The sequence below is a fragment of the Cervus canadensis genome, chromosome 21 (assembly GCF_019320065.1).
Source record: "Cervus canadensis isolate Bull #8, Minnesota chromosome 21, ASM1932006v1, whole genome shotgun sequence".
Taxonomy (NCBI): domain Eukaryota; kingdom Metazoa; phylum Chordata; class Mammalia; order Artiodactyla; family Cervidae; genus Cervus; species Cervus canadensis.
In genome coordinates, this window is record NC_057406.1 from 22,156,471 (window position 1) to 22,300,649 (window position 144,179).

Sequence of the window (144,179 nt, forward strand, 5' to 3'; positions counted from 1 at the left end):
TGCTGGGTTTTGAAAATCTTGATCACTCAGTCACAGACAAACAACTCTTTGAAAAGACAGGCCAAGGACAGAGAAGTAATGACGGGTCACTTCTGGGGTGACTCCAGGATACCTACTTCCCCAAATGTATGGTGTGTGTTAAGGTGGGTCAGAGGTTACCACGGTAGATTTCACAGCCACCTTTGCTTCTTTCTTGACAGGTTTTGTTGTTCATTATTGCTATTTCTAGATTGGAAATGGGTCTAGCACCAATTTGCATGCCAGAATTGAATCAACCAGTTTTTATTTCCATTGAACGTTAGGAAAGGGCTGGAGAATTTTTAAATTCTTAGACTCATGTGTCAAGCTTAATGGAAAGCCAGTTGGAGGCCAACAAACTATTTTAATGAGCTTCCTTTCTCTCTGACGTTCCCCAGGGGCTATGTGCCAAGCAGGCCCACGTGGCCCAGGGAGTAACAAGATCATCTTGGCTCTGTTTGGACACCTGTGCTCTTTTAGCCAAGCACTAAGGGGAACAGGACAAAGAGAGAGAGATGAGGGCATGGAAGGCACGCAGATCGGGTGGGAGTGGGTGTGTGTCATTGTGCTTAGGAATTCACAAGGAACTCCCCAGCAGCAGCAGAGAGGATATATCACAGGCCAGCAGTGCCTCTATGTGGATTGTCTGATGGGCTTCCCTGATGGCTCAGACAGTAAAGAATCTGCCTGCAATGCGGGAGACCTAGGTTTGATCCCTGGGTTGGGAAGATCTAGGTTTGATCCCTGGGTTGGGAAGATCCCCTGGAGAAGGAAACGGCCACCCACTCCAGTATTCTGGCTTGGAGAATTCCATGGACTGTATAGTCCATGGGGTCACAAAGAGTCAGACACGACTGAGTGACTTTCACTTTTCTGAGAGTACATGAAAAGTGTTGCAGCACACACAGTGTGTGTGTGCTGGGGAGAGAGGGATGGGGAGGGCAGGAAGGAGAAAATTATATGCATGTTTTAAAGGAACTGCATGCTAAACAGGTTCCCTTTGAGAAGACAATATAGGACGAAAAGATTGTAAAGCATGGATACAAAATATGCCCAGGATCCTGAGATTAGAGTCTTCATCTAAGCTTCCTCCCACTCCTTAAAAAAAAAAGTGTTCGGTTCACTTTTCCTTTTCTCTGAATCAGCCTGATGTTTGGCTCTCCCTACCCACCTGAACAACTTAACACAGAGATATTAAACTTGGTCTGTACCGTTCAGTGATTGTTCCTAGTCTCCTCTGTGTGTGTGACTTTCTCCTTCCTGGATTATAGACTCCTTGAGGATTAAAATGGACAGAAGCAAATACTTTCTTTTGTCCTTCCTCACCTCTTCGTTACCAATTCTGGGTATTTCTCCGCAAATGATTAACCTATTTTAACACAGCACTCCTTCATAAGATTTTATTCCCTTTGTTGTTCAGTCGCTTAGTCATGTCCAACTCTTAGCAACCCCATGGACTGCAGCACGCCAGGCCTCCCTGTCCATCACCATCTCCCAGAGTTTGCCCACATTCGTGTCCATTGAATCAGTGAAGCCATCCAACCATCTCATCCTCTGTCGCCCTCTTCTGCCTTCAGTCTTTCCCAGCATCAGGGTCTCTTCCAATGAGTTGGCTGTTCACATTAGGTGGCCAAAGTATTATTCTCTTTACCAGGTCTTATCTTATGATACAATTCAGAATTTTTATTTTAAAGATTATTTTGATGTGGACCTTTATTTCATCTTTATTCTTTTTTAAAAAAATTATTTTAAACTGAAGGATAATTACAATACTGTGTTGGTTTCTGCCATACATTAATACGGATCAGCCATAGGTATACACGTCCCCTCCCTCTTGAGCCTCCCTCCCACCTCCAACACTATCTCACACTTCTAGGTTGTTACAGAGCCCCAGTTTGAGTTCCCTGTGTGCTAAGTCGCCTCAGTCGTGTCCGATTCTTTGCGACCCCGTGTCCACCAGGCTACAGACTCTGTCCACGGGATTCTCCAGCCAAGAATTCTGGAGTGGGCTGCCATTTCCTTCTCCATGAGTTCCCTGAGAGATACAGCAAATTCCCGATGTGGGCTGTTACTGAATTTGTTTCAATGTTGCTTCTGTTTTAAGTTTTGGTATTTGGGGCCTCAAGGCATGTGGAATCCTAGCTTCCCAACCAGGGAACAAACTACATCCCCTGCATTGGAAGGTGAAGTCTTAACCACTGGACTGCCAGGGAAGTCTCCTGAGATTTGTTTTTATAAATTAAATTTTTAGTAAATAATTTAACGTATTTCCACACTTTCCAAAGTGTATCTATACTTTGGCACTAAAATTTAAAGTCCTGTTCTAACTGTGTAATATTTCAAACATACAGAAATATGAAGGAAACAATACACCATACCTCCACCAAGAGATTTCATATATTTGCTCCATCTCTTTAAAAGTTGTATCTGGGGACTTCCCTGGTGGTCCAATGGCTAAGACTCCACGCTCCCAATGCAGGTGGCCCAGGTTCGATCCTTGGTTGGGGAAATATATCTCACGTACTGCAACTAAGACCTGGCACAGCCAAAAAAAAAGTTAAATATGCAAATAACCACCCTAAGACCTTCTCCATCTAGTTCCTCTCTCCCTCCCTAGAGAAAATCACTCTCCTGAATCTGGTGTACACACTCCTTCCCTGGGAGTGTTCAAATTTCCACCACCTGGCTCAAAAGGTCTTTAGTCCTCCTTCCTGAGGGGCTGGCGATTGTCAGCAGGGATGCAGGGAGAGTGACAAGGCACTAACCTGGAAGAATGGCAGCTCCACTCCAAAAAGGGGGCTTAGCAGGGCAAGGGGGCAGCTGGGGATGAGGACTGAGGCCTCTCCGGGCACTAAAGAGGGGGCGAGGAGGAGGCGCAAAGGGACTCAGACCGAAGGGGCAGTAGGTGAGGGAAGAGGAGGAGAACCTGCAGAAGCACAGACTTGCGCTCCCCTAATTGTCAGAGAGGATGTGGCTGGAGTCTCTGAGACTACCTGGAATACGGTCTGCAGGTGACAGACGACCCCTGGCTGGACAGACCCCATGAACTGCAGCACGCCAGGCAGCCCCACGTCATGACCTGTTAGGTGGCATTTACTTTTGAGGAACTGACCTGCTTTAGTTCCTCTGAAGCGTTACATAGATTTGATGGAGATGATTCTGCTTTTCTATTTTTATTCTTCCTCAATTTGAAGTTGTCAGATAAAATAGAAGACACTTTCTCACAGACTCAGAGAAAGAACTTATGGTTACGGTGGGTGGGGGCGGGGGGGATAGTTAGGGAGTTGGGGATGGACATGTACACACTGCTTTATTTAAAGCGGATAACAACGAAGACCTACTGCAGAACACAGGGAAGTCTGCTCAATGTTATGTGGCAGCCTGGATGGGAGGGGAGTTTGGAGGAGAATGGACACATGTACATGTATGGCTGAGTCCCTTTGCTGTGCATCTGAAACTAGTTCACATCGTTGTTGATCGGCTATACTCCAATACAAAAGAAAAAGTTAAAAATAAAAAGACACCCAGTTGAGTCTGACTTTCAGATAAGCAAAGACACACTTTTCAAAGTAAAAGTGTGTCTCAAATATTGCATGGTCATACTTATACTAAACATGTATTTCCCTGAAATTCAGATGTGAATGTCCTGTATATTTATTGCTAAATTTGATAATTCTACCTCAAGTTGAATATAGGAAGGACTTGGCAAAGCATTTAGTACCAGTCTGAAGAGAGAATCAAAGGACTCTCCAGAACAACATGAATGAAGACACCATCTTTGTCAAGTTCTCAATGGCCTAACACAATTCAAAACAAGCCCCACTGACTTTACTAAAAGTGGACAACGTCAAAACATTCTTATTTATTATTGAGATGAAATTCTCATACCATGATATTCACTTAAAGTATACAATTCAATAGTTTTTAGTATAGTCAGGGTTGTGCAGCTATCACTAAATCAATTTTAGAACAGTTTCACTACCTCAAAAGAAACCCAATACCCATCATTACGCCCCACTCCTGGCCCCCAACTCCCACCTCCACTATATTCCCCAATCCCAGCCCCTGCCAACCACTCACCAACTTTTTGTTTCTTTAAAGGTACCCATTCTGAACAGTTCATTTAAATGGAATCCACCATATGTGACCTTTTGTGTCCTGCTTCTTTAACTCTTAAGTGTATTTTCAAGGCTCATCCACATTGCAGCAGGTATCACAACCTCATTCATCATGAATAATATTCCTTTTTATATAAATACAGGATGGGCCTATCCGTTCATCCACCATTGAACATTTAGTTTGTTCCCATTCGTTGACCGTTATGAATAACGCTTCTAGGACAGAACATTAATGCGCAAGTTTTCGTGGAGACAAACGGTGTAATTTCCGGTAGAATTTTTGGCCATATGATCCAACACCGGGAGGAACTGTCAAATGGTTTCCAGAGCATTTACTATTTCACATTCTTTGTTGTTTTTGGGATGGGTAGGGTGGGGTGTTGTTTTTCAATTTTTAAAATAAGCAATCGTCATGGTTTTCTCGGGGTCCGTGAGGAGGGCCTGCTCCCAGGGACCGTCCTTCAGGGTTGCCTCTACCAGGCCGCAACGGTCCCCTCCCGGTCCTGAGGCCGGCCGCTGTAAACCACGGACCCAAACATTTCTGAGCGCGCACTGTGAGAAACCTAGCTTCAGCCCCTCCCCCTCGGCGCTCCCCGGCAGGAAAACGGACGCCGCCTGGCTGAGGCTCTGTGGACATTGTAGTTTCCTTTCCAGTCCACCGCGCAGAGACCGCGGTGAGGGAAACTACAACCCCCAGAATGCTGCGGTGCTACGGCATCCGAGCGGGCCAATCCACGCGACGGGCTCCAGCCCACCCTCCGGTCCGGGCTGCTCTCCAGGGCGTCTGTAAACACAGCCAGATCCTGTCATGGAGGGGGAGGAGGAGGCGGCGGCAGCGGCGAAGGGAGGCGTTGTGGGCCGCCTCCAGGGTCCGCTCTGCCATTCCTGAACTGGTCCCTCGTCCCCGTGACTGTGGCATCAGGGAACCGAACTGTTAGGCGAGAGGAGGCGGTCAGAACCGTATCCCCTTCTTCCCCCGGGGCGGGGCCGGGCCGGACCAGGCCGGCGGAGCCGGGGGAGGGCCGGCCTGTCTGCCGAGATGGATGACAGTAAGGTAAGTCCTGGGGTTTGCACGCGCAGCCGCCGCCGCCGCCTGCTTGTCGCTAAGTGCTCGTCCCGCCGCTGAGCCTCAGCCCCGTAGTCCACCCAGCACCCAGTAGACACCTGCCTCAGACACCCCTGCGCCTCCAGCTATGACCCCAGGTACTCAGACGAGAATTGAGGGAACGGGCTGCACTCTTCCTACAAGGGCCCACTCCGGAAAGATCACTCAGGGCAAGCTTGTTGGTCAGCTTTTCCAGGTGGTGCAGACCCTAGTGCTCCCGAGATAAGTGAAGAAACTACTGTGCTTTTTCTTTGTGCCTCTCATTGCCCCCAGCCAGCCTTTTTCCACATCGGAGACCTAAACTAGGGCAGCCTGAACCGGCCCTGTTCCCCTACACCGTCCCCTTTTCTTCTCTCAGGCTCCCTTACTCAATGCCCCATTCATATAATCTGTTCACTCCCCCTCTGAGCTATTTTCCTGTGGTTGGTTGGAACACTCTGCTAATCTCCTGTTGCTATTCGTCCGAAGCCTGGAATCTAACCTCCTCTAGAAAGCCTTCCTCAAGAAAAGAAGTGAATTCCTTCTTGTTGATCTATCCCCACACCCCCTTCCCTTATCCTGGTCACTCATCCCTGCGACGTTAAGATAACAGACAATATTCATTATTGGTTAATTCATATAAAGATAGTGATGCTCAGTTAGTTGATCATCAGCTTATTGATGTTTTACAATGTTTAGAAAGTTGGGGGGTTTTTTTGTTTTTTTTTTAAAGACATCAGACTCTAGAATTTGCCAGTTTTCAAAGCGGATAACTCCTTCCCTCTGCTTTACTTTCCACCATCTCTGGCATGCTGCTTTTGAGAGCTTTTTCCTTCGTTTGTTTACCTTTTCCCCCTCCACCTAACCAGTAACACTTTGCTGCTATCAAGTTTTTGTTTCACACATCCTCAGAGAGGCTGATCTTCTCTGTACTGTTTGTGTTATTCTCCGTTATCGCCTCTTCCTATTCCCGTGGGAGGCTCTGAGAAAAGTCACAGCAGGGACAACCCAGGGCATTGCTCTGGAAGTAGGACTCACCTCTAGGAACCTTTACTTGGCAAGGCGTAAAGCCCTCCTAATAGGAAGTGGGATTTCCAAGTCAGAAAGAGGGAGTTCTAAAACTTTTCTAGAAAAATCAGAAGGTGATTTTCCATAACAGTCTTTGCTAGCTTGATCATTCAGTGTTAACTTTGAAATTAAATCTGAATACTGTATCCATTGTCTTTCCTAGATACGGCTGACTGGGAAAGGATGCCAAATTAATATAGTCTTTAGTCTCCTTGGTTGCAGACTCTCATGATATATTCTATAGAATTTGTGGTTGTTTTCAAACCTTTGAAATATTTAATAGCTTTCTCAAAGTCTTCAGTAATCTCAAATAAATTCAAGAAAAAACATAGAATTTTGAGTTATTTTACCTGCCTATAAAATCACATAGAACTTATTTCTAAAACAAGCAAGCTGTAGTGGAGCATATGGTGTTACGGTTTTGCCTAAAGAGTGAGGTTAAATTTCGCAAGTAGACTATTCATAACTATTCACAAGTAACTTCTTAGATGGTTCATAGGTAAGCAAAATGAATTCAGTTCTCATTCTTTACTAATTCATTGTTTTTGTGACAGTATTTAGAAACCAGCAGTTTCTTTATTCTTTAATGATTTTGGAAAAGGAAGTCCATTTCAGATGTCTGGATGGATAGTGCTTCTGTGAATGCACTACTTTCACTTTGAATACATGTCGAAGCTATGGATGAGTAATATTTAAATGCCATGTAGTGCAAGACTGGACTGCTCTCTGAGGAGCCGGGTGGTATGAAATGGCCTTTTTAAAAGGCTCCCAATCCAATCCTGCCTCTCCCTGTGCTCTAATTGTTATAGTCCAGCAAAGTTGTGTTGTTCTCCCAGTGTATCCAACAAGCTCACACACACAACACATTTTCCCTCCCATTATGTAGAGGTGATGGAGTCTCAGGTTCTGAAGGAAGCTGCAGTAGGGAAGCCGAGGGTTGGGGCTTGGAAGTGTGGTTGTGCCGGTGAGAGCATAAAAGATGACAAACCGGGGACAAGGCCAGGGCAACAGGACGAGGACAGAGGGGGCAGGAGAAGCAGTTAGAGAGAAGCAGTGTTTGAATGAGCAGGTCAGGAAATAGAATGATGCTGTGATGATTCTCTTTATAAAGATTCTGTATTCTGAGTTGTTTTCATCAGTGGTGATGAGTGAGTTTGCAAGAGCGCTGCATGTTCTGCTGTCTGTTCTCGGGGAGTCAGAGCAGGACAGATTGGAATGGCGGGTGCAACTTTGCCTCCCAAGTGTCTAGCAATGTGCCTGGTACATTACATCACAGAGTACTGGTTCACAAAGACTGAGTGGAATTGGAACAGAGAGGCATTAAGGAGACTGCTCGAGGTGTAGCTGGGATTTATTAATATTCATCGATGTGCTCTGTTGAGCCAGAGTATACAGACTACAGCAAACGGGGAAAAGAAAGCAAGAGACAGAGTGGGCATCTAAGACTGGGGGCTTGGGGAAGCACTAAGTAGCAGATCTCAAATTCTGATTGAGCAGATCTCTACTTAACCTAGTTGGGAAGGAAAAAAAAAACTTGGCTGAGTTAACCTTTTTGGGCTTCTGTTTTATCTGTTACATGGTCAGTGCCTTTTTCCCAGGTTTTGTTGAGCATCAGAGATTGTGCATATGAAGCATCAAGTGCAGAGTAAACACATACTAGGCACCCAGAAATGTTATCATTGTTACATTACCTGGCAGTGATGCCCTTGGTCTTTTGCACAGTGCAGCAGGCACCTGAGATGCTCACTGTAGTCATTATTAGGTGTGTGCTTTTGCATGATATTTGCAGCTATGTTTCCCCCATACTACCCTCATTTCTTAACGCTGACCCCAAAGGGGACAGGGACAGTGGAATGGGACGTGAAATGGCTCTTACCTGTCAGATTGTGTGAGAATGGTAGTCTCTTGAGCCCACCTATGTGTCCACCACTGGAGAAAAGTGCTTTTTATGAAAGCCTCTTCTCTCTAACCTGCGGTATTGAATCATAAAGAAAATTGAAAGGAGTAATTTTCAGGGGCTTTGATCATAGAGGGTTCTTATTTCCAATTTTATATTTATTTGACTTTCATGTTTATCAAATGAATGTATGAGTGACTCGAAGTACCCTAGATCAGCTGTGTTCCTGCCACAGACAAAGCTGGTAAATGATGACATTTCTGTATAGCCTAGCTATAATATATAATGTATAATATAGTGCCCTATATGATGTTTAGGGCATCAATTTCCACTTGAGGGACTGGTGAGAGAATCCCTCCCTGGCGTCAGTATACTGATAGGAGCTGCTATTCTCCTGCATACTTCCTTTCCACCTGAGCTCCACACAGTTATCTTAAAATGCCTTATACCTTCCTCACCCCTTAGGTCTTTGTTCCATTCAGTTGTTCTGAGTAGTGCTGGTTCTCACAAAAATTTTTACTTGGCCAAAAAATCTCTTTGACATTCCCAGAACTCAGTTGGTAAGGAATCTGCCTGCAATGCAGGAAGCCCAGTTTCGATCCCTGGAGAAGGAAATGGCAGCCTGCTCCAGTATTCTTGTCTGGAAGATCCCATGGACAGAGGAGACTGGTAGGCTGCAGTCCATGGGGTCACAAGAGTCAGATACGACTTAGTGAATAAACCAAACCAGAGCTATCCTTTGGCCCCTAAAGTAACTCTCCTTGGCCCCTTAGCCATCCTTTGCTACAGCTGGAACTGCCCTCCTTGGGCAGTGACAGAGCTCGGACAATTTCTGCCTTTTCTGTCCTTCTGCTCCATCCATGCTTTCAACAAGACCAAGGCAGAAGAACCAGCTCCTTTGCCAAACTAGACAGTTTGTTAACATTTTAAATGTGCCCCCTTTTCCTGTCTAGGTCCCGTGTACATTGGGGTACCTCTACAGATACCAGTTGAAATTGAAGTTTAAATAACCTATTCAGAATGTTTTGTGCTTTAGGATTTTCACAAAAGTTTGTTCATTTATTCATTTCTGTATTCCTCATCAAACATTTGTTGGACACCTAATATGCACGAGACATTGTGCTAGACAGTAGAGATATAGAGATGTGTAAGAGTTTATAATTATTCTCAGGAACTGATGTTTCAGTGGACTAGATAAACATATAGAAAAATAACTACCACGTGGTGAGGTGAGAAATGAGGGCAGTGACAGCAAAGTGCTTTGGGGGCACCAAGAATGGATGCCTATCTGGGTGTGTCAGACATGGGTTCACACAGTAGGCATGAATCTGTCAGGAAGAATAGAAGTGCCCCAGAAAATGGGAAAGAGGGAATATCCTGTACTAAAGCATATTGCTCTGAAAAATAAGTATTTTTGTACAAGCTGGAGCAGGAGTTGGGAGATTTTCTGTAAAGGGCCAGATAGTAAATATCTGTTGGAGAAGGCAATGGCAACCCACTCCAGTCCTCTTGCCTGGAAAATCCCGGGGAAGGAGGGGCCTGGTAGGCTGCAGTCCATGGGGTCGCTACCAGTCCGAGAGGACTGAGCGACTTCACTTTCACGTGTTAGAGAAGGAAATGGCAACCCACTCCAGTGTTCTTGCCTGGAGAATCCCTTGGATGGGGGAGCCTGGTGGGCTGCCATCTCTGGGGTCGCACAGAGTCGGACATGACTGAAGCGACTTAGCAGCAGCAGCAGCAGTAAATATCTGTGGGCCATGTAATCTCTGTTGTAATTACTCAACTCTGCCATTGAAACATGAAAGCAGCCATAGGCAGAACATAATGAATGGGTGTGGCTGTGTTCTGATAAAACTTTATTTCCCAAAAGAGGCAGCTGGCTGACTTTAGTTGGCCAGGTGGGCTGAAGTTTGCTAATCCTTGAGCTGAGCATAAGGCACAAGTAGAGATGTGGGGGGGAAAAAAAAGTAGAGATGTGGGCAGAGATAAGGATGGAAAGATAACCAGGAGCCTGACCAGGATTTGCTTGGCAAGTTAAGCTAAGAAATTTGGGAAATCTGATTTCCACCACTTTCAAGCTATTATGATTTTGGACAGATTATTATTTTTTAAATCGAAGTATAGTTGATTTACAATAGTGTATTAGTTTCAGGTATACATCAAAGTGATTCAGTTATGTGTATATTTTCAGAGTATTTTCCATTATAGGTTATTACAAGATATTGCATATGGTTCCCTGTGCTATACAGTAAATCCTTGTTGCTTATCTATTTTAATCCACCTGCAATGCAGGAGACCCTGTTTCCATTCCTAGATCTGGATGATCCCCTGGAGAAGGGATAGGCTACCGACCCCAGTATCCTGGGCTTCCCTGGTGGCTCAGATGGTAAAGAATCAGATGGCCCGCAATGTCGGAGACCTGGGTTTGATCCCTGGGTTGGGAAGATCCCCCAGAGGAGGGCATGGCAACCCACTCTAGTATTCTTGCCTAGAGAATCCCCATGGACAGAGGAGCCTCGTGGGCTACAGTCCATGGGGTCACAAAGAGTTGGACATGACTAAGCAACTAAACACAGTGTGTATCTATTAATCTCATAGTCCTAATTTATCCCTACCCACCTCCCTTCTCCCTTTGGTAATCATGTTTGTTTTCTATCAGTGAGTCTGGTGGTTTTTTTTTGTATATAGGCTAATTGGTATTATTTTTTAGATTCTACATTAAGTAATATATAATACTTGTCTTTCTCTGACTTACTTCACTAAGTATAATATTCTCTAGGTCCATCCATGTTGCTGCAAATGGCAATATTTCTTTCTTTTTTATAACAGTAATATTCCATTATATATATACTATATATATATATAAAACATACACATATATTCCATTACATACACACACACACACACACACTATATCTTCTTAAACCAATAGTCTGTTGATGGGCACTTGAGTTATTTCCATGTCTTGGTTATGGACTTTCATAGTGTTGCTATGATCATTGGGATGCGAGTATCTTTTTGAGGTAGAGTTTTCCTATTTTCTGAATATATACCCAGGAGTGGGGTTGCCAGATCATATGGTAGCTTTACTTTTGTTTTTTTAAGAAACCACCATACTATTTTCCATAGTAACTGTACCAATTTACCTTCCCACCAATGGTTCCCTTTTTTCCTAGACCCTCTCCAGTATTTATTACTTGTAGATTTTTTGATGATAGCCATTCTGACAGGTGTGAGGTAAGCACCTCATTGTGGCTTTGATTTGCATTTCTCTAACAGTTAGCAATGTTGAGCATCTTTTCATGTCCCTGTTGGCTATCTGTGTGTCCTTTAGGTCTTCAGCCCATTTATTGTTTACCTTTTGATATTGAGTTATATGAACTGTTCATATATTTTGGATAGTAACCCCTTGTCATTTGCATTGTTAGCAAGTACTTTCTCCAATTCTGAAGGCTGTCTTTTTTTTTTTTTTTTTTGGCTTCCTTTGCTGTGCAAAAGCTCTAAAGTTTGATTAGTGCCATTTGTTTATTTTTGCTTTTATTTTGGGAGACTTTTGCCTTGGGAAACTGATCAATGAAAATATTGCTGTGATTTATGTTGAACAGATGAGCAGAACTGTATTTCTTTACCTATAAAATAGATGTGTTAACCTTACTGAGTTAGTGTAAGAATTAAATGTTACATGTATTAGAAAAAAAAAAACATAGTACATAATGGGTTCAAAATAAATGCTTGTTCTATGTGACTCCTCCTCACCAGCTTGGTTACACTGCTCACAAGAAAGACCTGAGTTGAAGACGATGCTAGAGACTGTTAGAATGTAGGTGTATGCAGCATGCATAAAATCCTTGAAGGACGAAGAAGGTGGACAGGAGAGAGAGCTAAAGAGACAGAACCCTGGCAGACTCTAAAATGATCAGAAGAGGTGGAGGAATAGGATTCAACAAAATAAACTGAAAAGAGGAGGTTAGTGATATAGATCACACACACACACACACACACACACACACACACACACACACAAGATTATTATTCCATCTAAAGGAAGTAGGGAAAAAGAATCCACTGAATTTCAAAAACAGGAGGTTGTTTGTGAAACTAGCAAGAGAAGCTTCGACAGAGTGATGGCGCCGAGGCCAAAATGTAGTGGTTGAGGAAGAGTGGGTGGGAAGGAAGCAGAGACGGTTGACTGCAGCGTGCAGGCGACTGCAGAATATTGCAGTAAAGCGAATATCACAATAAAGCAAGCCTCACGCGTTGTTCGGTTTCCCAGTGCGTGTAAAAGTTACGTCTACACTAGACGGTAGTCTGTTAAATATACAATAGCACGATCTCTTAAAATAAAAAAAGTACATCATTGCTGAAAAATGCTAACCATCATCTGACAATGCAGAGTTACCGTAAACCTTCAATTTGTAAAAAAAAGCAAAACAAATGCAGTAAAGTGAAGCACAATGAAATGAGATATGCCTACAGACCACTGTTACTGAGTCAGTCTGTAACAGTTTTGAGGATTGCTAAAATATATGTATAATCGTATTACATTTAGCTTCAAACAGTTAACAGCAAGGGGAGGGGAGGATTAAGGGTTAGGCAAGGAGAGGCAGGGGTGAACGCTCAGTCAGAAATGCCTGTTTTTTAAAAAAAAAAGAAATGCCTGCTTTATCTTGTTTCTCCTCTGTTGACTAGAAAACCTGGCAGAGAGGTTAGCAGCAGGAAGATGGGATTAGACTTTCTCTCTTTCTGAAGAGCTGGTAAATAAAAGAGAAAAAGCCTGAACAACAGCTGTGAAGGAAGTTAAAGGAGCCTTAACCCCAAATGAAAGTGTAGTTGCTTGTTTTTTTTCTTTAAAGTGGTAAAGCTCAGTGGCTGGTCACAGTCATACCTGTCTTATTTTTCTTTAATCCATGGCAGATAAGGTTTCACGTTACGTTTTCAAAAGAAAAGTGAAACAGGCTTTCCTGCTATTTTCCTTCTTAGCTGGAGCTGATGCTACCACTTCATGTAAATACAGTAGTTCTCATACACTTAACAACTTGAAACTTTTATGAGTTGCCTTAAGAATTAGAGCATTAGGATGGAAGTAAGTGCAAGAGGGGTGGTAAAATAGTAAGAGTTATTGATTGGTTTTTCAGATTTTATATCCCTTATGAGAGAGGTTTGGTTTTCTTTTTTCTCTTTTTTTAAAAAAAATTTTACAACTTTTATAAGCTGGTGGTAGTGGTGGTCACAGTAATGCCAATTTAAATTAAATTGCAAAATATTGTTAATTCTTCTTTGCATTTATTCATTCAGTCATCAGTCTTTGAATAAATGCCTGGCTCTGGGTCAGATGCAATGGGGACTGGAGAAGAAATAGAGAACACAGCTTCTGTGCCCGAGGTGCTCACATCGCTTGAAGGTGACAGAACTTAAATCCGTGAGGCCACTATAACATACAACTCGGTGTGATATTGACTGTATGTTCCAGAAATATGGAGAAGAAAAGTAACGTGTGGACAGAGGTGATTGTCAGCAAGAGCTTTGCAGAAAGAGGGCCAGGTCTGACTGTAACCAAAGAAAGCTTAGTATTTGCTGGTTTGGATGATGAGGTGGGGGTGGGTGGTGTGAAGAGGGAACATTTAGAGAATTGGTGAGGACAAGTAGGAATGCAGGGGACAGGGTGAGGTCCCTAAGGACACTGGCATGACTTGCTGGGGTAAATGACAGAGAAGAATAGCTTGGTGAGTGGGATCCTGGATGTAGCATGCTGAAGGGTGGCCTCTAGAAAGATATATCCATGTGCTAACCCCTGGAACCTGTGAATATCACCTTATATGGATAAAGAGGGAGTATTACATGGCCCCAAATGTGATTTAGTTAAGGATTTGAGGGGATGAGTTTACCTTGGATTCTCTGAGTGAGCTGTAAATCCAGTGATAAATGTCCTCCTAAGAGTGAGGCCGAGGGAGATTTGAGAGACAGATGTGGAGGCAGTGTGACCACAGAGGCAGTGATTGGACTGATGTGACTGCAGATGAAGGAATGCTCACGGCCACCAGTGACACCTGCAAGCGGCAAAGGATAACTTCTCCCCTAGGGCCTCTAGAGAGAGTGCAGTCCTGCCAAGAACAGAGAGAATACATGGCTGTTGTTTTCAGCCACCAAGTTTGTGGTAATTGTTACAGCAGCCACAGGAAACTGGATTTGGTGACCTAGTAAGCAGAGCTGAGCCAGAGGTCTTCTCTTGAGCTGCAAAGAGACACAGCCTCAGTTCAGTTCAGTTCCGTTCAGTCATGTCTGACTCTTTGCGATCCCGTGAACCGCAGCACGCCAGGCCTCCCTGTCCATCACCAACTCCTGGAGTTTACTCAAACTCATGTCCATTGAGTCAGTGATGCCATCTAACCATCTCATCCTCTGTCCTCCCCTTCTCCTCCTGCCTTCAATCTTTCCCAACATCAGGGTCTTTTCAAATGAGTCAGTTTTTCGCGTCAGGTGGCCAAGTATTGGAGTTTCAGCTTCAACATCAGTCCTTCCAATGAACACCCAGGACTGATTTCCTTTAGGATGGACTGGTTGGATCTCCTTGCAGTCCAAGGGACTCTCAAGAGTCTTCTCCAACACCACAGTTCAGAAGCATCAATTTTTCGGCACTCAGCTTTCTTTATAGTCCAACTCTCACACCCATATGTGACTACTGGAAAAACCATAGCCTTGACTAGATGGACCTTTGTTGACAAAGTCATGTCTCTGCTTCATAATATGCTGTCTAGGTTGGTCATAACTTTCCTTCCAATGGGTAAGCATCTTTTAATTTCATGGCTGCAGTCACCATCTGCAGTGATTTTGGAGCCCCCAAAAATAAAGTCTGACACTATTTCCACTGTTTCCCCATCTATTTGCCATGAAGTAATGGGACCGGATGCCATGATCTTAGTTTTCTGAATGTTGAGCTTTAAGCCAAGTTTTTTGCTGTCCTCTTTCACTTTCATCAAGAGGCTCTTCAGTTCTTCTTCACTTTCTACCATAACGGTGGTGTCATCTGCATATCTGAGGTTATTGATAATTTTCCCGGCAATCTTGATTCCAGCTTGTGCTTCTTCCAGCCTAGCATTTCTCATGATGCATTCTGCATATAAGTTAAACAAGCAGGGTGAAAATATACAGCCTTAACGTACTCCGTCTCCTCTTTAGAACCAGTCTTTTGTTCCGTGTCCAGTTCTTACTGTTGCTTCCTGACCTGCATACAGGTTTCTCAAGAGGCAGGTCAGGTGGTCTGGTATTCCCTCTCTTTCAAAATTTTCCACAGTTTATTGTGATCCACGCAGTGGGCTTCCCTGGTGGCTCAGAGGTTAAAGTGTCTGCCCGCAATACGGGAGACCTGGGTTCAATCCCTGGGTCTGGAAGATCCCCTGGAGAAGGAAATGGCAACCCACTCCAGTATTCTTGCCTGGAGAATCCCATGGATGGAGGAGCCTGGTGGGTTACAGTCCATGGGGTTGCAAAGAGTCGGACATGACTGAGTGACTTCACTTTACACAGTCAAAGGCTTTGGCATAGTCAATAAAGCAGAAATAGATGTTTTTCTGGAACTCTCTTGCTTTTTTTCGATGATCCAGCGGATGTTGGCAATTTGATCTCTGGTTCCTCTGCCTTTTCTAAATCCAGGTTGAACATCTGGAAGGTCACGGTTCACGTATTGCTGAAGCCTGGTGTGGAGAATTTTGAGCATTACTTTACTAGCGTGTGAGATGAGTGCAATTGTGCGGTAGTTTGACATTCTTTGGCATTCCCTTTCTTTAGGATTGGAATGAAAACTGACCTTTTCTAGTCCTGTGGCCACTGCTGAGTTTTCCAAATTTGCTGAAATATTGAGTGCAGCACTTTCACAGCATCATCTTTTAGGATTTGAAATAGCTCAACTGGAATTCCATCACCTCCACTAACTTTATTCGTAGTGATACTTCCCAAGACCCACTTGACTTCACATTCCAGTATGTCTGGCTCTAGGTGAGTGATCACACCATTGTGATTATCTGGGTCGTGAAGATCTAGGGGACTTAAAGTTTATTCATTCTGTAACGATTAGATATTACTTTTTCACAATAAAGAAAAACATACTAAAGTTATTTTAATAAGCGGAAAAGAAAAGTTAATTTGGAAGTTCTTTTAAGATAGATTAACCAAGGAAGTTAAGGACAGACATGGAGACATGGAAGAGAGACCTGCCAGGAACCTGTGGTAATAGTCTGTAAGTAGGGTAGTGGTGTAGGAGGAATAGAAAAGGAGAAATAATCAGGGATTTTGTAAAGGAGTAAATTGGTGTGACTTCAGTGAGTGGGCATGGAGAGTTGAGGGAAATTTCAAAGAAGCATAAAGTGAAAACATTTGTTAGTTAATCTCCTCACCACTGCCCCCCATCAAGTGACTAGTGAGTTGGATTAAATGAATCCAGTCATTAAATGAGTGACTATTTAGCATTAATATAGCAGTGCACATAAAGCATCTGTCAGTTTTAGAGTCTTGTCAGGGAATTATGTGTTCAGGTTAATGAGTCCTGCCTGGGAATCTAGAAGGGAAATAGTCATGCTTGATGATAGTCATCTTGTGACAAGCTGCTATGATGCTAATCAGGGGACTTGGGTTCTAGGCTCTGCTCTGATGTTGAAAATCTTTGGACTAAAATTAGGTCATCCATGCTATGGAACAAGATAGAAAGCCCAGAAATAAAGCCATGCACCTATGGGTACCTTATATTTGACAAAGGAGGCAAGAATATACAATGGGGCAAAGACAATCTCTTCAATAAGTAGTGCTGGGAAAACTGGACAGCTACATGTAAAAGAATGAAATTAGAACACTTCCTAACACCATACACAAAGATAAACTCAAAATGGATTAAAGACCTAAATGTAAGACCAGAAACTATAAAACTCTTAGGAGAAAACATAGGCAGAACACTCGATGACATAAATCAAAGCAGGATCCTCTGTGACCCACCTCCTAGAGTAACAGTAATAAAAACAAAAGTAAACAAGTAGGACCTGGTTAAACTTAAAAGCTTTTGCACAGCAAAGGAAACTATAAGCAAGGTGAAAAGACAACCCTCAAAATGGGAGAAAATCATAGCAAATGAAACAACTGACAAAGGATTAATTTCCAAAATATATAGGCAGCTCATATAACTCAATACCAGAAAAACAAACAACCCAATCAAAAAGGGGGGAAAAGACCTAAACAGACATTTCTCCAAAGAAGACATACAGATGGCTAACAAACACATGGAAAGATGCTCAACATCACTCATTATTAGGGAAATGCAAATCAAAACTACAATGAAATATCACCTCACACCAGTCAGAATGGCCATCATCAAAAAGTCTACAAACAATAAATGCTGGAGAGATTATGGAGAAAAGGGAATGCTCTTGCACTGTTGGTGGGAATGTAAATTGATCCAGCCACTATGAAAGACAGTAGGGAGAGTCCTTAAAAAACTAGGAATAAAACCACCATATGACCCAGCAATCCCACTTCTAGGCATATACCCTGAGGAAACCAAAATTGAAAATGACACATGTATCCCATTGTTCACTGAAGCACTGTTTATGATAACTAGAACATGGAAGCAACCTAGATGTCCATCAACAGGTGAATGGATAAAGAAGTTGTGGTACATATACACAATGGAATATTACTCAGCCATAAAAGGGAACACCACCTTTGAGTCAGTTCTAATGAAGTGAATGAACCTAGAACCTATTATACAGAGTGAAGTGAGTCAGAAAGAGAAAGTTAACTATCGTATTCTAATGCATATAGTGAAAAAGTTGGATTAAAGCTCAACATTCAGAAAACTAAGATCATGGCATCTGGTCCCATCACTTCATGGCAAATAGATGAGGAAACAGTGGAAACAGTGTCAGACTTTATTTTTTTGGGCTCCAAAATAACTGCAGATGGTGATTGCAGCCATGAAATTAAAAGACACTGACTCCTTGGAAGGAAAGTTACGATCAACTTGGATAGCATATTTAAAAGCAGAGACATTACTTTGCCAACAAAGGTCTGTCTAGTCAAGGCTATGGTTTTTCCAGTGGTCATGTATGGATGTGAGAGTTGGACGGTGAAGAAAGCTGAGCGCCAAAGAATTGATGCTTTTGAACTGTGGTGTTGGAGAAGACTCTTGAGAGTCCCTTGGACTGCAAGGAGATCCAACCAGTCCATCCTAAAGGAGATCAGTCCTGGGTGTTCATTGGAAGGACTGATGTTGAAGCTGGAACTCCAGTACTTTGGCCACCTCATGCAAAGAGTTGTCTCTTTGGAAAAGACCCTAATGCTGGGAAGGATTGGGGGCAGGAGGAGAAGGGGACGGCAGAGGATGAGATGGCTGGATGGCATCACCGACTCGATGGACATGAGTTTGGGTAGACTCCGGGAATTGGTGATGGACAGGGAGGCCTGGCATGCTGCAATTCATGGGGTCGGACACAACTGGGTGACTGAACTGAACGCGTATATATGGAATCTAGAAAAGTGGTACTGAAGAATTTATTTACAGGGCAGCAATGGACAGACAGACATAGAGAACAGACTTGTGGACATGGGGAGAGGGGAGGAAAGGGTGAGCTATATGGAAAGAGTAACATGGAAACTTACATTACCATGTGTAAAATAGATAGCCAACGGGAATTTGCTGTATGGCTAAGAAACTCAGACGGGCTCTGTATCAGCCTAGAGGGGTGGGATGGGGAGAGATGGGAGGGAGGTTCAAAAGGGAGGGGATTTATGTATACCTATGGCTGATCAGGTTGAGGTTTGACAGAAAATAACAAAGTTCTGTAAAGCAATTATCCTTCAATAAAAAATAAATTAAAAAAAATTAGGTCATCCATGAAATAAAGAGATCACTGTGCATGTTGTGTGTGTGCACGCACGTGCTCGCACATGCACGCGTGCATGCGCATCCCCTTACCAGCAGCACCTTTGTGTATTCTGATATCCTGCCCTTTATAATGTTATTACATGTCTGCTGCATTTCATGAGTCAAAATACATTAAAGGTAAGGACTCTATCTTCTTGTATTAACAATTCTAGAGTTTGACAGTGTTTGGGGCAAAGTGAGTGCCCAATCAATGGTTGTTGAATAAAGAAATGAATTTTCCCCTCCTTACGTGAAAAAGGTGAGGATAACTGTGTTCTCCTCCAGTGGTGTGAAATAATGTGAGCTGCCACATTGTTAGGGTTAGGGTTCGGGCTTGTCGGCAGAGAGAATGAGTGCTGTCTCCCTGCACACCCTGAGTTGGCTCTGAATTTGTTTTTGTTGTTTGTTCTGAAAATACTGAAAGTAAAATGATACAAAAATCTTTGGAATAAGACTTCCTCTGGACACTGGAGTCTTCCTCCTTTGAAGAAGCCCCTGAAGGACTTGCACCTAAATCATGCCTCCTCTTTCTACGGAAATTAAACCTACTGACTGGGGAGCCAGTGGCATCAGGCCCTCCCTCCCTCTTGCCTACATGCAGCAGTTTTATCTTATTTTTCAGCCTTTTTAAACTCATAAACCCTCCACCCCCACCACGTTTTTTCCCTCTTCATCTGCTTGTGTCTCTTTGGCACCTTCATTCTTCCTTTGCTGCTGTTTTCTGTTCTCTAAGGTTCATGTCATTTTAAAAAATAGCCTGTACTATAAAATTCATCCTTTACAAATATACAATTTTGTGATTTTTTTTTTAGTGTATTCAGAGTTTGCAGTGATCACCACTGTCTGTTGAAAATTCTAGAACATTTATAAGAATCCCTTATAAATAAACTGAGGTATATCCATATAATGGAATGTTACTCATATTATTTAGTGATTAAAAAGAAACACATTAGTAAGCTCCAAAAAGGTGTGAAGGAACTTAAATGCATATTGTTAAGTGAAAGAAGCCAGTTTGAATAAGGTTACATACTACATACTATATGATTCCACTACGTGACATTCTGGAAAAGGCAAAACTATAGAGATAGTAATAAAGGTCAGTGCTTGCCAAGGTTTCAGGGGAAGCAGGGAGGAATAGGTAGAGTGCAGGAGATTTTTGGGCAGTGGAAATATTCTGTATGATACTGCGGTGGCAGATACATGACATGATGCTTTTGTCAGAACCCACAGAATTATACAACACAGAGAGTGAACTCTTAAGTAAACTATGGACTTTACTTATTAATACCAACTTGAGGCTCATCAGTTGTAACAAATGTACCATGCTAATGCAGGATGTTAATAGAGGAAATTGTGTGGGCAGAGAGAGAGAGAATATATGGGAACTCTGTGTACTTTCTGCTGAATTTTCTTATAAACTGAAAACAGATTTTAAAAACAATCTATTAATTTAAAAAACAAACAAAAAGCCCTTTAGCAGTCACTCCCTATTCTCTCCCTCCCCTTCTCAGCCTTAAGCAACCACTGATCTACTTTCTGTTGCTATACATTGCCTGTTCTAGACAGTCTGTATAAATGGAATCATACAGCCTTTTGTATTTCCACTTCTTTCTCTTGGCATGTTTTCAAGGTTCAGTCATGTTTCACCGTGTATCAGCACTTCACTCCCTTGTATAGCTGAACAACATTCCACTGTTTGGATCCACCACATTTTGCTACCCATTCATCAACCTTTGCACATTTGGGTGCTTTCCATTTTTTACCCATCATGAATGATGGTGCCCTGAACATCTGTGCACAATTTCTTATGTGGACATATGCTTTCATTTCTTTTGGAGATATAACAAGACATAGAATTGCTGAGTCATATGGTAATTTTATGTTTAATATTTTGGAAGAACTTGCAAACTGTTTTCCAAAGTGGCCACCATTTTACATTCCCATCAACCATGTATGAAGGTTCCATTTCTCTACATCTGTACCAGTACTTGTTCTTGGCTATATTTTTGATTACATAGCCATCCTAGTGGGTTTAAAGAGGTATCTCATGATTTTGATTCACATTTCCCTAATGACATTAAGCATTTTTTCATATGTTTATTGGCATATATCTTTGGAGAAATGTATGTTCAAATATTTTGCCCACATTCTAATTGGATTATTTATCTTTTTATTGTTGACTGTGAGTGTTACATTCTGGATATGTCTCTTACATGTGATTTACAGTTCTTTTCCATTGATCTGTATGTCTGTCCTTGTGCCAGTACCACAGTCTTGATTCCTGTTGCTTCTAATAAGTTTCGAAATCAGAAAGTGGGAGTCCTCTGCCTTTGTTCTTTTAAAAGATTGCTTTGGCTATTTTGGGCTCATTGTATTTCCATATGAATTTTAGGAGTATCTTGTCAATTTATGCAAAAAGTCAGCTGGAATTTTAATAGAAATTGTTTTGAATCTGTAGCTGAGTTTGGGGAGTACTCATCTTAACAGTATTAAGTCTACCAATCCATTAACATGGAATGTCTTTTTATTATATCATTTAATTTCTTACAATGATTTTTGTGGTTTGCAGTATACAAGTCTTGCAGTTCTTATATTAAATTTATTCCTAAATATTTTATTATTTTTGATGCTATTCTAAATGGAATGTTTCCATAATTTCATTTTCAGCTTGTTCATTGTGTGTAGAAACACAACTGATATTTTTACATTGATCTTGTATCTTGCAACCTCGTTCAACTCATGAGTTCTAATAGTTTTTTTGCAGATTCCTTAGAATTTTCTGTATGTAAGATCATGTCACCCTCAAATAGAAATAATTTTATTTTCCTTTATAACCTGAATGCCTTCTTTCTTTTTCTTGATTGCTATGGCTAGAACCTCCAACACGATGTTGAATAGACGTGACCGGAGAGGACAGGATCCTTGTTTTGTTTCTGATCTTTGGAGAAAGCATTCAGTCTTTCACCTTTACATGATGTTGGCTGTGGGTGTTTGTTTCATAGATTCCCTTTACCAGGTTGAAGTTCCCTTCTATTCCTAGTTTTTTGAAGGTTTGTTTTTTTTAATCATATAAGGGTGTTGGATTTGTCAAGTGCTTTTACTGAGTCTATTGAGATGAACATGTAATTTTTGTCTTTTCTCCTATTGATATGGTGTATTACACTAATTGATTTTCAGTTGTTAAACGAACCTTTATTCCTGGGATAAATCACCCACTTATGATGTATAATCTTCTTTATATGCTGTTAGATTTAGCTTGCTAGTATTTTATTGAAGATTTTTCCATCTATATTCTTAAGACATGTTGGTCTATAGTTTTCTTATAATATCTTGGTTTTTTGTATCAGGCTAATTTTGGCTCATTGGATGAACTTGGTATGTTCCTTCCTCTTCCTTTTTTGGAAGGGTTTGTAAAGAATTAGTGTTAATTCTTTAAATGCTTGGTAATTTACCAGTGAAGTCACCTGGACCTGGACTTTTCATTATGGGAAATTTTTTGATTATTCTTTCAGTCTCTTTATTTGTCATAAGTCTTTTTAGATTTTTTATTCCTTCTTGAGTCACTCTTGCTACTTTGTATCTTTCTAGAAATTTGTCCATTTCTACTAGGTTATCTGATTTTTTGGCATACAATTTTTCATAGTCTTCTCTTGTAATCATTTTTACTTTGGTAAAGCTAATAGTGATGTCTTTTCTTTCAGTCTTGAGTTTAGGGTTTTGAACGTTCTCTCTTGTTCGCAGTCTGGCTAAAGGTTTGTCAATTTTGTTGGTCTTTTTGAAGCACCAACTTTTGGTTTTATTGATTGTTTTTTTTCTTTTGTTTTTTCATTCTGTTTTATTTATCTCTACTCTGATATTATTTCTTTCCATCAACTTGTTTTGAGTTTAATTTGCTCTCCTTTTTTCTCATTTTTTATGGTAAAAAGTTAGGTTGTTGACTTTAAAATCTTTCTTAATTTAGGTGTTTGTAGCTACTTCTGAGCACTGCTTTAGCTGTATCTTATAAGTTTTGGTATGTTGTATTTTCCTTTTCATTCATCTCAAAGTATTTTTCTGATTTCCCTTGTGGTCTCTTCTATGACTCATTGGTTACTTAGGAATGTCTTCTGTGGTTTTTTAAAATTTTTATTTATTTTTTAATATATTTTTTTGGCTGCGTGGCATGTGGGATGTTAGTTCTCTGACCGGGGATCAGACCCACACGCCCTGCATTGTAAGTGTGAAGTCTTAACCACTGGACCGCCAGGGAAGTCTGTCTTTTGTGTTTTATCTGTCATATTTATTAAACATTTATTGTGAACTCATTGTGAAACCCTAGGTGGTAAAGAATGCGCAGTGGTAAGAATCTGCCTGCCAATGCAGGCGACACAAGAGATGTGGGCTCAGTCTCTGAGCCAGGAAGATCCCCTGGAGAAGGGAATGGCAACCCACTCCAGTATTCTTGCCTGGAAAATTCCATGGACAGAGGAGCCTGGCGGGCTACAGTCTGTGAGGTTGCAAAGAGTCAGACGTGACTGAGCACATGCAACACGCAACTAAAATCTAACATCCCTAATATCCCCCTTTGTGAAGTAAGTTTGCTGTGCAGGGCAAGAAAAGTCATTGGCCAGCAGGTTGCTTTTCTTAATGCTGGGCGTTAGGGACACAGGCCTTGTGAGTGTTTCCCCTAGGACCTTCTGTCCTGAGCTAACACATGTGTCTTGGGGAGGAAAAGGGGATAAAATGGTTGGTGGATAAAGAAGTACACTGTTTTAAAAACAGCTGTTTAAACTTTTATGTGGCCCTATGTTAGTAGAAGTAAAATTAGAACAGAAAAAAAAAAAGTTAAATTGGGGAGTTATTTTAATAATTTTCTTTGGAGTTGGTGTTGTGCACAAAAATTAGTACTTTTATTTAGCCACATTAATGTGCTTCCTCAGAGAACGAGAGAGTATGTGGTTGCCTTTGAGTTTATGAAAATTTTAAGAAACATTGATAAGACTAACTCTTGTTTCAGACATATTTAAGGAATTTGTGGGGTTGATTTCAGTTTTAGTTCCTGGTTCCTCATTTCTAATTAACTTCCCTTATCCATCCCCCAAGGTTTACGGCTTATGAAATATATAAAGTTCAGTTCTTAAGGCAACTATTATACTAACCTGCATTTGTATGATAATAATCCCCTCCTTTTTTAAACAAAGTGCTTTCATACATTATTTTACTTAAGATTTACTATAATCTTGTGATGTGCTTGACTGTCTTGAAAACTGGTACACTAATCAGATTTTAGCTGGCACCAAAAGCCAGAATTTCAGTTTATTACTGAGGAAAAATTAAGCTAGAGAAGTGGTGGTTATATGGTCTTAAATGTAATTTTACAGATGACATAAAGTGCAGGAACCCTGGGTTTATTTACTGTGCCTTTCTAATTAAAAAAAGGAAACAGTTGCAATTTAAATATTTTACTTCCGTCAAAACTAAACAAAGGGTTATACCTTTTGTTTGATTTTTATGACTACACTACGTTTGTGTAAAAAAAATCAGTGAAGTTTGTGCAGTACACTATGTCCTTCTGACTTCTCAAAGGTGCCATTCCTGAATTCCATTCCTGAATTAATTAATTAATTAAAAACAGCAATATAAAAAAAAATTAAAAAAGAAAAAAAAAGAAGAAAATAAAACAGCAATATATGAAGGTACTGGTTTGTAATGATGTGTGATTGATGACTCATTTTACTACATAAAGAAAAGATGTGATTACCATTTATTTCACTAAGGACATGGGTTTAGGCTGTAAATATATTGCTTTTTAAAAACTATCAATAGCAAATATAGTTTGTTTTAATGAAAGGATATTTTGAAATACTTTATTAAAATTGTACAGTTGATAAGCATAATTTAAAATTTAGCGCATAGTAATACTTGGATCAACTAGTTACCCTGCAATTGCTAATTGTATACTTGACTCTGAAGAAAAGTTCCCAGGCTTGTATATTATTATACTGAAATAAAAAAAAAAATGTGATGATAAAGAATAGGAAAGCTTTAAAAGACCAGTTTTTGAAAAGTTCAAACTAATTTGGGAGTAGTACTGAAGCAGTTAGCTTTTAAGATGGTGGTAGAAAGGAAAGTTTTTTTTTCCAAGAGCCTTGGCATATTAGTCTCATTTCAGAGCCACTCTATAAAATGCTGGATGCAATAGTTAGCTCTCATGTTATGACACTGGATTTGGTAAATGTAGTTGATTCACATATGAAGTTTGGTTTTCCTGACCTAACCATGATACCAAGTAATACAGGGTACTGGGCATTGTTGGTGTATAGTATTAACGGTGATTTCAAGCAAACAGACAAATCAGAGTTTTTATATCCAAATGAAGATTGATCCTTTAAGTTTTGTTACCTGGTTAAGACTTCTACATTTAGTCCAGTGATTTGCCAGTGTTTGAGTTTTTCATCTTCTCTTTTAAAATTGCCTTTAAAGCCTCAGTAATATTCCTTTCAGTATACTGAAGTTGTGACATTTTTATTCTCTGAGAGTAATCTTCAGAAAGAACTAGACATCATTTGGAACCTCATTGGATAAACAAAGTCGACAATCAGATTGCTTGGGAATTTAAAGAATAATGTATTAATTGAAAGTAATATGGTGTATTGTGTTGTGGCCTGTAAGAAACTGGCTCCAAAAGCAGCTTTCGAGAAAGCTTATTTATTGGAATAAATGTACCCCTTTCAAAGTGACTCCTTTAAAGGAAATTCATTTGATGTATAAGTTCAGGTTCATGTACTTTAAAATTCATTACCTTTATCTCATAGTTACATCTTGTGTAAGAACTTGGGGAAACTCCAAAACTAAACAATGAAGAAGATTAGATTACTTTGCCAGTCACCAAAAACCCATGCCTGTGCAGGTAACTGAATAGCAGGGGATTGAGAGGATGTCTGTGACCCCAGCGGGAGTAGGCGAAATCTCCTGAGACAGTCCAGGGTTGTAATTATAGACTTCTAATGGCAGGAGAGAATTATCCTGAAAATGTCAGGGTCTTCCTGTGTGTTCCTTTGGGCTCAACAAATTTGAAGAGGGAATTGAGAGCCAAATTGCTTAGGATGCATACTTATTTATATATACACACAATTTTAAATACAAATTTTATATTTTTCTAATTATAAATACTGAAAATAATTAAAAATACAGACGAGAAAGAAGCTTTTTCTGATCACACTTATCAGAGAAGTCCTCACTGATCTTTGGTTAAGATCCTTTCTTCTATATGTTGTTTTGTAAGATTGAGATCATACTGAACTTACAATTTTCAATACTGATTTTTGTTTACTTATGACTTTGTTAATAAAAATCATTTGTGAACAAAATATTTAATGGCAGTTTTCTGTTATCCAGCTGCTTGTGGTGCAGGAGGTTTACTGTGAGTCTGTGCTTAGTCGCTCAGTCGTGTCCGACTCCGTGCAGCCCCGTGGACTGTGGCCCGCCAGGCTCCTCTGTCCTTGGGAATTCTTCAGGCAAGAATACTGAAGGGGATTGCCATGCCTCCCCCAGGGGATCTTCCCAACCCAGAGATCGAACCTACATCTCCCACATTGCTGGAGGATTCTTTACTATCTGTGCCACCAGGGAAGCCCAAAGTTTACTATAAAGCTATGTAAAGTTTATTATGAAAAAAAGTTTAGAAGAAATAATGAACACTTAAACTGTTTCTTCCATATTCTTGGTGTGAAAAGTATCAGAAAAAAAAAATGAAGCAAAGAATCATAAGGCATTTGATGGGATTGTGCATTCTTAGTTCCTTGGGCTCTATTTATTTATTTGTAAATGTTTTCCTTGCTAATATGCAGCTGCAGTCTCTTTCCTAGACTCAGAACTAAGAAAAAAAGTGATTACTTCTTTCTCTTGCTTAAGGTGGTTGGAGGTAAAGTGAAGAAGCCCGGCAAACGTGGTCGAAAGCCAGCCAAAATTGACTTGAAGGCAAAACTCGAGAGGAGCCGGCAGAGTGCAAGAGAATGCCGGGCCAGAAAAAAACTGCGGTATCAGTATTTGGAAGAATTGGTATCCAGCCGGGAAAGAGCCATTTGTGCCCTTAGAGAGGAACTGGAAATGGTGAGAAAGTCTGTCAGTAAATGTCTGAAACAATCAACCTAAACTGTGTTAAAACCTGGAGATACGAGTTTTCAGCTATCCCGTTGACAAGCATGAGAGAGGATATTTATCTGTTAGCAAGAACATAGGGAAATACTCATTTTTCGTATGTTCCTGGTGGGAGTGGACAGTGACTATTTCGTTAAGGGATTATTTATGATAGGAGACAAAAAGGAAAATAACCCAAATGCTCAACAGTCAGGGATTGGTTAAATAAATTATACTACATTCATATATTGGACTACTTTGCAGCCCATGAAAATCACAGTGCACATATGTATGTACGGATCTGGAAAGACACAATATATTGCTAAGTGGAAAAAGCAGTATAACAATATGTAACAGTATGCATTGTATGATACTATTAGGCCTGCTTCTATTCATTCATTCAGATTTCAAGTAGTGACTGTAGACATATAAAAGAGAATAGAAACCTTGATAGTACTGTAATCTCAGGGGAGGAGGTGATATGTTGGAAAAGAGAGAGACAATACTAACATGATCGTTAACATGGGGACAGGCTGCCCCAGCTCTTTAGAAGGTCAGGTTGGGGCCTGCAGAGAGTCCAGATGCACACTATTTAGGAGACTTGTTTTTAATATGCTGTATTTGACTACAAATTATTTTTTACCTCCTGTGGTGTAAGCCACTGGAGGACATAATCTTTGGATGATTAATCTTTTATAGCCCCAAAGTCTACAGTATACACTTTGGTAGGAAGTAGATGTTTAGTGAATATTTATGAACTAGAGAAAGGAAGTCACAAAATTACTTACTTTAGAAGTGGAAATAATAATGTGACAGTCAGCACAAAGAGATGAATTTTGATGCATGGCACTCCACAGGAAGGTATTATTTTAGCCAGAGAGGCCTTTTACATCTGAGCAGCACTCCAGCACATCACAAGGAGGTTCAGTGGTAGTTTTTCACCCCCCTTTCTGAAGATAGCAGGCTTCATCCATGTCCTAGGTCATGAGTAGGAATACAGTAGAAGGTGGGCTTCCCAGTAGCCAGTTTGACCTCTCATTATGGGAGTTGTTCTGTCTAGGATTTTCTGCCTGACTAGTAGAATTGTACTCAACCATATTCTACATATTTCAGTACAAGCAATGGTGCATGGCAATGGACCAAGGTAAAATCCCGTCTGAAATAAAGGCCCTGCTCACTGGGGAAGAGCAGAGCAAGTCTCAGCAGAACGCAAGCAGGCACGTGAAGGCTGGGAAGACGGAGGCTAACAGCAACTCCTGTGAGTACGGTACGCGGGAGAGTTTATCTTCAGAGGAGTGACTCAGAGCAGGCTTTCTGTTGACCTCTTCCCTTGCTGTGTGTTTTCAAATAAAATAAAATGGCGATGTCATTTGTAATACACTGGTAACCAAGTGAAATGGTACTATATTCTAAATATTGGAATGTGTTATATACATGGGGTCTGTAAAGAGCAGCTGATAAATTCATGGCAGTTTTAAAAAGTAGAGTTAGTAGATAAATGAAAGTGTACCATTTTAGTAGTTGTCATTATTATTATTATTGGCCTCACTGCACAGCTTTTGGGATCATAGTTCCCCAACCAGGGATTGAACCCAGGCCCACAGCAGTGAAAGTGCCAAGTTCAAACCACTGGACCACCAGGGAATCCCCTAGTTATTGTTAATAATAACAATACCTTTTATTTTGATTTTGATTTACAAAGTAGTTTCACTTACATTTATCTTAATTATTTCCTCCAGTCACTGTGTTAAGTATAATTGTGCTTTTTATTTTATAGATAAATAGTACAGGAGCTTGGTAAAGTGCCCAGGGTCACACAGCTATAGTGGTAGAACCTGTCCTCACCTAGCTCAGGCTCTATCTATTGCAGTAGCCCATCACCATAAGGGTTTTTTTTAGTTAAGGAGAAATTCACACAGCATAAAATTAATCACTCAAAAGTAACAATTAAGAGGCATTTGGGATTTTCAGAGTGTTGTACAGCAACCACCTCTATTTAGAAAACATTGTATCACCCCAAAAGAAAACTCCAAACTCACTAGTGGTTAATCGCTATCACCCTCCCTCCAGCTCCTGGTAACTGTGAATCTGCATTCTGTCTCTGCGGACTTACCTGTTCTTGGATATTCTGTATAAATAGACTCATACAGTGTGTGACTTTTTTATGTCTGGCTTCTTTGACCTAGCATAATGTTTTCAGGGTTCATCCACTTTGTAGCATGTATCAGTATCTCATTCCATTTTATGACTGCATAATATTCTCTTATACATATATACCACAATTTATTTATCCATTTATCCATTGATGGATATTTGTTTCTACCTTTGGCTGTTGCAAGCAGTGTTACTATAAACATGCGTGTATAAGTATACATTTGAGTGCCTGTTTTCAATTGTTTTGGGTATATACCAGAAGTGGAATTGCCGGGTCATATGGTAATTCTATATTTTTTAGAAGAACTACAAATTATTTCCCACAGCAGTTGAAATGTTTTACATTACCACCACAGTATATGAAGTTTCCCATTTCTCTATATCTTGCCAACGCTTTTTATTTTCCATTTTTTAAAAATGTAGCCTTCCGTGCTTGCTTCAGCAGCACATATACTAAAATTGGAACGATACAGAGAAGATTAGCATGGCCCCTGCGCAAGGATGACACGCAAATTTGTGAAGCGTTCCATATTTTTCCTGTTCAAAAAAAAAAAATGTAGCCTTCCTGGTGAAGTGGCATCTGATTGTGGTTTTCATTTCCATTTTTCCTTAATGATGCTGAGCAACTTTTCATGTGCTTGCTGGCCATTTGTATGTCTTTGAAAAAAGTGTCTGTTTATGTCCCTTGTGCATGTTTTAATTGAGTTGTTTTTCATTTTGTTGTTGAATTGTAAGAGTTCTTTATATATTCTGGATTCTAGACCTTTATCAGATATATGATTACAGATATTTCTTCTATACTATAGGTTGTCTTTTCACTTTCTTGATAGTGTCCTTTGGTGCACAAAAGACTTTAATTTTGAGGAACTCCATTTTATCTATTTTTAATTTTGTTGTTCATGCTTTGGGTACCCTATCTAACAATTCATTGCCAAATCCAAGGTCATGAAAATTTGCCCCAACGTTTTCTTCTAAGAGCTTTATGCTTTTAGGTATTATATATCATTGATCTATTGAGTTAATATTTCTATGTGGTATAAGATAGAAGTCCAGCTTAATTCTTTTGCATGTGAAGATACAGTTGTCTCAGCCCCATTTGTTGATGAGGCTATATTTTAGAATGAAGGTGTCATGTGTTGATTTCTTCATCATTGTGATTGTTTTTTATAAGGAAATGTTATAAATTTTTTTATCCTTTAAAAAAACTGTTATGCGAGCCTCTCTGGTGGCTCACTGGTAAAGAATCTGAGGCACGAGTTCAATCCCTGATCTGAGAAGATCCCACATACTGTGGAGTAACTTAGCCTCTGGGCCCTAACTGTTGAGCCTGTGCGCCAGAGCCCAGGAGCTGCAGTTGCTAAAGCCCGACCTCCCTAGAGCCCGTGCTCCCCAAGAGAAGCCACCATAATGAGACTCTTGTGCACTGCAACAAAGAATAGCCCCTGCTTGACACTAGAGAAAAGCCCGCCCAGTAACAAAGACCCAGCATAGACAAAAATAAATAAAATTATTTTTAGAATTTTTTATGAAATTGAAGGATTGGCTTTTTGATCACTTTTATTATATAAAGTAATATTTGCCTTAATCTAAATTGAATTAATGGGAAGGAAAGCCAGTTCAGTCTTCTTTCAGTTTATATTTAAAAATAGTCTTCCTGTAGATACTAAATTTTAAAAAATTCGTTTTAAAACAGAGTAACCAAACCAAAAAAAAAAAAAAAAAACAGAGTAACCAAACCTCTTTATCTTTAAAAACATTCTTACATTTGTAACTTTATTTTTCAGGGTGAAGATCATATAAAATTATGAGTCAGTGACTGAAGCCAATATTCTGACCCTGTGGAGGATGAATAGGCAAGATTGTACTTCTTGGCTCCATTTACTACCTACTGCTCAGTCATCTCTGTAAATCTGCAGTTTCTAGCAAAATGTGTGATCATAGATCTCAAAGAATTTTGCTTTGATTTTCAACACTTAGAAAATTTACAGACGTTCAGACTCATTCTGGTTGGTATTGCCATGTTGCGATGCTTGGAAGCACAAGAAAAGAAAGTGAGTGAAGATTGTATTTTTGCACCTCAACTCCACATTGCTTTACTGGTTAATTTATATTCTTTCCATGTACTTCATGTAATTGTATGTGTATATGTGTTTGGGTGTCATTTCCTTTTATGTTTTTGATTGCCCTACAAAGAGAAACCAAATGGGCTGATGACTGACTACTAAGTCCTCAGCCTTTATGGACCTAATCTGATTTCTTTATATTTACTTGAGTCATGTTTATTTTATGCATGAACCATGACTTCTCCTGTGAGCCATTCCAGCATAAGCTGTGAATATATAGTAACAAATACATACACTTCTATTTTTGTAATCCATAATGATATGCCTGTTTTAAATAATATACACATTAACAAAATCCATCAAGAAAGCCCTTAAGATAGCCTCTATTTAAAACTTTAATTGCTGTCTTTTCAAACTGTATTTATACAAGTTTATTAGGGCCTGATCCATACTTGGAGAATAATCAGTCAAACTTTTTATTTTTAAACAAGAAGTAATCTGTTAGGCATTTCAGCAGCATATATCATCTTGACAACCCAGAGTATGTATGTATGTATGTGTTTCTATTGTATGTGTTTCTATATGTATATGGGGGAGGGAAGGAGTGAATGTTCACAGACATTTTGTTGTGTTGTCAACTAATTTGGAGAATTTTTCTAAAGACAACGGGATGAAATTAGCTGCTGAGATCGGAGTTTCTGCCTCAGGAGATCTGGAACCAAACGAGGGACACATTGCTGGTGGGTCAAATGGCTTTAGCCATAACCAGAACACTTAAGTTTCTTCCCTGACTTGAGTTTCCTTATGAATGTATTCTGAGCCAGAGAGAAATAGACTGCGGGTGTGTATCCGGTTCAGCCCTGGCCCTGCCTCCGCTCCGGCGTGAAGCACTGGAGCCAGAGTCGTACCCAGCACCGCCGCCAGGGGGCCTGGTGGGAGGGGCGAGGGCAGAGGCGTTTTCTCCGATTCCCATCACGGCTGCCTTTGCTTTCTTCCTGGCTACCAAATGGAGTGATGGTTGAGGAATCACACTCATATGATACACTCAGACCTGGGAATCTTTTGACGTCCCCACTGAGACACTTTAAGACTCTCTCTTTTCTTTCGCATAGTTAAATAAGGAGGTTGTGGTCTCTGTTGCTGCTAAATTGTAATTGTTCTTTGCTCTGATAAAGCAAACATTTGGTTTCCAAATAAAATGTGTTTTGTCACAAAATAGTTTAGGAAGAGGCATTCTAGTCTAGCTTGTCTGTGAGGTGGAACATGAGACGGACCACATAGTTTCAGGTGACAAGGTACTTCCGTCCCTTCTCTGAGGCCATGCGTTTGAATTAAGTGCCTCCCTGAGTTCCTAAAACTCTCTTGTGCGTAGGTCACAGACTCAGATCGCAAGTCCAGTCCTTTGTGACAACTGATAAACCACTAGCCCAGTCTGTTGGGTCTTTCTGTTCTGAAGGACTAGGGGTTTAAGAGTATTTAATGTCTTTTTTGGATCATAAATATAGATTGTTAATATTCAGGCCTTCAGAATTTAAGTGTTTTAAATACAGTGTTCAGCTTGTAATGGGTTATGTTTTTGCCATCTGGTCTACTCAAATGTATATTTTTATTTTGCAAAACAACCCAAGACTTAACTCTCTGTCGCTTTGTTCAGTACCTTTTGAATTTCCCAGAAGAGTTGTTTTCAAAGCAAACATTCCAAATGAATGTGGCTCTTCTATGGAATGTCTCCATTGTGCTCCAAGTGTTTCTTCTCTGGTTGTGATTTTAAATTACTGGGTCCTATAAGCTGTTCCCCTGCTGCCCTTTACAAGGGGACTGACTTTGTCCTCAGGTAGAGGATGTGTAATTTTGGGTGAAAGTAAATTACAATTTATTTGAATTTATTCTGAAACCTGTCTATTTGGTATCTTGGAGTAGATCAAACCAAGAGAAAGTTCGTTCGGGTACCGATTGCTTTGGGTACTGTGCGGGCTGCACGCTTGGGCCCCCTGAAGCACGTTAATAAACGTCACTGATGAAGACAGCTGGAGAATTTCTTGCCCCATTCCAGTCAGGGGGCAGCACGCTGAAATCCTGGCATCTCTTACTTACTTGTAAGGACAACAGACAGATGGAAAGAGAACAAAAGAGGGGGGAGTCAGTGAGCTCAGGCCCCTCTGAGTAGACATAGTACTTTTCCTTTTTCCCAGAGGAAGGTAAGGAGGGAAATATATTTATGTATTTAGGTCAGTCATATTCTGTCATTAATTTAGCACAGACCTGCCGTGTACTAGGGCAACTGAGTATAACATGGAATAAGTTTGACTAGGTCAAATTTTAGGATATATTTGATGTTCTTAAAATTTTTTTCTATTTTATCTAAAATCTTCCTAATATATCTGAATCAGAATCTTATCTTGCTGCAGCAAATTCGTATCACTCTTTACCAGCTAATTGACAGTATTTATCAGCATCACCATTTAGCATTTTATCATCTTTGAATTGTAATAGGCTTGATTTGGCTCATTATAAAAAGTATAGGTTTAAACTGGACTCACCTTTAGTTAAAGGCTAATAAAAATGAAAAACATAAATGTGATATATCAGAAAATCAGTTGCATATTATCAATTACATTTTTAGTTTTAAAAGAGAGGAAATTGACTTCTAAACCACATGGTATTTGGGGGCATTGAAGGAATCCTTTTTCTGAAGAGCATTGTACAATTATATTTTTATGAAAAATAAAATATCTTCACAGCTATCTCAGGTTGTCTGTTTCATAGTACTGGGGTATGTCTGTATAAGCATAGTAAAAAGAGCTGAGCTGGTCTTGAATCCATTTTCTGATTCACCTTGAATTATTTAATCTCTCAGACTGTTTCCTCCTCTGTAAAAAAGGGGAAGGATGACTTTACAGAGTAACTGATAGGCTAAATAGAGTTATGAGAAACTGCTGCTTTAGTAAAGAACTACATTAAATTAAGTGCGCCTGGGTTTGACTGTTGTTAAAATGTCATTTGTTAAAGGTAAACATATTTAATGGACTAGAATCTAAATATGTACTGTTGTAGGTATTATGTTTCTGAAGCCTTTTTAGTTACATCGTTATGTCTATCCCTGGAATGGTATAGCTGGAGGTTCTTTTTAGCAATAATAGCCTTCATGGCATGCTGCAGTCCATGGGGTTGCAAAGAGTTGGACCCAACAGAGCGTCTGAACTGAACTGATTAACTAGACTAAAGAACAATTAATGTTCCACCTGGCAGTAATCACCTGCATAAAGCAGGTTTTCAGGCTGCTAGGTAACCTGGTTCATTTTCCCTTATTCCATCCACTTTACTAAATTACAGAGTATCATAAATCGAAGCCAGGACTGCTACTGAATGTGGACTGCACAAGGGCACCCAGTTGAAGAAGTTATGGGCCTAAAATCACCTTCCCTTAAATAAGCCACGTGTGCAGGAAAGGGTACCTGCCATTGCTCACCAGGGCATACAGGTGGTGCAAGTCCGCCCAGAGAGGAGCCTTTCTTAAGTTTTCCACCTGGAGGGTACCTTTTATAAAATGTGCAAAACAGCTGTGTGCTGCAGCTGGTGTATTGCTGGCCCTAGAGGAAAGCCAGTAGTGTGCATCTAACCCAGCTGCATGCTGAGTGACATCAGATGGGCAGCTTTTCATCAGTAGTGATGGGAATATCGACACCACAGAAATCAGGGATTTCCCTCCCCTGCCAGAGAGTGGGTTTTCAGCACACCACTGAACAAGGCCTGGTGTAGACTGGAATGGCCCTGATCAGAGCAGGCACATTTGAGGCCCCCAAACTACATGACTGGAGGATACATGAAGCTAAAAGGACTCCGTAAGTCTGTAGGCAGCTTGGTGTCCATATCAAATTCAGCTTACAAGACAGACAGTTGATGGTTGTGACTCGGAAACTTCTGGGTTGCAGAGAGATACCCAGCTGAATTCTGGAAATGATTAGGAGGCAAATTAGCTGAATTCTTACTTAAAGCAAGCCTTAGGGTCAAAGTGATAGAACTAATTTACCAATTTAGACGTTGTGCCCGGGCTGAGGGTTGGGCTGCAGTTTGACAATAAGCTCTGGCTTTGCACTATTTTGACTCTGCAGGAGGGTAAAGATTTGAGCAGAGAAAATTTCCTGAGATCCAGCAGAACCCAGTTCAATCCTGCTGCTGTGCCTCAGTGCCCCTTTACTGGGAGGAAAATAATGTCTTGACAAGCACTTTGCAGCCCTAAACCCAGTCAAGTCAGCAGACTAGAAATGATGACACCTGTGCCTCCACTAGGTAGCCTTGGATAATAGTTCAGATTGTGTCCACTTCTTGTGCGTAGCATCAACAGGCCAAAAGCCCACAGTGAATTCTGGGTTTTTTCACTTCAATGGAATAAAGACCATGCTTGCTTATTTCCCAAAAGCTATATGGTTTATGATGAAAAGAAAATAATGATGTCCCTCAAACCTCAGGCCCTTAATGAACTGAATTCCAAGATCAATCACATGAGCTTGGAAGCAAGATTCCACATCCATTGAACCTTCAGATGAGATCCTAGCCCTGGCCAACACTGATTGCAGCCTTGTGAATCAAATGACAGCCTTGGGAATCAAAGCTATGTCCAGACTCCTGGCCCACAGAAGTTATGAGATTAAACAATGTGTATTATTTTAATCTGCCAAATTTGGGGGTAATATGCATTAATAGGGGCTTCCCAGGTTGTGCTAGTGGTAAAGAACCCACCTGCCAATGAAGGAGACCTAAGAGATGCAGGTTCGATCCCTGGGTCAGGAAAATCCACTGGAGTAGGAAATAGCAACCCACCCCAGTATTCTTGCCTGAAAAATTCCATGGACAAAGGAGCCTGACAGGTTACAGTCCATGGGACTGCAAAGAGTTGAACACAACTAGCAACTGAGCCACAAACATATGCAATAATAACTAATATAATTTTTTCATTTTTTCCCATATGAAATGTAAATTTCATACTCAGTTTATAAAAATAGACTAGTTTCAAATATCTTCCAAAATAACAGTAAACAAAAACAATAACCACACTCCTCTTTTTTCAGATCCCTTATTCACCAACTTAAACAGTTATACTTCCAGCTTCCTAATAATTCCAAAATTAGTAAAATGTGCCCTGAATTCTGGTCATTGGAAAGAACTATACCCCCTTGTAAATGAATATATTAGCTTCTGGTTAATATACTTCAATCTCCTATGAGGGTGACTAGGGAGAGGAGAGTCAGCTTTAGTCTGTGGAATTTATTCTGGGATGGGTGAAGCCACACTGGGACAGTCACACTAAGATCATCAGCAGTTCCCTGACGCCAGGTGATGAGTGCTGGTCCACCCAGCCTGTGGGCAGTCTTGGTTGCCAGAGGGCAAAGTGTCACTTTTCACCTTCCAGAAGGTGTGACAGCTCAGATAGAACAGAAACAGATGATACTAGAGATCTCTACCTAGTCTGTGAAATTACACTAAGTTTTAATATGTGGTCTCTTTTAGTTGAGGGTTCCTTTAAACCACAAAACTGATATTCTTTTAGTATTTTTCCCCTTTGTCCTTCAAATAGTATACACAGTCACATACCTTTTCTTTAAAAAAAAAAAAAAGCCATAAATCATTTTGCTGGTTTAAATTTTTTTTCAAAATAAACTTAAAAGTTCCTTACAATATTGGTATTGATAAGTTTGAATCTCTGGCTTTTCATTGTGTTTTTTAGCCCTTTAACTCCAGTTACCAAATAGCTTAAAAAAAAAAAAAAAAAAAACCTTAAATTTCACTTGATTTCATTTAAATTTGTTTTTCTAATTACCGTGTAATTCACTTACAGTTCCACTGAAAATATACAATGGTTACATGTTTTTAGCTACAGAGTTGCCTACAATTAACTATGGCCAAGAGCAACTTAAGTCCTGTTTAATGGGTTTTTCATATTCTACTAGAATGAATAACGGTTGAAACTAATTTCCCTCCATCAGTTCTTTCTGTTGTATATGTGGAAATCCCAACTCAAGAATGATGATGAAAGTCTACATTCTCAAGTGTTCTCATATCCTGAATTTAGACTATGACTTACTAAGAAATGGGCTTCCCTGGTGGCTCAGAGGTTAAAGCGTCTGCCTCCAATGTGGGAGACCGGGGTTCGATCCCTGGGTTCCATCCCTGGGTCCGGAAGATCCCCTTAAGGAAATGGCAACCCACTCCAGTATTCTTGCCTGGAGAATCCCATGGACGGAGGAGCCTGGTAGGCTGCAGCCCATGGGGTCGCAAAGAGTTAGACACGACTGAGCAACTTCACTTTCTATTAAGAAATAGAACTTCCTTGGTGGCTCAGTAGTAAAGAATCCGCCTGCAATGCAAGAGACTCAGGATACTCAGGTTCTATCCCTGGGACCAGAAGGAGGAGGAAATGGCAATCCAATCCAGTATTCTTGCCTGAAAAATCCCATGGATTTGGGAATCTGGCATGCTACAGTCCACAGGGTTGCAAAAAGTCAGACACGACTGAGCACACACAAGTACCTTCTAAAGAAATAGTTCTCGGGCGGAAAAAATCCCCTTGGGGTGATTGAATAGTAACTGCCACCTCCCTTCTTTCCATTCAAGTTCCTTCTCCCAATTCTTTCCACCTTCAGTGTGCAAAATCCTAGCAAGGCTCAAAAAGAAAAAAAGGCTAAAGAAGGAAAATAATGCCACAATCTGAGAATCGTATTAAAAACCTGTTTCTACAAGAGTTAGCACGTGGCAATAGGTGCTAAATAACTTGAAAATGGAAACAAATCCATTGGGTTAGCAATGACTAAATTGAAATAACTTGAAATAACAATAGAAAACCTTTTTTGAGGGCTTCTGTGTGTTTGGTAATGCACTGAATGAATGATTGACATGGATTTATTTGGGCTCATTTTATTACTACAACAATTCTATTAGGCTGGAGCACTCAGTTAATTAAACAGTAATCTAGGTGTTGTAGCGAAGGTATTTTGTTGTTGCCCTTTGATCTGCAATCAGTTGACTTAAGGAAGATTATCTTTGATAATATTGGTTATCTAATTGGTTAAAGGCCTTAAGAGCAAAAAATGGTTTCCCTAAGAAGAAATTCTGCCTCAAGGCTGTAGCATCAATTCTGCCTAATAGCCTGCCCTACAGATTTCAAACTCAAAACTATAGCAGCTACCTGAGTTTCCAGCTTGCTGGCCCACCATACAAACTTCCAGCTTGCCAACCGCCTTAATCACAAGAGCCAATTTCTTAAAATATTGTCATCTATCCATCTATTTGTCATCTATGTCCTACTGGTTCTGTTTTTCCTGGAGATAATACAGGTAGACATTTATTTCCCCCCATTTTAAAAATAGAGATGCTGGGGTTTGAGAATAATTTGCTGGTTAATAGGTGGTAAGCAGAACCTGAGCTTCAACACAGAACCTGATTCAAGAGCCCTTGAAAACAACCATCATACTTGTGATTAAGGAAAATGTTGCTGTCTGGAGGTGTCACTGGAGTCCTGGGCCCAATTTCTACTAATTTTTAAAGGGTCATTCAAGTACAGTGCATCTGCCTGGAGAATCAAATAGCCCAGAAGTTTAAATGAATCTGAACTGATGAACAGAGCATAAATCCATTCTTCTTAAGACACTGTGCCCCTCCAACCTCTCCACCTTACAACTCTTCACATGTACCTTTTTGCTGCCCAGTTATCCTAGCCAAGTTCTGTCTAGCACACTCAGGGTCCTGCTAGTAGAACATAGTCTCCTTAAAGAGACCGTTCTTTGGAAGATATCACAGGGAAACAGAACAGAGGGTATTCATTCAAGACCCCCTTCATCTCATGTCTAGCTGTTGTGGGCAAACAGCTGGAACTGCTCTAGTGACTGCCTGCCGCTGAAACCAGACGATGTTCTCAAGCTTCCAGACTGGCAATCACAATCCTGAAGCCAGATATGTTACACACGCACTCGTCACCACAGCCCAGCATTTCTGGGGGTCATTTTCCTGCAGAACTAAAATCACACATTCTTCAAATTATAGGTGAGTTTTAATTCCATGACTCATTAGGGTTGATTAATTTTTAAAGCAATACTTTTAAACAAGCTGCTTCTAGTAAGTCAGACAGAAAAAGACAGTTATCATATGATAACAGTTATATGTAGAATCTAAAAAAAGATACAAATGAATGTATTGACAAACAAAAGCAGACTCAGAAAACAAACTTACAGGTTACCAAAGAGGAATGGTGGGATGGGGTGGGATAAATGAGTTTGGGACTAGCAGACGCAAACTACCATATATAAGATAGATAAACAACAAGGTCCTACTGTCTAGCACAGGGAACTCAGTATTCTGTAATAACCTATATGGGAAAAGAATCTGAGAAAGGATAAATACATGAATATGTATAAGTGAATCACTTTGCTGTACATCAGAAACTATTGCAACACTGTAAATTAACTATACTCCAATATAAAATGAAAACAACATTGTAGAGCAACTACAATAAAAATTAATAAAACAATAAGTAAAATAAAATTTAAAAATCTGACTTTAATCCAACAAGTGAAATGGAATTACCAATAAAAATTTTTACGTTAAAGAAAAAAACCCAGAAATAGATTCACAGACATAGAAAACAAATTCATGGTTACCAAAGGGGGAAGGAGGAGGAGGAATAAATTAGGAGTTTGGGATTAACAGATACACAGTACCACATATAAAACAAACAGTAAGGACCTACTGTATGGCCGGTATATATGTAAGATACATGCAGTATCTTACAATATCTTACAATAACTTATCCTATAATGGAAAAGAATCTTACAAAGCATATATACATATCCAGTTTACTGTACAACTGAAACTAACACAACATTGTAAATCAACTATACTTCCATTAAAATAAAATAATAAGGAGGCGTCTTCTGAGAAGACAGCTTTTGAACAGAAATGTCCAGCTGAGCAAAAAGTTCCAAATGGCCCAGATTGTAGGGGTTCAAAAAATTAGAGGATCTAAGGGAAGTGAGACAGGCTGAAAATAAATTTAACCTAAAATAAATTTAACTGCCTACTTACCAGGAACACAAGAACATTTACTTTTAGGGAAAGTCTAGGTTACACTGCTATGGAATCTGTGAATTCTCAAATGATAAAAGGGAAAAAGAGAGAGGCCCCTGATGAGTGTGGGTGGTGCAGCTGCGAGACAATGAGGTTTTCGAAAATGCCGCCATTTGTAAAATGAGTTTAAAATAATATTTTGACAAGACTTCACGCCTATAAAGGGTATTAATTAGTTTGGAATTTCCTGCAGTGTTTAGATGCTTTGTGTTCTGAACACACTGACTGATTAGTTAATCTGCAGCTGCTTCTGGGTGCTCAGCAATTTTTACTGTCTTGTTGCTAGGAGATGAGGACTTCCCCCGAAATCGCCAGTGATGGGTCCCTTGAAGAGCTGCTGGGCTCTGCCCTCTGGCCACAGTGCCACCAAGTGGTCAATCTGCAAAACGGTGGGACCAAGTTTTCCACTGTCTCTAAGCGATGGACATTAGTTTTGAGTAGGCTCCGGGAGTTGGTGATGGATAGGGAAGCCTAGCGTGCTGCAGTCCATGGGGTCGCAAAGAGTCAGACATAACTGAGCAACTGAACTGGACTGAATCACAGCTCTCTAAGGTTGGACCTAGTGGTAAAGAACCCACCTGCCAATGCAGGAAACGTTGATCCCTGGGTTGGGAAGATCCCCAGGAGGAGTGCATGGCAACCCACTCCAGTATTCTTGCCTGGAGAACCCCACAGACAGAGGAGCATAGCAGGCTACAGTCCATAGGGTCGCAGAGAGTCAGACACGACTAAAGCAACTTAGCACACAAAGGTCATCTCTGTTCCAGAGAATCAGCAGGTTCACTGAACAGTGGGCAATTGTTTATTCTCTTCATATTCTTCCCAACACAGTGAAGATTTTTTTCTCCAATGAACGCATCATGCCACAGCCAGCAGGATGGTGAATGTAAAGAATGTTGGACTGGTTGGCAGAAGGCATTGTAGTTTCCCCCTAATTTGATCTCTTTTGGACTTAATCTTCTCTTCTAAAAATCGGGGATTTGGGTTAGGTCTCCCAACGTCCCATTCCTTCTACTCTACAAGTCTAATTCTTTGCTTTTTTCATGTGTGGTTTTTGTAGAGGAGCATAACCTGGAAGCTGACTCTGGTCCAGAAGCTCTAACAGATCTTGCTTCTGTTGCTTCAAAGTGCATTTGGCAGGTGGCAGCAAGGCTGGAGGGGTGAAGGGAGGCACTGTGCCCACAGGAGAGGCAGAAGTGCCGACCTTATCTGGCAACTGACTCTGCTCCCCACGTGCTTGGTGGAGGCCCAGTGAGTAAATTGTCCTTGCTGAGAGCAGTGGCCCAGAGCTCCAGCCCTGGCTCCAGGCACCTTGGGGAAACCTGTGAGGGAAGGTCCACGGGAAAGCTGATGGACTCGCAGCAGCAGGCTGGCGGGTCTGCTGCTTTCACTGAAGATTAGAAAGAGAAACCTGAATCCTACCTAAAAGGCTGCAGCCCTGCCCCTTCCTCTGACAGTTTATGGGCACCTGGAATTGGCTCCAGGGAATTGCTCTCCTCGGAACCTTGCTCCCCATCATTAGCTTTTTTGAATTCCTGTTTCGAGGCCATATGAGTCCATATTCATGATGCACCTCATCATGTGCCTGGTAAGGAGACTGAAGTCGTTTTCTTATTCCCCACAATAGCCTGCCTCCCTGCGACTTAAACTCTGGTGCTTGGCAGGTAAATGAGTTATGGTGAATGTTGTTCTTGTATTGCTGAGTGCATGCATGCTAAGTTGCTTCATTTGTGTCCCACTCTGTGCGACCCTGTGGACTGTAGCCCTCCAGGTTCCTCTGTCCATAGGATTCTCCAGGCAAGAATACTGGAGTGGGATGCCATGCCCTCCTCCAGGGGAAACTTCCCAGCCCAGGGCTCGAACCTCATCTCGTAAGTCTGCACTGGCAGGTGAGTTCTTTACCACTAGTGCCACCTGGGAAGCCCTTGTGTTGCTGGGATTTATGAAAATCTTTATTAATCTGTACATTACATCCAGTTTCCTCCAAATTCAGGATCAAGTGAGACAACAGGAATCCTAAATATTAAACTAAACTAAAAAAGTACAGTGAATTAACAACATGCTGAGAAAATATAGCTGAATTATCATAGGTCTTGAGACTTTAGAGCTCTTGCTTTTGTGATTTGATTAACTCTATTTGTTATTATTTGGGGGGATTTTTTTCTAAAAAACTGATCTCAATAAGACTTTGCATTAGATCCTCTCACTGAATTTCCACCCACTGGGGTAACTCACAGAACATTAAAGACAGAACAGAGTTTAGTAATCATCTAGTCATTTTCAGTTTAACCGAGACCAAAAATATATACATAAATAAAATTAAAGTAAATCAAATTTTATTTTTTTAGAATTTAACTTTTAAAAATAAATAAAAGTACTGCAGGGTCTCTTCTATTTTTTAACAACTATGAATCGAAAAAGTCAAGGGTCAAGTGACATCAAGCTCTGACTCACTTTGTCATTTTTGAGTATCATATGTGGAGAAGAAAGAAAAGGAAGAAAAAATACAAGGTATTCTTTTTATCTTTTGACCTGGTTGATTGAAGGCAGCACCTCCACCTGAACACATCAGCTCTATAATGTTTTGTGGATAGAATATTTTATTGTTCTCATTCTTTGCCCCCCAAAACCAAGCCCAATTGTGTCTTGTTTCCCTGTGTCTGTGAGACAGGAAATACCAGTTTGTTTCCAATCTCAGATGTTCAGCACCAGGAGCCCAGGAACCCAGCCACAGCCAAGGAAAAGGTGGGGGCCAGCTCACCAAATTTCTCGGCTCTCCTGTTAAGAACATCATGCTCTCCTAGACCTCAGATTCTCACCCAGGCAGCAGCTGTTAGGCCCACAGAGGTCTGGATCGGCTTGACTGCTCAAGTGTTCCCTCGAGAGACACCTGTCATGTCAAGGAAAGAGCCACAGACCTGCAGCTAGGGGATTGAGTGTGAAAACCAGTTCAGCCACACTCTGACTTAAGCAAGTCCCATAACGCTGAGGTCCGATTTCCTCACCTATAAAACAGAGATGGTCATAAGAACATCACAGGCTTTTTTAAGAGGATGACATGAGACAATGCAGGTAAAGTTGCTGAACTACTGATATTATTATTTGCAATTCTTGTTCACTAGGGTGTGAAAATGCACACCAATCTTGTCTGTAAACCTGTTATTGTTTAAACAAAGCATTTTTTAAATGTGCTCATCCTGGGTTTGAAATAATGAAGACCCGGCAACCAGAAGAAAATCTTGAGTTACCTTGGCCAAAGAGGACTGTGAGCTTGGCGAGGGTATGATCATGGGTCCTGAGAGAGAGATGAGGGGCAGGAAGCACTGGCTGGAGAAATGGCCTCATGTCTACATGCTCAGGAGAAAGAAGAACCTGCTCCTTGCCCTTGCTGTCCCAGAGTCTGGGGGCAGCGCCAGGCAGCGGAAGGTGTCTGCCTGAGTGGCAGATCGCAGAGAAAAGGCATCTGCGTGACTCCCATTGGCATTTTCTGGGCTTTCCCAGCCAGGTTCCCTGCACATTGCTTGAATTTGACTCAGAAGGGAGGTAAGCATCCTAGACACAGCCTAGATGGGCCTGGATGTGAGGAAAACAGCACGGCAACTTCAAACGCTGCAAGGCATCATCAGCTGGTTTTAAGACAGAATGAGAATGAGAGACAGAAAGAGACAGAAATTAGGCCAACCAATAAGCTTTCTTTCCCTAAGCATCTTCATTAAAATTCAATCACAGAAGGCTACCCGGGCAAGTTCTAGTATATTCTAACATATGGAGTGCTCTCCATAACAGATCTGGACAGAAGGTAATATAAAAACATATAAAATATTAACACTTCCTAAATGTTGCTCAGTAGAAGAAATACAAGTCTCTGAAATGTGTCACACAGGAGATTTGATTTGGAACAGAAGCCTATAGTTAATAAAAATTCAGTAGGGAGGAGAAAAAGGAAACAGAATAAAATCAGGTTGAATCATCAGTCAAAGACTGTTTATGCTTTTTGGACCTAATAGTAAATAAAAAGTCAGAAAGCATTCTTTTTTTTTTTTTTAATGCACATAACTAAAATAGTAAAGGGACTGTTGACCATAAATAAGCTCAAGGTGAAAAGCTACCTGTAAAACAGAAAGCAGCTAAATTAAAAAAGACAAAAACTAAAATCAATAGTGAGTGCATTCTACATAATAAAACATTTCCATCAGAAAATTGATTGAAAAAATACATAAATAGCTTGTTTTTATAGTTAAACTTTTAACCTCTGGTGCATAATAATAATTGAAAGAATTCTGAGAAATCAGACAAAAGTATTTGGCGGATTTGAATTAATGGGCCAAGCAAGCTTTTTTTCCTTGGCTTCCCTGTCAAACGAATCATAGATTGAGTCTTTGGTTATAGTTTTGGCCGATGGAGGGATTTCTGAGATGCCGACATAGTTTTTTTTGGCCATCCTTGAACTGGTTGTGATAGTATAGGCGTTGCTTCGGTAACATTTCATCGAGGACATGCAGAAAGTCTCTTTCATGCCTCTCCTAAAATTGGCATTATAAATGGAATACAGAGTAGGTTTAGAGGCTGAGGAACTAAAGGATATCCACGTGATAGCAGTGAACACAAGGGAACTTTTCTTATAGTCTCGTTCATGGGGGTGCCACAGCTGAGCGACATGAAAAGGCAGCCAGGAGAGCAAAAATAGCAAATTTAAAATGAGGAACATCTTGATTGTTTTCACTTTTGTCCTTGGGACAATGTTCATGGTCCGCCTCACTGTTCGGCCATCAGTGCCGATTCTCCAAATGTATTTTATGACCTTCTGGTAAAATAAGATTATGAGGGTGCACGGGATCACAAAGCTCACCAAGAAATGGATGACAGTATAGGTGGTTCCCTCCCAAGAGGAGGGAAGGAAATAGTTGCAGTGGTTGTCCCAGCTGGAGCCATAGAACAACAACACAGGGGTCACAAAGGTCGCCTCGAAGATCCAGGATGCGGCGATCATCTTCTTGGCTTTCTCTCTGGACACCTTGAAGCTCAGTGGGTAGACGATGGTGTAGAACCGGTCTATGCAGATGGACAGGAGCACGTAGATCTGGACACCCGGGGTGAGATACTGAAAGTAGCGCACGGCCCTGCACACGGCACTGCCCAGGGTCCAGCGGCCGGTGGAGAACTGCAGCAGGACAAAAGGCGTGCTGGCCACGCTGACCAGAAGGTCAGCGCATGCCAGGGAGACCACAAAGTAATTGGTGGTGGACTGAGTCCTCCTGCTGCGGTGGATGACCAGACACACCAGGGAATTGCCAAAGATAGAAAACAACCACAGGGCCCCGAAGAAGATGCTGGCTGTGGCCACTTCGCCAGGGTTCGGTCCATACTGTGGATCTGTCCTGTTGCTCCTCCAGCTGTGCTCTGGGGAGAGCTCCGTCAGGTCTTGGCTCGGCAGAGGGGCGGCCGTCTCTGCGCAGCTGTGGTTGTGAAGAGGCACCAGCAGTGTAGGAACAACCAAAGGTGGCTTGCTGTTATCCATTCTGTGAGCAAAAACCATATTCATTTTTCCCCTCTTAGTTCTGGATAAGAAAAGAAGAATGAGGCCTCCTGTTAAAACGGTGTTACAAGGATTGATTCCTAAGGCTAACAATGATTTAGGATGCTTAGGTCAACTGTCATTTGTCAAGGAGGACTTGTGCGTTGGTAGGAAAACATGACTACTACCCAGAAAAAGCTCTGGCCCTGTTTCTCTTTCATTTTAGGGCTGTTTCAGCTGAACCCAGCTCAGGGTCTTCCTGGCCTCCCCTCTCTCCTGACTTTCGTCAAATGTGGTGGAACGCACAGCAAGCCCCAGTCCTCACTGACCCTGTTCCCTTCATGTGCTGGGGATCGCAGAGGGGTAGGGATCTCAGATCTGGCTCACTTTTAGGGTTTACCCCCAAATGAAGAACTGCTGGAATTCTGGGAAGCATATGAGAAGTTCCTGAATGTCCTAACACTAAAGAAGTGAGGCTGCAAGGGAGGAAAACTTGGGCAGATGGAAACACAGACATCAGCTATGGAAATAGCTAACAGGAATCTGAATGCAGACTGGCTGGCTACTGGGAAGGACCTTGTCCTCACTTACTGCAGAATTCCCATTACAGAAGCATCGTGGAAGCACATGGAGCAAACGTAACACTTTGACGTGAGCCAGAAGTAGCTCCTCATTTAATGACACAAAAACAGCCTATTTTTCCCCAAAAGATGATGTGCCACCTATCGATGACATATTTGATGCTACTGTTACTGTTTCATAAAATGACACTGACTGGGAATGTACAAGATGTCTCCTAATGAATGTAAAACCAGGTTGCTAGAAACCTTATGGCATCCAGATGATTATAAGCAATCAACTCTAACTTTACCCAGACTTTAACTTTTTCTTACTAATATTCAGTTAGGGGAATAAAGTTACACTTTTTAACAGGGAAAAACACTGTATCACTGTGAGCCATTCAATTAAAATTGAGGTGACTTTGGCTGCAGTCAGATCTTTAAGGTTTAATTTGGTCTGAATCTAGCAAGCAGAAAGAGAAAGCACAGCAACTGAATCCATAATAACAAGGGCCGGGACACAGGGAGGGCGCCCCAGCAACAGGCTCTGCCTCTTGCCCTTCTTGGGGGCGGCTGTCACTACACCTCACAAAGAAATGTCTCTGTGGGGTCAAAGGACAGTTCCTAATGACCCATTTTTCCTTGAAGGATATTTGCAGTGATTTGTGGTAGGGAGAGGATGCTAATATATATTGTCCTCACCAAGAAACCCCATTCAACAAAAGTCTGGCGCTCAGGGTGATGTACAAATGGCCAGGTTCATGTTCCCTTCAAGGCTTTTTTGTCCATGAAGCAGCCCTACTAAATTTCTTAAAGAGAAACATAAGGTAATTAGCCATTTTAATAACTAAAAGACCTTTAAGCATGCCTGGCTGGTTGATAGTAAGTTGTAAGACTAGCAACCACACTTCCCATATAAAAAATTAGGACACAGTCTGAAATCAGGACATAAGATCTAAAATTAGCACTGTCCTTGAAAATCTGTAATGCATGTGTGTCATCCTTACAAAATCAAAATCATCTCCACCTTTATGTGTACAAAACCTACAACATTGAAAAAAGAAAAAAAACCTAAATTTTTTTTTAAAGATTTAAAGTTTAAAAGGACTGATGTTGAAGCTGAAACTCCAATACTTTGGCCACCTGATAGGAAGAACTGACTCTTTGGAAAAGACCCTGATGCTGGGAAAGATTGAAGGCAGGAGGAGAAGGGGATGACAGAGGATGAGATGGTTGGATGGCATCACCGACTCAATGGGCATGAGTTTGAATAAACTCCGGGAGTTGGTGATGGACAGGGAAGCCTGGCGTGCTGCAGTCCAGGGGGTTGCAGAGAGTCGGACACGACTGAGTGATTGAACTGAACTGAAAGCTTAAAAATACAAGAGACAAGCAACATTCCCAGAGAGAAAGAGCTGTTCTAAATTTGTGGGGGAATGCCTGTGGCCTAAATAAAACAGGAGCTGGTGGCACGGGCATTTTCCGTAGCTCCACACACACTTTGAAGCCTCTGAACTTCCTTCTGCTTCTTCTTTCCTCTCATAGCAAAACTCTGCAGATGAAACTCAAAATCACCACCACCACCACCACCACTGATGTGCTATGGGGGCCTTCTTCTATCCCTTCCTCCTGCAGCTTTATAACGAGTGTGTCCGACCCCCTCTGCCCCCACCCCCCCCACACACACATACCCTCCTGGAAACGGGACAAGGGGACTTCCCTTGTGATCCAGTGGTTAAGACTCCACACTTCCACTGCAGGGGAGGCATATTTGATCCCCCATCAGGGAACTAACATCCCACATGCTGTGGGGTGTGGCCAAATAAGAAAAAGAAATGGGACAAGACAGCCTGAGGAGTTGTTGAGTCTAGGTCTCACCTGATTGATGGCATGACTTTTCTGACTGGACCTAAAGTGCTGCATCTCTGTGTACTCATTCAGTATACCAAGAAACTATGCTGAGTGCTAGGAAAACCAATGAAAAGTAAGGCCAGTAAAAGGGTAAATGTATAAATAAGCTGTCTGCCATATTATAACTAAATTTTATAATAATTATAATTGACAGATAAGGAGCTAAGTGCCAGAGAAAGACAGGGACCCAACTTTGCTTGGAAAAGGGAAGAAAAGGGAAGACTTCACAAAGGAGACCAAGGTGTGAGCCGGGGACCTGGAGGATAAAGGTCCCTTCTTCAGGAAGACAAGGGTTTAAAAAAGAACAACAACAAAAACGTCCCAAACATTCCAAGGGAGAGACAGCATGTGGAATAACTTGGGGGTCATCCTTCTCGGGTTGACCTTTGGGGGCCTCTTCCCCTTCAGTTCAGTTCCATTCAGTCGGTTAGTTGTGTCCGACTCTTTGCGACCCCATGAACTGCAGCACGCCAGGCCTCCCTGTCCATCACCAACTCCCGGAGTCCACCCAAATCCATATCCGTTGAGTTGGTGATGCCGTCCAGCCATCTCATCCTCTGTTGTCCCCTTCTCCTCCTGCCCTCAATCTTTCCCAGCATCAGGGTCTTTTCCAATGAATCAGCTCTTTGCATCAGGTGGCCAGAGTACTGGAGTTTCAGCTTCAACATCAGTCCTTCCAATGAACACCCAAGACTGATCTCCTCTAGAATGGACTGGTTGGATCTCCTTGCAGTCCAAGAGACTCTTAGAGGTATAGTTTTCTGCAGACCATACTGCCCAGACCATACAGTCTCTAAATGCCCTACAATCAAACTGACCTACATTTTTCCTGTGGTTACAATGAGAGGTTACATTTTCCACATTCATGAGCTGAAATGTAGTCACCCGGTGGGTAAGAATATTAACATATGCAGAATGGCTGTGGATCCCTCTTTCATAGGGCATTTTGTTACTCCTTTTCCTGGTTTGTTTTGCTTTAGAGCCAAGCTGGATGTTCCCAGGGAGCTTTACAAAATGCTGATGCTAGGGTCCTTCCCTAGGGATTCGGATTTAACTGCTCTGGGGTGCAGCCTGGGCATCACGAGGTTTCAAGAGTTCCCCAGGTGATCCCAATGTGCAGCCCGGATTAACAATCACTGCTTTAGAATTGCTTCCACATTTCTGTCTTCTCCCATTAACTATGGGGTCCTGGGAAAAGGGCATTATTCTTTGTTCATGCTCCACAGCTTCCACTGAAGTTCTTTACATTAATAATAGCTTATTAGCTATTGAATGAATTGACTCCATAAAGACAGAGAGCTGAAATACAGGCCTCCTACTCTAGGTGGCTCTGCTAGGAGAATTACAAGCAGAGATACAGAATCCCTGTGTGTTCTCCCTGAGCTGGAATGCTGGTGGCCATGGTGACAGGGCAACATGGCTCCTGAAGAGAGCAGGGCAGGTGAAACAAGTCACCCAGGTCAGCTCTCATTTAAGGGCGAGCAAAGGCAGTTTAGGTGACCTCAGACAGCCTCCTGTACCAACTCGCAGAAAACATGGTCTGCCATATTATAACCAAATTCTAGAACGCTAAAGTAAATGTTAAGAAAGCTCTCCCCTGCTCCATTAATTTGGAAATAAATATATCTTTAAGGGAGTATTTCTGAAATACAGGGGCTACATAATTAGTAGTTGTGTCTGGGTCATCCATATTCAGTAGTTTTAGCAGCAAGGAAAGCCTTCTTCACCTCTTTCCAGCTCATCCTGTCTCTTCCCAACCAGCCCTGAGATTACCACATGACACACCCGATTCAGTTGAGATTGAGGGCCCCTATTAATATATATCTTTATATTATCTAAGACAGGAATTATTCATCTGTTGGGCTCAAAGAGATGTGTTTTAATATACAGGTGGGGAAAATGGTGGATGATCTGACATGGTATAGAGCTAGGGAGTGAACGACCTTTGTAATGATGGGACCTTGTGTCTATATATAAAATGATATGTCTGTCACTTCATATTGTAATTTTTATTTTGAGTACTATCTCCCCCCGTTGGGTTATGAATTCCGTAAGGACGGGGATTGTGTCTTTATTTCTATATCCCTGTAGCACATAGATATTAATAAAGGTTTACTGAATAAATGGGTAGATATGTTAAGAAAAATTATCCATTATTTGAAAATAAGGCACAGAGAGCATAGCATAATTTTTTAATATCATGCTAGGAGACTGTTACATGGGCTTCCCCAAGGATTATTTAATTCTCTGGAAGAATGTATCTGTTCTTGATTTTGCTATTTACAATATGACTAGCACCCAGACATTACATGTAAACATGCAAATTTGTTTAGGAGAAAAAATAACCCCAAAGGTTATATAGATTTATTGCCCTGTAGGACAATAACCAGTTTTGTGCCTCCTAGCAATTTTATGCTCACATTATTTAAAGAAACAAACAAATAGCACCCCCCCAAATCCCTAGAAGTATCCATTTATTCAAATGCTCTTAGAAGCAACCTTATTATCTCATCGGTTCCTTCAGTAATAAGGTAATGATTTTTTACATTATGTTCATTTCTATGCTTGAATGAGAATCATGATGAATAAGAACCATAACTAACCTTTGGAAAACTGTATTTTGATGGGCATATGAATGATTAGATACTAATCAGAGGACTACAAAAAAGAATCAGAGGGGCACAGACGATAAACTTCACAGTTTGCCAGAGGCTATTCCCAGATAAGTGTATCAATGCTGGGTAGGTTTCTTCCAGACTCAGAAAACCCTAACAACTGATTTATTTTTCCCTCCTGAAATTATACAGATTCAGAGATATTCCCATAATACAGGAAGACTATGGCAAATTAGAATTTTATGTTAAATTTACATATGATTTGGTTGGGGAAAAAATGAATGGAAACATTTTCTGTAGAATGAGAAGTGTCTGCTGCACCTAAGCAGACACACAGCCTGTGGTTAATGAGTAGTGAGATTAACTGCAATGAAGACAGGAGTTATAGTAGCATCAATACCACCAAGAGTTAGTACTTTTTTTGTGTGTGTGCTTATTATCTGTCAGGTACTTCATATGCAGAGCCCTTCCAGAGAAAGAGGTAATGTTATTAGCCCTATTTTTCAAATGAAAAAACTGAAGTTCTTCCCCAAGGTCATACAATTGGAAAGTGGTCACCCAAGACTGCCTTGCTCCAAAGCCCATGATTTTAACCACCACTGGCACTTCATGTCCCAGAGGAGCCACAGTGGGCTGGATCTAAATTTGGAGGGTCAAACTGGCTGTACACAGACTTCTCAATCAAACACGAATATAAAATTCCCCCACAGACTCTTGCAACCCACAGATACATCTGTTCAATATGCTAGCTCAGAAATATGTGACACAGTGAACATTTGGGGGGAAAAAAATCACTCCCACTATATACTGCAGGGAGGCTTAGCATCAAAAGTGCAGTAGTCATGCTGGTCTGGAAACACAGCCTTTCTTCATAATAAAGAATGTGAAAGTGTTGAAAATTCATTATCAGATGACTGACTGCTGCCTTTCAAAGGTAGAATGAAAGCAGAACTCAGTTTGAATCGAAGTGTAGAAAAAGTCTGAACAATTCAGTATCACCCCAAGTAGGAAATTCTCTTTTAAATTTTAATTGTTGTAATTTAAGAAATATGATGGTGCCTTAAACCTTTCACTGTTTTGTAGGCTTGATTTGCCTACATATAAGATTGGAACAGAGGTGGGCTGGGACTAGCTTGCATGGGGCTCCTCAGAGCACATTCCTTCCCAATTCCAAGCTCAATAACATCATGTTGGCATCATGAATCAGCCAAGGTAGGAACAGTGGCACCATGAGACTGACAACAACCACAAATAGCCAGTAGTTATCCGCCCACCAGTTCCAGTAGGGCAGTTCACAGACCAACCTATCCAAAAGTCCTGAACTTACACACATCCCTGAATTTACAAATGGCTAAGGAGGTCACACGGGTTCTTTGGAACCTTCCTTAGCTCCTATCTCGCTTCCTGGCTCTGAGCTATGGCTCTGGTGTGGACACTGAGCTAAGCACTTCATAGAACCACATAAGGCCCAGGTAGCCACCAGCATGACTGTGGTGGGGGAACAGGAAAACCAGAAAGAGAAGACATGTTCTCATAATGTGCCACACAGACAGGGTTGCCAGATGAAACACAGGAATCCCAGTCAAGCATGAATTTCAGATTAATAACAGATAACTTTTTAACATAACTATGTCCCGTCCTATATTTTTATTACCTAAATCTGACACACCTACACACCTAGAACATAATCTTCTGCAGAGAGACACTTATTTTTCAGCTCACAATATAGGATTATTGCAAAGTGGTTATGTGCACAGGCTTTGAAGCAGACTGAAGTAGGAGTACTATCTCTGTCACTCACTATCTAGTTGTGTGACCCAAAACAAGTTATCTAACCCTCTTGATTCCAGTGTTCTCATCTGTAAAATGAGAATCTGTTCAGTTGTGTTTTTGTGATCCCATGGGCTGTAGCCCACCAGTTTTCTCTGTCAATGGAATTTTCCAGGCAATAATACTGGAGTGGGTTGCCATTTCCTACTCCAGGGGATCTTCCCAACCCAGGGATTGAACCTGCATCTCTTGCATTTCCTGCATTGGCCAGTGGATTCTTTACCACTGCACCACCTGGGAAGTCCAGAAAATGAGAATAATTAGTCCCTATTTCATTTGATTATTATGAGGATTACATGAGATTATATATGCTCAGGAGTTAAATGAGTTATCACAAGTCAATCTGTCTGGTACGAGACCCTCAGTAAGTGCTATCCTACTATAGTTCTAAAACACACCTAGCTTGGTGTCTGACATGTAGCAAGTGCTGAAAATATTACCACTACTTTTAGCCCATAAAAGTCTTCTAAGCCATATGACAAGCAAATTTTATTAACCACAGCATACATCACAACTTAGAGTCATATTACTAACATTGGTCACATAATTTAGCATTGTTAAGGATGAATGGCTTTTGTCAAGGGCCTAAATACCTCATCATTGACAGCACCGCTTTTAAGGGGGAAGTCACTGAGGTCCAAATAAACATAACCTTTCTCCAAGTTTCTTCAAGTTGGGGACTTTTGTGTGTGTGTGTGTGTGACATATTTGCCAGATGAAGGCTTCCCTGGTGGCTCAGAGGGTAAAGCATCTGCCTGCAATGTGGGAGACCTGGGTTCAGTCCCTAGATCGGGAAGATCCCCTGGAGAAGGAAATGGCAACCCACTCCAGTATTCTTGCCTGGAGAATCCCATGGACAGAAACAGCCTGGTAGGCTACAATCCACAGGGTCACAAAAAGTTGGACACGACTGAGCGACTTCACTTTCTTCTTGTCAGATGAAACTTTTTCCTATACCCTGAACCAAAATATGTATTGATAATATAACTGGATTGACTGTGTCTTTCTCAAAAGCAAAGAGACTCTATCCTACTAAAATTATTTCCTTTAGGTAATTCTGAATAATTGCAAAAGAACCTCATAATTCCAGTGAAAATTAAGTTTCTTCTTCACCATCTGAGACTCCTGGCATTGTGATTTATAAGCTTGAAATTTTCCCTAGTGCCCTTCTCTCTTTCCTCTGGTTATATAATATATACAAGTATTTCTCCATAATATTTCCAGGTCTGTGCCTTTCAATATGTCTCCCAACTGAGATCAAGCAGTTTCCTGAGATCAGATGTGGCACATTTTCTCTTTGTTTGAATACTGGTTCTGCTTTCAAGGAGAACATGATTTTTTTTGAACAGGGAAGGGTTTTCAAAAAAAGCCTCTTCTAACATCACAAATGCAGGAGACCTGGGTTTGATTCCTGGGTTGGCAAGATCCCATGGAGGAGGGCATGGCAACCCACTCCAGTGTTCTTGCCTGGAGAATCCCAGGGACAGAGGAGTCTGGTGGGCTACAGTCCATAGGGTTGCAAAGAGTCGGACACGACTGAGCGACTAAGCACACACACCACATCACAAAATATCCCAAAATAATGACATTGCTGGTGAGAAATTCTAGATATCTAGATTTAAGGAACTATATTCTTCTTTTGGAGAAGGAAATGGCAACCCACTCCAGTATTCTTGCCTGGAAAATCCCATGGACAGAGGAGCCTGGTGGGCTATAGTTCATGTGGTTGCAAGAGTCGGATACGGCTTAGCAACTAAACCACTACCACCACCATTCTTCTTTTATCACCTTTACCTTTTTTTGTTTTCCACATAAATCTGAAAATATTAGAAATAAACAGAGTCAGCATCCTTGGTGTGACTTCCAGGAATCAGGAGGGCTTCCATCCCCTCTGCTTCTCTCACCATTAGAGCATCATTCTTTTAGGGTCAAAGTCCCATTTTAGTATACATGCTGCTGAAGTGAGCACCAAAGTTCCATTTAAAATGTAAATGCTTCTTAAAGAGTAAATTTTAAAACACATTATCAGTAGAACAGTGGTGATATCTGAGACCCCTTCTATCTTGGAGAGCTATGATCTTAGTGAAAATGAAAACAGAAGAGATGCCAAAAGCAAACACCATAAGGAACAGTCAGGATCTAGAGAGAATGAAGATGGGGTGTTATATTGTGGGAAGGGATGGGTGGAGGGTGAAAGATTGAAGCTGAAGAAGATAAACTTCACCGACTTGACAGTTTTGTGTAGGTATGGGTGGCAATGGAGAGATACTTGACCCAAAGAAGTCCAACAGAAAGGAGCCCAGGCTTCACCCACATGGAAGTTTATGTTGATCACAAGTGGCAATCCTCCCCAAACTCCCTGTAGACCTAGCTGCAGGAGGAAATGTTAGGTCACACCAGCTCCTCTTTGGGGGAATGTATAAAGGACACGATCCAGTATTTCCCATCCCGACTGCCACTCGGTAGGGATCTATGTGGAAGCTTGGATAACACTTCCTGTCTCTCCACTGCTCTCACAGTCTGTGGTCAGATAAAATGCGAAAGAAACCAAGGGCAATAAACGTCACCCTATGAAATGACCACTTTGTTATGACAGTAATATACACAGCAGCCCTCAATCACACGTTTATCCAATAATTTTTATAATCTGTGAGGAGCCAGGATCGGGCTAATTGCTGGAGATACAGAAGTAAACTAGAGCTCTCGCTCTCCTCTAGTGGGAGAAACAATATTACATAGCTAAATAAGAAAAAGTACACAATTAATAAATGCTTAGTGCCGTGGAGAAAAATAAAGCAGAATGAAGGTCCAGATTGGGCAGGAAAGGGATGGCAAGTGGGTGGTTGGCTGGTTACCTAGTGGTCATTCCCAACACCTCACCTGCCTTCCTGTCTCCAGAGGCTGACAAGGAAAAATAATCACCTCCCACCAACCCTTGCAGCTAGCAGTGGTCATATCAACATCATCATCTCTGGCCACTGAGACAAAAGTAAGCCTCCTTGTAGGGTGCTGGGAGGCCCGTGAAAAAATCTTTCTTAATAAAATGAAAAGGGCATGTCGGGAGTGTTCTTTCTTAAGAGCCTGACTATCCCTCACTTTCTGCCTTTGTAAACTGCCACATAATGATATCAGTGCAATTGGTGGTATCTTATGGGGTCAAGGGAAGTCCTAAGATTCTCAAAGACACCACCCAGTGCTCTGACACTATGGAGCTGCCAGAACACCTGCCTTCAGACTACTTATTAAGTAGTCCTTGACGTCTTAAGCCCTTTTGAGTTTTCTGTTCAGTTCAGTTCCGTCGCTCAGTCATGTCTGACTCTTTGCGACCCCATGAACCGCAGCATGCCAGGCCTCCCTGTCCATCACCAACTCCCGGAGTTTACCCAAACTCATGTCCATTGAGTTGGTGATGCCACCTAACCATCTCATCCTCTGTTGTCCCCTTCTTCTCCTGCCTTTAATCTTTCCCAACATCAGGGTCTTTTCAAATGAGTCAGCTCTTCACATCAGGTGGCCAAAATATTGGACTTTCAGCTTCAACATCAGTCCTTCCAATGAACACCCAGGACTGATCTCCTTTAGGTTGGATCTCCTTGCAGTCCAAGCGATTCTAGTTTTCTATTTTTTGCCTCTAAATGCAGGGTCTTATTTCAGATAGTCATCAGAGAAGGATTCTCTGAAATGATACTAGAGCTAAAACCCCATTTACAGGAAGTCAGCCATGTGGAAATCAGAATGCATTCTAGGCAGAAGGAACAATGAGTCCAAAGGTCCTGGGGCAGGAACAAGCTTGTTATGTGGCTAGAGTATATGAATGTGGAAGAAAATGGTGGTGGTGGTGGTTTAGTTGCTAAGTTGTGTCCAACTCTTACAATCCCATGGACTGTAGCCTGTCAGGCTCCTCTGTCCTTGGGATTCTCCAGACAAGAATACTGGAGTGGGTTGCCATTTCCTTTTCCAGGGGATCTTCCCGACCCAGGAATCAAACCCAGGTCTCCTGCATTGCAGGCAGATGATTTACCAACTGAGCTATGTGCTTCACATAGCTCAAGAGAGAAAATGGTACCTGATATAATCAGAAATGTAGGCAGGGATCAGGTCACATATAGCACTGTAGGGCACAGGTGTTATTCTTATTGCAGTGAAATCCATTGCGGGCTTTAAGCAATGGACGAATATGAGTATTACCTGATTTGTGTTTTAAAAATACAACTTTAGTTGCTATATGGGTGGCTGAGAGTAGACGAGGAGAGAACAGTTAAGAGGCTCTTAACAATTACCCAGGTACATGATGACCAGGGCGGTAGCAGTGTAAGTGGAAAAAGTAGATGGATATTGAAAACATATTGGATAAAGAGCCACCAAGATTTGCTGATGTGTGACGGGGTAGGGGATGGAGATGATTCCTAAATTTGAGGACCTGAGATGCAGAAAGAAAAAGTCTGAGGAACTGGAAATCAGCAATTCTATTTTGGCTGAATTAAATTCCTATTGGATATTCAAGCAGAGCTATCCAGGTGACACCTGGACATATAAGTTTGGAGAAATGTCTCTTCAGATTCTTTGCCCATCTTTATTCATTCATTCATCATTCCATAAACATATTGTAAGATCATACAATGTGCCAGAACGTACTTTGCTAAGAACTGGACATACAGTGGCAAGCAAAACTGTGTCCCTACCCTCATGAAGGTCATAGTCTAATTAGTTGTGGAGGGGTGGAGAGAAGAGTAAGAAATAAGCACAAATAAAGACAGTAAGTTGTGGGCTTCCCTGGTGGTCCAGTGGTTAAGCATCCATCTGCCAGCGCAGGAGACATAAGAGACTCAGGTTCGATCCCTGGGTCGGGGAGATCCCCTGGAGGAGGGCACATTAACCCACTCCAGTATTCTTGCCTGAAGAATCCCATGGACAGAGGAGCCTGGCAGATTATAGTCCACAGGATTGCAAAGAGTCGGACATGATTGAAACAACTTAGCACGCATGCGCGGGAAGATCCCATGTGCCGCTAGGCAGCTAAGCACGCATGCGCGGGAAGATCCCATGTGCCGCTAGGCAGCTAAGCACGCATGCGCGGGAAGATCCCATGTGCCGCTAGGCAGCTAAGCTCGTGCACTGTAACTGCTGAGCCCACGCGCTACATCTATTGCCGCCCGCGCTCCCCAACCAGAGAAACCACTGCAGTGAGAAGTCCGTGCTCCCCAACCAGAGAAACCACTACAATGAGAAGCCCGCGCTTCCCAACCAGAGAAACCACTGCAATGAGAAGCCCACGCGACCCAACCAGAGAAACCACTGCAATGAGAAGCCCGCACTCCCCAACCAGAGAAACCACTGCAATGAGAAGCCCGCGCGCCCCAACCAGAGAGCAGCCCCCACCCTCGAAGCCTAGAGAAAGATAGCAATGAAAACCCAGCACACCCCCCCCCCCCAAAAGACAGTGAGTTGTTATAAGTTGTATGAAAGAAAAGAGCTATTGTAAGAGCTTGGCAGGAGGCCCCTTTCTTGGGCTTCAAGACTTGGGGAAGCTATGGAGGCAGGAGAAGCAGAGACAGAGGCCAGGGTCCTCTACAGTAGACTCGCCAGGACTCCTGCTGCAGACAGAACACAGGCCAAGGAAATCCGGTCACCACTGGATCCCCAGCTTCCTTCCAGATCCCGAACAATGTTTCAGGCTCCTTGGGGCCTGGCCTTAGGACTGCTCTTGTGACAGGCTGTTGTTGTTAAGGTGACTCAGAATTCTTTGCCCCATCACATGGGGGCAGGGAAGACAGAAAGGAGTAAGCGGGGCCTGGAGGGGCAGAGTACTTCCAGGCACTTCCTTTCATTCTGGTGCCACAAAGGGGCTCCACATTCTCCCTCCCCACTCCCCATTATGTGCCCATCAGGTGCTCTGCGACCAAAGAGAGGTAAGGAATCATGGAGGAGAGAGGTCTGACACCCCTCTGAAGGTCACTGCTCCGCGAGGTCAGTGGCTGCCTGTTGGTAAGTGCAACCTGAAGACCCCTCTGCCTGGTAAAGTGACAGGGTAAGTCACTGAGGCACTGATGTGTGTGCACTGTGCTCCTTGCTGGGACTTTTTTCCTGCCCTCTGCTGAGAATGAACCCAGGCCTAAGCACTGTCTTGTCTTAGAGGAGAGTTCCCTCACCAGGCCTGAGACAAGACTGCTTCCTTGGCTTTTGTTTTCTGGATGCTGGTTGGTGGCGGGGGGTGGGGGGGGGGCGTGGAATTTCTGTATTTCTGTACAGGGGAGGAGGGAGATACTAGGACCTCTGAACCAAGAGTGTGGCTGTGCCCCCTGGAGTCCTGCAAAGGGGAGTCCTGGATGAGCACAAGGGATCTTTTGAGGATGATGAAAAGGTTGTGAAATTGGATTATGTGATGGTTGTACAACTCTGTAAATGTTAACAAAAATCACTGAATTGTACCCTTAAAACAAGTGAACTTTATGGCATGTAAATAAGGCAATTAAAAAGAAAAGGCAGGCCTGGGACCCTTGCCTCACTTCCTCACTGTGCTCCAGGTAAGGGACAGGTGGTGATGGAGGTTTGCAGGTAGAGAGGTGGGTCCAAGGAATGGAGTTCCCCAGCTGGAAAAGAGGCCACTGCTCCAGGTCAGGGGTGGGGTGGGTTAGGGTTATACTGATGCAGCAGCTTCACCAGCCTTCAAGCACACACAACAATTCAGGCCATAATTACATCTCTGCTATAATCAGAGGGGATCCAAGACTAGAGGGGCCACCTTTTCTTTTTGTAGTGTCTAAGAGCCCCGAGTCCTAAAAAGAGGATGAGAATCCTAGGAATGTTTGTCACCAACTTTCCCATTGTCCTGGTAGGATGGAGCCTTGCCATTATTTAAAGGAAATAACATGTACAGTCCACAGGGTCACACAGAGTTGGAAACAATTGATGCGACTTAGCACACACTCAGACGACATGAATAATAGGCAGAATGCCACATCCCCGCCCAAGACGTCCATACCTCCATCCCTGTGAATATGTTACACTAAATAGCAAAAGGAACTCTACATAGACAATTATGGTTATGCAACTAAAAATGGGAAGATGATCTTGAATTAGCCAGGGGGGCCCAAAGTAATGAACCCTTTCAGAGACAGAACTTTCTCGGCTGATGGCAGAGAGCTACAACAGAAGCCAGAGACAGATTCCAAGAGTGAGAAGGAACTGATACGCTGTTCTGGCTGAGGTGGAGGGACCCACATGCAAGAACCAGGGGGAGGCCTTGGGGAGCTACGGGTGGCCCCCAGCTGACAGTCATCAAGGAAACACGCCCTTAGTCCTACAAGGACGAGGCATAGGATTCTACCAACCACAGATAGGAGCTTGGAAGGGGAATCAGCCCTGGAGCCTCTACAAAGAGTGCTGTCCTGTCAACACCTTGAAGCCTTGTGAGACTCTAAGCGGAGAAACCAGCCAAGCCCACCCAGACTTCTGATCTGCAGAACTGTGACCTAATCAATGGCTGCGATTATGTTGGCCAAATTTGTGTTCGTTTGTGACAGCAGCAACAGAAACATTCAATATAGATTTGTTATAAAACCGAGTATGAACACTGAAACTCATACCAGCCATTCTATCACCTTCCACTTCCCTACCAGGATCTAGGATATCAGAAACCCCCAAAAGCTTGAAGAATGTAGTACTTTCTACTTCACCTTTAATGTCAGACTGTAGGCTGAGAAACCCAAGTTGTAATTCTGATTATAAGCACTGAACAGCAAATCAAGAGACCCAGGTCTTATTTTTATATCAGTGTAAGGACCTCAAGTAAATTAATCTCCCTGAATCTGTTTCCACGTCTGCAACAAAAATGAGTTGGTCCAGATGATTTCTTTTTTTTTTTTTTTAAAGGTCATGTTCGCTATAGGAACTAACACTGACGGGCAGACATCATAATGAGCAACACACACTCATTTAGCTTATAAGCCACCACTCTCAGCTGGTGGAGAGCTCCTCCTCAAAGTGCACTTTGATGGGAGGAGAGGGAAGCTGCTAAGGGATGCTGGGGTCCAGCCCAAGGTCACTAGTCTCGTCTCCAAAGGAGAGATGAATTGTACTGAGGGGCCAGCCAAGCCCCACTCAGTAGTTACCCTGGATGTGCCAACAATCTCCTAATGAAGACTCCTCACAAGAAGTGGTCTGGTTTAGGAAAACCTGCCGCTTGTATTTGCTTCCCATCCCAGGTAACACCAGACTTCTTGGGGAGGAGAAATACTTGCTAGAAACCCTGACTGTCCTCTACCAATTTTTCACACCTCTGTTCCTAGAATGAGATCTTTCAAGTTTTGAAGAAAATAATTTGGCCACGGAGTCTGCACCTCAGTAAACTCAGTTTATTACAACAAACATTTTTTGAACAGCTGCTGTGTGCTCGTTGAATTCAAGTTTGGGAGGGAAATGTTCAATTTCATTTCCATTCTCTGATTTCAGTATCAACATCTTTAGTCATGAGACTGAAATAGGAGAGATGTGGGGAGGCAAAGACCAGATTGATTACACTTAAAAACAAAGAGCTGAACAGTAGATGTGATCTACAGCCTTTTGAAAAGAAGGTGAAGGATTCATTAAGAACTGAGTATAAGCACTGAATAGCAAGTTACCAAAAGCTTCTCTTTTTCCAAAGCATTTACATGTGTCTCACATCAAGTTTACATCAACACTCTGGGTAAATTTTGATCTGCATCACTGTCCTCAATCATGGTTTTCCAAGAAAGCCACCTTCAAGCTCATGGAGAAACTAGATTTGAATGTGCAGCACATGTATTTTTCATGGACAAATTATGCAACTACATATGTGGTCAGATGTGATTAAAAATATGGTTGAACACGTATTTGCACATGTTTCACATGGTTAATAACATATCTTAGTGCCATATATTTTTAGACATTTTATCAGCTAAAATGTTACTGCTATCACTTCTCAGTGCTTATTTTAATCCTCTCTGCATATAAGCAATGACTGACCGAAATCACCAACACCAGCAATTTTCAACTTCCTCTTCAGAGGTAGGTGTGACATTGAGTCCATACATGTGATATACTCCTACAGACACATCCAGAATTATGTGCAACACTTGGCACTCAGACTACAATCTTCAACCCAAGAAGTCACGTAGTCATGTAGAAAAGAATTTCAGACATCCTTAAATTTATTATCATAAGTTTTTAAAAAAATGAATAACTAGCAAACTTTGGTATTTTATTTAGCTAGAAATTATTTGCAACAGACACCCTTTGTTTGGGACATATTTTGACACTTTGATTGAAAAGCACTGTCCTGCTATACCATAAGTGTACGTGTGAAATCCCAATTCCTGAAGGCTAAAGGTGCATAGAACCAGGGAAAAAGTAATAAGAGAGAAACACATTCTCCACACTGGGCAATGGTGGGATAAGATAAACCTGTGACAAAAGTCCACTAATGAGCATTTTTCTGGAAGCAACTAATTTCCTACCTATGCTCTTTAAAGCCACTGACATCCCAGGCAGGTTTCATAGCCTGTATCTGAATTCAAAGGTGTATTTCTTTCTTGACATGTAGAAGAAAATACTCTAAACACACTTAAAATATGAAGAGGCTATGTTATCTCAACCACCATGCATGGTTCAAAGCACAGGCTCTTGAACTAGTGGTCCAGAGGTCATTTTGCCTCCCAGGGGACATTTGGCAATACTGGGACACTCTTGATTTTCACAACTCAGGGAGGAAAGTGTTGATATCTCATAGGTAGAGGCCAAGGATGCTGCTAAACATACTACAATAAAGAGGACAAGGGCTCCATTCCCAACACAGAACTGTCTGAACCAAGATGCCAATAGTGCTGAGGCTGAAAAACCTTGCTCTCAAGCCAACCTGCCTGGGTTTCAAATCACCTGTTACTTGTATAAGTTATTTAACATCTATGTGCTTATTGTCTTTACCTGTAAAATTAGAATAATAACAGTCTCCACCTTATTGATTTGTTGTGAGAAAAAAATGACACAAAAAGGAGCTAAGAACAATGTCCCGAACAAAGCCAGAGCTTAACAGAAGTTTACTTTTGTTATCACTATATGCATTGAAAAAGACTGAGAAGAAAAACACCAAAATTTTAAAATAAGTTGCTTCTAGGTGGCCAGACCACAACTGATTTTTATTTTCATTATTCTTTTATTTGTCTTTATATTTTCCAAATTTTCTAGAATTGTATTTGTTATTACTCTAACATCCAAAAATATTTTTAAAAGAATATAGAGGAAAGAATCTTCCTTTGGGACATAGTGGAACCAGAAAGACCTGGATTCAGATGCTGGCTTTATTTGCTGTGGGTGGCTTTGGGCAGATTAGTTACCCTGAGCTCCAGTTTCCTGATCAGAAATTGGGTCTAGTAACACATATCAGAGAGCGTCCATCAAGATTAAACATGACAGTCATTCAGTGCCTTGGAAATATGCTGAATGACAGGCTCCAAGAAATGAGCACTTTCCAAGTTTGGCCCAGGAAAAATGAGGCTACAAACAGGGAAATATATTCATGATGGTGACTGCCCTTTTGGTTTTTAAACTGTCCTCTCATCTCAACCCACTGTTTGTCTGGACTCAGAGAAGAAATTGCACCCACACTCTGATCTTTGTCTCTATTCCTTCTACCTCCCCTAGGATACACATCCTAGGAAAGGATCTGATAATCTGGTGGGCAGGGCAGACTAGCAGCCAGAAGTGACTGAGTGAAAGGCAGGACCCAGGTATCACTTTCACAAGCTCCATGCACCCTCACTGTTCCTCTTCGTGTTTCTTCTTTCATCCCCAGCCTCCAAGCTGAAAGTGTTCTTAGCAAGGTCTCTCCTCCAAGGGAGCCTCTCCACTTTCTCTCTGTCTGCTCCTGTTCAGCTGGTTGAGAGGACTGTCCCTTTTTAGATTTGAGAGGGATGAGTGGAAACCCAAAGAGGCTTCTAGACCCAAGCCTCTTGTGTGCACAGCCCTGCTCATCTGAGGAGGCCAGCAAGCATGCAGTTGGCAAGCACGCTTGCTGGCCAGCTATAGTGTTTCCAGCAGGGCTGCTTCTTTTCCACAACTCATTCCCTCCAGGCCACACTGAAGGCTGGGAGGATGCATAGACAGGATTAAAGGACACACGGTGAAAGAAAAAAAGAAAGTGAAGTCGCTTAGTCGTGTCTGCCTCTTTGTGACCCCATGGACTGTAGTCTACTAGGCTACTCTGTCCATGGGATTTTCCAGGCAAGAGCACTGGAGTGGGTTGTCATTTCCTTCTCCAGAGGATCTTCCCAAACCAGGGATCGAACCCGGGTCTCCTGCATTGTAGGCAGACACTTTACTGTCTGAACCACACCTTATCCACAAACCCTACTCTTAATGTTCTTAATGACCCTTAATCAGATGGAAAAAGAATTGCTGTTTAGTTTTAAGTCATGTCTGACTCTTTTGCAACCCCATGGACTGTAGCCCGCCAGGCTCCTCTGTCCATGGGATTTCCCAGGCAACCCATGCTTTTCCTTCTCCAGGGGATCTCCCCAACCCAGGGATTGAACTTGCAGCTTCTGCATTGGCAGGCAGATTCTTTGCCATTGAGCCACCAGGGAAGCCAAGGAAAAGAATAGAACGGGTTATATTTGTGTATGCTATCAGGAGGAGTGACTATTTTAAGCCTAGTTATTAACCTGATAACTTAAATTCAAATCCCAAGCAAACTTTAAAGATGCCCCAAGACAATCTCTTGTACTCAGGTCCTAATCACCACGGTATGGAAACGGCAGTCTGGCTCAATCAATTCTGACTCTGAAGATCCCATGGTTCTCCAGGGAGGAGTCCTGTAGGCCAGTGGGATAGGATCTTGGTGCAATGTCCCAAGGAGTGTGAGGGATGGTTGGTTAGGACAGGACAGCCTGGGGCAGGAAGTGACCTTCTCAAGACATTCTCTCTTGGCCCAAGGTGAACTATCTCAACATTGGGAGATGATGCCAGGCCAAAAAACATCAGAGGAAAATGAGACTGTTCAGGGTGCCTCCATGTAGATGTAGATACAAATATCAGGAGAAGTTCATTCTAAATGTTAAATAAAATGTCAGGGGGATTGGTAATCCCCAGGAAAAAAATTTATGGATCTTTCTTGAACTCTAGTCTGCTCCAGGGTTGGTCTGACTAGCATATGTAAATTTCAGACATAACTTTGACTGTTGCCAAGTTTTCCCCTACTACACTTTAACCTCCTCAAGATCGTTCCCCATAAAAGCATGCAAAACAAAATAGATATGGGCCCCAAGAATGCTGTCAGAGTCTTCAGTCTTCCCATTCTTCATTCACAAGTGCAGATTGAGATGATATCATAAACAGGCCAGGTGCTAAGTGCTAGAAATCCAGAGATGGAAGAAGTGGGTCCCTTCTGTCCAGAAGCTGACTTCAGATGACTACAATAGTGTTAAGTGTACTTGTTCCAGGGAAATGTAGATTTCAGCAAGGATCAAAGGCTTAATCTAAGAACTAAAGTTCAATAAAGTTCAAGGTGTCAGGGAGACACCCTCCTCTCAAAGTGTTTTTCAGTGAAAGCCTCAAGGGAAACACCTTATACCATGAGGAATTCCACAAATTTTGAATTCTTACCCCCTTTTCTTTCTCTCTGTTATCTTTGACCCACCCAGTAACTTCTTTAAGTTTTCCCACAGCATATAAGAATGAGATGTCATCTTTTCTTGTCAGGGGCCAGAAGGGAAACAACACAGACCAAGAGGAAGTAAACCTTATATTTCAGATATTTTCAGAAGTTAAAAAATCCCTCTTTTTCCCATAAAACCTGAGATAATTTGCAAAAGAGAGGTCTATTCCCTGTTTTAAAGTATGATAATGTTATTTTAAAGCAATAAATCTAGTCAGTTTGATAAAGCATAGTTTGTGTTTATAATTTTAGGAGTTTTTAATCTATTTATTTTATTCTGAAAACCAGGTAAGTACTGTTAAAGATAATATGGTTAGGCTGGTCTTGTTACTAGGTCCTGAGGATGGAAGAATGTTTCTGGGTTGATTAAAAAAAAAATCAACCATGAAGTAATTTTAGATTTCTTTTTTTCCTTTAGACATCCTTTGGTCACCATAGCAACACAGTGTTTTACTACCAGATATCTATACAGCACAAGGGGAAGAGAAGAACAGGCAATTACTTACTGAGTTATTTGGGGGTACAGAATGTGACTAGTGGGATAATTCAAAATTAAATACAGACTTCACTGGGGATCTGTTTTAGCCAGGGAAAACGATTCCATGTTCTAGTAGTGTCAGCTGGACAAAATTTGTAACCAAATCAACTGTTGACATCATCTGAAATAACGGAAGCAGGGAAGCAACACAGTTCAGTGGTTAAGAGCATGGACTCTGATGTCAAGTTTTTTCAGTCCAAACCCTATTTCTCCTATTTGATTGCTGTGTGACCTTGGGAAAGTTCCTTAACTTCTCTGTGCCTTAGTTTCTTCATCTTCAAAATGTGGGTACTAATAATAACTCCCACAGAAGGTTATTATACAGATTAAATAACCGAGTGTGCTTAGAATGATGCCTTACACATAGCAAGAACTTTATAAGTATTTGTTAAATAAAGACAAAATAAAATGTAAATCTGCTAGTTCCTCTCTTTGTGCTGGGTAGAAATAATCAAAGGGATCAAGATTTGAGTGCATGGCAGATTCTTTTAGCCTGTAACTCTGGAAGATTCCTTTGAGGACTTCCTGGGAGCCTTCTTGGTAGCTATTCTGAAAGATATGAGATTTGGTGGACAGCCTACCATCCCTAACAGAGAGCTGAAAACAATCACAAGCACTCCTGGTATCAGGGACATCAGAAGGAAGATGATCACACAGCACAAAGAAACAGCATGCTAGCCCACTCAGACTCCCTCAGCCACAGCCAATAACCTTTGGGAACATGGACACAGAATAAGCAGCTGAAAAAGGATGAAACAGGATTTGATTGTAGTGACATATGAAATCTGGCTGGTGTCAGTAATATTATTTTTCCCTCTTTCCAGGATTCAAAGGAAAAAAAAAATCTGTTTCAGCAATGAGTGCTTTGTTTTATTCATTATCACTGTATACAATGTCCATCTCATTTTTCTTCAACAGGCAGTTACTGTGGTGAATTATGCATTTTATAGAACTACCTAGGCATCTTTTCTGGACCTGTGACAAATCAAAAGCCCCTAACCAACATGTAAGCCAAGACAAAATCTCCAAGTGGCCTGGAAAACAGAAGGTATCATATCCTCTGAGCCAAATTTCAGCCACGAAACCGCGGGGTCTCTAGCACATACCTTCATCTGGACTTGATTTCAGAGACGGTCTCCTTGGGTCTTCGTGGTCAGGATCAGCCCTTGCAGAGGAGTTTGGAGGATGCCATAAACCACCACAGAAGCTTGGGAACACAGTCATATCTGTCCTCTGCCTTCCCCTTGGCTCACAGCCTGCTTCCTGGTGGGAAGACAAGATGACGCTGTGCAGGGGTGACTGTTAAACCATCTTCCCGCCCCCAGCCCCACTCTCCCGGCGCCCCTCCCTTCTCCTTTCCTGGGCTCTGGAATGTGTCACATGGGAAATGGATCATGTGGCTCACGAGGAGAATGTGGCCAGCTTCTCTCTCCCTTCCCCCTCACTTTTCCTTTCAGGAGCACAGAGGCAGAAATCTCCGACCTGATTGGCTCAGACCAAAAATCTCCATATGAAAAGGGGAAGATTCAACCATCCAAACCTCTAGTTACTTCGCCACTTTCTTTTTTATTTCTCATCTGAACATTTTATCCTGGACATGCAGAATTGCTTGGAAGGGCAGGAAAGGATGCTTTCTCCCCGGGCCCTCCCTTTCTTTCTTGTCATCCATACCCTAAGTTGGAATGGTGTTCCCTAAGCTCCCTCCAGAGCCCCCTTGGCACATCTGACAAAAATCAAGTGTTCAGCACCACGGACAGCATTATACCCCCTCAGCAGTGCTCATTCGTCTACTTCACTCTCGGGTAAATACAACTATTTTAAAAATATTTCCCTGAGGTTTTGTGTCTAAACATACACCTGGCCATATATAAGTAGGACTCCAACTTCCCCTACTGTCAACTTACTTTTATAAACACAAATATAATTTTTACATATCATCAAATGTCTACCTTCCCACCCCCATCCCACCACCCATCCACACTCTTGAAACATGCTCCATGTTTTGGGGGTGGAGAGGAAATTCTCATTACACAGTTTATCATATGCCCATATATCTATGCTCACAGGCACAACCACAGAAATATGTAGGTTTCCTGAGTGTGTATGTTCAGATGTCCTTAGCCCCATCCCTAGGCCTCAGGCAGGGCTGAGTTAAGAGGCAGAGAGCGAGTCTGGTAGGAGCTGTTTTGTGCAGGGTCTTTCCTGCTTCGCTGACGTCCTGGTTGCCATGGTGCTAGGCAACTGCTGAAGGGGATGACTGCGTTCAGAACCAGTCACCATGGGACCCTGCTGACTAAAGAAAGGAAGAGGGAACAGAACTGAATTGCAGAGGAGGACTTTCAATTAGCATTTTCAGAGCCAATTTACCTAATGGGCCCCTTCTTTACTGAATTGTTACTGACCCTAAATCTTGAAAGGATTCTAGGAATTAGTATGGACACTGTGATGGTAACTCCTTCCACCCTTCACTGCTTCTTTCCTTAAAAATCTATTTAGGTGCAACAGAATGAAAATGCCAGCTTCACAGAAGGACTGTGGCGTGCCATCAGAAAGCGGGGTTGGGGTGGGGGGGTGGAGGGGGTGGAGGGGTGGAAGAACACAGGAAACATACTTCTCAGGTTGCGGCTTCTGACTTTTATGAGGCCATTCATCTAGATCTAACAGGCTTAAGTGGGAGATACACTAGACCTACACCTGAACTAGGAACAATTGTGCATGCTTTATGAATTTACAGGAGAAAAGATAAATATTGTTAATTGTGACTTGTTGGATTATTTTAAATAAAAATAAATTTGAATAAAAAGGTCAATCCCTTGCATAACATTTGGACTATCCCAAGTTAGGAACTGAATCTATACATTTGTCTCTTTAGGTATACATATAACCTGTTTGTTTCTAACTCAGAATTCTAAGCATGGCAATTCTGAATATTGTATTTCTTTGGGGGGGGGGTTCAGGTAGAAATACTGACTTTCAATGTGCAGTAAGGCAAATTCTGTTAAGAAAAGAGGTAGCATAGAAGAGCCCCAGTGTAATTTCATGACCTGAAGCTCTTTCCTGGCGTAATGTCCGTAGCTTAAGACATGTTTACTTCTTTTATTCTAGGATAAGAATCAAGTTAATTCTAGTTTTTCTATGTAAGGCTCAGAGAAATTCAACTCTGTTAATTCTAACACTGGCCCCTTTCAGAAAATTAATTTATCAGGAAAGCTGGACATGTGTTTGAAGAAATTCTTAAGAGAGTCAGTCAGATGGTAACTTAATATCATCTCTCTTCTCTTAGTGAATAATAAGAATAATAATAACAGCAATGACAACAGAACCAGCTAATTATTTATCATGAGCCATGATTTCATTTTATCCTCCTATCCAACCAGAGAAAAACTTAACTGCATTTTTCTCATTTATTTAATAGACTCCTTGGAGGTTTAGCCTGACTTGGTAAAAGAAATTATCATATTTTTAATAAAACATTCATCACACTGGTAAAAAAAATATTGGGAGTGGGGTGATGTATTATGTTTCTCAGCAAATTATGGTGGCTCAGACGGTAAAGATTCCGCCTGTAGTGCAGGAGACCTGGGTTGGATCCCTGGGTCAAGAAGATCCCCTGGAAGAGGGCATGGCAACCCACTCCAGTATTCTTGCCTGGAGAATCCCCATGGACAGAGGAGCCTGGCGGGCTACAATCCATGGAGTGGCAAAGAGTTGGACACGACTGAGCACATCCAACCATAAGACAGGCACTGTCATTAACATTCCTGTTTTACAGACAAGGAAACTTAGGGAGGAGAAGTAATATGCCCACAACCACACCACTAGTTAGTATAGGAGCTAGGACTTGGGACTATTTAGTCTAACTCCAGAGCAGGTACACTATACTATACTATTCTATATCATAAATAATGGATTCATTTAAAGTAACATCAATTTAATGTGACTGATGTGATTCAGTACTGTAGGCCTTTGACAGAAGAAATCAGAAAGACTGCTTTAAATCATTTGAGAGCAAAAAAAGATCAAATTATTCATTCTTTTTAGAATGACTGCACATGTACATCATAGCTTAATGATAAAATAATAAAAAAATAATAATAATAAAAACAATTTCATAAGGGATAATAATCTGAAATATTATTAATAATAGCTATAAAATGCTATGTAATATATGAATTATATTAAAATATTATATTTATAATCATCAAACTTATTCCCAGCATTTTTGAAGAAAGTAGACAGTCATCTTCCATCCAACCCATAAAATCCCGTAATATTTGTGTAACTGGGGTCATATTTTGAAAATAATTTATGTGATTTTTTTTTCTCCTCTGCCTGCCTGGGGAATCAATTTCCTTGGGGACAGGGAATGTGGCACTCTTTGGAGTTACCAAAGTGATGGGAAAAAAAGAAGGAATAAATATTCAGCTTCCAAAATTTAAAACAGGAGTGTACAGCAAGACAATAGGCTTGAAATCCAAGCTACTGTTTTGAAAGCCATTCTCAAAATTTCTTTGTCTGTCATCAAACAAATATGGAAGACTTTGCTCAGATTGTCTGGTACCATAGAGCAGGCCTTCAGGCTGGGGCAGGCAAAAATTTTCCAAAGGGTCCCGAAGTCTGTAGCCAGTTCTATGAGAATTAATTTTTAGATCCTTAACTTCCACAAACTGATCTTCCTGTGAACTGGTGCAGTCAAAATATCATGCTGGTTCTTGATTCCCATCTAGAAATTTTTCTTCCCTTTTACCACAGACTGGTGAACCTCTCACCCACCTCTACGTCAAATCCTACCACGGTCAATTGCCTGGGAGCCAAGCAAAAGAAACAACTGGAAACATTGAGGATGCTATTGAGATATTAGTGAACTTGATAACTGAGTTAACACATCCTTTAAAAAAAAAGCTTTCCAACTTCTTTAAACAAAGCTGATACCAATGGTATTTTTCAGAGAACTAGAACAAATAATTTCACAATTTGAATGGAAATACAAAAAACCTCGAATAGCCAAAGCAATCTTGAGAAAGAAGAATGCAACTGGAGGAATCAACCTGCCAGGCTTCAGTCTCTACTACAAAGCCACAGTCATCAAGACAGTATGGTACTGGCACAAAGAGAGAAATATAGATCAATGGAACAGAATAGAAAGCCCAGAGATAAATCCATGCATCTATGGGCACCTTATCTTTGACAAAGGAGGCAAGAACATACAATGGAGAAAAGACAACCTCTTTAACAAGTGGGGCTGAGAAAACTGGTCAACCACTTGTAAAAGAATGAAACTAGAACACTTTCTAACACCATAAAATAAACTCAAAATGGATTAAAGATCTAAATGTAAGACCAGAAACTATAAAACTCCTAGAGGAAAACATAGGCAAAACACTCTCTGACATAAACCACAGCAGGATTCTCTATGACCTACCTCCCAGAATACTGGAAATAAAAACAGGGATAAACAAATGGTACCTAATTAAAATTAAAAGCTTCTGCACAACAAAGGAAACTATAAGCAAAGTGAAAGGACAACTTTCAGAATGGGAGAAAATAATAGCAAATGAAGCAACGGACAAAGAATTAATCTCAAAAATATACAAGCAACTCCTGCAGCTCAATTCCAGAAAAATAAAAGACCCAATCAAAAAGTGGGCCAAAGAACTAAACAGGCATTTCTCCAAAGAAGACATACAGATGGCTAACAAACATATGAAAAGATGCTCAACATCACTCATTATCAGAGAAATGCAAATCAAAACCACAATGAGGTACCATTACACGCCAGTCAGAATGGCTGCTATCCAAAAGTCTACAAGCAATAAATGCTGGAGAGGGTGTGGAGAAAAGGGAACCCTCTTACACTGTTGGTGGGAATGCAAACTAGTACAGCCACTATGGAGAACAGTGTGGAGATTCCTTAAAAAATTGGAAATAGAACTGCCATATGACCCAGCAATCCCACTGCTGGGCATACTGAAGAAACCAGAATTGAAAGAGACACGTGTACCCCAATATTCATCGCAGCCCTGTTTATAATAGCCAGGACATGGAGGCAACCTAGATGCCCATCAGCAGATGAGTGGATAAGAAAGCTGTGGTATATATATATATACAATGGAATATTACTCAGCCATTAAAAAGAATACCTTTGAATCAATACTAATGAGGTGGATGAAATTGGAGCCTATTATACAGAGTGAAGTAAGCCAGAAAGAAAAACACCAATACAGTATACTAACACATATATACAGAATTTAGAAAGATGGTAACGATAACCCTGTATGCGAGATAGCAAGAGAGACACAGATGTATTGAACAGTCTTTTGGACTCTGTGGGAGAGGGTGAGGGTGGGATGATATGGGAGAATGGCATTGAAACATTTAAATTATCATATGTGAAGTGAATCGCCAGTCCAGGTTCGATGCATGATACAGGATGCTCGGGGCTGGTGCACTGGGATGACCCAGAGGGATGGAATGGGGAGGGAGTTGGGAGGGGGGTTCAGGATGGGGAACACATGTACACCCATGGCAGATTCATGTCAATGTATGGCAAAACCAATACAATGTTGTAAAGTAAAATAAATAAATAATTTAAATTTAAAAAAAAATAGGGCCCCGCCCCCGCCCGCTGTGCGCGCGCTGGCCGGGCAGCATGGCGGCGGCGGCGGGCGCCCCCCCAAAAAAAAAAAATAAAAAAATAAACAAAGCTGAAAGCAAACCACTATCCAATTGTCCACTGAGAGATTCATTAAAACAGTTCTCTTAAAGAAAACTCTATTTACAAAAGAATGCCAGCTAATAAATGCAGAATATAATAGTTAGAATACCATTTTTGCAGGCCCCAGTGTAAGAAATGATTCAGGCAAGGACCACAACAGATATTCAAACCAGGAGATGAAAAGTTGTTGGGAACAGGTTGTTTGTAGATTATTTACAAACTTTCAATGGTGAGACTGGGAGAGGGGGTCATCATCTTAACCAAGTGACCAAATTTAGCATCACTAACAATGGTGGGCCACCGTCCATAGGGTAGCAAAGAGTCAGGCATGACTGAGCACACATACAACAATGGGACAACCTGAAATTAGTGTCTAACATAAAGCAATGTAACCTACTCAACATTACTCATGAAGTATTCTTTCCAAAAAACATTTATCTGAATATAATCAAACCTCTATACAGTGTGCCTCTCGGGGAGGGGAGTGGGGTGGGGGAAGCGGTGGTTGGAGAAACAAATCAAAGACATTATAAGAAAAAAATCAACCAAATTGAGAACACAGAATATTCTGCAAGAGAACTAGTCTGGACTTATCAGAAGGTCATTGTTTTAAAATAAGAAGGGTGAGCTGTGACAGATTTAAGAGACTAAAGAAAACCAATTGCAAAGCACGTAATTTGATGAAATGCTGACTGAGGAGAGAGAGTTAGTATAAAATAGCTCTAAAATATTTTGGGGACAATTGGGGAAATTTGTCTTGTGATTTGTATTAGATGGTGTCAGGAAATCATTATTTCTATTGGGTGTGAGAAAGGAATTGTAGTTAATGGGTGGATTTTCTTATACTTAAAGGAGATGTTGAAGAATTAAGGATGAAAGGTCAAGATGAATTCAAGTTACTCACATGTGGTTAAACAAGAAAAAATACGTACATACATAATCAGAAAAGGAAAGTAACAACTGGCGAATCTAGGTGAAGAGTGTGTGGGTGTTTACTGTACTGTACTTTCAACTCTGTTGTCTGAATGAAAATGGAAAGTAATAAATTCTGCTCTGTGGTGGACAAGGACATGCCACACAGAGAGTAAGAGTCTCTCCCTCTAGATCTCAGGTTCAGAGAGAAAGAGATAAAGGAGAATAAAGCAGCCAGTCACTGGACCTGACTCCTTCTAGACCTAAGAAGGATATGAGCGTATTCATTTTCTCTTGGTGACTCTTTCAAATTATTGGAAACAATGGCTTCAAACAACAAAAATCTACTGTCTTATGGTATTGTAGGTCAGAAATTCAACATGGGTCTTAGGGCTCAGATTATGGAGACAGCAGGGCCGTGTTCTCTTCTGGAGGCTACAGAAAAGAGAATCTGTTTCCATGCTGCCTACATCCTTTGGCTCTTAACTCCCTTACTCCATCTTTGAAACCAACCATCTTGTATCTCTTTAACCATTACTTCACAGTCAGAAAGTAACCATTCCAGAGTCACTCCCTGTGACTCTGACCTCAGACTGGAAAGTCACTAGATTGGATCCTCGAGATAATCCAGGATAATCTCCCCTCTCAAGGCCTTAACTTAGTCATATCTACAAAGTCCCTTTTACCCTGGAAGGTAACATATTCACAGGGTCTGAGTATTAGGGTGAATATCTATAGGTGTCCTAACCCTGTGTACCACAGTAAGTTACCTCCAGGTTGAGAGGAGCACTCAGGGCAAGAGATCTCTGCTTTTGCTCCCCTCTGGAGACAGCTCCCCTCACACCTCTTTCTGAACTTTGCATGGCCATTTGGGCCAATGGCAAATTTTCTACAGCGTACACAGGCATACAGAGCAGCTGACCATCCCAAGAGTTTCCTGTTCCTTTGAAGCATGGATGTGAAACTAACAGCCATGGGACCTGCTGTGGTCAGGTGAGGTGACTCGATAGCAAGAGCCAAGGAGAAGCAGAGTTGCTAAGGGGGAGAGGCTGTTCCTCCCTGGGAGATTTGCCTGAAGCCAAAAATGGGCCATGAATTCATGAGATCCAGGCTTCAGCATCACAGGCCAGCAGGTTCCCCAGTGATCAGGCCAGCAAGGGGCATCATGCAAAAACCCTGCCCGTGCACACAGTAGGTCCAGAACGAAGCCTACTCACGAGTCCACAAGGGTGTATCTATTGCCCCTCCCCACCCTTCATACACATGGACGTTATCGTCAGAGACGATGTCAGGACCTCCTTGGGAAACATTATGAAACAGGACACATTTTTATTCAAAGGAGACTTATGCTACTTAAAGGAACCACTTAAATAATGAAATTGATTGAACTATATTTGAGACTGAACTGGACACTTAGTTGGTTTTTCTGTAATCGAACAGTTGGGATGACTTTAAAATATGACCACAAATTCTTTGATATGCCTCCCTTCAAATGGTGACATCTAATAATATTTCTCTTGAACATGGGCCATCCTTACAACCTGTTTCCAGTTAAAATGATGTGGTAGAAGTGATTCTCTGTAATTTCTGTGGCTAGATCATCGCAAGGACAGTTTCTGCCTGGCTCTCTCCCTCTTGGATGACTCATTCTTGGGGAAGCCAGCCACCATGTCATAAGGACACTAATGCTGTACTGTAAAGAGGTCCATGCATGGAAAACTGAGGCCTCTCACCAACCAGTGCCAACTAGCAACAGGACAGGGAGCCACCCTGATATCAGATCCTCCAGCCCTAGTCAAGCGACTGCAGTCCAGATGACATCTTTTTTTGTTGTTGTTCTGCTGGGTCTTCACTGCTGCACATGGGCTTTCCCTAGTTGCAGCAAGGGAGGGCTAATTTCCAGCTGTAGTGCATTGCGATGGCTTCTTTTATGCAGAGCACAGACTCTAGGGTGTGCGAACTTCAGTAGTTAATGGCATATAGGCTTAGTTACTCTACGTTGCGGTGGAGAAGGAAATGGCAACCCACTCCAGTATTCTTGCCTGGAGAATCCCACAGATGGAGGAGCCTGGTAGGCTGCAGTCCATGGGGTCACAAAGAGTCAGACACGACTGAGTGACTTCACTTCACTCACTTTATACTTTCTCACTGGAGAAGGAAATGGCAACCCACTCCAGTATCCTTGCCTGGAGAATCCCATGGACAGAGGAGCCTGGCTGGCCATGGTCCATGGGGTCACAGAGAGTCAGACATGACTGAAGTGACTAAGCATGCACACACTCTATGTTGTGGAATCTTCCTGGACCAGGGATTGAACTCATGTCCCCTGCATTGGCAAGTGGATTCTTATCCACTGTACCACTAAGGAAGTCACAGACAACATCCTGACTGCAACTTTGTGAGATCCCAGGCCAGAACTACCTGGTTAAGCTGCTCCCAAATTCCTCACCCACAAAAATGATAAGGTAATGCTTATTATTAAGTTCCTAAGTTTGGGGGAATTTTGTTATGCAATAATAGATAACATACCCACATGAAAACTCTAGAAAACAATGAAGAGAACTACTTTTTCTTGGCATATTTGAGCAGTAGTGAGTTAAAAAGTGTCCCTGCTGCATTTGTGTGTGTTCCTGTTGTGGAAAATTATGGTTTTATTAATCCAAGGGCAGGAGGAAAGGGAGAACACAACTAGCCACATTAGAGAGCTATCTAAGGGGAAATAAGAAAGCCACTGGGGTGGAGGTGGATTTATTATAAAGATTCTGAAGAAGAACTGCAGGGAACTCAAGAACAGGAAGTGGTAGTGACACCAAAGATGGGACTAAAGTAAGGGACAGAAAGCTGTCAGAGCTGAGATAGCCACCGACTCCATCTCTTTCTCTCTTGAGGCTACAAGACCTATTCTCTCCCATTTTCTCTCTCTTAATTAACAGCATTCACCTGCTTCTCTTTTGCAATCACCTTGTTCCGATTACTAATGCACAAATGGTGGCCTCAGCTCTGTGCAAGTTACATGACCTTACAAAATTCAAAGCTTGTATCTAAATGAACCAGTCTCAATTAAAACAGAATTACAATATGATGCAGCAAGCCTACTTCTGAGTATACTGTTGTTGTCTAGTTGCTCAGTCATGTCTGACTCTTTGCAGCCCCATGAACTAGAACCCCCCAGGCTCATTTGTCCATAGAATTTTCCAGGCAAGAATACTGGAGTGGGCTGCCATGCCCTCCTCCAGGGGATCTTCCCAACCCTGGGATCAAACCCATGTCTCCTGCGTTGGCAGACAGATTCTTTACCACTCAATTTAGTTCAGTTTAGTCGCTCAGTCATGTCCAACTCTTTTTGACCCCATGAATCGCAGCATGCCAGGCCTCCCTGTCCATCACCAACTCCCAGAGTTTACTCAAACTCATGTCCATCGAGTCGGAGATGCCATCCAGCCATCTTATCCTCTGTTGTCCCCTTCTCCTCCTGTCCCCAATCCCTCCCAGCATCAGGGTCTTTTCCAATGAGTTAACTCTTCGCATGAGGTGGCCAAAGTACTGGAGTTTCAGCTTCGGCATCAGTCCTTCCAATGAACACCCAGGACTGATCTCCTTTAGGATGGACTGGTTGGATCTCCTTGCACCAAGGGACTCTCAGGAGTCTTCTCCAACACCACAGTTCAAAAGCATCAATTCTTCGGCACTCAGCTTTCTTCACAGTCCAACTCTCACATCCATACATGACCACTGGAAAAACCATAGCCTTGACTAGACAGATCTTTGTTGGCAAAGTCATGTCTCTGCTTTTTAATATGCTATCTAGGTTGGTCATAACTTTCCTTCCAAGGAATAAGCGTCTTTTAATTTCATGACTGCAATCACCATCTGCAGTGATTTTGGAGCCCAGAAAAATAAAGCCTGACACTGTTTCCACTGTTTCCCCATCTATTTGCCATGAAGTGATGGGACCAGATGCCATGATCTTAATTTTCTGAATGTTGAGCTTTAAGCCAACTTTTTCACTCTCCTCTTTCACTTTCATCAAGAGGCTTTTTAGTTCCTCTTCACTTTCTGCCATAAGGGTGGTGTCATCTGCATATGTGAGGTTATTGATATTTCTCCTGGCAATCTTGATTTTAGACACCTGGAAAGTCCACTTCTGGGTATATACCTAAAGGAAATAAAATCACTGTCTAGAAGAGATGTCTGCATTCCCATGTTCATGGACATATCATTCACAATAGCCAAGATATGTGGAAACAATGTGTCTGTTGACAGATGAATGAGTAAAGAAAATGTGATACACAAATACCGCCCCCACACACACACACCCACACACACTGGAGTATTATTCAACCTTAAAAAAGAAAATCCTGCCATTTGTGACAACATGGATGAACCTTACATTAAGTGAAATAAGCCAGACACAGGAAGACAGATACTGCATGATCTCATTCATATGTGGAATCTAAAAAAGTTAAATTCATAGTAACAGTGAGTAGAATAGTGGTTACCAGGGCTTCCGGATTTCACTACAGGGAGAGATACTAGTCAAGGGTACAAAGTTTCAATTATAAGGTAAACAAGTTTTCGAGATCTTATATACATATAGCATGTTGACTATAGTTAATAACAGTATATACTTGAAATTTACTGAAAGGGATTTCAAGTGTTCTCACCACAAATACAAAAATGGTAACTATGTGAGATGGGGTATTATTCAGCCTTACTGTGGTCATCACAAGGTACATCACAATGTACATATATTACATCACATTGTATAACTTAAAGATATACAACTTTTATTTGTCAGTCATTCTTCCATAAAGCTGGGGAGAAAACATATGACCCAGTCTGTCAATATTCTGATCCAAATTCTTAGGAGGCAGTAAGTTTGACTCAGCTCAAGGACACCAAGGAGATCAAACTAGTCAATCCTAAAGGAAATCAACCCTGAATATCCATTGGAAGGACTGATGCTGAAGCTCCAATACTTTGGCCACCTGATGCAAAGAGGCGACTCATTGGAAAAAGACCCTGATGCTAGGAAAGACAAAGGGAAGGAGAAGAAGAAGGCGATGGAGGATGAGATGGTTGGATGGCATCACTGACTCAATGGATGAGTTTAAGCAAACCCCAAGAGATAGTGAAGTACAGGGAAGCCTGGCTTGCTGTAACTCATTGGGTTGTAAAGAGTCAGACATGACTGAGTGACTAAACAATAATAACAAAGTCAGATATAAAGTGGATCAAATCAGCTGGAGGCACTGGGATGGAGCAGAGTTCTTGTACTTCTCCCTCAACTCTCTCTAACAGAACTGGCAAATTTTATAAAGTGGAAGGACAAGGAAAGCGAGGAAGCAATTGACAGAGGAAATGACTGACATCTTAGTGTGTATTTTTTTTTAATTCCATGAACTCTCCACTGCTGAGCCTGCCAATAACCACAATATCCTGGCATCAATAACGGAAGTAGTATGGTGGTTTCAACTTCTGAATTACTTATATCTCTAGAAACCTACAAGAAAGTACCCTTTCTCTTAGAAATTCAAATTCCTGACCCACACCTTGCCATCCCTCCCAGTACAAGTGATTGTCTACTCACTGAAAGGCTACAAAAACACACTTGATTCTCACTATTCTCATTTGAAAGTACCGACAGCACCACTTGTGTAGTCAGAGCAGTGATTCTCAACCTTGGCAGTAAAATGAGGAGCTTTAAAAAAATACTGATATCTGGGTTCCACTTCCCGAGATTCTGATTGAATTGTCACAGATAAAGCCTGAGCACTAGGACTTTTCTAAAGCTCCCCAGATGATGCTAATGTGCAGGCAAGGTAAAGAATCTAGCCTAAGGTTCTCTGAATACAGATGTTACATTGAGAATGCACATTTTGGTGAGATGGCAGGCATAAATGGTGGGAAGCTCAAGGCAGAAACTCTTATTTATTAAACATACACTATAAGTTATGCTAGTAACTCATGCAGTTGTCAACAGTATTTTGTTTCATCTTTATAGTCATCCTATGAAGACGACACTACTGTTCTTATCTGACACATAGGAAAACCGAGGCTCAGAGAGGTCACACAGAGAGACTGTCATACCTTAGCATCAAACTCCAGGTCTGATTCTCAATTCTATACCCTTTCTGTGACACCATACTGAGAGATCACACTCTTACAGTTGGATGATCCCACTCCCTAAAACCAAAATACGAAGGCATCAATTCAGAAACCCTACTCTACTGCACGCATGGATTTTTTTTTTTTCTGGAACAGTTTCATGAATGACACACATGTGGCCCAGTTACTAGGTTACACTAGTGTTAATTGCTCAGTCATGTCTAACTCTTTGTCACCCCATGGACAGTAGCCTGCTAGGCTCCTTTGTCCATGGAATTCTCCAGGCAAGAATACTGGAGTGGGTTGCCATTTCCTAGGCTATACTGTAGGCTGCCAAAATGAAGTGAACTGCTCTAGGGAGAACTTCTTGATAGGGGACTACCAGGACTGGACCTTTCTTAATGAAGCATTTCAATTCTATTGATTGATACCTGGATCCTTCTCCCTCCCTGCTAACTTAAATCCTGTGGCTTTCTATATTGAGTTTTTCTTACAGATGAAGCTATATTGCTTACCTACAAGCAATTCCTTTGCTGGTCAACTAAAATTGCATTGTTCCTCTGCCTTGTACTCCAGACAGTACATAAAAAATCAAAATATACTCAAAATCAAAAGTTGACTAGAGATTGCTGCTAATATCAAGATGGACTCTCATACCAAGTGACTCTGGGAGGCTAAAAGCAGAAAGTATGTACTTTTGTAACAAGCTGGTGTCTTGATAGCTCAGTTCCACCATTCCACTCCATGAAATCCACACTGCATCCTGCCTGAGATGTGGCTGAAGGGACCCACAGGGTGAGGACACTTCAGGTGTGGGTAGTACCTTTCAGACACTGCAGGAAGAAACTGAATGCTCGTGCAGGTGTCCCATGTATCCTGAGAGAGAAAGAGGTCAGATTAGTCCTCCCAAGATGCTTCCAGAATTCCTGACTCCTCTACTTCCTCATCCCAATCTCAGTCCTTGCTCAGGACTCTGGCTTTTAGAATCCTCCTTGTCCCACTTACTTAGGGACTCCCCGATTTCCACCTTACTCAACAGGAACTAAATGTGGGGGGCATTTCTGTCTTTCTGTTTACAAATACGAACATCTTCATACTCTCTGATGGGAAACGTTCTCCACTGCAGGAGTTCCCAACCTTCAGGCTCTAATGCCTGATGATCTCAGGTGGAGCTGATGCCATCATAATAGAAATGAAGTTCACAATAAATGTAATGAGCCTGACTCATCCTGAAACCGTCCCCTGTCCCCCTCCCACCACGGAATAACTGTCTTCCACAAAACTGGTCCCTGATGAAAAAAAAAAAAAGTAGTGTTGGGGAACACTACTCTACTACCAAGAGCCCTGTTTTCCTAGTTTCCCCTCTCCACTGGGCTGTGTAGTTACTGCCTTCCTTCACCGCTTCTATTTTCCCATCTTCTCCTTCCCTCTACATTACCTTACTTTTTTTTTTCACGGTCCTTAAAGATTTATTCCTTCTGTCGCTCCCAGGGTTATCTTTCCAAACACATAAAGCCCATCACTCTGTTGTTTTTAAAGCCTGAACGGCTCTCCTATGTCCACTCCTTTACTACTCGATTCGCTGAATTCTCCTCAGAGAATTCACGGTAGACACACAGTAACGGAAAAGAGGGACGACCATACAAGCGTGTGCAGTAATGACTGCAACATCTCGAAGAATGTAGTGTTGTGTACTTGAATCCATCGCGTCAACGTGAATTATCCTCCGACCTTTCTCGAGGGTCAAACTAGCTTGACTGTTATCCAGCAAAAAGTTTCGAAACGTTTTCCCGCTTTAAAAAAAAAAAAAAAAAAAAAGATTAGTCAGGCGCATGCGCAACCGCACAGAGTTGGAGGGGGTTGCTGTTCGCGCAGGCAGATCTCGCGATGTTTGAGCCAGACGGGCGAGTAGAGTTTTTTTTATGATGTTGTGAGACTTTTTCCCCACCTCCCCTCCACCAGGTGCGGTGATTTACTGCTGTAATCAAATTAAAAATATCAAGACTCCACGGCGAGAACAAACGAGGCTAGAAGTAGGCAACACGCCAGCGGCTGTTTTCCCTTCTAGGAAGGGCTTCTTGCGAGGTCTCGAAGGTCCCACAAGTTCCTCAGAAACAAAAGTCAGGAGTATGTAAAAACAGAAGAAGCCAACCACTGTATCACCTTAGAGCGATGTAGAGATTCTTGTTGTTTTTCCACTTTTTACTGTTCAAAAAATCCCATTGGCTGCTAGCAAACCAGGTTACACGCCTGTCGCCACTGCGCCTGCGCTAGCCTTTGTTTACTACCTCGGACGGCCGCTGGGTCCCGCCTCAAGAGCCAGGCGTGTAAGGACATGCCCTGGGCTGTAGTTGTCAGCCGGGGACACGGATGGGAGGTTGATACCAGGACAGGTTAAGTATAAGCCTGAAACCAGGGAAAATACGAGCGGTAATGAAAGCTCTTGAACACTCAGAAACCGTTGTCTTGTCAGATCTGTCCTACTGAAGGTAATGAAGGTGATAGCGTCACCCTTAACCATAACTAAGAAGTGGTAAGCAGCAACTCTAAGCCCCAAAGCGGAGGTGGAATTTAGGTACTTGTTAAAAATATGGACTCTGTAATGGAAAAGATGCAAATAACCCTAACGCTCAAGCCCATCTTACTTAAATTTCGAGCAATACCTCCATGGTTAAGAATGTCTCTTGCAGCAGAGTCAAGAAGGCAGCCATGCAAATTTTGAAACTAAAAACAGTGGTGACTCGAGAAGCAATAGCCGGAAAAAGCACCAACCAACAAGCAAATTTTTTTTAAATGGCTTTAAGTTCCTTTCAAAATCAGTTTCAAATGGCTTAGAAGGCTATGATATTTACAAGATGAGAAGATCTGGTGAAACTTTGGTTATATTATAGATATGACTAGATCGTTTGAAAACTAGGCAAGTTAATTTCTTTTTAGGTATTTTTAATAGAAGAGTTTCTAATGATGCATTTTAATGTGCTCTAAACGGCCTTCAGTTGCTGGTAGATTCAGCTAAACCTAGATCTGTATCTTTGAATTGGATAATAGCATCTGTATCTTTGAGTTTGATGTTTACAATTTGGACGTTTTATTGGACTATTTGTTAGGTTTCAAATAATGAATTTGAAGACTTTAATTTGTAATAGAAGAAACTTTCTACAAAAGGAAGATGAGATTTTTAGGTCGCATGAAATTAAGTAAGGGAAAAGTATGTACATGTGTGCAAATGGGGCCAAAGTTTGAAGGCTCTGGGCACTTCCAGCATGGTTCTCAGAGTGCCTTAACGTTAAAAAATTAACCTCTAGATTTTTCTCATTATGTTTGATATGATAGTTAAGTGTAGTAAATGTAGCGATTTGGATACTTACTTTTAAGGCAACAGTTGGTACCAAAGTGAGAAGGAACTTAAGTCCTGCTCCATTATCTAGGGTTGCACTCATTTGGTTGAGGTAAGGTGATAGCCAGTTTTCTAAGCAGGATTGAACTGACTTTTTTTGGTGAAGGAAAAGAAATGTAGATAAGCTGAATTGATTCTTTGTTCACTTATTAAGGTGATTAAGACTGACTCATAAACACTGCTTACTTTGTCAAGGCAGTCAACAACTGTAAAAGAAACTGAATGCTTTTATTGCACATGATGAGATGGTGCTAATGGAAATTGGATGAAGAGTTGATACAGAGCTACCAATCCTTTGAGGCTACTGGTTCATTTACATGTGATGAAAACGTTAGTGTAAGACCAGTAACTGGTCAAATAAAACTTTTATCTTTGTTCACTGAAAAAAAATCTTTTAATGAGTAAAAGAAACTTACCAGTGAATTGGTTTCCCATTCAGTCTGTCATGCAACTCAGGAAATAGACTTCCAGAATTTCCACAATCAGTAGCTAAAAACGTTATCCATGAAAAAAAAAATAGCTATCCATATTATTTATTTAGCAGCATTCTGAGCATACTCTCCTGTAATTACCCCGACATTGTAAAGCAGTGAAAAAACTGCTGCCTTTTGTAGTCACATATTTATGTAAACATGGGTTCTTGAATTATTGTGACCCCAACATAAGGAACTGCTGAACAAGGAATCTTCTATGCATTCCCAATTACCCCAAATTTGTTGAATCAATACACTATAATCTTACTTACTGCTTCCCTTGTGGCTCAGCTGGTAAGGAATCCGCCTGCAATGCGAGAGACCTGGGTTCGATTCCTGGCTTGGGAAGATCCCCTGGACAAGGGAACAGCTACCCACTCCAGTATTCTGGCCTAGAGAATTCCATGAACTATATAGTCCATGGGGCCGCAAAGAGTCGGACACAACTGAGCGACTTTCACTTTCAATCTTATTTATTAACTTAGTGATAGAACTTTTTTCATGACAGATAATTTTTAAGATTTTAAAAGTATTAAACATGTTACAGCCAAATTGCAGTGTTTGTGCATGAATCTTTATTGATGAACAAGGGACTGCAAGAGAACTGTGCTGCTGCTTCTAGCCCTGCATTCTTTCTGGGAGTAATGGGAGTAATTCTAGCACACTTGTCACACCTGAAGAAAGAATATTGGTCAGATGGAAGGGAATCATTAGCAAGGGCGTGGGGGCATATGGGAGAAAAAAGGGTGAACTTTGGTTGTGAATGGGCAGTGCCCATTAAGGACATCTTCTGTGCTACAGTACTCTGGCAACAGCTAGAACCTCCACCCTAGGCTCTCTACCATCCTCATCTTTGCCCGGCTGGCTTCTTGATTGCATGTACATCTCCTTTCTGTTCTGCCATCCTCAAATTAGCAGTCTTCTGTCAGTCTCAGGATGGTGGCCATAGCACCAAACATCATGTTCTCATGTGAAATGTTCAAAGAGAAAGGAAGGGATAGAGGGAGGAAGGGAAGAGAAAAATGCTTTCTGTTTGTATCCTCCTTTCTTACCAGGGTGAAAAATCTTTCCCATATGACTTAACAGACTTCCCCTCACATCTCCTTGCTCAGAACTGTGTCATAGGACTACCTCTAGCTGGGAGGAAGGGTAGGAAAATATGTATATACAGAAAAAGACAAGTATTTTTTAAAAACAGCACACTAGAAATAACAGGACTTAGAGAAAATACAAACTTAGGAACAGACCACTCAAAACCTATGCAGTTTTGTTACCTGAGGACCATAAAAGTTACTAGGCTAATGAGAAATACCAGCACAATTAAATCTCCTCTGGTGTTCTCAACATCACAGTAATCTTTTAGAGCTATATTGTCTGTTTTGTCTATGTGAGGCTCTTGAGTATTTTTTAAGATTTTTTTTTAATGTGGACCATTTTTTAAGCCTTTATTGAATTTGTTATAATATTGCTTCTGTTGTTTATGTTCTGGTGTTTTGGCTTCAAGGCATGTGGGATCTTACCTCTCCAACCGGGGATCAAACCTGCACCTGCTGTATTGGAAACTGAAGTCTTAACTACTGGACCACCAGGGAAGTTCCACTCTTGAGCCTTTAAATGTGCCAATCCAAATTGAGATGTGATGTAAGTGTAAGATACACCCCAAATTTCAAAGACTTAGTATGAAAAAATAATGTTGAATATCTCATTAATTTTATATTGATTATATGTTGAAATATTTCACCTGTTTCTTTTTACTTTACTTTTTGAAAATATAGCTACTTGAAAGTTTAAAATTGCACATGTTTCTCATATTTTTGCCAGACAGTGCCGCTTTAGAACCTTTAACCCTGGGACATGTGCTTTCTCCTTGGACATATAGTTCATTGAGGACATTTGATTCCAATTGAAAGCAGTTTCATTAAAATTAACTGCTCCAATGTCTCATGCTCTTGGATTGAAAGAATTAATATTGTTAAGAATGGCCATACTATCCAAAGCATTCTGCAGATTTAAGTATGATTCCCTATCAAGTTATCCATGATATTTTTCACAGAACTAGAACAAATAATTTTAAAATTTACGTGAAACCATAAAAGACCCAGAATTACCAAAGCAATCCTGAGGAAAAAGAAAGCCATATATTTATATCTGAAGTCAAGGTGAATGTGTCATGGAGGCAGTGTATATGTCTATATGTGTTTAGAGGGATGGGGGCGTGTCTTTCTGAAGAGTAGTTTTAGTGGAAAAGGATCAGGCTTAGATTATTTTTGCACCAATTGCATGTGACCAGAGACAAATTACCTTTTATCTTTTTAAAAATATGTATTTATTTACTTATTTGGCTGGGCCAGGTCTTAAATGCTGCACGTGGGATCTCTGATCTTTGTTGCTGCACACCAGATCTTCAGTTGCAACATGCAAACTCTCAGTTGTGGTATGTGGGATCCAGTTCCCAGACTAGGGATTAAACTCTGGGCCCCCAGCATTAGGAGTGCAGAGTTTTAGCCACTGGACCACCAGGGAAGTCCCCGCCTTTTTCCTTCATTTCTACTTTCTCACTTGTTAAGGGTTATAACACTTACTTTAACCGCATAGACAAGTATTAAAACACCCTCTGCTATGATAAACTACATTAACATTAAATTCAAATTATTATGTGAGTAATGTATGAAAATGATCTGAAAACATTCAGTAGGTAGAGTCTATACAGATTTACAGTTCAGTTAAGTTTGGTGGGGTTTAAAACTCTTCTGTATGCATTTAGAAACGTAGGCTGTAAGTTTGGTTATGGTCTGGAATATTTGCCAGATTGGGGCCGAGAGTTCTGGCCTTGTGCTGCCCTCCTGTGCTGTTTAAACAGCTCAGCAAGTCAATTACATTCCTGCTTCATGAATGCTCTGCGGGGGAATTCTTATTACTTACCCTCTTCTGTCCTCATGTGGCGACAGAGGGCCTAACTATTCTGGATGTTTCTGTTTCTTTGGTGAAGGAAGCCAGACGGAAAACCACTCTGAAACATTTAGGTCAGAAAATCAAATCCCAAGTTAAGGAAAAAGGCAAAAAATTGCAAATTGCATTAGCTACTAGAGATGTAATTGGTTCACTGATACAGGAAGATCTTAAGCAGATTATTGAGGTTCGGAGAAAAATACCATTATGACAATGTCAGAAAAGGCTTATTGTCAAGAATAGAAACACAGCTCAATGTCCTTTTATTATGCTAAGAATTTACAATAAAGCGATGATTTTCTAAGCAGAACATTAGCCGGGTGAAATATGAGATTCACAAGCACAGCTCATTCAGTGCTAATTCTCTTAGTACAGCCTCCAAAAGCGATTCCTTTCCAAGAGGTTTAAGGTAATTTATCAACATGACAATTCTCTGGAAAGTTAAGAAAACACACTGAAGGAATTATAGAATGTGAAACCATACAATGAAACAAGCAAAGGTGGTCAGTGGGTGGCATCTTCTTCACATGCTTAGCTCCCCGTCTGCCAGTACCCAGGCCTGCTTCCACCCTGGCCTCCTGATATTAGAACCTAGCCACCCTCAATTTAGATGAGGTATATGTGTGCCTATTTTGTTCATGTGGGTATATAGCATGCAGGGACATTACATGACTTACCTTTTAGTTCACTCCTGCCAGGCTTTCATATCCTCCACTTGGCCAGAACTATTCTTATCAAGATCACCAATGACCTTCATGACCAAATCCAATGGTCAGTTTTCAGTCCTCATCTTACTTGACTTTCCAGCAACATTTGAGCCATTTGATCTCTCTCGTCCTTGAAACACTGTTTTGCTTGGCTTCTGAGTCACCTCTCTCTTGGCTCTCCTCCACTCCATCAGTGGCTCCTTTATATTCTCCTCTGTTAAGAGACTTCCATAGTTTTGATTTCTAAAAGTTGTAATGCTCAGGCTTCTTCTCTATCTAAACTCGCTCCCTTCATGATCTTATCTAGTCCCAAGGCTTTAATATAATCTAAATGCTGAAAATTTCCAAATTTGTGTCTCCAACACAAACCTCTCTCGCCTGACTTCCAGACTCATATATACAACTGCTTACTCAATGTCTCCACTTGGATGTCCATGTCTATCTCACACTTAGCACACTCAAAGCAAAATTTGTTCCTCCCTCAGTAAACCCCATTTCAGTATATGGCCAAACCCTCTTCAGTTGCTTAGGCCAAAAAGCCTTGGGGTCATTATGGACTCTTCCTTCCCATACACTCTCCATTTTCAATCATTTGGCAAAGTTTGCTGGCTATATCTTTAAAAACATATCTGTCCACTGACAGATGAATGGATAAAGAAGTTGTGATACATACACACAATGGAATATTACTCAGCGATAAAAAGGAACACATTTGAATCCGTTCCAAAGAGATAGATGAACCTACAACCTATTATACAGAGTGAAGTAAGTCAGAAAGAGAAACACAAATATCCTATATTAACGCATATATATATATATGATCTAGAAAGAGAGTACTGACCATCCTATTTGCAGGGCAGCAAAGGAGACAGACTTTTGGACACAATGGTGGAAGGGCGGGCGGTGATTTGAGAGAGTAGCATGGAAACATACACATCACCATATGTTAAATAGATAGCCAGTAGGAATTTGCTGTATGACGAAGGAAACCCAAAGCCAGTGCTCTGTCACAAACTAGAGGGGTGAGATGGGAAGGGAGGAGGGTAGGTGGCTCAAGGCCGGGGGTGGGGTGGGGATATATGTATACCTATGGCAGATTCACGTTGGTATATGGCAGAAACAATATTTTACAATATTGTAAAATAATTATCCTCCAACTAAAAATAAGATAAAAATTTAAAAAGCCATATATCATAACTCTACCCTTTCTTCCACATACATTGCTACCACCCTGGTCTGAATCAGCATGACCTCTTTTTGGATTACTGCAATGGTCTCCCTACTTCTCTCGGGCTTCTTTGAAGAACTTCCCACACAGCAAAATGATCAAACTTAGCCAAAGTCAAATCAAAACTCCCCGCTCAAAGATGGCTTACCTCAATTGAAATAATATTGAAAGTCTTTATCATACCTTATAAAGTATACATGGTCCAGGCCTCTAGTTTCTTTCTGATCTCATCTCCTACCTCCCAGCCCCTACATACTCTAACTTGCAAGTCCCTTTATTGTTCTTTAGCATCCCAGGCACATTCCTCGGGGCTCTTGGATTTGCTATTTCCTCTGCCTGGAACACAGAAAATTATGTAGTCCATGCCCTCAATTCATTGAGGTCTCTGTTCAAATGTCATTTAATCAAAGAGTCCTTCCTAATATAGCACCTGTCTTACTCTCTGCACCCACCCTCAATGACACTAGTTGAGCACCTTTAATGGCATGACACCCTGTGCTTACTTATTTGTGTATTGTCTGCCTTCCACACTTGAGTATTAACTCCATTCCATTAAGCAGGACTTTGGCTGTCTTTGTTTTCTGCTATGTCCCCAGAGGGTCTGGCATCTGGTAAGAGCTCATTAAAAATTTAATGAATGAAGGAATGAACAAATATTCATGTGAACAGTTATTCAGAGAGTGGTCAGGAACAGAAAATGAGCACTTTCCAGTATTTTTTTAGCTGTAAGTTTGTGTAAACTGAAGACTGAGATGGTCATTGAGGGAGGTTTTCTCCTTCATATCTTCTCAGTGAATGTAGTTGAAAATGGTGAGTTGGTGGTGAATATGCTTTTTGTTCCAAATTCCATATTCTACTCACAGAAGTTGGCCATTTATGTTTCAATCATGGAAATTAAGGTCATGAAACCAGAGTCTGCTATTTCCCCTTCTTATGAAACCAGCAATACTGCATTTTCTTACTACATTTTACTTAAAAATGAAAATTTTTTTCTCTAATTAAAAATGCCTCATGAATTTTTTTTCTCTAAAGTCTGACCTAAGCTCAGTTTTAAACCTTTTTTGAGTCCAGTTTCTTTCAAAGATGCTATTTTTCTTTTCAGAAATTCGACTCTCCTTTTCTCCAGAACCTTCTATTGATGAATAGTAGGTAAACTAAGCCAATGAAACTTCAGTGATAAAATTTACAAACTCACTAAGTCATTGCATCATCTACAAGGGTCATCACAGTGGACTCTGGACTCAGCTTCCGGAGGGCAGGCACACTGGTCCTAGCGCCTTGCCTGCACCTTTTTGTGGCTTTGGAACAGTCTTCTTAATCTTGGGGCCTCATCTGCAAGAGAGGATAATGGCATTTGTCTTGCCATGGTGGTCTTATGAGGGTCAAATGTGATGAAATCAAAGAAGCTGCTTTCAAATATGTAAAGTATTAATCAGGGATGTGTTGGGTTCTACTAATAGAAACCAGTAACAAACTAGCTTGGAGCAAAATGGAATTGTTTTACAAACACATGCTGTCCCACAGAACTGAAATCCAGGTAGTTGGACCTCCCGAGTTGCAGGATCCAGAAACTGGGGAGTTTAGGGTGCTGAGTGTTATTTGTCTGTCTAAAACCTGGGGTCTCAGGATTTCTCTGGTGATCCAGTGGCTAAGACTCTGCACTGCTAATGCAAGGGGCCCCGGGGTTCAACCCTTGGTCAAGGAGCTAGATCCCACATGCCACAACTAAAGATCCCTCATGCCGCAGTGAAGACCCAGAACAGCCAAATAAATAAATAAATGTGAAAACCTATGGTCTCGCTTCTCCAACTCTCTTTGAATGTCTCTTTCTTCTGACACTACAGGCAATCTTTATCTCCATCTCCATCACATATGGGCCAAAGATAGCTTTCTTAAAACTGTTCTTTCAATTCCGAATCTGTATTACCGTATGCATCTCTAACTTATAGTTTACTAACTGAAGTTTTTGAGACCTGATTTTGAAGTTCCCAGGAGAGAGGATTTGGTCAGCCAAGTTCAAATCATATAGCTACCGACTCTCCCCTCTCTGGTCATCTTCAGGAAGCAAATGGGAGCAATATCATATAATCCCTTAGCAGAAAAGGCTAAGGGAGCAAACTCTCTGAGAAGGTTGCATGGGGCAGTGAAGAAAAGAGTGTTGCACAGCTCAACTGTGATGAAAAATATGGAGAACATTCCGCATATGCTTTCCCATACTTTGGAAAACTTTACGCCGGATCAGACCTGGTCATATGATTACTTTCGGCATATTTGTAAATACAGACAGGTCTCAGAGAGTCCTGCCAACCACACCATATCTTTACATTACATGTCAGATTCATGTCTCCAGTATTATCTCTGTTACCCATTTTTGTGTGTGGGGGGGATTATCATGCCTGTTTTTAAAAATTAACTATTATTATTTGGTTGAGTTGAAACCCCATGGCTGCATGATGGTTTTCTCTAGTTGCGGCGAATGGGGAACACTCTGTAGTTGCAGAGTGTGGGCTCTAGGTGTGCGGGCTTCAGTAGTTGCAGCACATAGGATCAGTAGTTGTGGCACATGGTCTTAGTTGCTCCGAGGCCTGTGGGATCTTCCTGGACCAGGGATTGAACCCATGTCCCCTGCATTGGCAGGCAGATTCTTAACCACTGGACCACCAGGGATGTCCCGTTGTTACCCTCTTAAGGAACATAACCTCTTATTCTTTTTTCCCTCAAGGATATAGTTCATTTCAATATATATACTGACTGTAACAAATCAAATTCTCAATCTTCGATATTCTTTATCTCTCAGACTTTCCCATTTGTATTAGTTGTTGTTCAATCGCTAAGTCATGCCTGACTCTTTGCGACCCATGGACTGCAGCACACCAGGTTTCCCTGTCCTTCACTGTCTTTTGGAGTTTGCGCAAACTCATGTCCATTCAGTCAGTGATGCTATCCAACCATTATCCTCTGTCACCCCCCTTCTCTTTCTGCCCTCTGGTATGAGTTAAGATTGACTATAAAATGTTATAACAAATCGACCCAAACTAACAGGGTTTGACAAAGTAGAAATTCATTTTCTCCCCTTGGGTCAAGTCATTGATGGCGACGCTATCATCTTTAACGTGAGTCTTCCAAGGTTGCAGTAATATTCACCTTAATATTCACCTTAATATAGTCCATGGGAGCAGTGAGAGAGGGGCAGAAGGGGAGGGGTCATGTGATAGGTTTTATACACTAGGCTGGAAGACACACATCACTTTTTCCTACATTCTGCTGGAAAACACCTATCACAGACCACATCCAACTACAAAGGAGGGTGGGAAATTTAGTGTAGCTGGGCAGCTGTATGCCTGGTTACAATTCTGATACTGAGGAAGAAGGGGAGAATGGAATTTGGTGGACAGCAAGCCGTCTCTGCGACATCCTCCCTGTGTGCTACTTCTCTTATTTAATGGCACCATTCTCTCAATTACCCGTAAAGTCATCCCCCATTTCTCCGTCTTTCACCAGCCCTCGTATCTGTTCTGACTACCTAAGCAAACCCACATTCATTCCTTGTTTTGCATTCCTTCCTCTGCGCCACAGCTTAAGGCCCTTGTATCTCTTGCTTAGGGCTGCCGAGGTGGCGCTAGTGGTAAAGAACCCAGAGGTGCAAGAGACGTGGGTTCAGTCCCTGGGTTAGGAAGATCCCCTGGAGGAGGGCATGGCCACCCACTTCAATATTCTTGCCTGGAGAATCCCAGGGACAGAGGAGCCTCGTGGGCTACAGCCCATCGGGTCACCAAGTCGTACACGACTGAAGCGACTTGGCACACACCCACCTCTTGCTTGAGCAACTGCAGTCAGCCTTCAAAGTCACCTCCCTATGTCAGTGCCTCCATGCTCATCACAACCACCCTATACTCTGCTGTCAGATGCCATTTCTGAACCCAAACATCTGACTGTCCAAGACAGCTTGGGGTCCTTTAATTTTTTTTAATTCATTAAAAAAAAATATGTATTGATTTGGCTGCACCAAATCAATTCGTTGTGGCACAAGAGATCTTTCAGTTGTGGTATACAAACTGTTAGTTGTGGCATTTGGGATCTAGTTCCCTGACCAGGGATTGAACCTGGACCCCCTGCATTGGGAGCACATAGTCCCATATTTTTTTAAATTAATTTTTATTAGAGGTACTTCCTTGGTGGTCCTTGGGCTAAGACTCCATGCTCCCAATGCAGAGGGCCCAGGTTCAGTCTCTGGTCAGAGAACTAGATCCTGAGGGTTGCAACTAAAGATCAAAGATTCCCTAGTGTTACAACTGAGACCCTGCACAGCCAAATAAATAACTTAAAATTTTTTATTGGTGTATAGTTGCTTTACAATGCTGTCTTCAACTGTACAGTAAACTGAATCAGCTACACATATACATATATCCCCTCTTTTTTGGATTTCCTTCCCATTTAGGTCACCACAGAGCACTGAGTAGGGTTCCCTGAGCTTTAGGTAGGTTCTCATTAGTTATCTATTTTATACATGGTATCAATAGTGTATATATGGTCAATTCCAACATCCCAATTCATCCCACCCCCACCCCCTTGTTAGTTTGTTCTCTACATCTGTGTCTCCATTTCTAGACTCCAAATCTATGCAACTTGGGTCCCTTAACTGTTACCTCCTCTCCTGGTCAAGGCGGTGATCACTGCATACAAAGTATCTGCAGCTATGCCTTTGTAACTCAGCAGCTCACACCAGACAGCCTCCTGTTCTCTGTTCCAAGCCCTCTTTCTCTGGTCTTGTGGCTTATGCTTCTTTCTACCCTTTTGCCTCACATCTGTGCTCTGTGCAAAACTCAGTTCCCTTTTGATTAAGACCATTATGGGACCGTCCACCCAACTTTCATTTGGCTCTGTCCCTAGATTCTGTTTCTCAGGGTACAGGCTTGCTCTTGGTCAGGAGACATGTTTGAACAATGATCATGTTATTCTCTTCACCAAAAGCTCCTTTGCTTACTGAATAAAGCAGACTTTTTCACTAGCATGTCACCCCCATGCCTGCCACTGTCTGATCCCAACCCCCAGTTACCACCCCTGCCAATACAGCTTTTTAATTTTCATGCTCTCTCTGGAGTCCTCAAAGCATCTTTCCAAGGGCACTTTCTCATCCTTCAAGATCTGACTCATATCACCTCCTTTACAGCTTCCTCTTTCTCTCTCCTTTGTACTCCATCTTTGAACAGAGTTCTTCCATATTTTGCTTTCTATCTACGGAGTTTCTGTGCAGAGGGTGGTCTCATCTAAGATGAAAGTGTTAGTCGCTCAGTCGTGTCTGACTCTTTGCGGCCCCATGGACTGTAGCCCTCCAGGCTTCTCTATCCTGGGGATTCTCCAAGGAAGAATACTGGAGTGGGTAGCCATTCCCTTCTCCAAGGGATCTTCCTGACCCAGAAATCGAACCCTGGTCCCCTGCATTGCAGGCAGATTCTTTACTGTTTGAGCCACCAGGGAAGCCCTCTAGGATGAATACTCCCTAAAAGGCAAGGATTGTGACTTCCTCATCCTTTCATTCTCCACACTGCTGAGAATACAACCTTGGAGAATACCTTTCCCATGGTAAGAGACATCATTCCAGTGCTCAGAACCTCCTACTGCTTCAGTGGCCTCCCCTGTCAGCCAGTCATGGATTAAAACCCTGCATAGGCCTACCTTGCTTTATTTGAGCAGATGTTGCTGCTGTTACTGCCTCCTCTCTCCTCTTTGTTCCTTGAAGACAAAATCACACTTCAGAACTTTTGTGTTTGCTGTTCCTCTCCATCCTCCATTTAAAAAAATTTTTTTTTAAGTCTTTTGACTTTACACAATTTACACAATTTAAACTTGGACAAATTTATTCTAGTTAAGCCATAAGTGTCAACATGTAAACTTGTTTTGATTAAAGAATTTTTCTATAAAAAAAAGTCTTTTGAATTTGTTACAATATTGCTTCTATGTTTTAGTGTTGGTTTTGTTTTTGTTTTTTGGTCAGGAGGCACATAGGATCTTAGCTCTCCCACCACGGATGGAACCCCCACCCCTTGCACTGGAAGGAGAAGTCTTAACCACTGGACCACCAGGGAAGTCCTCTGCTGTTCCCTCTATGGGGACACTACATGGCTGCTCTCTCTGGAGTCCTCAGAGCATCTCTCCAAGGGCACTTTCTCAATGAAGCCTTCTTGGACCACACTAGTCACACTGGGACCTCACAACACTCTCTTTCCCCCTCCTCTGCTTGTTATTCTCCATAGCATGTATCACTTCCTTCCGCGGTATGTATATTTCACTCATGTATTATTGTGTATTTTTCTGTCTCCTCTCCCCCTACTAGAGTGTAAGCGGTCATCCTAGTGTAAATCTGCTTGTTTACCTCTGTATTCCCAGAGTCTCGGATATCAAGGCACTCAAAAAATATTTGTAGAAAGAGTAAGCAAATTAATAGAAGATGCTCAATAAGTATTTATTAAATTGAATAAAAAACGTCAGAAACAGATTGTGAAATTTCCAAACTCTAAAAAGATGTCGGTTTAGGAGCATAGCGAAATTGAACGAGCCTCGCCTCACCGTAAACATCCTCGAGGAAGGATTAAAATCGTGTGCTCGAGGTGGGAGGGGCAATGGGGCCAAAAAGCGTGCGCCTTCGCAGAAGTTTTGGGGGCTGCTTGACTTCCCCCTGCGAGGAACCGCACCTGGGAGGCGAGCTTGCTCAGCCGCCCCGCCGGGACACTCGGCTACCACACAGGTGTTTTCTTTTAAGTAATTGTGGTCTTCGTCTCTCTCCCAAGCTGTTAAAGGACACACAAATCTTGGGTGGCTTATGAGCCACTTCTCAGCTCTCAGGAGAAAACTACCAAGGGTGAAACTGACAACAAAAACATCACCCAGGACGAGATTCTGGGTCTTGGGGGCAGCCGAGCCCCCTTTTTCAGAGCAGCGCGAGTGTAACTTTCTGTCTTCTCCCCAGGCTCCGCCTTTGGGCTGTTTATTGGAAATTCTTCTACCGGGCTCAGTCTTTTTAAGCCGCCGCATACTTTCAACGGGAGGATGGCGCTCACAGCTCCCGGTTCTCTTCCCTCGGGGACTCCGTCGTATTTTTTTCACGCTTCGTCGCTACTACAGCAGACGCCTGCCCTCTCACTATTTACCCCGCAGTTCTCCGGTGCCTTGACTGTAAACAAAACACTTTAGATCATAGCAAGGTCGGAGTAAGCACAGCCTTTCTGCTGGCAGCCAGACGTCTTAAGGTGGCGTCACTGTGACTCGTTTGGTTTTCAAGATTAACAAAGCGACAAAATGGTGGTCCTACATATTAGTTAAAGAAATATTAAGGGTGCGTAGGGGATGAAAGCATCCATTTTTTACTTCTCTGGAAGCTATTAATTCCACGAATAAAATCAAACATTTGTGGCAAGGTGTAATACTCTAGAATGTTTCAATTTACATAGATGTGGTATCTGAATTTAAGCTCATATAAAGAATTTTGCTCATATAGAATAAGAATTTTGGTGTAGTCCAACAACTGTGTAAAGATTTCAACAACAATAATCTATAATTTCAGGAGTAGGGTATAAATTATGGTATTGAGACCTGCCCTAACTTTTCTGTCCCTCTTCTCCATCTTCTCCAATTCAGTAAACCAAGTGGGGGCATTCGACGTAAAATAAAGAAAAAAAGAAGATGAGACCTTTTACTTAGATGCCAGGTGAAATATTTTCTCTCCATCAGGTAGGAAGTCCGGCCTTTGAAAGCACTGCCTCTCTCACTGCTCTCTGGGTCTCACCCTGCCCTTTTGGAATCTGCATTTTAGTCATATTAAGTGCAAGGTCATACCAAAGGCCAGTGACAGTCGTGTTCAAATATCAGGGACCACAGGCCACATCAAGGAAACAGCTGCAAGCAGCCCAGAGCATGAGAAGGAGCCATTTTGAATCATTTATAGGAGATGAGGACCTGCAGACTGTAGACAAGAGAATCACTCTGGGTGATACCCAGAGAAATCTCTCTTGAGTCTGTTTCCTCAGTGGTTAAAAGAGAAGGTGGAAGCACAGGGTTTCCAAGGTTCCTCCTAACTCCTACATTCTGGAGTGTCTGAAGCAAGGCAGGCACACAAAGTGGGCAAATACTATGTGGGTTAAGAAAACAAGTTAAATGTCAAACTCATCTGTAGCATAGATGCCTAAGAAAACTCTTGTGCACAATTGCTTCTGGGCACTGTTAGAACCGGAGATCCCTTTCCAGTAAAATGTGTAACTTTGATCCAGAACAAAAGGAGGATAGGGAGGGCAGTTAAAGACCCTTTGTTTCAGATATAACAGCCTGTCCATCCTGTTTTAACTTACATCACCTTGCTCAGGAGCACACTGCTAGGTAAATTTCAAGTTGCAAAGGGGAGCAGAGAAATGCCGAGACACTGGGTTGACCGAAAAGCCCGTTCTGTAGGATCTCCTGGAAAAATCCGAGCCAACTTTCTGACCAACCGAACAATCTCAGACGTGAGGACACGGTTGTGGTTGCTTTAGAAATCACTTCGCAACCCGGACTTTCCGATTCCTTTCTCTCCTGGAAGACCCGCCGCCCTTTAAAAGCGTCACTCACTTGCATCTAAATGGTGTTCTGGGTGGGTTCCGAGAAGTTGAGTCTGGTGGGAGAGAAGGGTGGAGGAAGGAAGAAGCTGTTGTGTTTGGCGACTGGACTCAGGTAGAGGAAACTGCTACAACCCGGCAAAGAATTGAAAAAATACAAAGAGGAGACGAGTTCCCACACGCAGCCCGCGTCAGTGAACTGTACTTGGGAGGCAAGAACCTGGGCCAGGGGTGTAACCTCGCTTTTTTTTTTTTTTTTTTAAACTAAATGTGTCTGAGACAGCTACAAAGTTTATTAGGGACTTGGGAGACCAGTTGACTTTTTGATCGTGCAATCCTTTCTCATTTTTTATTGAAGGAGACCTTGGGTTCAGAATACATGATAAAGACTGCATCTATTCCAGGGAAATTTATAGAAAGACGTCCTCCTAGGGTTCTCCCCTAAGCTCCTAGCCTCCCCTAGAAATAGCAAAGACTTCTAGGTTAAGGGTGAACTAACCACTGCTCACCCCCAGCTTAAGGCACCCAGGCCGAGGGGCTCCCCGCCTCCCCCGCCCTGTGAGTGATTGGGGCCCCCCGGGGGAAAGCCCAGCTAGGGGGCCGAGCTCCCACCCTGCGTCCCCCATCCCCTGCTCGGCGAGTGCGGGGAAAACAAGATCGCCAGCCAGGGGCACCACCACCGGCGGCCGAGCACCTTGGAGCTCTCCCCCGCTTTCCAGGGCGAGGAGCCGGGGAGGTCGGGACTCCAGAGCAGTGGCGCGCGGGCCCGCGCAGCGCCCGGGATCAGAACACCCGCCGGCCGGCGCCGCTGCCCAGGCCCCTCCCCGGCCGTTTGGCGAGCTTGTTTGTCTTATTTGTAATTTCTCCGAGGCCAGCCGGAGCAGGTCTGCTGGCAAGCCGTGCGCCTCCCGCAGTCACGCGACCAGCCCCGGGTCCCGGCCGCGCGCTCAGCGGCGGCGGCCGCGGCGGCGCGCCCGGGAGGCGGGGAGGCGCGGCAGGGCCACCTTAAGGCCGCGTTCGCCAGCCTCGGCGGGGCGGCTCCCGGCGCCGCGACCAATGATCTCCTCCTCTGTTTAAATAGACTCGCGGTGTCAATCATCTTCTCCCTCGTCAGCCTCCCTTCCACCGCCATATTGGGCAACTCCAAAAAGGGGGCTCGTCTTTTCGGGGGTGTTTTTTTTTCTTCCTCCCTGTTTTCCACTGGGCTCACTCTCTCGCCGCTCCGCGACTCCGCGACGCCCGCAAGGTTTGGAGAGGGCGCTCGGGCGGCGGGACCCGCGGGCTCTCGGCGGCCCGGACTCGGTGCGGCTCTGCCCCCTCCTGTCCCGGCGGCGCTCGGCTCCCCTCCCCTCCGCTCCCCGCCCTCCCGCTTGATCGGCCGGGATCGGGGCTGCCTGGCCCCGGGGGGCTGCCCCTCGCCCCCTCCCCCAGCCCCGCGCGCGCCTAGAAGCTCGGGCGCTGACTCGGCTCGCGTTTGTTTCTCTTGGCTCCAGGGGCCGGCGCAAGGCTTATAAAGAGGGGCTCGGGCTGGGTCGGGGCGTTTTGTTTTGTTCGGTTTTGTTTGGCGAGAGAGAGAGAGCGCGCGCGCGAGAGCCTCAGTCGCCGAGACCCCCCACCCCCACCCCACCCCCCGGGAGGAAGATGTCAAACGTGCGAGTGTCTAACGGGAGCCCGAGCCTGGAGCGGATGGACGCCAGACAGGCGGAGTACCCCAAGCCCTCGGCTTGCAGAAACCTCTTTGGCCCGGTCAATCACGAAGAGTTAACCCGGGACTTGGAGAAGCACTGCAGAGACATGGAAGAGGCCAGCCAGCGCAAGTGGAATTTTGATTTTCAGAATCACAAGCCCCTGGAGGGCAAGTACGAGTGGCAGGAGGTGGAAAAGGGCAGCCTGCCCGAGTTCTACTACAGACCGCCGCGGCCACCCAAAGGCGCCTGCAAGGTGCCGGCGCAGGAAGGCCAGGATGCCAGCGGGGCCCGCCCGGCGGTGCCTTTACTTGGGTCTCAGGCAAACCCAGAGGACACGCATTTGGTCGATCAGAAGACTGATGCCCCGGACAGCCAGACCGGGTTAGCGGAGCAGTGCCCTGGGATAAGGAAGCGACCTGCCGCTGACGGTAATGACCCTTTCCGATGTGTAAAATGTCTGTCCCTGTCTGTCTGCCGCGCTCCTTCCCCTGCTTGAGGGTCTTTAACCGCAGCTTTCTTTTCAGCGCGTTCTGACTTAGCTTTTGGGGCGGAGGCGGGGGGAGCGCACTTTCCTACTGTGATGTTGTACATGCTGTTTATTTAGTTGCGTGCTTGTCTGTTTATGACTTTTAAGTCAGAAGCTTGAGATTGTGTTATCTGATCATTTCTCTAACTGAAAACATCGCCGCTCCTCCCAGCTAGACAGCGGTAGGTATGTGACAAGGTTGGGATGTTTATCAACTGCCTCCTCCTTCGCTTTGGAGAGAGAGCTTTGGAGCGTAGAAAATACACTTTCTGTTATGTGAAAACAACCTCATTTTGTGCCCTTAAAGGCCACGGGGAATGACGGACCCAGGATTGTGGGTGGAGGTGGTGGGTTTTTTGTCCCCTGACTCTTGGGCTCACTTCTGTCGGCCATTGTTTTTTTCTAATAATGATTGTTTGTGTGTGTTCTTTTTAAAATTCCCTCTTGCCCTTAGATTCCTCTCCTCAAAACAAAAGAGCCAACAGAACAGAAGAAAATGTTTCAGACGGTTCCCCCAACGCCGGTTCAGTGGAGCAGACGCCCAAGAAGCCCGGCCTCAGAAGGCGTCAGACGTAAACTACTCGGTGGGTTGATGACTTGGAGCAGATAAGTGACACCCCAATCGGGTTGCAGGAACTCATGTGCTTTCAAGCCCCAAGATAACCCGATCTCAGTGGTGGCTGGCAATGAAAACTTGTGGGCTTTTGTTTTATGTTTTGGGAGGACAAAAAAGTAGGAATGGGGAAGACTGGGAATCAGTGGGGGGGGTGGGGTATTGTAGTTCTTCCCAGTTTTCACCTCCTGAGATTATTTTCCTTTGAAGCACCAACTGATCAGAGCAAGTGTCCCAAGCAAGTACTTGTAACCAAGGCTCTGTGAGTAGGAAGGTCAGTTCCCTGAAGGTGCCATCAAAACATGTCCAGAACAATAGGTTCTTTTTCCATCTGAGCAGGAGCGGGGGTCTGCCTCCATCCCACTTCATGAGAATTCATCTCCCAGAGGACCACGTTGACTCAGTAACAGATTTTGAGCTCTCCATGGGCAAAAATGGCAAATAAATGATTTAATTCAAACTTTGAGGGAAAAGTGAGGCACTTTTCCTCACTGAAAAAGTGGTTCATATCCAGATAATAGTTAGAAATGTGACAAGAGAAATATGTGACTTTCTTTTGTCTTTATCATTTTCATACGCTCTCACTCTCTCTGGCTTCTGATGAGTTTGGGGGATGGAGAAGGAACCTGTGTGTTTAAAAAAATAAAACTGAAATGGAAGGCTCAAAAATACTAAGGTTCCTGCGGAATTTCTGATAACACTGAAGTTGCAAAGCAGAAGTTAGAGTGACTCTGCCAGCGTAAGCAATCCAGGAACACGTCAGCATGTGTATGCTAATCATGCTATAACAGGAGAAGCTGGGTGCTTTAGAGGAAATGGAGAGTAGTTATCAGGGCTGGCAGGGGTAGGTGTACCCCCAACATTAGAAGTGGAGATTTTTGCCATCTACTAAAATATGTTCAACATGAAAAGCTAATTTGAATAATCAACCCCCAGCTTTACATGGATTGGTCTTCTTAAGGATCAAACTACACATATTCATAGTTTGTAAACTTCTTACAATAACTATGTCCTTCTTTCTCTGCCCAAACACTCTCACTAGCCTAGCATATAAAGAGATCCTAAGAAATGTTTACACTAACTTTTAAAATCCTCACCTATAAAAATTTTAAAAAGGATAAAGGTGAGGTTCAAGTTTTGTGTTTTTAAATCAGTGTCATATATAGGACTTGGCTACATAGACCTGCTATTTTTCAGAGCTTATATGAAACAGTGCTATGAAACCTCTACGTCACAGCTTATATATATGAAGTAGGTAAATTGGATGAAAATGATTTCTGAAGTAACCTTAACACCTGCAGCTCTTGGTTTGTGACTTGTGGCATAGGTCGTCAGATGAGCAAATCAGACCTGCTGAGTTTTGATCTGGCTCCATTCTTGCAAACCGAGAAGCACTTGTTAGTAAATATTGCCAGTTCAGAGAATACAGGAAATCGTAGTAAGGACCTATTCATAAGCATTCATGTGTCTATTTCTACATATGACTAAGACTAGAAGAGTTTGAGGAAAAAAAAAGTGAATAGAATTTTCTTTGGAGATACTTTATAAGTATCATTGCCAGTTATTTTTCAAACAGAAAATTCTGCTACTCTTAAGTGTTAATGGTTTCTGAATTTTCCCATGTCTGTTCTTTCTCAGTATCTTTGACCCCAATTCTCTAGACCAGGGTTTCTCAACCTCTGCACTGCTGACATTTGGGGCCGAATAATTCTTTGTTGAGGGAGGCTGTCCCGGGCATTGTAGAATGTTCTGGCAGCATCCCTGATCTCTTGAAGCACATGCCAATAGTAACTGCTCCAGTCATACCCAGTGTGACAAGCAAAATGTCTCCAGACATTGCCAAATGTCCCCCCGGGGGGGGGGCGGGTGGCGAAGGGCAGGCAGCAAAATTACCCACTGTTGAATACTACTGTTGTAGACAAAAACCTATAGCACAGGGGAGAGTGAAATGCCAGTGAGATAAATGTTGGTTGGAGATGACTCTAGTCACCAGCTTTTAGTATGTTCGTTCTTTCCCATTGCTCAGGTATTTCCCAGCTAAAACAGTAACAAAATAATTCCGGTAATATATTGGCAATGTTATTCTAGTGCTTTTTCTTCTAATTCCTTCTCCTTGTTTCTTTTGCAGAATATGAGTATGTTTCCTTGTTTATCCGATACATCACTGCTTGATGAAGCAAGGAAGATATAAATTAAAAATTTGAAATACATATCTGACTCCAAGAATGGACAACCTTGACAAGCACTGAGCAGCAACAGACTTAATAACACTAAAGTTTTAGGCACTCTTAAGTCATCTGCCTCTAAAAGCATTGGATGTAGCATTGTGCAATTAGGTTTTTCCTTATTTGCTTCATTGTACTACCTGTGTATATAGTTTTTACTTTTTATGTAGCACAGAAACTTTGGGGAAGGGAGGGCCGGGGAGGAGGGGGACTGAGGAATTGGCATGGGGGGGGGCGGGGGCGGTTGAAGAGCTTGCTTCGATTTAGAGCAAGGACAAAAATATTTGACTTGCATGAAGAGAAGCAGTTTAGGGGAAGGGTTTGAATTATTTTCTTTAAAGATGTAATGTCCCTTTCAATGAAAACTGATATTTCATTTTAAAAAATCATCCAAATTTGAACACTGGCTGCAGATAATTGCTATTTATTTTTACATGAAGTGTTTCCTCATTTGGGAGCTCTGATGATTCCGTTATGTAGTAGCAAATGGCTTTTTTTTTTTTTTTTTTAAACAACAACAAAAGACTCCTCAGTGCTCCCCACTAGTCTCCCTTACAGTTGGAATTTACCAGTATTCAGCAGTCTGGTAATCACTCCAGGTACCTCTGAGCAAAACTCTGGCATGTATGTGGGGAGTGTTCTGAATGCTCAGAATTAACCGTTTAATTTTTATCAGATTTTTGAGAACATTTCTTAATTTTCTTTTCACTTCAGGGTGTGTAGACACAGTCAAAATAATTCTAAATCCTTGGATATTTTTAAAGATCTGTAAGTAACTTGACATAAAAAATAATGAAATAATTTTTAATTTACAGCTTCTCATTCTGTTTCTTAATTTGTCCAAAGGATAGTGGTATTTTTAAAGGAAAAGTGAATATAGAGAAAAGCACCCGTGGGTAGGCAAAATGGATGCTACATCTTTAAACAGTATTTTTACATTGCCTGTGTATGTGTATGAAACAAAACCATTTGAAGTGTACCTGTGTACATAACTCTGTAAAGACACTGAAAATTATACTAACTTATTTATGTTAAAAAGAGATTTTTTTTTTAATCTAGACAATATACAAGCCAAAGTGGCATGTTTTGTGCATTTGTAAATGCTGTATTGAGTAGAGTAGGTTTTTCCCCTTCTTCTGTTCTTCTGTTAAATAATATGGCTATGCTTAAAAGGTTGCATACTGAGCCAAGTATAATTTTTTGTAATGTGTGAAAAAGACGCCAATTATTGTTACACATCAAGTAATCAATAAAGAAAACTTCCAGAGCTATTTGTTGAGTTGAACTGTGTATAAATATACCTTACTAAGCTTGAGGTGTTCGACTTAGCATTCTAGTCATTTCCACAAATGTAATATGAAGTGGCAAATACCTAGATAATTCAGGCCTACCACTCAGATGATGTTTATGTAGGACCGAATGTAGTAGTAATGCATTTCCACTTAGTTCTGTATGGGTGGACAAAACTTTAGAAGTGGAAAGTGGGAAAGCCACATTTTCATATTAATAAGATGGTAATATTTATATCTTCTAGAATATGAATGTGTCAGAACCAAAAATTCTTATATAAGTGTAGACTGATCACACACTTGCAGGATTGAAAATGAAACTAACATGGTGACTTCTCTAAATTCTGTATTTACACACAATGTTGTAAGGAACTAGAGCAATTGTTAAGACCCTCTAAGCTACACCTCTCTTCCAAAATATTCAGATATATAGGTCCTTTAGAAAGGGGCGTGCATTCCACACTAATTTAGATAGAACAGGTATCCTTAAAATTTAACTGGCCATCATACACCAATTTCTCAATTTCTAGATTTCCTGGTTACACTCTACACAACCTTAAACTGGTTAATCTGAATACCAAATCTGAGGGTTTGGGGGTCCCATATCCACATAGCAAAGTTATTTTTTATTTAAATAAAGTTAAACAGCATCTTAAAGTCAGATTTACTAAGATAATCCCTCTAATTTAAAATTCTCTTAGAAGATGTGGCTAAGGTGTAAAAGTAAATTATTTTTTTTAGGAATCTGCAAATTGTTAAATCGCAAAAATCTGGATTTGGATTAAATAGTTTCTCTTGAATAGTTGCATTTAATTTATTGCACCTCAAAGGGGGCTCTAAACAAGATAATTTCAGCTTATTTTGACCCGAAATTGCTTATCCAAAAAAAAAAAAAAAAAAACCCAGGATTGTCTGTCTTCGACTGCCGGGAAGGGAAAAGTAGGTCCTTTGGTGGCTGGGCCACATCTTCCAAGTTGGGGTATTATTTTAATTAAAGACTAAAGGTGTTTTTGTGATTCTATTCAAAACACGAAGGCAGGGTGTTTTTCAGGAAGAGACTGAGAAAGCAAGAAAAACAATTCAAAATGGGGAGGAAGGAGTGGAGAGTCAGGAAATAATGAAATAAAGTCTCTCTGAGCCAAAAAGAGTACTTTAAAACGTGTTTCTAACAGATGGGGGGGGCAAAAATCCTCTTCTAAAAGCTGCTTCTACCCCCCACCCCCGTTTCTTTCTCCAAGAGGCATCGTTAATGCGAATTTTTAGAGATTGCGTTTTAGGAGTACAGGGCCAGAAAGAAGTGGATGCTCGTCGCGCCAGGCACGTTCTCAGGAACGCAGCCCCTAAAGTCATCGTGTCGGTCCTTCGCCCGTTCTGCGTCAAGTCTCTAAACGTGTCCCCGAGATTCTGACCGTTCTCTCCCCGACCCCGGACTGCCTGGTCCGCCGCGGGCGTCACTCCGAGGGGATGCGGCCGCCAGCGCCAGGCACCCCCCACCCGGCTACTCGGGCCACCGCGCCGTGGTCTCTCCGCCCTGAGCCGCAGCCCTACGATCGCCCGCCGCGGCAGTTGCGGGGTCGGGCTGGCCGGAGCCTCGGCAAGAAAAAACTATCAAGTCTAGCTCCTCGTCTGCTACCGGCGGCTCCCGCACCTCCCGGATCGCTGAGCGCAGTTCCCGCGCCCCGGGCACCCAGAGGCCGTGAAGGGCGGCTGCGCCTCGGCCCGCACAGCTGGGCTGGGCGGTTTCTCCGAAACTTGCCTCTCTCATCATCTCCCCTCTGGGCTCAGAAAGAAGCGAAAACCCCCATTGCTCTCCACAATCAGACCCTGTCCATCAGTACCCCGCCAACTCCAGGGCGCTGGGGATATGTGAGCGGAGGGGAGAACCTTTCCGAATTCGTGGACCCTCCAGGGCAGCAGTCCGCTCCCACCCCCACCCCAGGCTCCAATGATCCGCAGCCCCGCGCATTTCGAAAGGCTTCTCGGCTCGCCGGCGGCCCAGGAGGGCCGCAGCCGCGCGCTAGAGGGGCCGAGCGCCGCTGCCGCTCGCGGGGGTCGCTTCCTCACTTACACCCGCTCTAGCAAGTCCCCCGGTCGCATCCCTGCTGCCCAGTGAGGGGGATCAGGGCAGGGCAGGGAAGAACTAGGAAACTGTGAGTTCAGGGGCGTGATTGGAGACGAAGGGGACCGTGGAAATCTACAGGAGGGGAGCGGGGCGCGCGGCCTTTGAGGCCACGGTGCGCCCACCGGCCGCGCGCCGGGACCTTTCCCGGATGCCGAGGAACGTTGCCTTCGCCATTTCATCTTCACCCTTGTTAGCGTATACACTTGTTCTTCCGAAGCTTTTTCTGACTGGGAAAAAAAGTGTTTTAAAAACTCATCTAGGATCTGATGTTTTCCAGACTACGAGTTTTTTAAGTTTGCCAAGTTTTTCACCTGGGCCACACCCTATGCTCGCTCCCCTGCCTCCCGGCCAAACTTAAGGTAAAAATCCTGCGCAGTGGGGGAGGGCAAGAGGGTCCACGGTCACGCTTGACCCTCCCTTCCCCCGGGTGTCGGCGTGGGGGCGGTGGCACCGCCTGTATCTCGGCTGGCGTGGGGGTGGGGCAGGGTGGGGTCAGCGCCAGCCGGGACCCCGCAGAACCGAAAGTGTAGGCTTCACACGTCAATTCGAGGCCCCGTGGACTGGGGGGGCCTCTCCGCGTGCTGGGCCTGTCCCGCGTGGGAACACACACAAGAGGGAGGCAGGAATCAATAACTGAAAAGTACAAAAAGGAGTAGAGGCGGGCTGGGCGCGAAACATCGACGCGCCTCAAAAGGAAGGCGAAGAAAAGGCCGGGAGAAGGGCGCGCAGCCGGGGGACAGCGGGGCCGGGGGATTGCATCATTGCAGCTCCCCCGCCAGAAAAAAATGGGCTCCAAACCGCGGCCACCATCATGGCGCTCGGGCCGGGCCGCGCTTCCCGCGCGCCTTCCCTGAGCGCACGGGGCCACGGGCGCTTCGCGTCGAGCGAGAGATCTGCGGACACGTCCCCCGTCCCTCTTTGGCACCCGGCCCCCACCCCCTCCTGCCTTTTGTGTGCTTGTGGACATGTGTGCGTGCCTCCCCGCGAGTGTGTGTGCGGACCCGAGAACTTGCAGATTATTTTTTTTTTTTCTCTTTTTTTCCCCCTCCTGTGCTGGTGGTTGTAAACTTGATTGGCATTGGCTGCGCCCACTGACCCCGGCGCCGAGTCCACTGAAGATTTAAGGTGGATCCGAGAGGCTGCAGCTTCGGGCGGAGTCTCGGGCTTTTAGCTAGTTTTGGAGGAAAAAAAAAAAAACACCCCAAACCGTGCGCCCGCCGTGTTTTTACGCATCCCCTGCGGTACCAGCCCCGGCGCCCGCCCCGCCCCGCTGGCTCCGCCCTCCTCTCGCTTCTTTCCCATTGGCCCGCGAGGGCAGTTTGAATTTTTTTTTTCCTTGGGACGCTTGTTTTCTCGAGGGAAAAAAAAAAACTACTGCGCCCCAGATCGTGTGATGAAAGCTACTTCGGCGGCCGGAGGTGGGGTGTTGTAGCCGGTTTTGTGTAGCCGGGAGGAAGGTGTGTTGAGGGGCCGAGTTTCTAGTCCCCAATTTTCCTCCTAAGAGCGGTTGACAGTGTGCGAGCGGGTCGGGGGGCGTGGGGTCGCAGTAAACAATCTGGAGACGCTTGGGCTGGGGCACAGTGTAATATAAAAACGTTAATGGATGTCCAGGGCGCGTCGTTTCCCCGGCTGCTGGCCAATGGGACTGGGAGGCGCTGGCAGGATCCCTAGAGAAGACGCACCTTTCCCCTGCCTTGGGGAAGCATCGGGAAGGGCGGGGGGCGGGGAAGTGAAGGTGGCCTGGAAAAGTAGACCGTATCATTTCCTAGGAGGCTGGGTGCGGGGGGTGGGGGTGGGCAGTGGTAAGAAACCGAAGAAATACATCTATAGCAAAAATGTATTATTTCAAAGGTCATCCAGTCGGAATCCCTCAAGATTCAGGCAATGTCATTTTTACTGAATTTGTGGGGGGAAATTGCTTTCTGTCTCTGATTTCTAGGGTGTTTTTGAATAAGGAAAATGTTAAAATCGAGGTAGAGATTGAGACTGAAAGGGCTTTTGATTTTTGAGTCTGAAATGAATTCTTTCTTTACCATGTAGGATACTGTTATTTGTATTACAGGCCTAATGCAAATGATATCCTTCATTAATTTCTATCCCAGTTATGTTTTACTGTGAAAATTTTGAAAGTTTATGATAATTCGGATTATTCTCCAAATTACTGTATTTTCAGATTAGTGAAGTTAGCATACATACAGTTGTTTTCCCTCTTATTTTTGTGGCAGTGTACCTGATGATTAACCAGATATCCAGCCCCAGCCTTCAGTGTAACAGTTCCTATTCTGTCCAACCTACAGTCCATTTTTTTTTTTTTTTACTACTAAACTTCTCCAACACTTCCTAACCTCACTAACCCCATAAGGTTAGCCCAAACCACCTAAGCTCTTCAGACCACCATCAACCAGTCTCCTTGTGCCCTTAGCAAGGAATTTTTGATGTTAAAATGCCTCCCCCCGCCCCCACCCCAAGAGACTGGTTAGCCTCAGGAAGCAGTGATCTCGTTCCTGGAAGTCCTAGTCAAGTCCTAGTCTCCGTGGCCCCTTAATAGATAGGGAAATAGCGGGAAAGATTCAAATAGCAAGTGAATATTAGGACTAGTGATTTTGTAAGTCTGTTCCAGACCTTTGAGACAGTGGATTTCCAGTCTTAGAGTTTCTGGATTTCTACTAAATTAAGCAGTTTTTCTCGTTCATTACCATTTTTTTTTCTTTCTTCTTTTTTTTTTTTAAAAATATGGACCATTTTTAAAGTTTTTTTTTTTTTTTTTGGATTTGTCACAATATTGCTTTTGTTTTATGGCCAAAAGGCATGTGGGTCTTAGCTCCCCAATCAGAGATCAAACCTGCACCCCCTGTGTTAAAAGGGAAAATCTTAACCTCTGGACCACCAGGGAAGTCCCTCATTACTGTCTTCTAGTGTTATGCTATCCATTGTGGTAGCCAAAAGCCATATGTGGCTGTTGAGCACGTGAATGTGACTAGTCCAAGTTGAGGTGTGCTATAAATGTGAAATACACTCAGGGCTTCCAAGAATTAGGATGAAAAAAGTGTTAAATATCTCATTAATAATTTTTATATGTATTACATGTTGAAATAATCATATTTTTGGTTACTGGCTTAAAATATTAAATTTAATTTTATCTCTTTCTTTTTACCTTTTTTGTGTGTGGATACTCGACAGTTTTAGTTTATAGATGTGACTCATTATGTTCTCATTTGGACATTGCTGTTCTAGACCAACATTCCTGGTAACTTGAAGCCCCATCTTTGAGATCGGTGGCTGATAATACTGAGGAGTAGGTGGTAACAGCTAGCTGTCATTCTCACTTCCCAAGTTAAATCAAGGCCCAGAGTGGCTTCAGGGACCCTTAAAGAAATCTGCCAGCACCCGACACCTACTGTTTAATCTTTAATACATAGTATTGGTTTTGAGCCCAGACTATGGAAATATGGTACAGTTTTGTGGCTCAGTGCTAAAAGAATCCACCTGCCAGTGCAGGAGATTCAGGAGCCTCAGGTTTGATCCCTGGGAGGGAAGGTCCCCTGGAGGAAGAAATGGCAACCCATTCCAGCATTCTGGCCTGGAAAATCCCATAGACAGAGGAGCCTGGGGGGCTATAGTCCACTGGTGCCGGAAGAGTCAGACACGACTGAGCGTGCACTGTCTGATGAAATCAGACTTGATCACAGCTTTCCACATTATGTAGAGAACCTGGGAAATTCAATATGTTAAAAATGACTCTGAAAAAAAACATTTAGACCCCAAATGAAGTCTCCATGAGAAACTTTTCAGTAGCCCTTATCAGCAGAGAGGAGGGTGGTGGGGAGATGAAAGTGTTCTCATTCTAAGATTGTATCTCTATTAGAAGATTTGAACGAATGAAAAGAGGTGCCATATTTCGGGGTAGGAATACTCAACATGATAAAGATGGCAATAAATTTATACCTTTGCCCTAAATTCTAAGTTCTTCTCATTCTATTTCATTCCATTGTTCAATCAGTTTAAACACTGAGAACCATTTTACTTTAATTACTGTAAATTTAGAATAGTTACAATTACTTGTAGCACTAATCCTCCACACCCCAACCAGTACCTTTATACTTCTTTTTTTTCAGAATTTTCCTGGCTTCTTTTCCTTGCCTTTTCTCCCTCACCCGGTGGATTTAAAATGAATTTCGTCTAGTTGCAAATATAATTCCTGTTGCATTAAAATATAAATAAAGTGGGATCTTTATCTCCCACATCATACCAGATAAATTCCTGAAGGATTAAAAAGTGAAAAATTGTTTTTAAAAAATGAAGCCATAGCCATACCAAAAGAGATCTCAGAGAATTTTTAAAATATAATCTCGGAATGAGGAAGGTCTTTCTAAGTATGACACAACATATAAAATCCATAACCTGAGTTTCCCCCAAATCATTATTCTGGCTTTGCCTTCTTACTCATAAACCCAGTGACATAGAAGTGTTCTGCATGGAAAGCTCACCATAGAAAGTCGAAAGACAGTAACATGGTGTTGGTGGCTGCACAGCAATGAGAATGGACTTAATGACACTGAACTGTATGCTTGAAAGTGGTTAAGATGGGAAATCTTATGTTACATGTGATTAACTGTGTGTGTGTGCTCAGCCCTGTCTGACTCTTTGCAGCCCCATGGATTGTAGCCTGCCAGCCTCCTCTGTCCATGGGGTTTTCCAGGCAAGCATACTGGAGTGGGTTGCCATTTCCTTCTCCAGTAATTAACTACAATAGTAAATAAATATGCAACTCCAGTGGTCCCCCCTTATCCTAGTGGATGTATGAGTCTGAGGATAGTACTGAAGCCTGTATACACTGCTTTTTTCCTACACGAAGGAGAAGTTATGTTAGACAGTGGGATGATTTTTGTCCTGGGTGGGATGGGGCCAGACCCTTGAGAGATTTCATTATGCTACTCAGAAGGCCCTGCAATTTAAATCTGTGAATTACTTCCAGAGTTTTTCATTGAATATATCTGGACCCCAGTTAACTGAGATTAAGTGAAACTGAGAACGTTGAAAATCTGGATAAGGAGAGACCACCATCCTGGAAGAATTTTATTTTTTTAATAGTTAATTGTTTTTTTAAATTTTTAAAAAAAAATTATTTGGCTGTGCTGGGTCTTTGTAGCTGCGTGGGATTTTCTCTACTTGTGGGGATAGGGGACTACTCTCTAGTTGTGCACAGGCTTCTCATTCCAGAGGCTTCTCACTGTGGTGGCTTCTCTGCTTTGGGAGCACAGGCTGTAGACCGTTTGGGTTTCAGTAGTTATGGTTCCCGGGCTCTAGAGCACAGGCTCAGTAGTTGTGCATGGGCTTAGTTGTTCCCAGGCGTGTGGGATCTCACCAGACCAGGGGTGGAACCCGTGTCTCCTGCATTGGCAGGCAGATTCTTTACCGCTGAGCCACCAGGGAAGCCCCTGGAAGAATTTTTAAGTTCACCCATGTCCCACCTAAAAGAATCTCACAAGACTCTGGATCCCATCTTTTTTGAGGTTCTGAAATGAGACTCTTCAGGATAGAGTTACCCAACTTACTCCCTGCAAGACCATTTTGAAAGTAACTTCACCTTCCCTGGTGGGTCAGGTGGTAAAGAATCCGCCTGCAATGCAGGAGACCTGGGTTTAATCCCTGGGTTAGGAAGATCCCCTGGAGAAAGGAATGGCAACCCACTCCAGTATTCTTGCCTGGAGAATTCCTTGGACAGAGGAGCCTGGCAGACTACAGTCCATGGGGTCACAAGGAGTTGATCATGACTGAGTGACTAAGACTTTCACCTTTTATAGTTTCTATTTCTTTAGCTATATAATGAGGATGCTTATAGTTCTCTCAAAGGATTGTTAATACTGTTTGGTGGCATAAGTGTGTGCAGTAATTAGCACAGTACCTGGTATATAATAAATAATAATCATTGTGTTAATATATACAATTAATAAGGACAGCCAGTTGTTTTTTTTTTTTTTGTCCACGCCATGTGGCATGCAGGATCTTAGTTCCCTGACCAGGGACTGAACGCATGCCCCCTGCAGTGGAAGCTTGGAGTCCTACCACTGGGCCACCAGGGAATTCCCCAAGACACCCAGTTCTTATTTTAGATTCTCAAGTAACCACAACTAGCACTATACTAACCTTGTCAATTTATTTTCTCATTTTTAATGACTGCTGTTGTTACCCTTAAGAAAAACAAATGATTTTAGGGGAGGGTGGTAACTTAATGAACAAAATGAATATATTGTAAAAACTGGTTGAAATGGTAGAGTTTAATGTGGGAGTTCCCTGGTAGCCTAGTGGTTAGAATTAGCTTTCACTGCCATAGTCTGTGTTCAGTCCCTGATGGGATAAGTGAGATCCTTCAAACCATGCACCCAGGCCAGGCCAAAACAAAACAAAAAGGCATTTGTTTAGCTTGAAAAGTGTGTTAATCACTTAAGTCGTGTCCAACTCTTTGCAACCCCGTGGACTGTAGCCTGCCAGGCTCCTCTGTCCATGGAATTCTCCATGCAAGAATACTGGAGTGGATAGCCATTTCCTTCTCCAGGGGATCTTCCTGACCCAGGGGTTGAACCTGGGTCCCGCTTACTGCAGGCAGATTCTTTTCTGTCTAAGCCTCCAGGGAGGTTTAGGGTCATCATTAATTATCTTGGAAAGGACCTGGTATAGATTTGTTTGTGGTACTAAGTCAGTAACACTCACACCCATACAAAAGACGATGGCAAACTGGAGAAAATGTTGGCAACCTATATATCAAAGACTTCCTTTCCCTGATAAATAATTTCTACAAATCAACGAGAAGAAGCAAACAAAGTAAAAAAGTAAGCAAAGTATGTGACCATAATTTTCAGAAAAGGAAATACAAAAGACTCTTAAAAGACATGCTCAGTTGTAATTTGAGACTGTTACAGGATACGTCATATGCAGAATAGGTAAGTTTGGGTGAATAGAGTTATGGTTAGCATCTCTCAGATGCAAAGTTGGCCATTATTCTTTCTTGAGATTTTGACATTTGCTTCCCTCCCTTTTGTCCAAAGCTGAGTGATTTTTTTCCCCAGCTTCACTGAAGATCAAGTAGCAAGGAATTTGCATTTGTGGAAGCCATGAGTACCTTTCAAGTTGAGTGAGAAATCCCTCTCATCCACACCATCTAATTTTTGGCTTTTGGCATCACCTTACTTTGCCCATAGAAGTCCCCAGAATCAGCCTCTTAAAACAAGTGCAACGACCTTTGTCAACACATTTCATTCATTCCTGCTTTTTTTTTTTTTTTTGGCCACACCATTATATAGCTTGCAGGTTCTTAGTTCCCCAACCAGGGACTGAACCTGCAGCCCTGGGCAGTGAGAGCACAGAGTCCTAATCATTAAACCACCAGGGAATTCCTCATTCCTGCTTTTTTTTTCTTCCATTCCTGCTTTTAATGGCTGTATATCATTAGATAATCTGAGTTTCTTCAAAATGGTTAGATAATCTGAGTTTCTTCAAAATCGTTAGATAATCTGAATTTCTTCAAAATTGTCAGATAATCTGAGTTTCTTCAAAATCGTTGCTTTATTCTGGCTTTCCCTTTACTTTCTCTATTGTTGTAAAAAGTTTCAAGCAGAATTTATTAAACGATAAATATGAAATGTCAAATCAGAAGAGAATGTGCTGTGTTGTGCTAAGTCACTTCAGTCGTGTCCAACTGTGTGCAACCCCATGGACTGTATCCTGCCAGGCTCCTCTGTCCATGGAATTCTCCATGCAAGAATACTGGAGTGGGTTGCCAAGCCCTTCTCCAGGGGACCTTCCCAACCCAGGGATGGAACCCAGATCTCTTATGTCTCCTGTATTGGCAGGTGGGTTCTCTACCACTAGCACCATCAGTAGAGAATATTATGGAATAAATATTAGATTTTAGCTAATCATGTGAATAACGGGTTAAATCCCTCCTACACGCACATATACACACATACATATTGCATTTTATGTTATCTACTGTAGGTTTAGTCTTTGATTCAGCAGTTCTACACATTTACTTTATAAAAATAATTATATGTGTGACTAAATATGGGCTTCCCAGGTGGTACAGTGGTAAGGAACCTGCCTGCCAATGCAGGAGACATGAGACTTGGGTTCAATCCCTGGGTCAGGAAGATCCCATGGAGAAGGGCATGGCAACCCATTCCAGTGTTGTTGCCTGGAGAATCCCATGGACGGAGGAGCCTGGTGGGCTACAGTCCATAGGGTCACAAACAGTGGGACATGACTGAAGCGACTTAGCACACATGCCAAGTGTGACTAAATATATATTTACCAGAATGATTGTTGTTAAGTTATATATTAAACTTTAAAAGGAAACAAAAAAAGTAAACAACCAATCTTCCCTTTGATATAGGATTATAAGATTAACTATTTGATTGAACCAACTATAGAATATATAAAAAAAGACACAGATTACAGCTACTAAAACACTCCAGGTAGCTTTGTATGTATGAATAGGAAAAGTTTATAGTATTAAACCTGGCACAGAACAATATTTATAGTATGATTCCAGTTTTGTAAAAATATTTTTTAAATTCCTGGTAGCTCAGATAGTAAAGAATCTACCTGTAATGCAGGAGACCGGGGTTTGATCCCTGGGTTGGGAAGATCCCCTGGAGAAGGGGATCAACCCACTCAAGTATTCTTGCCTGGAGAATCCCCATGGACAGAGGAGCCTGGTGGTCTACAGTCTATGGGGTTGCAAAGAGTCAGACACAAATGAGCCAGTAGCACACAGACATGCACACATGCATAGACCCAGTCTGAAAGATTACCTCTTCAGTTTTTGAGAATAAGATTATGAAGCGATTTCTCTGTAGACATTTCATTATTGGTTGTATTTTTTAGAATGGATTTTAACAAGAGAAAAAACATGAAGAAATTTCAAATTTGAAAAATAACTAGCCTTATAATTCTTGAACGCAGAGTAAGTTTGTTAAAAAAAAAAGTTTCTCTTTGTCTCACACAGTCTCTTTTCAGACATTAGCAGGGAACAAAGCATTTCTAGAGTTCATATCCTCTCCATTTTTCTATTTAGTTTCAGATATTGTTAAATCCATGAATGAGTTATGAGAAGTGTGTGAGTTTGGGTATATGGTTTTGCTTCCAGGGCACATCAGCGAGGTATAAATATCATTCCTATTAACTCAGGTAACTTAACAAGCCATGGAAAATTGAGCCTTTTCCATCTTTTTGCCACATGGGATCCCATTGGTAATATTACCCCAAACCTCACATTCCTTGAACTTTGGCACAGTTATGGATTCTGTCTGAAATTAAACAGATCAACTCCCTGCCGTAGTTTAGTTACTTAGCACCTAGTGCTGGGGAGATCGTTTTAAATTTCAAGTGAGTAGACCAGTCTTGAGCTGTCAGTCTCCATGGGACTGACCTGGGGCAGAACTTAGAAATCTCACAATACCCGGGATGGGAGATCACCGAGTTCAGTCTTCATTCGACCGATGAGGACATTTGAATCCATGATTTCCTGTAAAGTGGAGAAGTTAAACATGATGATTTATAGGTTCCTTCTGGCTTACAATTCAGAGATTCCTGTTTCCTAGTCCAGATCACGCTTTCCATCCCTGTGGATCAGGTTATTTTCCAGGAAGCTAGATTCCTTTTTTTGGCCACAAACCACATATTCACCGGAGTCGAAGGAAAATGATAGTTCAAGAGTGTAGGCTGAACACTGAACATTTATTTATTTATGTATTTAACCTTTTTATCTTGTGTTGGGGTATAGCCGATTAACAAACAATGTTGTGATAGTTTTAGGAGAGTGAAGGGACTCAGCCACACGTATACATGTGTCCATTCTCCTCCAAACTCCCCTCCCATCCAGGCTGCCACATAACATTGAGCAGAGTTCCATGTGCTCTACAGTAGGTCCTTATTGGTTATCCATTTTAAATATAGCAAAAGAGGAGAGTTTTTTTTTAATTAGTTAATTTATTTTGTTGGGTCTGGTCTTCGTTGTGGTGCAGCATGCAGGATCTTAGTTCCCCTACCCGAGATCGAACCTGCTTCCCCTGCATTGGAAGTCAGTTTCTTAACCACTGGACCACCAAGGAAGCCCCCTGAACACTGAACACTTATTATTTTACCAGAAAAAGGCATGTGAAGGTATAATGTAATGGTCGCTTGGTGGTTCCAAACACTGCTTCACTGCTGCCTGAAGATCATGGAGCCTCTTCTAAGGGCCAAGCTTTGTGTCTTCAACATGACAGATAGGAGCCTCGCCCTCATAAAGCTAGAGGAAGCTAGGACAAGGAATCACAACCACAGTTACCTGTGAGTGTTCTGAATGATAAGTGCTATGAAGGGACCTCAGAGCTTCCGCTTTGTGCTCTGAGAGTCTGAGCTTCACACAGAGGTGTCCAGTTGAGGGATCAGGCTGGAAGCAGAAGTCCATACACTTTCCCCAGGCCGCCTTGTAATCGCCAAAAAGAAACAAGCTTTTAAAAACCCATCCCTCTGTGTGTTGCTTCTGCAGCCCCCTGTGTTGTAGTGGCTGCCCTCTAGGAATGCTGTTTGGAACACAGGGTCTCACCTAGTGGTGGGGGCCAATTGAAAGAAGAGTGGTCCAGGCAGAGCCCTGCCCAAGGCCCCAAATCCAGGAAGGCCTTTGATGATGTGAAAGAAGGTGTTGGTGGCAGGTATGTAGCCAATGGGACAGCAGGGCTAAGGGCTTGGACTGGAGTGATGGGCAAGTCTACATGGTGATGGCCTTTTAATTTTGGACTTTACATCAAGAGCGATGGAAAACCATTGGATAACAGAAGAGAGAGACTTCAATTAAGCTTCCGTGAAACTCTCTCACTTCCTCCTTTTGTCTCGTTCTAGTCAAAACCCTTAGTCTCCTACTGGGATCATTCCAATAGGTGTGGGGAAAAAAGTGCTGGCTCACACCTTTGTATTTATTTGAGAGGGTATTCAGCATGCCTGCATGCCCGCTAAGTCACTTCAGTCCTGTCTGACTCTTTGCGACCCTGCCCACCAGACTCCTCTGTCCGTGGAATTCTCCAGGCAGGAAGACTGGAGTAGGTTGCCACACCCTCATCCAGGGGATCTTCCAGACCCAGGGATTGAACCCAGGTCTCCTGTTCTGCAAGCAGATTCTTTATCACTGAGCCACTGAGGAAGCCCGCTGCTCAACACACACAATGTAAACACATTTTAAAGCTTTGATCTCAGTAAGTAAAAGAGATGTGAAGTCCTTGTACTGTCAGAGCACGTGCTGGTCACAACTGATTTATTTCTGGTTTTGAAGGAGGACCCAAGCAAGTACTCTGGCCTGGTGTTGGCTGATCAACTAACTGACCCCCTTCCACTCCACATTCTAGGGGTTCAGCTTGCATTCTCTTCATTGTCATGATGAGTTGTATGTGTTGTTTTATGGGCCAGTCCATGTTTTACCCTCTGCTGGTACAGTTGGTGTGAAGCTTCTAAGCTAGCGAACAGCTAGGGATGAATAGGGAATCATTTCTTCAATGATTCCATATTCCAGCATTTTATTTATTTTATCTTGTTGCTCATCTGGACTGAGCAACCAGATCCAGTGTTCACAAGTACTTTGGCCTAGTGATTCCCTATTTACATATTTGTTTTTGAAAAGAGACTTAAAAAGAGCAATGATAAAAATGGACAACTCTGGGGATTGTTCCCCCCCCCTTCAACTGAAGATCAGTAAAACAGAGACCTCTGCTGGTTAAACTGGTATAATAACCTAGCATTGGTCTGTGGCCATTAAGCTTTCACAGGTGTTAGCAAATGGATTCCTCACAGTTTATTCATTATCTCAGCTCCCAACTTGGGTTCTTTGGAACTAATTGAAGTAACAGCCCCAATCACAGTCGTTTCTGCTTCAGTCTTTGGTGTTAGGCTTTCATATTTCTCAAAAATAATAGCCCTAAGTGTCAGCTGCAGCCAAAACCCAGACCTGAAATACCTCCCACATCTTGTCTTCTCTGTTTCCTTCCTCTCTTCTGCCTTTCACCTCTCTTCCTCCTCTTTGCCAGTAAAATAAAATAAAACACATCTTCACTCAAAAGAGAGAACTGCTGATGGAAAGTGAGAAGGAGTGAACAAAACTCTTATCTCTAGCTCATCCTCCCCTGGCTCTGGAGGCCTGGGGCCCGGGGTTGGGGTTATATACCTGAGAAGAGCTGTGAATCCCATTAGCATCTTCCGATGGAAACTTGCAACCGTGGGACCGGGAGTTGTGTGTGAATGGAAACCAAGGACGCTGCAGAATGTCGAGCTGAGTTACGTGGGAGAAAGGGGACTGTCTCCATAAGACCTTTTGTTTGTCAACAGTGAAAACCATGATTTGTACCTGCTGAGTGCCAGGCCCTGAGCCAGGCTGGTGATGTACCTTAATTCTGCTTCTTGCTTTTCCTCTCTATCGATGATTTTAACACCTTTCTGTGAAAAAAATATATGCGAAGGACTTAGAACAAGGCCCACATAAAAATAATTGCCGTGTGTGTGTTTGCTATTTTAGGATTATATTTTTACTCTGAAATAAGGCTACAAGCATTATTCTACAATGCTATCATTCTACGTTATTACATCATTATTCTATATTATTCTATAATGCTACAAGCCTTGCACATGAGAAAAGGCCTTCCTGTGCTCACTGGAGTATGTTCTAAGCTCACCTCTAGAACAACATCTCCAGCTCTTCAGAGTAGAGCAGAAGAGGTTCCTCTGGTGTGCCACATTTCTTTTGTACAGTGGCCCCTATCTCCTGTTTTCCCAGGTCTAACCTACTCTCACTCCTTTATTCTCATACTTTCTTTTTTTAAAAAAATATATTTATTTGGCTGCACCGGGTCTTAGCTGTGGCATGCAGAATCTCCGATCTTCATTGCAGCTTGTGGGATCTTTAGTTGCAGCATGCAGAATCTTTTTTCCCAGGCCTCCCGCCTTGGGTGCACAGTCTTAGCCACTGGATCACCAGGAAAGTTCCCATTCTCGTACTTTAAATAACCTCTTCCAGACTGACTGAAACACGAGTGTCAGTATCAAGTTATATTATTATCATATAATATGCTAATGTTAGTATCAAGTAATGATCATTTTAATGCTCATTAATGCTCAGCTCGTCTAGCCCATACTTCTCCTCTGAGAAAACCGAGGTCCAGAGAGGTTGTCACTGGCCCGAGTTTACCCAATCAGCTGGTGGCTGAGGCAGGGCTGAAACCCAGAGCTCCTGGATTCAGCCCTTCCTCTATAACATTTGTACTATCTTTGGTCTGCAATGTGCAAAAGAAGGTTTTTCCTTGTACTTTTCTGCTCCTCTCTGGGGTTGCCTGTCACGCGGTTTTCTCAGGCCCCCAGTCTCCTCTGCTGCACTCAGGGAACCTGGGCCCTTCAGCACGATCACCAGGCGACTTCTCTGACCAGCTCTGGGGCAGGCTTCCTCGTTTTCCTCAACTGCTCTGGCCTTTTTAGGGCACTAACAAATGACTTGAGTCCCAAGTTTACAAAAGGATGTTTGTAGGCTTTTATCCTTCTCTGAAATGTCTCCTGATCTTAGCATTTCTAGACTGCTGGATAGTGTTGAGTACTTTGTGTGTGTGTGTGGATTCTGTGAGTTTCCATATGTTAAAAGTTGTGCATGTGTGCTAAGTCGATTCAGTCGTGTCTGACTCTTTACAACTCTATGGACCGTAGCCCGCTAGGCTCCTCTGTCCATGGGATTCTCCAGGCATGAGTACTGGCCTGGGTTGCCATGCCCTCCTCCAGGTGATCTTCCCGACCCAAGGATCAAACCCCCATCTCTTAGGTCGCCTATGTTGGCAGGCAGCTTCTTTACCACTAGCGCCGCCTGGGAAGCCCATGTTAGACGTTGGCTTATACTTCCTTGAACTCTCCCAGCTCCCTCAGCATAATACAGTCGCTTTTACTGGAATTATAGTCTCTTAACAGTATAAATCTCTCTCTCTCTCTCTCACTCTACATATATTGAGCTTCCCTGGGGTAAAAAAATAGTCAAGATTCTGCCTACAGTGCAGGAGACCTGGCTTTGATCTGTGGGTCGGGATGATCCCCTGCAGAAAGAAATGGCAGCCTACTTCAGTATTCCTGGCTGGGGAGTCCCGTGGACACAGGAGCCTGGCAGGCTACAGTCCATGGCGTCCCAAAGAGTCTGACACGACTGAACAACCAACACTTTGGCTTTGACATACACACACACAGAGGAGCCTGGTGGGCTACAGTCCTTGGGTTGAAAAAGAGACACCACTTGGTGACTAAATAACAACAAAAACATATATATCTGAATCACTTTGCTGTTGACTTGAAACTAACATAACACTGTAAATGAACTATACTTCACTTACAAAAATAAAGAAAAACCCAGAATAATCCTCTACCTGGGGATTTTAGGTACTGTGGTAAGCCAATTATAAGAGAGCTTTTAAAGAGTTTTAAAGAGTTACAGTTATACCTTATAGTTTCTAATATGGTGCCCTGGGTATACTGTTACAGTCTGCTGAAGTTTTGTAACTGATAAATTGCCCTACTTCCTACTGCAACCAGATTAATTCATTTGTGGATCGGGCAGTTATTTAAAGAGGGCTCATGAAGTATGCTGGACTGTGTTAGGCCCTGAAGGTGTTTGAAAAGAAGTTTGACATGTGCCTATCTGTCGCCTTCTGGCTGCCGAGACGGTGGATAAGATGCATGCAACTTGAGGAGGCATCCTTTGTTCCTGAGGATAGAAGGTGCATTGTGGAGCAGAAAGATACAGGAACTCTAGGCGATGCCATACCAGCTCTGCTTCGCTTATCTCCAGAATTCCTTTAAAAGAAAAGAAACTTTTATCTTGTTTAAGCCACTCTTATTTCTGGGCTCTGTTACTAGCTGCCAAATGCAAAACTTAACTGATATAGAAGTCCTTGAGGATTTTTGAGGAAGGAATCGATTCTGATTGGTAGCTATGAGAGAGATGGATTTGGGGAGGCAGGGGTTCCGGGGCATACAAAGAGATAAAGTTGGCTTGACAGATTGTGGGGAGAGCCTCTGAATGAGGAGAATACACATTGATCTTACACAGGATCATTGATTTTGCTTTTTTCCCAGGACTCCTCTGCTCAACTCCAGTTATATAGTTATTTAAATAGGTAGTTACTGAGTCATTGGCATTCTGCTCTTGTCCAGTAGCCTGAAAGCTTGGGAGATTGAGAAGATGGGTACTATTCCATGTCTTAAAAAGAAACAAGCAAAAACTGGAATGGGAAAACAGTATCAGTATTACAGTAAAGTGAGGTTAGACTACCTTTTCAGAACTCCTGCAGATGTTTTCAAGGAAGGGAACTTTTGTTACATGTGATTGTCTAACCAAGATTCCAAATGTATCCAGTACTGGATAGCAACTGTAAACAATATTTTAAAAATACATCTTGGAGTCCTTTGCTGAGAAAAGATAATTTTATGTGCTAAAAATTTCTAAAGGGGGAAATTTATATTTTGTTAACTTACTCTGAGCTTCATGTAATCACACAGTAGCAGCTGCCTCATCATGTAAACTTTTCGCCTTGAGGTTGGGTAGGTAATTTCACACCTCTTAGATTAGAGGACGTTTAACTATTGTTTACATGGATTTTAAACATGATAATGTAGCTATATAATAACACAGCTTTCCTCTGAACCAGATGTGCTAACAACATCACAATCTCTGTTTCCTTAAAAATAGGTTGGCATTTCCAAAGTTCCTTCTAAATCTGACGTGAACAGGGAATTAGAAGTCATAACGCAACTGCAAATGCCAAGGTCCCTTAAGGCAGTGGCCTTCAGCCTTTCTCCCCCCGCATGTGGAAGGGCTGGTGTACCCAGTATTACCTGAAAATTCTTGCTCATGAATTATGTCTTACCACTCTTTCCCCTCTTTTGGAAAAAATACATCTAAAATGCAAGTAACTGAATGGATATTAGGCTATAGCCTGGACCATCTGTTGCGAACTTCCATACTTTTTTCTACCAGCTCGACTTTAATAGTCACATAGGATTATTCCCAGTTTACAGTGGGAAGAAATATTAAAAACGAGTCCAAATGTTAGGTTTTGATTTACACCTCCCTGAAGTGCCTGGGTTGCCTGTGCTACAGCCAACTTGCAGGAAAAAGCCCCCAGTAGCCTGATAAGCAGATGTTTTCTCTCTGCAGTTAAATAAATAATAACAGTGGCCAACATTTATGAAACAGTGTGTGTTAAGGCACTTATCTACATGATTTCTTTTAATCCTGATGAAATTCTGAGAAGTAGCTTTATCGATGAGAAAGCGGATTCTGGGAGCTATGGCTCGAGGTCACATTAAACCGTGGAAAAAAGCTCAAATTTAGGTCCTGCTGACTCTCAGGCTGTCTTTAGAGGCTTTTTTGTTGTTCTTGTAAATAATCTCAATATGAACAAGGCCAGTTGGCTCAGGGTGACACGCGATCCCCAATCATTCTCTTTCACTTTCTGCCAGATTGGAAGACGGTCTTGTGATTAAATATTTCTGGCCAGCAATATCTTGCTGCCTACGGAAAAATGATATTCCTGAATCCTTGATAATTGTTTCACTGGACACAGAAACAGCTTGGAATGTCTACAGGAATACCGCTGTTTCTCTGTCCCTGTCTTTCCTCTGGCAAGATGGAAAGAATGGTATCACTTTAGAAAGTGGCTTTGGGAAGAAGAAAAACCAGGCATGTTGCTTGGCTATGATTAGTAGACACTTTGGGGAGGCAGGCTACGCCACCGCTGGACATTTTAAGATTTGCAAGCCCCTTCTTAAGGGATGAAGGCAGGAGAACCAGAGAAGGCCCAAACAAGGAGATTGGTTGGCTGCTTGATTGATTGACTTGAGACAGGAAGGACTTTTACTGTGGGCCTGCCTCTGAGCTTCCCAGCTGGCTCATTGGTAAAGAATCTGCCTGCCAATGCAGGAGATGTAGGTTTGATCCCTGGGTCAGGAAAATTCCCCAGAGTAGGAAATGGCAACCCACTCCAGTATTCTTATCTGGGAAATCCCTTGAACAGAGGAGCCTGGCAGACTACAGTCCATGTGGTCATAAAGAGTTGGACACAACTGAGTGACTAACACTTTCACTCTGATTTAAATATATAGTGTACAACAGATTATTATGCATTGTGTATAATAATTTAATAACATTATAACATCATGTAATGATATAATGATTAATATTATTAAGGGCTTCTCTGGTGACTCAGTGGTAAAGAATCTGCCTGCCAATGCAGGAGACACAGCTTCCATTCCTGAGTTGGGAAGATTCCCTAGAGAAGGAAATGGCAACCCACTCCAGTATTCTTGCCTGGGAAATCCCACGGACAGAGGAGGCTGGCGGACTGAAGTCCATGGGATTGCAAAGAACTGGACACGACTTAGTGAATAAACAGCAGCAACAACATTCTTCTCTTTGCTTCCCCATGAAACACTCAGTAAGCCCTGGATCTGTGGCAGACTGGTTTCAGGAAGCCCTGAGGCTGGTCCTCCGGGCAAAGGCAAGAGCAAGATGACCCTAAACAGCCCGAGTGGTTTCAGGTGGTCAGAGTGAGGGGAAAGGGCTGGGAGGATGCAAAGCAGTCTTTGAAGAGCAGATTTTTCACTCGGGGTGGTTTGCTCAGGACTCAGGAATTCTTCAGAAAGGTTGCAGGAAGAAGCTACTCCTAAGGCAAGTCCAGGAAGAAGAGCGAGGACAGGGCGTCTATCTTACCCCATCTTTAGCTCGGTTCAGTTGCTCACTTGTGTCCGACTCTTTGCAACCCCATGGACCGCAGCACACCAGGCCTCCCTGTCCATCACCAGTTTCCGGAGTTTACCCAAACTCCTGTCCATTGAGTCGGTGATGCCATCCAACCATCTCATCCTCTGTCATCCCCTTCTCCTCATACCCCATCTTGGGTTCCATTAATTTGCTAGAGCGGCTCACAGAACTCAGGGAAACATTTCACTTCCCAGGTTGCCTGTTTCTTATTAAAGGATGTAACTCAGGATCAGCCGAATAGAGAGATGGGACAAGGTCGGGGGAAGGGGGTGGAGCTTCCACACCCTCTGCCAGCGTGCTTCTCTCCCCAAATCTCCATGTGTTCACCAACCCGGATGCTCTCCGAATCCCATCTTTTGGGGGTTTTATGGAGACCTCATTACAAGGGCATGATTGATTACATTGGCCGTTGGTGATTGATTCAGCCTGGGGTTAGAGGGGAGCCTCTCCCTCCCCCATAGGTCCCGGGGGGTGCCACTGAAAGTTCCAACAATCTGGTGCACAGTTGCCTTCTCTGGCAACCAAACCCCTGGTGGCTCAGCTGGTAAGGAATCCGCCTGCAATTCAGGAGACCTGGGTTCGATCCCTGGGTTGGGAAGGTGCCCTGGAGAAGGGAACGGCTACCCACTCCAGAATTCTGGCCTGGAGAATTCCATGGACTCTATAGTCCATGGGATCTCCCAGAGTGGGTGGCAACTTTTCAAAATATATCCCTCCCCTTCACCCTTATGCCTCCGCATCTATTCCCGTCAGTCCGTGCACCCTAAAGCCTGCGCTCTGCAACAAGAGAAATCACTGCAGTGAGAAGCCTGCACACCACAGCTAGAGAGAAGCCCCCATTCACCACAACTAGAGAAAGCCCACACACAGCAACAAAGACCCTGCGCGGCCACAAATAAATACATAAACCTTTAAAAAAATGTATTGAGCACCTACTGTATGCTAGGCATTAGGTAAAGAAAAAAAAGCCAACACATTATTTAAGCCCTCCAGGAACTCAAAATGTGTGTTTTTGTGTGTGTATGTGTGTGAAATCACAGTATAATGAGTTATGAACAATAAAATAGGTTTGAACAACCTGCTGTGAGAGTATACGACGGGAAAAGATAACTTTGCAAAAGTTTGGCTGAGGAAATGTGATTTTAAGTATTAGAGGATTGGTAGGAATTTGCCTGGTCAAAACCCAATAAGCAAAAATGTAGAAGGATAGTCCATAGGGCTGAACAGAATCCACAAAGGCACTAAGGCATGGAGGAAGATGATTGGGAAACATGATGTATAGGCTGGTGTTACTGTGCTTGGGGTATGTATTCTAAAGTGCGTAGGAAGAGCTGTTCCATAAAAGAGGGAGGTGCTGACCCTGGAAGAAAGGAGGAGAGCTGGACAAGCAAAATGAGCAACATCCACCACCTTGCCCACCATGCCTTGTCAGTTTCACAGAGCTCCTATGAAGAGCCTATTTTTACAGTTAAGAAAACTGTAGTTCTGAGAAGTTGGGTAACTTGCTCAAGATGACATGTTTTGAGCAATGGAGATTTTTGGATTTAAAAAAATAGATTTACCTGTTCACCAAAGCTAAAGTAGTTGGGAGAGTGATGTTTATTGAAAGGATAGACACAAAGACCAATGGGACAGAATACACAGTCCAGAAACAGATCCATCCATGTATTGTCAACCTATTTTTGACCAAAAAGCAAATCCAGTTTAATGTAGGAAGGATGGTCTTTGCAATAAATGGTATTGGAACAAATAAATAGCATATGGGGAAAAAAAAGATGAGGAGGGGGAAGGAAATGGGGAAGGAGGAAGAGAAAGTAGAGAAGGAGGAAGGAAAAAGAACCTCAACCAATACCTTTTATCTTGTGCAAAAATCACCTCAAAATGGATCACAGATCTAAATGTAAAATTTGAAACTATAAAGCTTCTAAAGAAAACATAGGAGAAAAATCATTGTGACTTTGGACAAGGGAAAGAATTCTTAAATATGACACTGAAGGAATGATCCATGAAGGAAAAAATTCACAGTTGAAGGTCATAAAAATTAACAACTTTTATTGTGTGAAAGACACTGTTAAGAGAATGAAAAGACAAAAAAAAAAAAAAAAAAAGAATGAAAAGACAAGCCACAGGCTAATAGAAATATTTTCAAATCACATACCTGACAGAAGACTTGCATGTATAATATATGAGAACTTTTAAAACTTCCAATAGGAAAACAACCCAATTAAAACTGGGCAAAAGATTTTGAACAGGTACTTCATGAATGGTGAATAAATGTATGAAAATATGCTCAACATTATTACTAGTTATGAAATTGTAAATTAAAACCACAGTGAAATAATACCACATGGCTATTAGAATGGCTATAAACCCCACCGAAATCAAACTGAAACAAAACAAAAAACTGACAATGCTACATGCTGACAAGGGTGTTGAACAACTGGAACTCTCATACATTCCTGTTGGGGTGCAAAATAGCACAGCCACTTTGGGAAAGAATTTGGCACTTTCTTATAAAGGTGAACATACACTTACCATATAACCCAGTAATCCTAGGTGTTCTCCCAAGCAAAATGAACACTTAAGTTCACGCAGAAAGACTGTATACGATTGTTTATTGCAGCTTCATTCATAATCACCCAAACTGGAAACCCAAATGTCCATCAACAATTGAATGGATAAACTGTGGCACATGCATACAATGAAATACTGCTCAGCAATAAAAATGGAAAAACTATTGATAGATACAACAACATGGGTGAATTTCAAATGCATTTTGCTATGTGAATGGAGCCAGACCCAAATATGACCTGCAGATCATATGCTTCCATTTAGGTAGATTTCTCAGAATGCAGAAGTAAAGAGATGGATCAGTTGTTGCTGGGGGCTTGGTGTGATGAGATGTGCTGGCTACACAGAGGCAACACTAGGAGATTCTTTGAGCTGACACAACTCTGTTGTACCTTGGTATTGATGGAGGCCTACTGCTCCTTCACTTCTGAGTCAAGAGAAAAGATGCACACATTTTGCAGTCTCCAGTTGAGTTCAGTTGCTCAGTAGTGTCCGACTCTTTGCAACCCCATGAACTGCAGCACGCCAGGCCTCCCTGTCCATCACCAACTCCCGGAGTCCACCCAAACCCATATCCATTGAGTCAGTGATACCATCCAACCATCTCATCCTCTGTCGTCCCCTTCTTCTGCCCTCAATCTTTCCCAACATCAGGGTCTTTTCAAATGAGTCAGCTCTTCGCATCAGGTGGCCAGAGTATTGGAGTTTCAGCTTCAACATCAGTCCTTCCAATGAACACCCAGGACTGATCTCCTTTAGGATGGACTGGTTGGATCTCCTTGCAGTCCAAGGGACTCTCAAGAGTCTTCTCCAACACCACAGTTCAAGAGCATCAATTCTTCGGTGCTCAGCTTTCTTTATAGTCCAACTCTCACATCCATACATGACCACTGGAAAAACCAAAGCCTTGACAGACCTTTGTTGGCAAAGTAATGTCTCTGCTTTTTAATATGCTATCTAGGTTGGTCATAACTTTCCTTCCAAGGAGTAAGCGTCTTTTAATTTCATGGCTGCAATCACCATCTGCAGTGATTTTGGAGCCCCCCAAAATAAAGTCTGTCACTTTTTCCACTGTTTCCCCATCTATTTGCCATGAAGTGATGGGTCCGGATGCCATGATCTTAGTTTTCTGAATGCTGAGTTTTAAGCCAACTTTTTCACTCTCCTCTTTCACTTTCATCAAGAGGCTCTTTAGTTCTGCTTCACTTTCTGCCATAAGGGTGGTGTCATCTGCATATCTGAGGTTATTGATATTTCTCCTGGCAATCTTGATTCCAGCTTGTGCTTTTTCCAGCCCAGTGTTTCTCATGATGTACTCTGCATATAAGTTAAATAAACAGGGTGACAATATAGTCCTAGGGAGCTAATATTAAGAGATTTTAGCTTCTTTTTTTTTTTTTTACTATATTGAAATAGTCGTATCTACCCATTGAATTCTCTCCAAGGGCTTTTGACCTTTTGGAGCACAAGTTGGAAATTTCAGAATCATTGACAAGTTAGAAAATTCCATCACAGATAAGATGTGCCATGGAGAATAATGGTTGTTCTATGTTCCCAGGTGATGCTAGTGATAAAGAACCTGCCTGCAGGAGACGTAAGAGACTTGGGTCCAATCCCTGGGTTGGGAATACCCTCTGGAGGAGGGCATGGCAACTACTCCAGTATTCATGACGAGAATCCCATGAATAGAGGAGCCTGTCAGACTACAGTCCATAGGGTCTCAATGAGTTGGACACGATTGAAGTGACTTAGCATGCACGAAAATATGTCTATATTCTAATCCTTAGAACCTATAAATATGTTACCTTAAGTGATAAAAGGGTCTTCATGTTTCATGATTAGTGTTAAGGATCTTGAGATGGGGAGAAGAGCTTGGATTACTCAGGTGGGCTCAAATGAATCCTTAAAGGAAAAACAGAGAAGCTTTTCAGCTGTGGTCAGAGGTTGACATGACAGTGAAAGACTGGTCCCTCCCTCTTTCGCATCCTTGCTCTGTTTTTCTCCACAGTACTTCTCACCACGTGGTAGGTAGAGTGACGGCTCCCCAGAGATGCACGCATCCTAACCCCCAGATTCTGTGCTTATGTTTTGTCACATGGCAAAGGGGAGTTCAGGTTGCAGATGGAATTAAGTTTGCTAATTTGCTGACCCTCAAGTAGGAAGATTATTTTGGATGATCCAGGTGGACCCAGTGTAATCACAAGGGTCCCAAAAAGTGGAAGAAGAAGGCAGACAAGGTCAGAGTGAAGTGATGAGAGGATTCAATTTGCTCTTGTTGGCTGTGAGGATGAAGGAAGGGTCATGAGCCAAGGAATGCACCAGTCTCTGGAAGCTGGAAAAGGCAAGGAAAAGGAATTCTCAGGACTTTCCTGGTGGTCCAGTGGCTAAGACTCCAACGCTCCCATTACAGGGGGCCCAGGTTCTGTCCCTGCTCTCAGAATTAGATCCCACATGCCTCAACTAAGAGTTCACATGCTGCAACTAAAGATCCGGTATACTGCAACTAAGACCTGGTGCAGCCAAGTTAAATAAATGATAATTTATTTTATTTTTAAAAACGAGAATTTCCCCCCTCAACACCTTGATGTCAGCCCAGTGAGATGGGTGTCAGACTCCTAGCCCACAGCACTGCAAGAGACTAAGTTTGTGTTGTTTCCAGCCACCAAGTTTGTGGTAATTTGTTACAGGGGCAATAGAAAATGTATTACTCTTAAGCATAATGAGAAAATATTGAGTAGGGAACTACTTGGCTTCCTGGTCCCTCAACCTTCAACTGTGGGCACAGTATCTGTCCACTTTCAGAATCATTGCCACTGGGATCAGTTCTATGGCTGCAAACTTAACGGGATGTTTATTTTTTTAGTTTATTTATTTGTGGCTGTGCTGGGTCTTCATCGCTGGGAGCAGGCCTTTTCTAATAGCGACAAGTTGGGGCTACTCTCTAGTTGGCATGGGCGTGCTTCTCATTGTGGTGGCTTCTCTTGTTGCAGAGCATGGGCTCTAGGGTGCATGGGCTTCAGTAGTTGCAGGACTGGGCTCAGTAGTTGTGGCTCATGGACTTAGTGGCCCCTCGGCATGTGGAATCCTCCCAGACCAGGAATCGAACCTGTGTCCCCTGCATTGGCAGGTAAATTCTCAACGACTAGGTCACTAGTTGTTATGTCAATAAACATCACCATGATGTTTACTGAGTATATTTAAGATTTACTGAGTATTAAACTGTGTCCATTGCCAGTAATATTACTGAAAATCCTTTCCCACTTCCTATTCACAGGTGGTGTGGCCTCACTTGAATCCAGTTTTAGGTCACGTCTGCCCTGCATCCAGAGTGATGCTCCTGATGTGAAGTTTTCCCTTCACCAGACACCACTACAAACTAGTCCCTACCTAGACCCATGCTGGCTTCACCCTGACATAGCTTTATCTTCCCTCCACTCCTTGCTGGCTTGGAATTTTGCTTTATGCCTACGTGACATGGGGAAAATGTATTAAAAGGGTGTCCTGGCAATACCTCCCTTCTTGTCTACAAGGAAAAATGAATGCTTTGTGCACTCCGCTCACTAGAGGGCCTTTGTTGAAATAAGCAGGGTGATTGGCAGTGAGGAGAATTAAAATGCTGAGAGGAGACTGAATTGTTTTACCCACCAGAGAATGAGGAAGAAAATAGTATTAGTATCTTGAACAGAAGAGGAAGTAGAGATGGGTGAACTCTAAGCTGTGGAGCTTTTGAGGAAAGAAACTCAAGGAATATTTCAAAGGAGGGTTTTCTCTGTAATACGTAATGTCATCTCTTTAGGGCTTCCCAGGTGGCTCGGAGGGAAAGAATTCCCCTTGCAGTGCAGGAGATGTGAGTTCAACCCCTGAGTTGGGAAGATTCCCTGGAGAAGGAAATGGCAACCCACTCCAGTATTCTTGCCTGGGAAATCCCACGGACAGAGGAGGCTGGCGGGCCTCCATGGGATTGCAAAGAACTGGACACGGCTTAATGACTAAACAACATCAGTAACAATAGTCTTCTCTTTGCTTCCCTAAGAAACACTCAGTAAGCCCTGGATCTGTGGCAGACTGGTTGCAGAAAGCCCTGAGGCTGGTCCTCCAGGCAAAGGCAAGAGCAAGATGACCCTAAACAGCCCGAGTGGTTTCAGGTGGTCAGAGTGAGGGGAAAGGGCTGGGAGGATGCAAAGCAGTCTTTGAATAGCAGGTCTTTCATTCGGGGTGTTTGCTCAGGACTCAGGAATTCTTCAGAAACGTTGCAGGAAGAAGCTACTCCTCAGGGGAATCCGAGAAAAAGAGCAAGAAGAGGGCGTCTGTTAGCCCGCTTCCTCCCACTTCCCTTTCCTTTGGCCAAAGTTCACCCTAGGAAGACCTAAGTCCTCTGATCTCCCAGGTGGCAGAATCTGGCCATTCTGACCGTTTGGGAAATTAACTTCACACCATGTGGTGTGGCCACTGCATTCAAATCTGGAAGTGGGGAGTGACTCTAGTTGATTTTGTCAAAGCAGGCTTTGCAGTGCACCCTCATTGCCTCGTGGTGGGTGCAAAAAGAAAGGACAGGAGGGGTAATGGGGGGAAGCTGAGAAGGCTAAAAACATTTGTGTCTGTAACTGAGAAAAACTTGTATTTAAATCGTTCTTAAAATTAATTTGTTTTGGACTATAATTGCTTTACAATGTTTTGTTTTTCTTTTCTCTGCTGTATGGCAAAATGAATCAGCTAGAGGTATACATATAGCCCCCCTTTTTTGAATTTCCTTCCCCTTTAGGTCACCACAGAGCCCCAAGTAGAGCTCCTTGTGCTCTACAGTAAATTCTATTTAGTTATCAGTTTTATACAAAGCAGCGTATATATGTCAGTCCCAATCTCACAATCCATCCCCCATCCCCGTCGTCCTGTAGTGTCCATATGTTTGTCCTCAGCATCTTTGTCTCTATTTCTACTTTGCAAATAAGATCATCTATACCATTTTTCGTGTATGGATGTACGAGTTGGACTATAAAGAAAACTGAGCACCGAAGAATTGATGCTTTTGAACTGCAGTGTTGGAGAAGACTCTTGAGAGTCCCTTGGATAGCAAGGAGATCCAACCAGTCCATCCTAAACGAAGTCAGTCCTGAATATTCATTGGAAGGACTGATGCTGAAGCTGAAACCCCAATCCTTTGGCTACCTGATATGAAGAACTGACTCATTTGAAAAGACCCTGGTGCTGGGAGAGATTGAAGGCGGCAGGAGAAGGGGACGACAGAGGATGAGATGGTTGGATGGCATCACCGACTCAATGGACATGAGTTTGAGTAGGCTCCGGGAGTTGGTGATGGACAGAGAAGCCTGGTGTGCTGTGGTCCATGGTGTGGCAAAGAGTTGGACTTGACTGAGGGACTGAACTGAACCGAACACCATTTTTCTAGACTCCACATATATGCACTGGTACAGGACATGTGTTTTTCTTTCTTTCTTCACTTTGTATGACAGTCTCTAGGTCCACCCATGTCTCTACAAATGCCCCAATTTCATTCCTTTTATGGCTGAGTAATATTCCACTGTATACATGTACCACATCTTCTTTATCCATTCCTCTGCTGATGGATAGGTTTCTCCCATGTCCTGGCTGTTGTGAATGGTGCTGCAGTGAACATTGGGCTGCAAAACCTGTATTTAAATGTTGCTACAAATGGTGAATTGTGTTTTTAAGTGCAAGTGTTTTCATAAAGGCACAGAAAACTATTTGAAAGAGTAGGAAATCATTTCCTTATGCTGTCAGAGAAATCTAAGCTTTAGACTTCCAGATTATGACTGTAGTATCCCCAGCCCACCAGGTAGCAGTTTCTACCATCTTGTTGTTTTTTTTTTTCCACCCAAATCATACATACTTATATTTTACTATTTAAAAGAAAATTTAAACACAGCCTTGCAGGTGAAGGGAGTTGCATTAGTGTGACAACTGGCTTTTTGGGGGGCCCTTTCTTAACTCTGCCCTGAACTGAAGGAGGGCATGGTTTAATTGGCAGATTTGTGGGGAGTAAAGTGAGCTTGCTCAGCTCATTCCTGTCTCCTTCCCTCTTTGGCACCAGCCAGCATGAGGTCTGCTCTGGGAGCAGCTGACCCTCCCATCCCCATCAAGACAAGTGTACTTTAATCAGAGTTGCTGGATCTTACTCTAGGACTTGGCGACAGGAAGCTCTTCTCTCATAGTAAACCGAATCCTGCAACCCAACTTTATCAGGAATTAAGTGGTCATTTGGTTTTCTTCTTCCATTCTGTTATCTCATTTTTTAATTTGCTTTGAACTCAGAAAAGGAAGAAGGGTGCTTTCTACTGGATACCCCTTCAGTGTTCCCAGGTTTGAGGCACTGGCTAGAAAACTGATACGTAAGAAATAAGAACAGTTAGGGAAAAGCGAATGAAAACACATGGAGTGATCAAGGCTTCTGGAGTGGCTAAAGATTAGTGTTGGTCCTGGGGTCTTGTTCTTGAGAGTGTGGAGGACATTGTGATTGTTTTAATTGAACATTGATTTACAGTGTTGTATTTTATTACCTCTGTACAGCAAAATGATTCAGTTTTGCTCACACACCTTGGTCACCTGATATGAAGAGCTGACTCATTGGAAAAGGCCTTGATGCTGGGAAAGATTGAAGATGGGAGGAGAAGGAGGTGACAGAGGATGAAATGGTTGGATGGCATCACTGACTCAATGGACATAAGTTTGAGCAAACTCTAGGAGACAGTGAAGGACAGGGAAGCCTGGAGAACTGCAGTCCATGGGGCCCCAAAGAGTCGGACCTGACTTAGCAACTGAACAATAACAACAAATATGTATACATATCTATTTGTACATAAGATTTTTTATATGGATCATATTTTTAAAGTCTTATTGAATTTGTTACAATATTGCTTGTTTTATGTTTTCCTTTTTTTTTTCTGTGAGGCATGTGGGATCTTCACTCCTCTACGAGGGACAGAATCCAAACTTCCTTCATTGGAAGGCAAAGTCTTAACCACTGGATTGCCAGGGAAGTCCTTATACATTCTTTATTTATATTCTTTTCCATTACAGTTTATCACAGGGTATTGAATATCATTCCCTGTGCTATACAGTAGGACCTTGTTATTTTTCCATTTGATTCTCTCTCTCTCTCTCTCTCTATATATATATATATATATAAGCTTACATCTGCTAACCCTAACCTTCTACTCCATCCTTCCCCCAACCCCCTCACCCTTGGCAACCACTAGTCTATTCTCCAAGGACATTTTGATCTTGGCAGTTTGTGTAGGCATATATTGGACCAGGTAGTTTTGTTTTTTGTTTTTTTTAATTATGGTGCAGTTGGCTTTTAAGAGCTGTGGCTGGGGAAAAGACCTTGGAAAAGCCACTCAGAGGTTGTAAGTGGCCTTGGCAGGGGCACAGGAACCAGGAGAGAAACTTACCAGGGGCCAGCGAGCTGAAGAGGCCTTAATAAGCAGTTACAGCTGGGGCAAGGATTCAATTATAAGGAGAAAGAAACAGTCCCTTCATACGCTGTCCTTTTAGATATTAAAGGAGTGGGAAAATATTTGCCATTTTTTAAACTGCGGGGCAGCTGGGTTCTCTCTGGACTACAGAGCATTTGTGAGAGATTAGTTTTCAGTGTGCTAGTGGTAGGCCTAGGTAGGTAAGAGAAACAAACAGCTCTACTTTAAATTCTGCTTTTATGTTGTTTTGAACCATCTTCAAGGGCAAAAGAGGGTGGGGTGGATGGACCTAGTTTGAATTCCTGTGGCCCAAGAATTACTCCATTTTTGTCCTCAAGGCTACTAGAAACTAGTTATTTAGATACGATAGAGAAATCCTCCCCAGGTAATGGTTTACCTGTGTAGTCACTCCATGGTGTCTGACTCTTTGTGACCCCATGGACTGTAGTCTGCCAGACTCCTCTGTCCATGGGATTCTCCAGGCAAGAATACTGGAGTGGGTAGCCATACCCTCCTCCAGGGGATTGTCCCAACCCAGGGATCGAACCCATGTCTCCTGTGTCCCCTGCATTGCAGGGGGATTCTTTACCTGCGAGTTCTGGGAAGCCCTCAAGGAATTCCACGAAAAGAGTCTATGGAAAGAGCCATTGCAATGCAGGAAGAGAACTGTTCACTGGTTATTGTGGGAACTCTGTTAGTAGACAGGATTCACCTTCCCCTCAGTGCGGTGGTGCAGGCACCTCAAGTTGAAAAAGGCTGTGAAAATGAAAAGGTTTTGAATATCTGAGTGGGAAAGAATAGCTGCTTCAATAACATCTGATGACTGAGGTGTTGCTCCTGCATGTTTCTAAGCTTTGCAAGAAGTCAACATCCCCTCAAATACCTGGCCGGAGAGAGGAGACAGTGTACATAGGTGGAGCTTCCACATACGTACATACAAGGCGCCTACGGCAGAAATGAACCCATAGCTAAGAGATTTCTCCTGCACAGATTTGAATGCACAGACCACAGCATTTGGACTCTTGGTATCAATCAACCAGCAACTCAGTGAAGCTGAAATTGCTCCAACAGGCTTTGACAATCCAGAGTACTGGTTCTGGGTATGTCTTTTGTTTGAGATACCTGCAGGGAATTGGCTTGTTTTCTGAATAGGGTGGGTGTGGAGCTAGTACTATAGTCCTTTTGTGCCTGTGTGCCAAGTTGCTACAGTCATATCCGACTTTTTGTGACCCTCTAGACAGCAGCCCGCCAGGCTCCTCTGTCCATGGGATTCTCCTGGCAAGAATACCGGAGTGGGTTGCCATGCCCTCCTCCAGGAAAGCTTCCCTACCCAGGGATCAAAACTGTCTCTTACATCTCCTGCATTGGCAGTTGGCAGGCAGATCTTCTACCACTAGCACCACCTGGGTCCTTCTGATGTTCTACTAAATCTATCTTTAGGGAAAAAAGGTACATCACAGATTCAGCTGGTATTGTTATTATTTTCTAATTGGGAGGCCCTGTAAGAACTATCCCCATTCCAAAGAGATGCAGCTTAACACATTATTGACTGGGGGATTTTTGCAGAAACGAATACCTGTGGCTGGTATTTGTTATGTAAGTGAATATTGAAACATCCAGGTATTAATGCGTCTCTGGTCAATGAATTGATAAATTGCTAGATGATCTCTGACTCCACTCAGGCACTGAAGTCCTCTCCAGCTGAGAGGAGAAGAACAAGATGGGGGGATGAATTTTGGACTTTAATTTCTTTGAATTTTAACTCATAAAAGCAAGATAATTTTATATTGAGCTTTACTTTCTTTGAACTTTAGTATCTCATGATTTGATTTCATTTTTTGGATGTTAATTTTTTTCCCCTCAACATTATTGGCATTATGTTATAATATTGAAGTTTCTTTTTCTTTTGTTTTTAGGTCTTCTTAGTTTATTAAAATCATGACTCTGAGAAGAAAGACTATGAAAAACTTGGTTATAGTAAAAACTTTGATGTTATTATTTTATTGAGGTATAATTAACATGACATATTAGTTTCAGGTGTACAACCTAATGATGTGATACTTGTATATATTGTGAAATGAACACCACAATAAGTCTAGCTAACATCCATTGCCACACATAGTTGCAAAATTTTTTTTTCTTATGATGAAAACATTTAAGATCTATTCTCTTAGCAACTTTCAAATATGCAATACAGTGTTAACTATGGGTTTCCCTGGCAACTCAGTGGTAAAGAATCTTACTGACAATGCAGGAGACACGGGTTCAATCCTTGGGTTGCGAAAATCTCCTGGAGAAGGCATCCCACTCCAGTATTCTTGCCTGGGAAATCTCACAGACAGAGGAGCCTGGCAGGCTACAGTCCATGGGGTTGCAAAACAACTGGACACGACCTATCAACTAAATAGCAACAACAATTATTAACTATAGTCACTGTGTCATATACACACCTTTAAGACTTATCTTTGGAAGATTGTATCTTTGACTGTCTTCACCCATTTCAACCAACCCCTACCTTGGCAACCACGAGTCTCTTCTGTCTATAAATTCATTAAAAACAATTCTACATGTGAGTGAGATGATATGGTATTTGTCTGACTTATTTCACTTAGCATAATAGTCTATTTATCTCCCATTTTAAAAATTCATTCATCCATTGGTGAACCCTTAGGTTGCTCCCATGTCTTGGCTATTGCCAATAATATTGCAGTAAACATGAAGTGCATATATATATTTTCAGGTTAGTGTTTTGTTTCCTTCAGATAAATACCCAGATGAAATTACTGGATCATATGGTAGCTTTACTTTTAATTTTTTGAGGAACTTCCATACTGTTTAGCATAGCGGCTGTACCAGTTTACATTCATACCAGCAGCGCATAAGTGTTTGAATTCTTCTATATGCTCACCAATGCTTGTTATTTCTTGTCTTTTTGGTAAAAGCTGTTCTAACAGGTATGAGGTGATATTTCATTGTGGTTTTGATTGCATTTCCCTGATGATTATTTCCAAGTTTCCTTTTGCATGTTATTATTAGACTAGTATAATTTTGTTATTTAATCTCATTGGTAATCCTCTGATATGCTATATGGATTGCATGGTTAGGCATAATAAAAAGTAATAGAAAAATGAATGAAAACTTAGCCTTGGATACTGAATGGCACTAAACCATTAATTTAATTAATAGGGAACTCTTTTGGAACTTCTCATGAGCAAAATCTCTTTCCTACCAGTGTCCCTGGAAGCAAACAAAGTTAGCTGGCATAAGAGGGAAATGAAACTTCTGTCACAGACTGAATAATGGTTCCCAAACATGTCCACTGGAGTAGGACATGGCTCCCCACTCCAGTCTTCTTGCCTGGGAAATCCCAAGGGCCGAGGAGCCTGGTGGTCCATGTGATCGATTGCAAGAGTCAGACACAGCTTAGCGACTAGACAACAGCAAAACATGTCCACATCCTGACCCCCACACCCTGTGAATATGTTACCTTATACAGCAAAAAAGGACATTTTAGATGTGCTCAAATTAAGGATCCTGAGGTAGGGAGGTTATTCTGGATTACCTGGTTGTCCCAAGGGGGCACAGGAGGGCTCAGAATCAGAGAAGAAGGTGATGTGTTGACAGAAGCACAGGTGGGAGTAATGAGCTTTGGAGCTGGAGGAAGAAGCCATGCGTCAAGAAAAAGAGGCGGTCACAGAAGCTGCAAAAGGCAAGAAAACAGATTCTCCCCTGAGGGCCTCCACAAGGAGCCAGCCCAACCAACACCTTGACTCTAGCTCTGTGAAATGGATTTTGGACTTCTGACCTCCAGAGCTATAAGAGAATAAATCTGTGTTTCCAGCAACTGTGTTTGGGGTAATTTGTTACGGTGACGCTAGGACATGAATACATCTTAGGTGGGAAGAAGTTTAGTACGTCTCCTGTGTTTTTGGAGAGGGTGACTTAATCTGATTGGTAAATTCTGGAGTAATAAATAGGGCATTATTGGCTTCATTCTCCTTTCTCTTTGGGAGCCAGTCAGCTCAAGAAAGCACAGTTCTATTTCTTGTAGGATAGGATGCCATCCATATGATAAAACCTGTCCCCGTGGTGCGGCTGGACCTGGCTGGTTGAGTTTATATAATTCTGTGGTTCAGTATTAGTAAACTCATCTGACTTTCATGCTAAGCTACATTCCGCAGTAGCTGGATCAGAGTGAGGTGATTTCTTGGTCAGACAGAATCTATCTATGAAAACAATGACTTACATAAAACTGATACACAGGATCTATAGGGAAAAGATGAACTCATCAGTGATGCTGGGACAGCTCATTATACATAATTAGACCTCTAGCTTAGATCATATACTCAAAATGAATTCCAGATAAGAACCCAAAGTGAAAAGCAATTTTTAGAAGAAAAAAACAAAATTTTTATGGTTATGCCTTTTAAGGTGAGAGAAAGCCCAAAACCCAAACTACAAAGGAAGAAGTTGATCATTTCAACTACATTAAAATAAAAAAAGTCTGTTTATTAAAAGACATCATAAAAATTGATTGTAACAAGTTAAAATGTGGAAGGAGACATTTGTTACATAAGGATTAGTATCCAGATTTTATAAAGAATTCCCACAAATCAATAAAATACAAATATTCTACTGGGGAAAAAGAGGCAAAAAATTAAAAAAATTCACAGAAAAGAAAAACCAGATGACAAATCATAGGATGATGAACCTTATTAGGAATCATAAAAAGGAAAATAAAAACAAGTGATTCAATTTTTCAGCCAGTTTGGCAAAAATAAATATAAATGTGAAGAAACCAATTGCTGGTGAGAGTATAGAATTATAGTTGGACCTATTATGTACCCTGTGGGAAGAATATAAATTGGTATTATGTCTACTTTTTAAAAAATGTTTATTTGGCTGTGCCAGCTCTTAGTTGCGACATGTAGCCTCTTTAGTTACATCATGTGGGATCTAGTTTCCTAACCAGGGATTAAACCCTGGCCACCTGCATTGGGAGCATGGCATCTTAGGCACTGGACCTCCAGGGAAGTCCTGATATGTCTACTTTAGAGAGCAGTTTGGTAATGTCTAGAAGGGTTCTTAGAAAATCAATTAAAAAAATAGAAGGGTTCTTAATGCACATAATCTAGGGCCTAGGATTCCACTCAGAGGCATGTAGAGAGACTTTTAACATAGTAAGTCAACAAGACTTGGACAAGAATGTTCACAGCAGCATGTGCTGCGCTATGCTTAGCCACTCAGTCGTGTCCAACTCTTTGTGACCCCATGGATTGTAGCCCGCTAGGCGCCTCTGTCCATGGGATTCTCCAGGCAAGAATACTGGAGTGAGTTGCCACACCCTCCTCCAGGGGATCGTCCCAACCCAGGGGTCAAACCCAGGTCTCCCCCATTGCAGGCGGATTCAGAGCAGCATAGTAAGAGTAAAAAAATCAGAAACATATCAGAAATGTTCATCAATAGGAAAATAAGTAGTTAACTTGGATTCTCTTAATAAAAGACTACTACAAAATAATCTGATTAGATTATGATTAAACTGAACGACAACAAAAACCAGTGTTGGAGATGTAAGAGACCCTTGCATCAGGATCAATGCCTGGGTCGGGAAGATCCCCTCGAGTAGGAAATGGCAACCCACTCCAGTATTCTTGCCTGGAAAATTCCATGGACAGAGGAGCCTGGCAGGCTACAATCCATTGTATCACAAAACAGTTGGACAGGACTCAGTGACTACACAACGTGTCAATGTAGGTGCACCATTGTAACACCACCATATCTAGTAGACGTTGATAGCAGAGGAGACTGTGAATGTGCGTGCATACTAAGTCATGTCTGTGTTCTGTATAGCAATACATTTAATAAAATGAACAATTATTGAAGACTATCTAAATTTTAAAAACCAATCCGCAAGAAGTAGAAAACCTGACCAGGTCAATAACCACAGAAGAAATGGAATGGTTGTCTAAGAAATACCTACCAAAAAGGCACACAGCCTAAATGTTTTACAATGAGTTCTCCCAAATAGTCTAGGGACAGATAATTCCTGTGCTCTCTAAGCCTTTCCAGAGCACAGAATGAAATGGAAAGCTATGTGATTCATTTCATCAGCCCGAATTAACTCTGATACCAGCGAGGACAAGGACAGCATAAGGAAAGAAACAGACCCAATCACATATGGAACTCAGAAAAATCAATCACTCAAGAAGTAGATTTAATTTAGATTTATTCTGAATGAATAATGCATCATGACTGAATAGATGCAAGAAGAGTCTTAATGAGAATGTGACTAATTCACTACGTTAACAGATTCATTCAACAGATGTTTATTGAGCTCCTATTACCTGCAAGGCACAGTTCTGGCAGTGGGCAGTAAACCAACAACCTTTAAAAAATTTTTTTTAGATTTAAATCAACTTTGTTTACAAAAACACTGTTATAAGAATCACAATTCTATAACTCACACTGTGGAGAGTAATCTGCTTTACTTAAAGTCTATCAATTTAAATATAAATCACATCTAAAACAGAGTTTCATATCAACATCTAGACTGGTTTGACCAAACAGCTGGGCACCAGAACCTAGCCAGGTTGACCCATAAAACTAACCATCACATCCCTCATTCATTAATTCATGGACCTTTGTTGTCAATGGATTCAAAGGGACTTCTTCCTTTTGCTTCTCCAGAAAGCATGTATGGACCTTCCAGAATCCTTCTCACTAAAGGATTTCTCCCTGGCCTACCACATCCTTCAGCAGCAATGAGAAAGACCCGTCCACCAAATGTTTGCTTCCTTTTATTCCCCCATATCCTGTGTCACTCCACTGTTTATCCTGACAGAGTGGCTTCTCTTTCAGGCTGAGTCAGCTTTCAGTCAAGCCATCTACTGAACTAGAGACCTCTTTTAAAAAATCTCCTTTCAAAATTAATTTTGAATTGTGGCTCATTTTTAATTTAGGAAATTGCTGTTACTTAAGGGATTATGTGTGTGTGTGCTCAGCCACTCAGTCATGTCTGACTCTCTGCCACCCCATGGAATATAGCCTGCCAGGCTCCTCTGTCCATGGAATTCTCCAGGCAGGAATACTGGAGTGGATAGCAGTTCCCTTCTCAGGGGATCTTCCTGACCCAGGGATCAAACCCAGCCGTCTTGTATTGCAGGTGGATTCTTTACCGTCTGAGCCACCAGGGAAGCCCATACACAAAGGAAATAGTGAGCAGATAATCCATACAGGAGTATATAAGGCAGGTTGGAAACCAAAACAAAAGTCACCTTAAATATACAAAAGGTGTTCAGTTTGCTCATAATCAAGGAAGTACATTTTATTTTTGTATTTTTGAACTTTTTATTTTGTATTGGCGTATAGCTGATTAATAATGTTGTGATAGTTTCAGGTGACCAGGAGACTCAGCCATACATATAAATATATATGTATTCATTCTCTCCCAAACCCCTCCCGAGGAAGTGTATCTTAAAACTGCAGCATAATATTCTACAGTCTGGATGTACGGACATTTAACCATTTCCAGGCTGGTGGAAATTTAGATTATTTTTAACTTATTATATACAGTGCTCAATGACTGTCTTGACCTCTTGAATCTATGTCTGCTTTTGAGATATTAAATCTTGTAAACTTAAACCTAGAATGTACCAGCAAACACCTTGTTATCTGGGCTCCAAATGGAAGTAGCACATTATGTGAATGTACTCTGAAACTTACCATCAGAATGTTCTTTGGATTTTATTCTTAATCATATGCTTAATCTAATACACTTAGGGACTACTGGAACTTTTTCTGGTCAGATTAGTTCAAACAGTCAGAAATTGTTCTCTTTCCTTGAAATAAAGCTGATTGAAGGATTACATTGTCTGAATAGCTGTAGGATTCAGAAACTCCTTTACAAAGACTTACTTTATTTTTAGGTTTAAAAATGTCCATGATTTCTTTTGGACTAATGGTCTAAACATGCATGTTTTACCAGAGCCTTACTTTTTCATTCATCATAGCTAACGCTTGTTTGTTGCTCATTAAATGTAAGTATGCTCTAGGGAGAGGAAATTGTTGACTCTCTGCCCAGGAGGGAGAGAAAATATTTATCAAGTTTAAAGTTAGTATGTCTTAAAAAAAAAAAAAAAGTTAGCATGTCTTTTGTTGCAGTAATTCCAATTTTAGGAATCTTTTTTATAAACATACTCACCAAGGGTATACACACATATACACATACCCACCCACATATACACATACCCACACACATATACACATGCCCACACACAAGGATGGTCACTGCACCATTGTTTGTAATAAACAGTGCAATTGAAAATAAGACAGGGACTTCCCTGGTGGCACAGTGGATACACAAAAATAAACTCAAAATGGATTAAAGATCTAAATGTAAGACCAGAAACTATAAAACTCCTAGAGGAGAACATAGGCAAAACACTCTCCGACATAAATCACAGCAAGATCCTCTATGACCCACCTCCCAGAATATTGGAAATAAAAGCAAAACTAAACAAATGGGACCTAATGAAACTTAAAAGCTTTTGCACTACAAAGGAAACTATAAGTAAGGTGAAAAGACAGCCCTCAGATTGGGAGAAAATAATAGCAAATGAAGAAACAGACAAAGGATTAATCTCAAAAATATACAAGCAACTCCTGCAGCTCAATTCCAGAAAAATAAATGACCCAATCAAAAGATGGGCCAAAGAACTAAACAGACATTTCTCCAAAGAAGACATACAGATGGCTAACAAACACATGAAAAGATGCTCAACATCACTCATTATTAGAGAAATGCAAATCAAAACCACAATGAGGTACCATTACACGCCAGTCAGGATGGCTGCTATCCAAAAGTCTACAAGCAATAAATGCTGGAGAGGGTGTGGAGAAAAGGGAACCCTCTTACACTGTTGGTGGGAATGCAAACTAGTACAGCCACTATGGAAAACAGTGTGGAGATTCCTTAAAAAAACTGGAAATAGAACTGCCATATGACCCAGCAATCCCACTTCTGGGCATACACACTGAGGAAACCAGATCTGAAAGAGACACGTGCACCCCAATGTTCATCGCAGCACTGTTTTATAATAGCCAGGACATGGAAGCAACCTAGATGCCCATCAGCAGATGAGTGGATAAGGAAGCTGTGGTACATATACACCATGGAATATATACTCAGCCATTAAAAAGAATTCATTTGAACCAGTCCTAATGAGATGGATGAAACGGGAGCCCCTTATACAGAGTGAAGTAAGCCAGAAAGATAAAGAACATTACAGCATACTAACACATATATATGGAATTTAGAAAGATGGTAACGATAACCCTATATGCAAAACAGAAAAAGAGACACAGAAATACAGAACAGACTTTTGAACTCTGTGGGAGAATGTGAGGGTGGGATATTTCAAAAGAACAACATGTATACTATCTATGGTGAAACAGATCACCAGCCCAGGTGGGATGATGAGACAAGTGCTCGGGCCTGGTGCACTGGGAAGACCCAGAGGAATCGGGTGGAGAGGGAGGGGGGAGGGGGGATCGGGATGGGGAATACATGTAAATCTATGGCTGATTCATATCAATGTATGACAAAACCCCCCCCCCAAAAAAAAAGAATCCACCTGCCAATGTGGGGGACACAGGTCCAATCTCTGGTCCAGGAAAAATCCACATGCTGCAGGGCAACCAAGCCCGAATGCCACAGTTAATGAGCCTGTGTGCTGAACTACTGGAGCCCATGTGCCTAGAGCCCGTGCCCGACAACAAGAGAAGCCACTGCAACACAAAGCTTGTGTATCACAATGAAGAGTAGCCCCTGCTCACTGCAACTAGAGAAAGCCCGTGAGCAGCAACGGAGACCAGCACAGCCAAAAATAAATAAATATTTTAAAAAATATATGATAAATGTCCGTCAATAAAGGAAGGGTTAAATAAATCATGCCTTGTCCATAGGATGAGTGACTGGCTACATGTATCACCTTAGCAAAACATCTGTATAAGAGAGGGTCCCAGCAGGAAACAGGACTCACCCTGTTCAGTGAAGAGGTTTTAAGGAAGAGTTTACTTACAAAGGTTGGGCAGTGTTAGACAAACAAAGAAGGGAGGAGGAGAAACCTACAGATTAGCAACAGTGGAAAGTTACTACATTCTAGGGCTTAAGGCACAAGGGAGAGAAAATTCTCCCGGAAACAGACAGAGAGAACAGACCTGTGGTTGCCAAGGGGGAGGGAGTGGGGGAGGAAAGGACTAGGAGTTTGGGATTAGCAGATGTAAACTATTATATATCGGGCTTCCCAGGTGGCTCAGTGGTAAAGATCCGCCTGTCAATGCAGGGCACTCGGGAGATGAGGTTTCGATCCCTGGGTCAGGAAGATCCCCTGGAGGAAGAAATGGCAACCCACTCCAGTATTCTTGCCTAGAGAATCCCATGGACAGAGGAGCCTGGCGGGCTACACTCCATGGGGTTGCAAAGCATTGGACAGGACTGAGCAACTAACACGTTCATAGTTGTTAACAATGTTGTGCCTATCTCTGTACAGAGATAGGGTCGCCAAGAGTTGGACGCGACTGAGCATGCACAAACTATTACATATAGGATGGATAAAACAACAA

General features: G+C 42.3%; 3 protein-coding genes, 1 long non-coding RNA gene and 1 other non-coding gene across 11 annotated transcripts; 4 read left to right on the forward strand and 1 right to left on the reverse strand.

Moving 5' to 3' along the window:
• Positions 1 to 4,868: 4,868 nt before the first annotated feature.
• CREBL2 (cAMP responsive element binding protein like 2) lies at positions 4,869 to 34,170 on the forward strand. 2 transcript variants are annotated; one of them, XM_043440868.1, is made up of 4 exons: positions 4,869 to 5,190; positions 26,985 to 27,182; positions 28,323 to 28,476; positions 31,148 to 34,170. In XM_043440868.1, exons 1-4 carry the CDS (start codon positions 5,176 to 5,178, stop codon positions 31,150 to 31,152), a joined length of 372 nt encoding a protein of 123 aa, XP_043296803.1. In that variant the 5' UTR covers positions 4,869 to 5,175; the 3' UTR covers positions 31,153 to 34,170. The 2 variants fall into 2 exon arrangements, with proteins under 2 accessions (XP_043296803.1, XP_043296804.1); XM_043440869.1 differs by having other exon boundaries at positions 4,872 to 5,190; positions 28,323 to 28,467.
• LOC122424148 lies at positions 29,793 to 29,899 on the forward strand. The gene has a single exon (XR_006264334.1). It is a non-coding gene; the product is annotated as a U6 spliceosomal RNA (small nuclear RNA).
• An 8,824-nt stretch (positions 34,171 to 42,994) lies between the features above and the next one.
• On the reverse strand, positions 42,995 to 82,089 carry GPR19 (G protein-coupled receptor 19). Of its 5 annotated transcripts, none has more exons than XM_043441552.1 (4): positions 81,361 to 82,089; positions 80,741 to 80,793; positions 67,289 to 67,445; positions 42,995 to 46,101 (listed from the first exon to the last, which is right to left on the reverse strand). In XM_043441552.1, the coding sequence occupies exon 4, from the start codon at positions 46,083 to 46,085 to the stop codon at positions 44,832 to 44,834; it is 1,254 nt and encodes a 417-aa protein (XP_043297487.1). In that variant the 5' UTR covers positions 46,086 to 46,101; positions 67,289 to 67,445; positions 80,741 to 80,793; positions 81,361 to 82,089; the 3' UTR covers positions 42,995 to 44,831. The 5 variants fall into 5 exon arrangements, with proteins under 5 accessions (XP_043297487.1, XP_043297486.1, XP_043297485.1 ...); XM_043441551.1 differs by having other exon boundaries at positions 80,613 to 80,793; XM_043441550.1 differs by having other exon boundaries at positions 81,356 to 82,089.
• Positions 82,090 to 82,284: 195 nt separating this feature from the next.
• LOC122423698 lies at positions 82,285 to 96,081 on the forward strand. Of its 2 annotated transcripts, none has more exons than XR_006264201.1 (4): positions 82,285 to 82,406; positions 85,292 to 85,428; positions 94,667 to 94,946; positions 95,639 to 96,081. It is a non-coding gene; the product is annotated as an uncharacterized LOC122423698 (long non-coding RNA). The 2 variants fall into 2 exon arrangements; XR_006264202.1 differs by having other exon boundaries at positions 82,285 to 82,310.
• Positions 96,082 to 98,894: 2,813 nt separating this feature from the next.
• On the forward strand, positions 98,895 to 103,579 carry CDKN1B (cyclin dependent kinase inhibitor 1B). Its single transcript, XM_043440993.1, has 3 exons — positions 98,895 to 99,372; positions 99,925 to 100,054; positions 102,212 to 103,579. The coding sequence occupies exons 1-2, from the start codon at positions 98,898 to 98,900 to the stop codon at positions 100,044 to 100,046; spliced, it is 597 nt and encodes a 198-aa protein (XP_043296928.1). The 5' UTR covers positions 98,895 to 98,897; the 3' UTR covers positions 100,047 to 100,054; positions 102,212 to 103,579.
• Positions 103,580 to 144,179: the final 40,600 nt, after the last annotated feature.

What these genes read in the sequence shown, in the direction of transcription:
- GPR19 (XM_043441552.1), bottom strand. Translation starts at nt 46,085, where the DNA reads ATGAATATGGTTTTTGCTCACAGAATGGATAACAGCAAGCCACCTTTG.
- CDKN1B (XM_043440993.1), top strand. Translation starts at nt 98,898, where the DNA reads ATGTCAAACGTGCGAGTGTCTAACGGGAGCCCGAGCCTGGAGCGGATG. An exon ending in GAAGCGACCTGCCGCTGACG is followed by an intron (nt 99,373 to 99,924) that starts GTAATGACCCTT and finishes TCTTGCCCTTAG; the next exon opens with ATTCCTCTCCTCAAAACAAA.
- CREBL2 (XM_043440868.1), top strand. An exon ending in TTAGAGAGGAACTGGAAATG is followed by an intron (nt 27,183 to 28,322) that starts GTGAGAAAGTCT and finishes TACATATTTCAG; the next exon opens with TACAAGCAATGGTGCATGGC.